Source organism: Meleagris gallopavo, chromosome 14 (assembly GCF_905368555.1).
Source record: "Meleagris gallopavo chromosome 14, MGAL_WU_HG_1.1, whole genome shotgun sequence".
NCBI classification, from domain to species: Eukaryota; Metazoa; Chordata; class Aves; order Galliformes; family Phasianidae; genus Meleagris; species Meleagris gallopavo.
Genome location: NC_139417.1, coordinates 19,144,524 through 19,274,989, shown reverse-complemented (window position 1 = coordinate 19,274,989; position 130,466 = coordinate 19,144,524). Strand labels below are relative to the sequence as shown.

The 130,466-nt window shown below is 49.5% G+C and overlaps 2 protein-coding genes across 7 annotated transcripts; both read left to right on the top strand.

Moving 5' to 3' along the window:
• Positions 1 to 19,655: 19,655 nt before the first annotated feature.
• On the top strand, positions 19,656 to 89,011 carry SRGAP3 (SLIT-ROBO Rho GTPase activating protein 3). 2 transcript variants are annotated; one of them, XM_085235582.1, is made up of 22 exons: positions 19,656 to 20,026; positions 44,575 to 44,767; positions 46,861 to 47,023; positions 54,395 to 54,457; positions 57,631 to 57,816; positions 58,786 to 58,914; positions 66,654 to 66,875; positions 67,355 to 67,456; positions 67,648 to 67,845; positions 69,129 to 69,213; positions 70,553 to 70,580; positions 74,457 to 74,487; positions 75,173 to 75,233; positions 75,662 to 75,739; positions 76,507 to 76,641; positions 79,139 to 79,244; positions 79,486 to 79,713; positions 80,381 to 80,460; positions 82,342 to 82,522; positions 82,913 to 83,062; positions 83,380 to 83,707; positions 85,772 to 89,011. In XM_085235582.1, the coding sequence occupies exons 1-22, from the start codon at positions 19,960 to 19,962 to the stop codon at positions 86,186 to 86,188; spliced, it is 3,231 nt and encodes a 1,076-aa protein (XP_085091708.1). In that variant the 5' UTR covers positions 19,656 to 19,959; the 3' UTR covers positions 86,189 to 89,011. The 2 variants fall into 2 exon arrangements, with proteins under 2 accessions (XP_085091708.1, XP_085091707.1); XM_085235581.1 differs by lacking the exon at positions 74,457 to 74,487 and adding an exon at positions 73,384 to 73,486 and having other exon boundaries at positions 19,657 to 20,026.
• Positions 89,012 to 92,440: 3,429 nt separating this feature from the next.
• On the top strand, positions 92,441 to 128,234 carry RAD18 (RAD18 E3 ubiquitin protein ligase). Of its 5 annotated transcripts, none has more exons than XM_085235786.1 (14): positions 92,441 to 92,598; positions 93,011 to 93,092; positions 94,997 to 95,058; positions 96,456 to 96,526; positions 101,644 to 101,999; positions 104,063 to 104,162; positions 105,256 to 105,440; positions 107,223 to 107,299; positions 107,997 to 108,057; positions 110,902 to 111,036; positions 114,240 to 114,399; positions 121,457 to 121,516; positions 124,705 to 124,827; positions 127,734 to 128,234. In XM_085235786.1, exons 1-14 carry the CDS (start codon positions 92,545 to 92,547, stop codon positions 127,834 to 127,836), a joined length of 1,629 nt encoding a protein of 542 aa, XP_085091912.1. In that variant the 5' UTR covers positions 92,441 to 92,544; the 3' UTR covers positions 127,837 to 128,234. The 5 variants fall into 5 exon arrangements, with proteins under 5 accessions (XP_085091912.1, XP_085091915.1, XP_085091914.1 ...); XM_085235787.1 differs by lacking the exon at positions 92,441 to 92,598 and adding an exon at positions 93,454 to 93,603 and having other exon boundaries at positions 93,015 to 93,092; XM_085235789.1 differs by lacking the exon at positions 110,902 to 111,036.
• The last annotated feature ends 2,232 nt before the right edge of the window (positions 128,235 to 130,466 follow it).

Sequence of the window (130,466 nt, the reverse complement as noted above, 5' to 3'; positions counted from 1 at the left end):
CAGTGGCACCAAACCTGCCTGGCATCCAGCTCTGTGTACAACCGTACGCACTGAGAAGAAAATAAACAGTTTGCTCTTCCAATATAGAAAGCCTCTGAGCAGCAGTGGAAGCATTTTGGTGAGCACGGGGTGTCAGGTTTTGTGTTCTGTAACCTCTGTGAGAAAGCACAGCTTGCGGAGGCCTTTGGCTGATAACTTTACCGCTTCCTCCCCACGGCTCCTGCTGTGTGCCTTTCAGTGCTGTTCTTAGTCCTGCTTTGCTTATTGCTGCACAGAAAGGTTCTGTGGATTTAAGACAGAAATGAGATTACAGTTGGGGATTTTTGTAGGAACCCTTTAACCTACAAACACCTAGCTGCTGGACAGCAGTCAAGTTTGCATGGAAATAGCTTTGTAAACACACACATAAAAGAATAAAAAAGAAAGCAAGAATGGAGGAGGTAGTTTATAATGTCAGATTCTTCACAGCATTTTAACCTCAGCTCTCAGACTGATGTGTGCCTGGGCAGCCTGTGCTGTAAGCTGCAAGCCGGCCCTGGGCCTGTGGGCTTCAGCCCTGCTTCTTCTCCCTGCCGCCTACGTGGGGAAAAGAGGCCACGGAGCTCGGAGCACACTTCTGCTCCAGCCTGGAGCTCAGCTTTCTGGTCGGAAGTCTGCTTTGACAGCCAGGCAAGAGATTTTTTGCAGTGCCTGCTGAGCTGGTTTGGGAAGGGAGTGGCACACATAAGCGCATTTGTTTCTTGTGATAGGACACCCTGCAACAGGGTCTCTGAGTAAACAGAGGCATCCACGTACGTCTCTCAAAACCCAAGGCATGCTTATGTAACGCTCAGTCCATCTGTTGTTGAGATCATCTTAATGGCTGTGACGGCTCCCCTGCTTGCAGCCAGGCAGAATGGAAGAGTCCCTCTGCATAAATTATCACAAAACAAACCCAGGCTTCAGTACTGTCAGCAGAGGAGGTCGTTAAATTCTGCAGTAAATCTGCTGTGCCACTGTCAAGGCTTGCCTGTATTTGCGAGATGTTTTTTGCTAATGAGGAAAGTTTGTCTCCTGAGGAATTTTTAATTGAAAAAACAGCAAAGCATCATCTGGTGGCTGCAGAGAAAAGCAGCTCCCAGTTCTGAGTGACCTGACCTTCCATCACCGAGCACAGCTCCTCCATGGGCACCACGCGTAGCTGGGACGCAATCTGTTTTGGAGCTCCCTGCCTGCCTGCAGATGGAGTTACGCTGCCTGCAGGCTCAGGATTCATCCAGCGCCCTGTGCATCTGCTGATTCCCACAGGAGAGCACTGGGGTCTCTGTCGGTGCAGGCCCAAGTGCTGCTGGAATTGCAGGGACAAAGTGCAGGTGGGTCCCCTCAGTCCCTGCTGGGTGGTCTGTGTGAAGCCAGGGCTCGCTTCAGCCCAGCCCCATGGAAAACCTCTACAAAGCACACGCTGCACGGCCTTCTGCAGCCCACTGGTCCAGGTTGCTCCAAGCCCTAAGGAGGTCTCAGAGCAGCACAAAGCATCCTCACACCCACGCTGGATGTGCGCCCATTGACGTGGCAGGCCGTGGCTGCCCTGCCCCGGCTGGCTCCAGCTCCATGGCACTGTGCCTCCAGGCTGCCCCACAGCTTCAGGCCGGCTGGGCACTGCTGCTGCTTCCCCAGTGCCTGAGCGTCCCCGGCTGCATTCACTGTGGGAGGGCACATGTGCAATGGGACATTGCCTCCTGCTGCGGGGCCACCTCGGGGTGGCTTTTCAAGTCCTTCCTGTGGCCGAGGGCTTTTATGTGTGTTTCGGCTTCAGTCAGTGTTTCAAACCACATATGCTACATTCATATGTTTTAAATAACATGACTTGGTCGGGGGACCACACACAGAAGGAGGGCTGCGGGATGAGACCATTGCCATGGGCCAATGGATAATTGAAGGAAGCAGGCCTTGCGCTTCCTCTCTCTTACTGTAGGAGAGTAGTTTAATTAGAGGGAACTGTGGTAATGGGAAGCTCAAATGGAGATGTGCCTGTCCCAGTTACTGCTGTTAAATTGCGGCCTCAGGCTGTTTGATGAGTTCACTGCAGCAGGCTGTGTACATTCCCAAAGCTGGTGTCTGTTCAGTTCGTTTGAGGCAAAGTTTGAAGGCAAAATTTTGTCATTGATAGGGGGAGAAGAGGGAAATGCAGCTCATGGAACCTTTCTGCTCTGAGTTGTGTTTCCCACAGCCTGCTGTCCTCTAATGAGCAGTGCTGACTGACACCTTTACAGCCACGTCTTTGCAGTTCACTGCTAGATCCCCGTGGGTTCCTGCAGCTCTGCTGTGGGATTCGTGCTGTTGGGAACCTCAGCTGTCAGAGCCACCTCCTCCTGTGCCATGTAATGGGGCACAGTATTGTCTGTCCTTTTCCTAATCATCTCTTGACCACAGCTGCATGGTCTGTGGACTCCCACAGTCCTGCCTGCCTGGCTTCCTAGCTCTGTTCAATATTTTAATTAACAGTTTGGATGGTAGAACAGAGAAAAGGCTGTACTGGGCTTGTGGATAACACATAGCTTGAAGGGAATCCAGGAGCATTGGAGGAGAGGGCTAGGATTTAACATGAGCAGTAGAGGATGCTGGTATGCAATGATGAGCACCAGGCATGCTCTTCTTGAGCAACAAAATGCAGCAGCAGTGGCACAAGACGCCGTGGGAAGTGGGCACAGGCGTGGGCACAGCTGGGTGTGGGTGCACAGCATCATGTTGGGATGCCATGCTTCGCAGAAGGCACGCAGGGGTGGAGCCTGCCTGCTCCTGGGGGCTCACTTTTAAGGCTGCAAATCGTACGTCTGGACAAAGGGAGAGTGTTCAGAAGGTGAAAAGAGCGTGATCTAAAAAGCATGACTTCTAGGAGAAACTGACCACAAATTGAACTCTTTTCTTAAAAAATAAACAATAATGGGGAAATAAACTGGGAGGTAACACAAGGATCACAATTACCCGCCCTGCACGTACCTCCTATGTGCATCATCGTGTTTGCTGTTAGCACCTGACACGTCTGATTAGTTCCTAACTGAGAGCAGAAGGTTACTGAGGCTCAGAGAGAACACGGCTGCTGTGTGATGCCCTGAATGCTGATGAGCATTCGCACAGTTTGCACTTGTGTTTTACTACTGCCTTTCATGTGAAGCTTTGTTTTCCTAGCTGCTAATTTATTAGCAGGTAAATTGCAGCTTGCATACTAAAAGACCTGCCAAATATCACTCGGGGGCCAGAAGAGTCTCTAATAGAATTGTAAAGTCTCTCTCTTTTTTTTTTTCTTCAGAAAAGCTGTCTTACGAAGTCTTTCTAATTACTCTCTAAGATGAATTCTTACAATTGTAATATCGCAACATCAGAAAAGTTGTATTAATTTACCTGCTGTTAAACTCTCTGTGACCCTGCCATGGGCACAGTGAGACTCCGAGCTATTGCTCTGATGTCTGTCATCTTAAACCATGTTTTCCAGAGGGTGTGACATGCCCAGCAATCTTGCTATCTCACACACTTTGGCCTGAGAAAAATCAGTTTCAACCTCTTTTCTACAGAACCAGACTGCTGTATTCAAAGTGGTGGCATGAATGTGCTTTGACCTCTTTCTTTCCCGTACGTCATCATAATAAGTGCCCAACAGTAAAACTGTCAGTATGTAAAAGCAGTGATTTCTCATCATAGCGGTCTGTTGTTTCCAGCTCAGTCATTCCTGCAGTACGAAATCAAAATGGTCCCAGGGAAGTTCGAATGGAGCACAGTGTGGCTGTGAGTGCAGTGACAGGAGCCCACCTGCACCTTGTGTAACACGAGGAAACAGATCCAACACGTGCAGTGCTCCATCAGTTCCAATTCAGCTGTGCCTTTAGTGGGATATGCTTAGTACTTCATTTGGTCCATGTCCGTTTGCTAACAAAGTTGTTTTCACATCTGGAAGCACTGCCGTGTACAAATCACAAATCAAGTGTAGAAGGTGCATTTCGAGAGGAATGATCACCTTGATGGTGAGAGATGTGAAGGAGGGAACGTAAGCAAGGGGTGAGCAGTGTGTGATGAGAGGACTTGCTGCAGAATCACATCACATCTGCGTTAACTTGGAGCCGACGTTCCTTTGTGCTTCGACATCGCTGGATGAAAAAATGCTAATTTTCAGAGTATGTGCAGATGAAGAATTGCAAAGCTACGTTAGGATCCAGGTGGCGCTGCCAGCTGTGTGCTTCCCTGTTTCTTATGAAGTCTGGAGAGAACACTTGTCTCCTGCGCATGGAAGGACCATTGGAAGAGAATAAGAAAGGAGTAATGGTTTCAGTGCCTCCTCCCCTTCAAGGCGAGATGGAAGCAGAAAGGCACGTGCAGCTCTAAGGGTGAGAAACGGTACTATTATGAAAAAATCCTACATCTGGGCAGGATAAAAATAGGAGCTGGGAAGTGACTGGGCTCACTCTGTGACTATTACCAGATGGGAAGAATGCAAAAGAATGCAAATACAGGCGTGCACGGCTTTTGTGTTTGGCTGATTGAATGTGAACGGCTCAATGGGCAACCAGCCTCGGCTGAGCAATAGGGAGAGTGGGGCTGGGGTCCGATTTCAGGAGGCTGAGTTCAGTCTGACAAAGACTACAGAACACGGTTCTACACCGAGCCGCTCCAGTGCTCACGGCATGGAGCAACATTAGCAGTGCTGAAAACGCTCTGAAATGTTCGGTACCTTCAGTCTCTTCACAGACGAGAGCAGCTGAAACGAACCTTCTATTAAAATAATGTTGTGATATCTTTCTTGCTTTCTTAGGAAAAAAATAAACAAAAACCCCAAGCCCACCCAAATGTGAATTATTTCAGTCTGCTGCACACGTTACGAGTCTGGACACGTCTGCTACGATGGGATTCCCCTTCTCGGCCATTGCTTCTGCAGCTACACCAGGACTTCGTGCTCTCAGCTTGCATTTTCTATTAACAGCTCTGAGTTCCTGCTATGTAAATTCTGGCGGAGGCCACTCAAAACCCCAAAGGAAGCGCTCAGACTCTGGGTAGTGCTCCCCAGTCTGCGTGCTGTGTGCTGCTCTCCTCCCCAGCGTGGCTCTGGGGGGAAAAAAATTGTGCCTTTCCCCAGCCGTGCTCACTGCGCATCACAGCAGCGCTGCGGGCTGTGGCTCAGCTCTGCGTGTGCTCTCCTCTCGCCTCTCCTCTCCCTCCTCTGCTAACTTCTGCATCCATCCCGACCCTGTTGCTGCTGGAAGGTGCTGGAAGGTGCTGGCTTGCAGTGCGTCTTTGCTTTGCAAGCTCTGTGCAGGGAGCAGCAGGATGAGGAAACAGCCATACGTACACACTGCATTTCCCATGACTTGCTCTTCTTCCAAGCAGCCGTTCTGAGCCCTGGAAGTCACCCTGTGACACGGCGAGCTGTGAATGTGCATTGTGCTCCTGTGCTCCTGTGCTCCTGCGCTGCTCTGACTTTCCTCATCCACAAAAAGAAGCAATCCTAAATAGCACCTATACTTGCTGCTGCACCTACATGCTAAGTTATTTTGAATAGATGAAAGCTTCAGTTTATTTATTACCGCTCCAATCCCAACCCACAGCTGCCAGTTGAGTCTCCAGAAGCACCGCTGGTCTGTGTGGATTCTTCACACATTTAGAAACAAACCTTCTGCACGTTCTGGTTCACATGTTGTGATGAATGCTCTGTTTAAGGAAATGTCTGTCATTACGTAACAAATTCTACAACACTGTGTTTTCCGGAGAGTGAGGGGAGATGCCTTCTGGGTTAGGTTCTGTTGGACACAGTCTGTAAAATTAATCGTGGGGAATCCGGAATTCACTTGGGCCCCAGGTACCTGGCATTGAGCTGGGAAGGTATTTTGAAGTGAAGCTGGGGAAGTTGTGCGATGCCACAGGGAAACAGAGTCTGGAAAAAATGGCAGATTTAAATGTTCTCCCTTTTTTGCCAATTTAATGATTTGTTCTTTATCCACACGTACATGGCTGTTAGAAGCAGACTTCTTTCAGCAAGCACAGCTCACACGATGCACTGCAGCCGTCGCAGAGAGTCCAGGTTGGTTTGGCCCTGGGGCTGTCAGCAGCAACACCTCAGTGGGGTCAGCATCCTCCCTGCTGCCCTTTGCTCCAGGGAACCTCGAGTGCGTGATGGCAGTTTGTCCTCTGCTGCAAAACACCGAAGCCAGAAAATCAAGCCCTGTAAGTTTGGAATTATGCAACATGACAGATCATCAGACCCATTTTGTTATGGCCTGAGCTACACAGCCTTTTGGAGCACCAGATTCGATTTACAGTTGATACAGTCATTCACATGAATTCAAGTCTGCAAGGCTTTATTTCAGAGGATATAAAAATCCCACCCATCACTCACGTGTGCTCACTGCTTCTGCAGTTTGGCTCATAGCAAGCTGTACCTGATGCTTTGTAAAAGCCTTGTGCAGCACACATGCAATGCCATGCCCACGCTCTGGCCAGGGGCAGCTGCAGAGCAAAGTCCCCCGTGTTAGCAGCAGCACTGCCTGGGAGGGAAGTGTTGTTTGCTCACTTGTGAGTTGTTTGTGGGCAGAACAGTTTGGGGAAGTGAGTTCTAGGAAAGCACCACTTTTCCCAAATGTTCCCCTTTCCTTGACCAGTAACCCCAAAGCTTGCACCTGCGGGGCAGCATGAGGCTGCCTGTCGCTATTTCTGTGACCCAGTTTTCTTACCAAGATATTCGGTGAGCTGAGCTGGCCTGGATGTGCAGTGACAGCTGGGGGAACAGGGAGCAACACCTCTTTCCTCATGTAGAAAATGTAACTTAAATTCCAACCTATGTAAAAAGTCAGCTGTGGATCAGTGGTATTTAATGTTGTGTAGGTTAGAGCACAGGTCTTGAATGGTTGATGCTGAGTCTCAGTAACACTGTAAAAATATTTGCAGCTGAATGGCTGCAACGTTTTGCCTGCCTTCTCCGGCCTGCCTGAAGAGTGCTTATGAAACTAATGACACTGCTGCTTTGCTCAGGAAATACTGCTCCCTCTGTTCTGGCCCAGGTCTTGCCCATGCAGCATATTCTCTATTAGGCTGCAGCAGGCTCTGATGCCGGTGTCAGCTCAATTTCCTCCTCTTAAGTGCATGCCAAGAGCTGGATGCCAAAAGCTGGCAGGGAAACAGCTCAGAAGAACCCAGGAACGAAAGAGGACACGGGAAGGATGCCAGAGCCTAAAGAAGTGAGATAGAGGAACTGCTGGGATGGCGGCTGAGAAGGAACTGCCGCTCCCAGCACTGCTTCCCTTTGCCTCGTAGAAGAGAAAGGAACCGTTAATGCTGGACACACTTTTGTCCTTTTTCTACAAGTATTTCTGGGCTGTCTGCTCGTCTGTCTGGGGAAAAGAGATAACCAAACCCCCAGACAAATCCTCTGCCAAAGCACCCTGTTCCACACGCGCATTTAAGCGACCAGAGAATGAGCAGATGACCAGATGGGAAGTGAGAGGGCTGCTGGTGCTGTGCGACGGCTGCAGGAGGGCTGTGGGGCTCGCGGCAGTGAGGTGCTGTGCGGACCTGCAGAGGTCAGGACATGCTGCCTGCAGACGAGGCCTCCAAGGTGTTGTACGGGAGGAGCGAGGGGCCGAAAAGGGCCTTGAGCCCGTGGTGCACACAGAGCTGGGGGAGCAGTCAGTGCAGCTGCAGCGCTCTGTGCCTCCACGCTTGAAATGCTCATCGCTGCCCTGAGCTGGTGCCTCCTCTAAACTGCTGTCAGTTATTGCGCTGCGTTGCACCCATGGGCATCACTTTTCTGGGGCACACTTCAACTGTTTCCTGACACTGCTCCCGTGCCTCCTGGAGCAGTTAAGGTTTGCTGACATCCCAGGAGCTCTGCCAGCCACCCGCTGTACCCCCAGGAGGGCACGGTGTGGGCAGGGCCTGCCTGGGGCTCCCGGGGTGCCTTCTTCTGCTGGGAATGCAGTGAGGGTTTGCAGCTCGGGGCTGGTTCCTTGCTATAAATATAAGCTGATAAGGAATTCATGGTAGCAAAGCTGTATAAACCAGGAAAAAGCTGAAGAGCTCCCAAATATACAGTCAGCGGTGCAGAAAACCTGTATGGATGATTTACCTCATTAGCAAATAGGTTTTACGTACCCCACGGTGTCTATTACCCTTTCGGATGAATTTATGAACAACCCACTATAATTAATATTGGTGATTTAACTTAGGAAACTGATATGAATGAATTTCTTTAACAATACCTAGGTAAGCTGAATTATCTTCTCCGAGGAAAGTCACATTTTTCTAGAGCAGTGCAGAAGGTCACCTTTAAAATAGATGTGTGCACAGCTCAGGAAAGCAGCTGGATGGGCAGCATGCCGAGCTGCCAGCCGACACCGCAGCCGACGATCCTCTCTTCCCTGGGCGAGGAGTTGCTGCACTGGAAGGGATGCTGCACGGGGGCTGGGATTCCTGCACTGTGCATGGGCTGCTCAGCACAGCCAGCGTGAGCCCGCTGCGGTGCCACAGCTTGGGCCGTGCAGGCTGGGGGAGCTCACAGGCAGCTTCTTTATTTACAGTTTTCTGTGAATAAATCTGCTTGAGGTTTTAAACATTCGGTATCTAACCTCTTTTTCAAGCACTCCTTTGAGAAGTAGCGCCCAACTTGCATATAAAGAAAGCATCACTTTTTAGTTCTGTTTGAGAGATTGAAATATATCCAGTAAATAATATTGTCCCACTTTGTATGTCTACCAATATAATTGGTGAGATTGAAAGTAACGTTCTATTGACTTTTTTGGTATGTGCCAAGGCAGCCTGAAGCAGAGAGAGGTGGGGAACGAGAGCTGCCTGCAGTTGCAGAGCTACTTGGGGTGATATTGCTCTTAGGGGAGAGCGAGGATGGAAAAATGAACACCGTGAGTGCAGGTAAACAGCACCCAGTGACAAGAATGAGATCTGGGCATTGAACGTGCCACAAAGCAACTGAGGCCACGAGCACTGGAGAATCACAAGATAGTCCATGAAACTCATGAATTTTCTATCAAGAAAAAACGAAAATGCCAACAATACCCAACAGCTTGGGATACTGCGTGACGCTGACATTCGAGCCCTTCCTCCAGGATTACATTTTTCAGGATTTTCCCTGCAGCTTTGGAAGGCTCATTTGTGGCCGCCGCTGCTTGGTCCGGCGGTGAGCCTGCTGTGTGGCTGGGAGCACCGCGTCCTGCCTGGCAGCTGGGGGCTAAGGAGGAGTCAAGTGCCCAACACCTGCGGCAATGCAAAGTGCTGCGGCTCTGCACTGAGCTGTGTGTGGCTCCACGTCCTGTCCCCTCATCTCCTCTCTCACCTTGTCCCATTTGTTCTGATTTCCTTCTGTCAGGACAGGATCTTCAGGCACAGCTCTTCCTCAAGAGCTGAAGGCCTCTTTGAAATATTTTAAATAGAAAGAGAGAGCTCTTCTCTCTTCACGCCAGCCTTCAAAGTGATTTTAATTTAAAATCTCCCCAAAATATTGTCTCTCAGACAAGAAAAGCTGGCCTTGAGTCGCTGTGAGCATGTAGGTATGTTGTCATTGCAGGGCTGTGGCAGCTGCCAGTTGGATTGGAAGCATCGTGTGGCACTGCTGTGGGTGAGCACACGGCTGGCGCTGCTGGGACGCCTGTACTGCTCGTGTGTTTTACTCCTCAGGGAGCTGTTGCATCTGTGCACATCCCCAAAGTGCCGGTGCTTTGGGACACCCGCCCTGCCACGTGAGCTCGTGTCTGCTGATATTGTCACAGCCAGAGCTCACTTGTGTCGCCGTGAGATTGCAGTGCAGGAAGGTATAGCTCGCGCTTAGACTACATGCAGGTAGTCAAGGTCACTGCTGTATTTTACAACAGTGACATTAATTTAAAAATCCATCTGGCTATCTGTGAAGTCGAGGATGAAAACAAGTGAGCTATACCTCTGCTTTGCCTTGGAGCTGGCTGACTCAGGCTTTGTTCACAAAGCCTCTCTCTCTTTCAGAGAGCTCAGCACCTGGGGTTCTCGCTGCATTTCTGGACAGCCTGCAGTACATGGAACTTTTCTGTGGGCTGCAGCGCTGGGCAGGGCAGCCCTAGTGAGCAGCACTGCCCCCGGCCCCCCAGCTTCAAGCAGGGATTTGCTTCTGGGCATCTCTTATGAAGTAACCAGCACCTTTGGGCTGGGAATGAATGCCATAGTGATCTGGAGCCTTTGGAGCTGTGCTTTGACACTATGTCATCCAGGCAGGTCTGACTCAGCTTTTCTTTCCTATATGACTGCTACTGTGAGCATCGTTCCGCTTGCTTTAGGAAGGTGGTCCTTCTCCTTCAGGAGGATAACCACAAATGTTAAGAATGCACAGACATTTTTTCTTTTTTTTCCCACTATTGTTCAACCATTAGCTTTTCTCATGCTGTGTACTTTTTTTGTTTGTTTTATGACAATATATCTTTTGTCCTCTTTTTCTTTTCCTCCTTTCGACATTCATATCAACATACGTTCATGTGTCTACGAATTTATACACATTTAAATAATAGCTAATGGATATGCCACTGTGACTTTCTTACTGATTAGGAGGACATGAGAAATGAGTGCCAGCACAACTCACTGCAGCTTTTTCTCTGTAAAGTATCTGTGGTTTAAGCTTAGGACATGCTGGGCTTTCTTGGCCTAGTGTGAAGGAGGTCTTCATAAGAGCCACATGGCATGGCATCACAGGAGCCGATCCATCCTGGAGCTGACACATCTCTCCTGGGGATGGTGGCACAGCTCCCTCCAGGTGCTGCAAGGAGAGGACTTGGTGACAAACAGAAGTTTGGTTCTCTCCCCACCTTCGTGTTTCACAGAGCTGCAAAATAAGCACAGTCAGCACGCACACACCGAGCTTAAAAAAGGGGAAACAAGAAACCAAACATTGGGGTGTAACCGAAGAACAGCAGGGCTGCTATTTTTGTCTTTGAGCCTTCCTGACATGGTCCCACTCAGCTGCTGCATCCCCAACAAATACAGCATTTCCTCTTCACCGCATTCAGCTCCCAAGCCAGAAGAACCTGCTCGGATAGAATTGTTCTCATGTTATTGCTAAATTCCCTGCCTCAGCTCTCAGGGCTCTGAAAGCTTCTTCAGCTGCTCAGTACTGTGGGATGCTTGGCCTCATAATGAAGCTCTGCCACCCAGCTGGGCAACGTCCCACCGCACTCAATGCCCAGTATTGTGGTGCAGAAGAGCCCGGGAGCAGGGAGACAGAAGTGGTAGAAATCAGGTTAGAGCACAGTGTTGTTGGGAACAGAGGGAAGCAAACAGGCTCTACAGACCAGGCCCCAAAGCTTTGCTTTTAAGGATTGCTGCTCGAGCTGCACTTCAGCATTGCTCTACGTGCTGCAGCCACAACCAGGAGAGGCAGCAGCTGGGCCTGGACAGATACGTCCTGAGCTAATTACTGTGGTGGTTTAATTACTGCTCCCGTTCCTCCCCAACCGGCTGCTACCACTGCCCTGCCAGGAGCAACTGCCCACTGCAGGGACACCAGCAGTGCCCCTTGTAGCCTCTCCATGTGGGGAGGGGGCCCACACGTCCTCAGCCAGATGCAGCACTTCAGGCTCTGAGCATGCATTCGCCTCTCAGCAGCCCTGCTCCAAACAGGGCTGACACTGACCCACGGCTACTGGAGACCACGTCTGTATTGCCCAGCAAGGCAGCGATCTCACACTCAGAAACACTGCTTATTTATTTCCCACAGACTGAACTCACCAAACTATCCGCACAAGATTTATACACAAAAGTTACCAAGTTGATAACGTTCCTGTCTGTTCTCCTCATGGTGACTGGTCAGTGATTGCTGTGCAATTATACATGGCTGACTCTGTACTTTCACTACTGCACATGGTTGGGGAAGGGGCCTAACCCATGCAGGGGCCTTTTTGACCCATAAATGTGATTGTAGTGTTCTGATGAAGGAGTTCAGCTAAGGACACACGGACCATGGGTTTTCTTGCCAAGTTGATGATGTCCCTGAAGTCTCCTTGTTAATGTTCCCTTCAAGGCCAGCCAGCTCTGGGAAGGCCCTGGTTAAGGGTACCAAGTATTCGTTCTTCTCGTACCTGATATACTGCTAGCTCAGTTTGCTCAGGATTTGCCTTCACCGGTGGAAGACGGCCTGCTGGCACATCCTGTCCTCCGACTGCAGCAGTACTGCTCAGCACACACCTCTGCCCTCAGCTCCCACCTTGCAGCCCCGCTCCGCAGCTGCCGGCTCAGATAGAGCAGGGCGGGATGGAGGGGCCCTGCAGGACTCCCACAGACCTGAGCGGGGATGATCAATCAGCAGCTGCCTTTGATGAAGAGGCACAGTTAGCGCTGCCCGGCCTCTGCTGTTAATCATGTTTCCTTTGTGCCGCTGGTGGCAGCTTGTGGAGTCTATGGGCACGATAATGCTGACGTTTCTCTTTTCACGTCTTCCTTCACCGCACTTCTCTTTCTCGTGCTTGCCTCTCTTTGAGTGCTTTTCATTGTGCTAAGCAGCACGAAAACTGTAACAGGAATCGAGTCTCCTCTGTCAGGTGAAATTTAGCTCAAACAGATAAGCGAGGTCCTCTGTGGTCAGCCTTTCTCTGAGGAGAAGGAAAAACAAAAGCAAAAGCCCTGACCGTTTTCCTTCCCTTTTGCACATTTGGAGAGCGGCGTGGCTGAGCTGTGAAGGAGGAAGGGTTTCCTCCTCAGCCGTGCTCTGCTGAGAAGGGGCGCTTCAAAAAACCCCAAACTTTCCACTCTCCTTTCAGGAAATGACACCGTCGTGCTGGAATTTACAATGAAGCTGTGAATGCAGCCGGAGCCCTGGGCTTCACCAGGAGAAGGCCCCCTCAGCTGGCTTTATTCAGCTCTAATGAGGGCTGAATTCGCCGTGAAAGGCGTGTTTTCCATGCGGCCCCTTTCCTCCATCAATTGCTGTCAGTGTAACAGAAGGCCCCGCGCAGCTCCCCCGCCCCGCGCGCCTCTCCGGGCTGTGCTGCGCCGGGCCGCCCGGCCCCGACACGCAGCGCTGAGCCCCACACAAAGCCGCTTTGTTGGGGCCACACAGCGAAGCTGCAGTTTCCCAGGCTTTTCCTTCCCCCCCCTCCCCGCTGCGGCGACGCGGGGCTGCGTGAGCGGGCGCCGAACAAAGGCGTGAGAGCTCAGACATCCGCGCTGCCCGCGGCGGTGACCGGGCTGCGGTGAGGGTGGGAAGCGACCCAAGCCGTGACAGCCCGTGGGCCGCGTGCTGCCGGCTGACACCGGGCGTCCCGCGAGGGAAGCGGACCGAGATGCGCGGCCGCGATTCTGGCGCGGAGCGGGAACGTGTCAGCGCGCGGCCACCGCCGTGCCCTGTGCTGTTGGCAGCGTCACAGCTGGGCAGGAGGGCAGGGCAGCCTCACCGCGCGCCTCTGGGCCTGCTGCCTGCGGTCGGTCCGTGGCGGCTGCAGGCTGTGGTTGCGCGTTGTGGATCCCGAAGTGCCTGCGGACACGGTGACTAACTTGGCACTGCAGATGGAGAAACGGCGATCACGTGTGCTACATTAATTGCAGACAATAAGTAGCAGTGACCCCGATGTCGGAAAGCGAGTCAGTGCCCAGCAGCCACTGTCACATTGGAGTGGTTCTTGGCTTCAGCTGGACTCGGTGCAAAACGTTTGTGAAAGCTCTGCTTTGTGGGTTGAGCCCAGAAACTGCTGTCGTCTGCTTCCCCGTGCCCTGCTCCCTGAGCCACATCATCCAGAAAGAAAGCGTCAGAAAAATCTGATTCTTATTTGTAGGATGCAGAGTTGCAAGCAGTCCTGATCTGCACGGTGCACAGCCACAGCTGGGGTAAATTGATGAAGGAGCAGCTGCATCTCCATGTGATCAAAATGGGCTCAATCCTACAAATGAAAATTGCAATCACATAACCTGCGGAGTGGAGCTGAAAACAGCTCTTTGTATGGCAGACTTAATGTCTGCAGGATCTGGCCTTGTGTCTGCACTCATTGATACTGCTAAATGTGATTGATTGTTCATAAACACCAATTCAGGGATGATAAAAAGACATTGTTAAAAGAGCAGCGAGCTCCTCCTCTCATGCAAGTTCTTTTTTTGGTCTGTTGCTACAGCAACTCTGTGCTAAGAACAAAGATGACAGCAAGATATTAAATTTTACAGCAACTCAATTGACTCTTGATTTGTCTTCCTTTTTGCCTTCAGTAACTGAATCCTACTCCACTAATTGTGTTAGATTGCAGATAGAAATCATGCCTTCCTGTGGCAGGGATTCCTGTGTTGCTTTTTCTCCCTTCCCCTTAGAAATCAATTACATTGAATTAGTTCATTTAAATCCAGTGGGTGCTTATAGGCACTAGATTATTTGGATTTCTTTCTTTGATGTGTGGACATCTTGTATTTTAAGCCACAGCTCATATTCTTTTCCAAAACCCCCCAAAGCCTCAATATTCTTTATTAAGAAACAAGCAGTTCTAGGCAAATCCATTTTTGTCAAAGTTCAACTCATGGCAATGGCACAGATCAAAAATGTACATTCAAAATTGCTGTAGCGGAGCTCATTTGAATTCATGAGTGTTAAGAGTCTTTAAAGGAACGCCGCTTTCCAGCTCCATTTTTCCCACTCAACAATCTCAGTTTCTCTTAGGACATGAGAAGGCCATTCACACCGTGTCTCTGGGCTCACTTCTACATGTGCAAAATCATCGCATTACGGTAGAATGCAATGTGACCAATGACCCGTACAGCCTCGGGTGGAACTGCCATCCCAGGCCTCAGCTATCAGAGGTCGAGAACTTCTGCTTGGAGACAGTGGAAGGTGACATCTTGGAGCGAACGTTCTGCTGCTCTGCGTTTGCCTCTCGGCCACCTACACGAAGGGCAGCTCTCTGCAGGACTCACCACGTGCTCACTGCTGTGCCAAGGGACGCAGAGTGGGAGGAGGTCTGAGAGGTTTGCCTGAGGTGACACAAACCTTGTGCTGCTACAAACCTAGTGGATTCCTGGGCATAGGTATTCTGAAGCGAATGATAGCAGCCTTCTGTCAGCAAAGCACAGGTCAAATTCCATCAAAACAACACATTCAATTCAATCAGATTCCATCGGTCCACACCGAGGCTTTGCAGCCCGGCAGCCAGGCTGGCGTGGGGCAGATCTGCACCACGTGTTGGCAGAGGCTGACCCTGTGGGCAGGGGGAGGGCAGGTGGTGGGGCTGGAACCTCTGCTGGAAGCACGGCAGTGGGATGCTCTATGGAGAGGAGACAATGAGGAACTGGAGATAAACAACAACGACATGAGGAGAAATGGGTTGACTTGAGCATATTAAATATAACGTGTTTATTTAACTCCTAATCAGCTGGAAAATAGCAGTATGGCTCTGGTAATCTCAGCTCCAGCAGCCGTGCACAGGAGTGGCTAGCCCAGGCACAAGTTTGTGCTTTCAGTATGAGATGAGATCTAAGGAAGTAGAGCAATGGAACAAACTAGAAACAAAGTCTTGTGTCTTTTCCCTGAAAGTTGTTGTGCAAAAGCACTTGCTTGTAGGGTTAAACAGCATGGGCAAAAGCACCCCAACCTGTCCTAGGGCAGGACTTCAATAGCCAAGCAAGTTTCAGATGCACACTGATACTAGATATTGATAGGCCCTTCCTAAAGAGCTGGGACAACTGGGTCTTTTGCTGGACAACACTGCGTATTGCGCTCTGGGAGGGAGGATGTGGGTTGCTTTGGATGCTCCATGCTACAGGAGCAGATCCTCAGCCACCTTCCTCTGCACTGCGCTGCACCCCCTCCCTGGGGAGTCAGCAACACATCACCCACAGAATCTGCAGAGCACAGCGGGGAAATGAAAGTACAGCTCTGACTGCATGGTCTCTGTAATCTCCCTGAGGAAATGAGAGGTAACAGATCTTTATCAGGAAACTGTTAGCAAGAGATCTTTCACAACTGCTTAAGCAATGTGCACGGCAACTTTAGCCTTGTATAGCCAAAGTCTTGGTAGACTCAAATGCCTTTTACAGGAGAATGACAGCAACAGGAAAGAAGTGCCATTGGCAGGTTGTTTACTGTGATACCTCATGCTTTTAGGCACAAGTAAATATTCTCCATTTCTCGGTGATTTGCATTACTGGCCAGTGTAACACTAAATTCTGCTGTTACTACAAAGGCTTAACAACAGTAACAGCAAAAAAGACGTGGTCAGAAGGGCTTACACTTAAAGAGCTCTGTTTAGCTTCTCCGAATGGGACGCATGTTTCCAGTGGACATTAGGGAGGTAACATGCTAATAACCATCTGTTCTAGCTCTCACCACAGTTCGCTGGAGGAAGTCTTGCTTGGTGCTGCCCAGGTTCACTACTCCAGAAGAGTCCCAGCACAGCCAGTGGGCACACGGAGCGCTCTGCAGGCACCGCTCTGCTGAGCAGCGCTCCTGGGACAGCCTGCAGATCTGTGCTGGGGAAACTGCTGTGTCAGAAAGGCCACAGATAGAAGTGATAGCAGTTGGCTGGTTCTTTTCTTCCTTTCTTCTTTTGTCTGAGCATCTCAAATGGCTGAAAAACGTTTAAAGCATCGCAGCCTTCTTGAGTTTTCACACGGGGAACCTAAGGCACAGGGAAATCAGGGCTGCTCTGCTTTGTTCTTCTGTGTGCGGTAATTTTGGGTGCAGAGAAAGGATGGGTCCCTACAGCTATGTCAGTGCCAAGCTACCACAGCACCCCACTACACAGATACACAGGGCACAGAGAGAGGACCGGTTCTCTTGTTAACACAACAAGACAACAGAACTTTGCTGGCAGAAAAAAAGTGCACAAGACTGACAAAAACAAAACGCAGTGCAAGAAGCTCCCCTATGATGCACCTCCAGTTCATTTTACTCTGGGAAATGTATCTGCGGAAGTCTTCCTCCAGCAGCGCTGCCTCACGGATGCCTGTACAGCAGACGAGCACCAGGTGGGTCCCAGCTCTGCGGTTCAGGGAGGACCCGGCGCTGCTGCTCCCTGCAGGCGGTGACGGCGGTGCTGAGCTGTCCGTGTGTCCATGAGCTCTGCCATGCAGAGCCCAACCAACACCTCAGCACCTCACCTGTGTCAGCCGGGCCCCCACGACCCGGCGCCGTGCTGTGCGGCCGGGGGCTGGCAGCCATGGGCGCTGCAGAACACACTGCCATGGAGCACAACGCGGAGCGCTGACAGTCTGACACGGGAAACAAAGAGTGCAGGACAGCTTCTACCTCAAGAATTTTCCTTAATGTAGGAATTGCTTTAAGCAAACATTACCTCTGCTTCCTGAACACACACAAGGCTATTGCCCTGGAAGTAATCTGCATTAGCTGTACTGGAGTGACCACGTTGCCATAGTTACTGCTTGGTTCTGTATCCCTCAAGCCTGAAGTATTTATTACAATTAAATCCCATCCCATGCCATTTTTCATGCAAAAATCCTGTGCTGAAAGTGTCACAAAGTGAATTGTAATCAGATCCTTCCTCTTAGAAAGCTGCTTTAAGTACAAATCCCACAAAAAATCTTAGACTTTGTTATTTAGCAAATGTCATTAATTTCTGACTGGACGATTTTTCCTGAGATATTGCTGCTTCTTTATTTTTAGTGATATTTTTAGTAGCAGAAGACCCTGACTAATCTATAATTTCATGTTTGCTTTTTTATTCTTTTTTCTTTCACCTTTGTATTGCAGATTGTTTTGGTAAAAGTTGTTTTACATCCTTACATACTCAGCTACAAGATGCCAATCTCAGAGCCCACCCCACGGAACTGACGTGGTGAGAGCTGTCCCTGGGACACCTCAGCTCTGGAGCACACTGCTGCAGGCTGCAGGTACCTGGCAGTGCTGCAGGGAAAGGAACTCAGCCTGCAGTGAATATTTTAAAATGTTCCGTGAGTCTCTTTTCTTCTGTGTGGGTTTTGTTGTTTTTTTTTTCCTCAAGGCCCCAGTCATAGCAGTCTTTGCTGCAAAAAGAATATTGAGTTGCAGTCTCTGTACTTTAGAAGTATGTAATTCCTGTGTGACTTAACTTTGCTTTGGGAAATTACGTGGCATTATTTTATACCACAGATCTTTGTTTCACATCCCAAACGCACAGTTGCCAGAGAGTTCCTGGAGGAGAATTCCTTCACACCTCCCAGCTTTCCTTGGCATCCCCCCATCAGCCCCACTCCAAGCACAGCTCTGGGAATCCTTTTTCCAGGAGGCAAACCCTGAGCCCAGCTCACACCCCGAGCCCCAGCCCTGCGGCAGTCCCCCTGCCAGGTAGGGCCACAGATGTTGCTCACACAGCTGCAGGCTTCTGCTTGTCCATGAGCAGCACTGCAGGCGAGGTGAGGGCTGGGATGTGTGCCGTGTCCCCGAGCACCTCGTCCTTCCCTGGCACAGGGAGCCGCAGCGCTGCTGCCTGCCTGGCACAGCCCTTGTCACCATCCCTTTTTCCCACCGGAGGGGTTCCGCCAACCCTGTGCTTTGATGGAGGCCAAGTGAACTGCCCAACCTGTGCGCTGGGAGCAACAGACGCAGGCTTAGTCTGGAGGGTGCTGAGCAGCAGCACGTCAATGGGGGCATTGTGCAAGTTCCCTGTGATAGTCTGAGTTTACCTCCTGAACCTTTGACAGGTGATTTGCTGCAGTCTGCAGCACGCTGCAGATGCTCCTCTCCAATCACTGTGAGTTGTTACTTTCTCCTTTTCCACAGCTTGCTCTGCCCCTGTGCTGCAGCTGAGCTCCTCTGGCCCTGCTGGAGCTGTGGGGACGTGTGGCTGCCGTGCACCTCACCTCTTGCCCTTGGCACCATGCAGGGTGCTTCTTCTGCAGCAGCGCTGCTGCCTCTGGCTGCTCTTTGGCCCTTCTTGTGGCTGCTTGAAGCTCAGAATGCTCTTCTGTGTTGCAGGCCAAGGCTAGGTAAATTATTTATTTAACAGGCTTGGTTTATTCTTTGTAAGCTGGCAGAATAACTGTGAATCATCACATCCCCTTGCACTCACTGGGCTTCAGAGAGACACCAACAAAAGGATTCATTGTGCAGAGCAGCATTCTGAGCTCAGCTGGGACCAGGAAGACGTGTGGAGGCCCGGTCTGATGGGCTGGGAGTGCAGGCAGTGTGGCACAGGGAGCAGTGCGGGGAGCAGCGGGAGCCACTCGGGGATTTGCCGTGCCCTTGTGCCACAGGCATCTGCTCCTCGGCCCCTGAGAGCGGCTCTGCTTGGCCAGGGCCACGTACAGCCAGCACCTCGCCGTGAGGAGCTGCGCTGTGCTTCGCTGAGCGGCGGCGCTGGCTGCGTTTGGGGAGCTCTCCTGATGCAATTTTTTAAGGACTGCCCCAGGCAGAAGGTAAACCGGTGGGAGCTGAGCCGCCTTTGGGATAAACGTGCCTGGCAACCCCTCTCCTCCCACCTCTGCTACTTTCTGCACGTTGTCTCGTGGCCCGCCGGCCCGGAGCCGCCTGTAAGCGCGGCGTTGCTACGGGCAGAGCCCCGCTCCGCTCCCGCCGCCGCTGTTCTCGCCGTACCCAACGCCGTCGCCTCGGAGGGGCAGCCCCGACAGCCCGGCAGCGCCCCGACACCAGACCCGCGGCCTCCAGGGCGCGAAGGCCCGACAGCACGGGGCCGAGAGCCGCATCCGCCCCGCGCCGCCCCGCCCCCCCGGCGGCCCCGCCCCGTTCGCCGCTCCCCGTTCGCCGCGGGTCGCTCCGTCCGCCGGGGGAGGGGCGCGGCCGGCCCGCCCGCAACCTGAGCGCGGGAGCGGCACGGGCTGGCATCGGCGCGGCACGGAGCGGCGGGGCGGGGCTGCTGGGCGGGCGGAGCCGAGCGGGGCCGGGCTGGGCCGGGCTGGGCCGGGCTGGGCCGGGCTGGGCTGGGCTCGGCTCGGCGCGGCTCCGCTCTGCGGCCGGCGGTGCTGCGCGGTGTCCCGGCCCCGCCAATGCGGCCCGCGGCCGGGTGAGGCGGCGCGGCGGAGCGCTCGCCCGCGCCCTCCCGAAAGATGTCCTCGCAGGGCAAGTCCAAGAAGGACAAAGAGATCATCGCGGAGTACGATGCGCAAGTGAAGGGTGAGCGGCGGGCGCCGCGGCGGGGCCGCGCCTTTGTGTGCGGGGCCGCGGCGGTGCGCAGCGGGCGCGGGGCCGGGGGCAGCGCCGGGCGGGGCCGAGCGGCGGGGCCGCGGTTGGAGCCGGGCCGGGCCGTCCGCGGTCCTCGCCGGCGTGCTGAGGCTCCCTCGGTCGGCCCGGCAGCCGCCGGTGTCTGCGGGCGTCCGTCGGGGCGCGGCGGAGCTCCCGGCGCTGCTCGGCAGGTGCCCGGCGCCGGGCGGAGTGCGGGCGTGTGCGGAGCGGGCGGGGGCCGCGCGTCGGGAGCGGCGGTCCGAGGGGAAGTCTGGCTCGTTTCTGTGTAGCTTCGTCCGTGTTTCTCTTGGAAAGGCTCGGATCGATTTGTGCGCTGGTCAGGGAGGCCCCGATCTTGCGGATCTTATGTAAGGCACCTCGGCGTGCGGCGGGCAGCGGTTCCAGGGGACATCGTCGTTATGCAAGGCTCTGCGGAACGAAGGCGTCAAAGCGCAGCGCTGTGTTCTTGGTGTTCAGTAGAGTACCGGCCGAGGTAACGCCTGCTGGGACCACTAAGCACCAAATAGCAGCTCCACGTTTATTTTTATTACAGCTGGGCTTGTTGCGGGGAGGTCGGCGCTCCCTGAAGCATCGCAGACGTCTGCAGTGTGGTGGAAGGAGGAGTGCTGCCGTGTGTGCAGCGCGTGGGGCCTTCTCTGTGCCGTAGAAATAGGGCACTTAATGTCAGTAGCAAAGTGTTAACTGGTGTCCATCATTTCGTGGTAACTTCAGTTTGTGAGTGCGTTCATTACAGCGTCAGTCTGTGACCCTGGCCGGCGCTGGTCCCTTCCCGCACCCAGCCCAGGCACTGCGATGCCCACCGAGCTGCTGCTGTCACACGGAGCTCCTGCAGCCTTCTGGTGCTCGTCCTTACAGGCACCATTTTGTGATGTGCAAGTCTCCGCTTAAGGCAGAGTTAATTAAAAACACAACGCGAGCTTTCTGAAAACGAACCTGTGACTGTGAGAGCCGCACTTCCTTACTTTCCCCAGAGGTCGCTCCGTTGGACCTTGAGCTCCGCGGGCGCCGGGTGCTGTGTGCGCACCCTGCGTGGTGCTGCTGGGCGCAGGGCCCTGGGGAAGGGCTGCCTGCTGACTCGGTGCCATTGTTTATTTTCTCGCATTTCAGTCTTTTGTAGCTGGCTTTGAAGAATGATGTAACAGTCACAACACGCTCTGCTCAGTGCCAATTACCTTTCCGCTTGTGTATAATTTGGGCACGCTGATGTTATTGCACCGTGCTGTGAGGCAGATGAAGTTTCTCAGCCTGTGGTTATGTTCTGTTCTCCAGGGGGGATCCGCGTGTCCACGGCTGCAGGCAGTGCTGTGGTGGTGTGGATCTGGGCAGGCTGCTCCAGGCTGCAGCTGGGCTGGGGCTGCTCTGCTCCAAAAAGTTCTGCTGCAGACGTCTGCAGTGTTGTTTTTTTTTTCCTGGTGTTTGTAACTGGAATATTCATTTGCCGTGATCACTCTTGGCCTGACATCTGTCGTAGCCTCATGGGCTCCGTATGTTGGATCATTAATTCTGGGGTTATGTATAAAGATGGTTTATTGCAGCACGGTGATCACATCTTGGGCAGCAGTAACGTAGGCAGAGTGCTGATGGGGCCGTAATCATTCTTTGGTACAGTTTGGTACTTAGGTAATATTCGTGCCCTGTTACGTCTCCAAAAATGTCCACTTTCTGACTGAGGACATCCGCTCTCCTCTTGTGTCTCAGCAGCAGTTAATGCAGGTTTCCCTGCACCTGAGGCCAGGGTGATGCAGGAGCCAGAGGAGCCCTCAGGGGGTGGCTGCATTGGTGTCACACAGTTGGCACGCGGGGTCTTGTTGTCACCCAAGCCCTTGAGGGCAGTGGTGATGACACAGATGCTGCCTCCCAGTGCCTGCTGCCCTCAGCTCAAGCTCATCGCTATCCCAGGAACCTGCTTCTTCACTTCAGGGGTTTGGTCACTCTTTTGCTCTTACCTATGTCCATGCTGGAGAGTTCTGGGCACCCAAATCTCTAGAGAAAGACTAAACTGAGAAAGAAGTGATGAAGGGGAGAAGGGAGTGTGAGGGTGAAGCAGGCTTGCAGAAACCGACTGCTGCCACAGAACAACTGCCATGTGAAGATGATAAAGGATGAAAACTTGAGGAAGGGGTGTCTTTTAATGGAGAATCTGAGCGCAGCATGGCCGTGATCCCTAGGGAGGGGTTAGGGAGAACATAGGAGAGAGCTGGAAAGCCCCACACATGGGCTGCAGGGAGTGCTGGTGTGGATGGAGATGGAAATGATCTGCAGTGGGCTGCCTCTGAAAGTGTCACTTCAGAGATGGCTGGGGGCTGGCCAGGGGTCTTGGAAAGCAGCAGCCACCTCACAGCGCTCAAACATGGGGTTGTATGAGTTTTGTAGAGGGGTTTGACAGGTAGCCTGGCAAAGTGTGGCAGAGCAACAATGAAGAACCGTATGCTGCTTAGGCTGACTTCAGGAAAGTTGTGCTGGCAGCCCTCCTGCTGGGGTCCATTGGCAAGTAGGGTGGCAGAGGAATGATGTGTGATGGGCTGACTTCCTTGCCCAGGGCGCTGCTGTGTTCTAAAAATTGGTAGGTGCACCATTTGTGTGGGAGGTGTGAATGGCGTAAGGACTTAACTGGGGAATTATCTTCCTGCACAGGGGTGTTTTATCAGCTACGATGACCCTGTATCTCCTTTCCCTCTTCAGAGAATTGTGTCTGTTCTTTTCGTGGTGGGAAGGAGTCATCCTGAAAATGCTTTAAGGGTGTGGATGTGTGGGGCGGGCTGGGCTGGTGGGGAGCGCTGCCATCTGAGTGCAGCCATGGCTGTGGGGGGCCGATAGCACGTGTATGGGTTGTGTGTGTGTGTGTGTGTGTGTGTGTGTGTGTGTGTGTGTGCGCGTGCGGTGGCTGCGGCCTCAGGTCTTCGTGGTTAGGAGCAGAGGTACCTGGGCCCTGCTCCTGCTGCAGGCTGCCCATCCTTCTGGCTCTCTGCAGTGTTTGCCACCTGTCTGTGCACGGGGACCTCTTTCTTTCACCTCTCCTGAATGTGTTTGCTGCTGACAGGCACGGTCCTGCACCCGGCCTTTCCTGTCAGTCCCATGCTGAGGGTCCTTGCTTTCCCTTCTGCTGCTCTGCATTTCACTTCAGCTGTCAGGCAGATTGGCCCCGCTCTGCCTGCAGGTGCTCTGTGGCGGTACCAGAAAGGAGACATGAAGGGTACCTCTTAGGAGGCAGCTTTCCTTATTTGTCTGCCTTAAATGTACAGACAGGAAAGGCTGCATTAAAAATAAATGCTAATAAAGGTATGACTGCGTATTTACAGCTGCCACATTAAAGCTGCTTGCAGAATACGGTGGATCCTTAGATGCAGCAGTTCATACATGCAGTTTTAATTGGTCTGTCTGGCCAGAATGATAAACACATGCATTTTCTTCCTCATTACTCTTGAATGCATGATTTGTTGCTTTAAATGCAGCAAAATGAACCAGTTTTAGTAATGTAGACAGAACTGTCTATAGTACAGTGTAGTAAATCTTGCAGAAAATAGGGCATGCTGTTGATTGGCTATTAAATTTCATATTGCTTCCTGAAGCTTTTTTTAATCCCAGGAAAATTCAGGTCATTGTATGATCTGTGTGGTGATTGTTGGCAGGAAAGCTGCTGTGAGCCGATAGCATCTTGTTCTGTCAGATGCTGGCAGGTGAGGAGCATCCCTGATGATCCTCAAGGCGATAGCCTTCAAACGGCGCAGCTGGAGGCGGAGTGGTGTGGAGATGAGTTCTTACACATTAAGGACTCTTAGTTGCTGTGTGAGCTGGGATAGAACAGTTTTTGATTGATTTAGCATACAGAAGTATTAAGAAGGCTTATAGACCTGTGGCCAAAGAGAACCAAAGTGTTTCTCCCATTTTCACAGGAGAACGACAGCTTAGGATAATTTATAATTGCTTGTTAGCTTCACTGTATTTTTGGTATTGCAGCAGCTGCATCCTTTCATGTCTGTTCTCATTTCCCCACACAATGGTCTCTTTCCTTTGCTCAGAAAATTTTGGGAAAACTTCCACCCTGGATTATTTTTTGGGCTCGCAGCTCGCTGAGTGGGAAGCTCGGTTACCACCAGGGAGGCATCCAGACGTGGAACCCAGCAGCCCGGGTAATACAGTGGTTCTGTGCCAGAGGGCAAAGTGCCGCCCTCGGGCGGGCCGTTGGTGGCTGCTGAGCATTCGTGGGCCGTCTGCAGCAGGAGGATTCTAATGAAACCGATCTCGTTTCTACTCTTAGACTTCAGAACCAGCACTCGCTTGCTCCTTGTTTGCTGACTTCCATACAGACTTGTTTGTCGTTGTCTGTCTTTACCCTCGCTGGGTCTGATGGTGTTGGCCTGGCAGGTGGGCTGTGCCATGGCAGGACCCTTCTGTGCCATGGCTGGGAAGGCCGTGACAGAGCAGAGGAGAACGTGGATGCAATTCATAATGGAGATAAACTGGAAGTCTGTAATGGAAACAAATTGGATCTATCAGATGTTTTCTGCTGTGCTAACACCCAGGGTGCTTCAGCAGAGGCACAGTGTGGTTCTGTCCCGCAGCCAGGTGTGTGCATATGGCAGAGGCTGGGCTCCTCCTCGCCGTGCTGTGCCGGGGGCAGCTGGAGCAGTGGGCAGCTGGGCGGTGTGTCCTGCCCTGCTGTAGGGCAGGTATGGCGGGCGGCAGCGGGGCTGTGGGGCCTTGGGGTTCTTATGGCAGCTGCTCTGTGAAACAGAAACACGAGGCCGTTGGCCTGCACTGCGCCAGCCGGCTGAAGGCCTCCTGGCCTGCACAGCTCAGGCAGCTCCTGGGTCGTCTCCTTCCTTTTGGTGAAAGAAATCTCCTGTCCAGATATGGGTTCTCCTGTCCTTTGGGCTTTATTGAAGCAAGCAGCAGTGGAGCAACCAGCAGAACTCCTGAAGATTGGTTTCATTTCAAACTTTGCCACTGTGACTTTCTTCCAATGCATTGAGAAATCACAATTCAGCTGTGCTTGGCAGCGTGCTGCAGCCAAGAGACCTCCGTTGGCCCTTGCTCTGCTTTGGAGGCCTGCTGTATGTCCTTGTGCCCCTGCCTCGGGCCAGGAGCCTCGTTTGGAGCCAGGAGAGAGCGTGTGGACCTGCGGTGTGTCGGCCCTCTGAGATGTGCATCCCTCCAGCTGGGCCCAGTGCCACCACAGCCCCCTGAGGGCTGGGAGCTGCTGTGGCTGTATCTCTAAACCTGATGGTTTCCTTTTCACTGTCTGACAGATAGTTGGATGCGATCGGACTACTGATCGACCTATCCTTCTCCCAGTGATGGCAAGAACCTCTCGCTACCCATACTTGTCGCTCCGGTTTTTAAGGGTTCTAGGAGTGCAGCAGCAGGTAGACCTCAGGTAGTTAATGGGTGTTCATACGCCTTCGCAAGGTGCAGCATTCACAGTTCTGTGTGTGCAGTTTCAGCACCTGTTGGGAGCAGGATTTACTCTTCTGTTCTGCTGGCCCATTTGAGCTGGGGGAAAAAAAACATCCCTTTGAGCTCTTAAATTTTTTGTTGCCTGGATTTGGCTTTGTTTCCATAGCTGTTTTTCAGTCTACCACCCACAGCAGTGACATCAATCACCTTCTGAAATGCATTTACTGCCTTCAGAGGCATCTGTAGTCCTACCGTGTGCTCAGTGGCTGCACGGGTCAGGCGAGCACCGCGTGCCGGCTGCTGCAGGGCTGGGAGCAGAGCAGTGCTGTGGGCATTCTGGCTGCTGCCATGCTATGGCACGAAGTGAGCGGCCCTTTCTGCAAGCTGGGCGGTGATTTGAGCCCAGGAGGCTTTTGCTGTGTGGCCAGCAAAACAGCCTCTTCAAAAAAGATGAATATTTCTTACTAACAGCTATTGTGCTGTGTTTGCCCCACCTCTGTATGTGTTATTGGTTTGTATCATAGCAGCAAGGGAGGACACAGAAATGAGTAAACAGCGTTAGCCCACGCAGTGACGATGGTAACAATAGTTGATACCTATCATTGTGACCTCCTTAGGGTTTCCAGTCCTCTCCCAATGCTCCTGCTTTGTGCCTGCAGTTGTTGGAAGCACTTTAAGCTTTTGACACCTCCAAGAGCCTGATCTGTGAGCTGTATGCTGGAAAACGGGCCCAAGATGACTTATTCTGGTGTCCCTTTTCTCACCTCTGGAAGGCAACTGCAGTGTGTTGGGAGAGGCAGCTCCAGGCAGCATATTGCAACACACGGCGTTAGGAGAGGAAGTAGTGTATCAACATGAAATTGCTGGGGGGGTTTCTTGGCTGTGATGTTATTTCCCAGGCTGGGGTTAGGTCGGCACTATGGGGACGGTGTGTGTTGGAGTGCCGCAAAGCTGCGGGGTTGTTCTGGCAGAGGGCTGCCAGCAGCTTGCTCTTAGAGTGCCTGTGAAAAATGGCACCATCAGCAGCACGGCAGCCTCACGTGCCAGGCTGGGGAATATATGGCCGCATTATTTATCCCAGTGCTGTCATTACTCATCAGCAAGGAGGCAGCTGTTAGGATCCTATCCATGGCAGGGAGGGAAAAATTCTAAATCACCCTTTTTGTTTTAAATCATACCCTTTGTGTTAATCATCCTTTTTATTCCATATCTTACCCTTTGCTTTAAAAACAAGGATATGTAAAGAGATGTGATCTTAGAGTTGCATGTGGCAGTGGGTGCCTCTGTCCTCGTACTCTGTTCAGAGGGACTCGGGAGCTGGAACTGGCATAAGGGACTGGCTGGGAGGCTCTCTGGCTCACACACCCTGTGCTATAGTGCTACTTTACAATGTTCTGCCGCCCTAGCTGATGGGTGCTAATGACCAAACAGTTCGTTAACTTCGCCAGGGTCCTTTTCTGCCTACTGAAGCCGTGCTGATGCCCAGGGAGGTTCTCCATGAGGATGCCTGGTGCTGCAAGCTATTGGTCTGGGACTTGAAAGTTAAGGGAAAATTGCACTGCCACTCTGCGTCCAACAGCCTTAGAAAAGAATTTGCATTAGCATCCATCACTCTTCTTTCCTCTGGAGTTAGAGAACTGTTCTGAAGAGGGAGGGGTGGAAGAACATTTTACTTGTCTTTTTTGCCTAGACCTTTGGGAGGAACTGTCATGTATTTGGCAAGGGATTGCACTTGCTATCATGCGTCTCACTGCTTAAAGCAGCTCTGTAAAGTATTGCTGTCTTGTCCGGAGAATTGAACTGCTTACATCCTAACAGAAAATTATTGAACTTCCCTGCTGCACTTACCATTGCTACACTTTCTTACTTGTGTCTGTTTGGACGGCTGAGAAAAGAGAGGAGATTGCTCCTTAGGAGGATATCCTTGATTTTTAGGTCTGTCCCAGCGCCCCAGCCCCTATAGAAGAGACAGCAGAGGGGGTGCAGCTCTCTGGAGCCGGGGTTTTGGCTGTGGGTTCCAGGCTTGGTCAGTGTGTGGGTAGTGAAGCTTGCTGGGAAGACTGGGGGAGGCTCAGCACTGTTTTACTATACTTAATGCATGGTCAGGCTAAATGTTAAAAAGGAAAGTGGAATACAAAGCCATGTCAATACGTTTGAACCCCTTCTGCTTTTTTTCTTTCTGGGAAACCATTTGTATGTTGCTGCTCTGCGGGATTGAACTCTGCCAGGTGTAGGCTGGGGTATTGCAGTGCGTTTTGATTTTGCAGTAGTGCCTCCAAGTGCTTCTGTCTGGAGGTGGGTATGTTTTTAGAAGGGCTGGGTACTTCTGCAGTCAATATTCTGCGCAGTTGATCCTGCTGAAGTCAGCACAATCAAGTGTCACGCTTCGGGGCTGAGTGTGATTGCTGGAGAGATCAGAAGACAGTTTCTGGAGCATTACACAATCGGCTGGATACGTTATAGCTTCACCTGAAGCATCAGAGCTCTGCTCTAAGAGAGGCTGCAGGGCAGGATGAGGTTGGCATGTCTGTGAGTAGCCGTGCAGCAGCACTGAAGTGCTTGGTGCCACAGCACGGAGCTGCAGGAGCAGCATCCTGCTTGGCCAGGTCTTCCTTTAGCTGCTCTTTATTTCCCTTTCTGCCAAACACGGCCGGTGTCCTGTAGGGTATTTCATACGGTCCTATTCTTTTTTTTTAGTACTGAAGTGAGCGGGACTTCTGCTGTTGTAATAAAGAAGCAGGGAATCGGGCTCTCCACTCAGTCTATGTTTGGGTAGTTAAGGAAAAACCCGAGGAGGCAAAAACAGAGTGAAAATAAAATAGCAGCGCTGAACCATTTGTAAGTGAAATGTATCAAATGAATTGGGAAAGTGCAGTCTCCCAGCAGGGTCTTACGAAGTGTTTGTGTTTCTCGTAACACTCATTGCATGATGTCGTTCTGAGAGATTTGTGTTCTAAAAGCATTTGTTTCTATGCAGTGCTTCTCTGCTCTCGACCTACTCTTGCTAAAATCCCTGAGGAGGCAATAAGCAAACACTGCGAGTGAAAATGTTGTATTGTAAACCCCTGAAAGTGGGACCATAACATCTTCTGTCGTGATGGTGCCTGTGGGATGGCGTAGGAGATGCAGCACTGCGTAACAGTGACCTGTTTGATGCGGGAGGTCAGTTCAGAACCAGGGCTGAGCATCCTTGGGGCTGAGCGAGGGGAGCTGAGCTCCCTGCACGTCCCGGCGTGGTGCTGTTGGCATTTCCTGCGGTGCTGCACAGGAACAGCGTTCCTGCTGCTGCCCTGACACATGGTGAGGTGCCCCCACTCGTCTGGGAGGTGGAGGGGCTGGAGATGCCCTGGCAGCACTGCTGGGCTTTCCAGGTCTCCAGGAGAGCATTCTTGGGCTGTCTCGTGAGGAAGCCATCCCCGTGCTGTTGGCAGCGGTTCTGCTCTCTGCTTTTGTCCTTCCTGCAAGTGCGCTCAGATTGCATGTTGTGGGAGCTCTGCGCTCTTTAATTGTTGTTTGTCATCGTGGGAATTGCTTGTTCTAAAACCAATTACAACCTGACAAACGGATCTGTCTTATTTACAAATACATCCATCTGGCTGTGGATGGCCTGCTGTCGCTGCCAGGATCATATCAGGCCTTCATTGCCATGCTGAGCTCTGAAGGGTTCCCGTGTTGGCATCTCCTTGCTCATGGCTGTGTGATGTTGGCTGTGTGTAAGCACACGTCATTGGTGGTGTAGAGGGAAGTAATTTCTAAATTAATAATTTCCAAGTGAAATGAACAGAGAGAGTCTATCTGGGCTGCTTAGCATCCCCAGTGGTGTGGAGCTGTCAGCCCCTGCGGGGTCGTGGTGTAGGGCACTGGTCTGGGCACTGCAGACCCACCTGTGTGTTCCTGGAGATCAGCTCTGGAAAGGCAGGAAAGCAGAGAGAAGTGGGTGACTGGCAACAGGGTGCTTGAACTGAAAACCCATCGCAACAGGTAGCTCAAGCTGTTTCCGACTGCTTTAGTTTTTCCAGGAATGTTCAGTTACTGCTTCAAAAAGATGAGAGGCGTTGTGACTCAGCCCCGATGTCACCTGCAGGCCAGCAGCTCACAGCCAAGTGGAGCAGAGCCTGGACGCGCTCAGCAGAGCATCCGTTCCTTCTCCTGGTGCCTCATCCACAGAGGGCAGAAAGCAGACTGCTTTAACGTGAGAAAGGGGGAAGAGATGCCTCCTGCTTTAAGACATTAAATTTGGCATGATTGCTTCAAAATATAGCTGCAGGTGAGTTAGTCATTGTGAATAATGTATATACGACAAACTCAGGCCTGTTTTGGTTTGTGATTTATCTGGGAATTACTTTTACCTTTCATATTTATGGATTGGCTTTTGCTGGCCGGCTGAGTAGAAGTTCATAAGTTGGTGTGAATTGAAATACAGGACACGGAAGCCTGCTTTCAAAAACCTGTGCTTATGTGGACTGAGCCTGGGTGGCTTTGCAGAAGTCAACCATTGCGCAGCTTCTGTTCCTCCCCGTTATGAATCACAGAATCACAGAATCACAGAATTGTAGGGGTTGGAAGGGACCTCTAGAGATCATCGAGACCAACCCCCCTGCCAAAGCAGGTTCCCTACACCAGGTCGCACAGGTAGGCGTCCAGGCGAGACTTGAATATCTCCAGAGAAGGAGACTCCACAACCTCCCTGGGCAGCCTGTTCCAGTGCTCCGTCACCTCACCGTGAAGAAGTTCTTACGCACATTCGTGCGAAACTTCCTGTGCTGCAGCTGATGTCCGTTTCCCCTCGTCCTGTCTCCACGTACCACTGAAAAGAGACTGGCCTCACCACTATGGCCGCCACACCTCAGATATTTATAAACCTGGATCAGGTCCCCTGAGACCCATGCATGTGAACGATGGGGAGCCCTACCAGGTGGCGGTGAATCCGCAGCTCTCCGCGATTCTGCGCGGTCGGTCGGTGTGTGGTCGTGCTGGCTGCATGTGGCAGCACTGCACACGGCTGTGCTGTGACCCCGGCAGGCAGCCCAGCAGTGCAGGGTGTGGGGCAGGGAGCAGTGCCCGCTTTGCTTTGGGGATTCAGTTTTGTTCCCAGTTTTAAATCTAAATATAAAACCATTTTCTTAGGGTCTGGGCACAGGCTGCTGCCGGGCTGTCTGTACTTGGGCTGGCAGATACCCAGTGGTGGCATGAGCACGTGGACTTTGTTGTTTCACGATGATGTTCGATGGGAACCTTCCACCTTGTAACTGGAGCAGCAGTATTTTTGTTCATGGTTCACACTTAGAAGCATTTGGGTGGTATGAAGGTGCGTTGGTCCAGCGATGGCTCTTCTGGAGGCAGGCAGGCCCCCAGCTGCATGGTGCCCTGGTATCACCCGCTGTCTTTGTCGCTCCTCCGTGTCATTCATTAGTTCCCTAAAGGCCATCACGTGTGACTTTCTCCAAAAAGAGAATGAGCACAAGGCCATCAAATAGATAAGGACCTCAAGACTGTTCTTGCTGTTGTTCCACGTGAACATGGGAATGAGCGCTGCTGGCCTGTGAGCGCTGCTGGCCTGTGAGCGCTGCTGGCCTGTGAGCGCTGCTGGCCTGTGAGCGCTGCTGGCCTGTGAGCGCTGCTGGCCTGTGAGCGCTGCTGGCCTCTGCCCCCCGTGGCACACAGCTCCTATGGATGCATGGTTGGCATCATCCTGCGCCGTGAGCTGCTGCCTTTGTATGAAGAACTGACTCTCCCTTTCACAAGGAGGCTTTGTGGGCTGTGTGCTGGCTGTCCCCATGCCCCTCAGTCTGTCCGTCCCCACCCGTGTGGTCTGGGAGGACTCCTGCCCTCACTGCTGGCCTTGGGGTCCTTTGGCAGCCATTGAGTGTGGCTCTTTGCATTTCCCTGTAGCTGTGGGATCTGCTGCCCAGTGCTGTCCCTGGGGGCGGGCGGATCTCAGTGAGCCCGGCTCGCTTCTGTGGTCAGACGGAGTGTGGGATGGAGCGGGCATCCCTCAGAGAAACTGAGGGGTTACGTGGCTTAAGGTGTTGTTGCTCTGATTAGCTAAGAACGGTGGTATAAATCTCTTTCTGCCTGTTACTCTTCTGTGACTGAGAGGGGGAAGTCGTATCGTTTTGCTGGACCTGGCGAGCAGGTTTGGGTGTGATGGATGGTGGGCTCTGCTTCCACAGCTCATCAGTCACCGAGGTGCACAAATGGAAAATGGGGAATGGCTCGGTTCATCAGCACACGCATTTATCATCTTGTTTGAAGCAGCAGCACCAGCTGCATTGGCTGTTGTGCTCCGTGCGCTGTGGTGACTTGGTAATAAGTGAGGTATGGCCTAGCCTCGGAGGCTGGAAGCTCCACAGTAATGGAAAAGAGCAGCTGTCAGAGCAAGCCTGAGCTTGAAGAAAAGGGGCAGCCCAGGGAAGTGCTGACCACAAGGAGAGAACTGCTTCAGAGAAACCATGTAACTGCCTTTAGAGGCCAGCAATATACTAAGGGAAGCAAGTGAGGAGTTGTGGTTGTCTGCCTGAAATACCTGATGGACAGCATGAAGTGTGCTGCTCAGATCCAGACTGTAGTTCACACCTTTGCAACTCTGTAGGTGAGGATGAGTCTTCAGGAGCTGACTTTGAAATGGGAGGTTCACTGATGAGTGGATATTCCAGGCAGCTTCTGAGACCTTGGGTGTAGGGAGGCAGGCAGCGGGGACACAGTGACAGCAGGGAGCCTCAGCGTGTTTCAGCCTCCGGTGCTCTAAGTGTTGTCTGATGAGAATTCACAGACAGACTTGAGGCTTTCTCTGTCTTGCTTCTGGCAAAGTCAATTCACTGCACTGTATTTGTAATCCTCGGCAAGGAGATCTACAAGGGCAATGCAAATATGAAGGCTGTGTGGCTTTATTTTTTTATTTTATTTTTTTCTTCCAAAAGATGAGGGGAACAATCATTATATATAGTTCAGTATACCTTCAGTGTACCCTTATATGTCAAACTCCTTAACAAGCACACCAGTGAAATAATGATGGGCTGGATTCCAGCTGGATTTATAGTACTTCATATAATTTGTGAATGTTTCTCCTATCACGATGCCAGAACGTGTCATAATTTTGAGGGGGTAGCAAGTGCAGTTTGGAGAAAGTTTGAAGCTGCTGTGGGTCCCGTGGGCCCGGGCTTCTGCCAGTGTGTGCTGTAGGAGTTCATGTGTGCAGTGAGGGCACAGCTGTGCTCTGTGCTTCTTTGTCCACGTTCAGTAGATGTTCTTTTAGCAGAGAGGATGTCATGAACTGTTACTGGTGGCAAAACTTAGCGTTTTGTCCTATTTTGCATTTACTAGCATACACTAATTATTCATAGAGATAATTACCCTTTACCAGTTCACATTAATTTAGATCGCTTTTGGAAAGCGACCAGGAGGAGCAGGGAATGATTATACGTGAAATAAGGATATGGCCCAGAAGATGTGCGGTGCACCTCTGTGTACGAGGCTGTAACTCACTGCTGGCCTTTTCCTTCAGACTGCTTGTTTGAACTCAGTTTGATGGTTGGTGCTACAGGCCACCACTTAAATGCATTGCCCATCTCAAAAGTACATTTATGCTCTTCATCTGTCTTGTGTATCTCTTCAGTAAGGAAAAATATTATCTTACAACACATGAAAAAGCCAAAAAAATCAGTCTACCATGTAATCAGTTGCTTGCCTGTCACTGAGCAAATAGGCTTAAATTCTCCATCGTTTTTGTTATGAAGGAGTGTCTGAATCTTGAGGCTTCAACAAGTTCTTGCCTTCCTTGGCCCTCAGGGATGGTCACTGAGGTCTCCTCTTCGCTGCCATGGTCAGTGTGTGTTGTGTAAGGGTGCCAACAGCGTGAGGGGTTTGACAGTGCATGGAGGTCTGGGCCCATCTCTGCTGTGCTGTTAAATGTGCTGTCTTTAGATCCCTGTTGGGCTTTCCTGGCTTTGAGCTGGGCAGTGAAGGTGAAAAACCCAATGCCACAGAAAACTTGTAGAACATATTTACGTTTCGGCCACGTCTTTTTGCTCTGCTTTGAGTTACAGTGGGCAGATGCAGTTCTGGTTAGTTCATCACCACATCTAGCTCCAAGGCAAAGAGTGCCTTGGAAGGCACAGGTGCTGGAAGAGTAAATGCTAGAGAAGGGCAAGGAATGTCAGGGTTACATCTAGGTCAGAGAGCAGGGTGAGCGATGGAGTCTGGATGGAGGCAGCACATCTACATCCAATGCTGGCTGCCAGGTGAGTGCGTCCAGCAGTGCATTGGCTTACTGCTTCATCCCTGTGCTGCCAGAGTGAGAATGGTGCCATGGGGTGCCAGGAATGGCCGTGGTGCTGGGGTTGCACTGATGGTTCCAGCACAGCCTGCCATTGTGATCCTGCAATTACTGTGAGTTGTGTTCAGTCTTCTGTGTTCCAAGCCCTGATGGTAGGATGTAATTAGAAAATTAGGGATTGGTGCGAGGAACACTTAGAGCATGTTTTCATCTAGGTACAACGTTTTACATCAAAAAAAAAAAAAAAGCAACCAAAAATCTGCATAGAGCACAGGGGTATGAGGAAAATACAGTTTTCTAGCAGAAATCTGACAAGTTTAAATTTGATTTGTAAATGAATTGGCAAGCATTTGTATGCAGATGCAAAGAAACAAGCGGATTCTGAGCACTTCTCTTTAGCTTGGAGTCCAAGTCTGCATGTCCTTTCAATGCCCTGGGTGGTCTGGAATAGAGGTTTTCTCATTGATACGTGCTGTGGCCCCCCAGACAGGGGCACGCCTGCACGTGGCAGCACCCAGTGCTGCGCTGCTCCCCAGCGAGGCAGCTGTCCTGGGGAGCGTTTGGAATGCGACCAACAGCAACAGATTGCAATCGGCGTGTGGGCTCAGGGAATTGTGTTTAGAAGAGCTGTGCTTCGGGCTGCTTGGAACAAAGCAGACTACCTGCCTTAAGTTGTTGTCTTGCTAAGCATGACTTGCTGTAGTTACAGTCACTTTGTTGGGTATTTGGATAACCACAAGGTACTTGTGTAATGGCTTTGTACTTCAATTTCTCTTTTAACTCAAAAAGAAAAGCATTTTGCCAAATTGCCACCAACGGGGGTCTCATTCATACAGCAACCATGAACAAACTCTTTCCAAATTCATTATATGTCTCGTTGCTCTGAGTCTGGCCAATCTGAAGAAGCAGCAGCCTTTTGCTGTCTTGTGGGTCAGGGGGAGAAAGGATCATTTCCCTACCAGCACTGGTCAGAGGAAGGCCTGCCGCCTGCGTGTGTTAGAAGGGCCTCCTTTCTATTTCCTGCACTGTGGAGGGAGAGTTCACATTATCTGCCACACACAAACAGCATGCACAGGCTTCGTGTGTGTTTCCTAGCCTTGCTGTGGTAGCAGATCTCTGCTCCACGAGAGCGTCTCAGGGTTTAAGGAGTGAAGAACATTGTGGTTGTAATGCAGGAGGTAAATGGGGTCTGGATTCTTGCGTGTGAAAGTGGGGCTGTTGGGCAGGGCTCTGGGAGCAGCGTGCCTTGGTGCTTAGTGGTGGGTGTGCAGTAGAGTTGTCCCAGCCCCAGCTGACAGTTTGGGAAGATGAAGGGGAAGTAGTGTTTTGATGTGCTTTTGCTATTGAAGACGATCTGGTGGTAATGCCCTAGGATGCGCTGTATGCAGTGTTTGCTTGCAGGTTTGTGCACGCAATCACTGCTCTGCTCCTCTCCACGGACAGCTGCAGTTAGTGAATGAATGGCAGAGGCTGGAGGTTGCTGGGTGTTGTGCTGCACGCTGCAGGGCTGTGCCACCATCCCACTTCCCCGTGCTTTCTGCAGCCTGCTTCCAGCACGCAGTGATGTGGGTTCTGGCACTTCCTCCCAGCCTTCATTTTCAGCGCTGCTTGCCCTAGATAAAGCCTGTGGCCTCGCAGAGCTGGTGTGTTGTGGGGGAGGGGGGGGCAGGCACTGGTGGGCCAGGGGCCTCCTGCATGTGGCCAAAGCTCAGGCTCCGGGTGGGCGGTGGCTCGTCAGTCCTTTGGGAGCAGCTATGCAGATTGCAGCCTGAGCTTATTTTAGAAGAGCAGAAATCAGGAGCAATTAGCAATCTGGTTCAGGAGGAATTTATAAAAAGCAGCCGCAGTGGTGCCGCATGCAGGGGGCTGGGCTCCATGTGAGCTCCTGTCAGTGCGCGCCGTGCAGCCTATGGGTGTGTGAGCCGAAGGCAGTGCAGCATTCATGTGCGTGCGTTGTTGCCGGCAGCATTTTGAAATAAAGCTGTGGCAAATAACTAATATGGGAGCTCTCAGACTTGTAGCATAAGGAAATAAGTCGGTAGAAGAAGAAGAAACAATGTGATGATGAGGGGAGAATGTAACGTGCACCTGCACCACCTCACTGCTGGGACAGGAACAGCTGTGTGCCCAGCGCAGCCCCGTGAGCTGGGTGGGCAGAGTGCAGCACAGCGCCGGTGCTGGGACGTGGCAGGATGTGGGCCAGCACCATCCTGCCCTGCTGCACGTCTGTCCTCAGCTGGTCCCTCCTGCTCAGCTCCTGAGGGTCTGAGAGGAGGAAGAGCTCTTGTACTGCGACAGGATGTGTGTGTTTTCCTTCGTATTGTTTGTCTATCACCATCTGGTCCTGTGCCCACTAATAAATAAAGCCTGGGGTGCTGGCTAAGAGGGTGAGGAGACAATATGCCTGGCTGATTTTCCTTGGAGGAGGAAGTACTGTGATCACTTCATAGCAGAGGATGTGATGACTCATGCGAAAATGAAGCAGTGAGGGTGATTATCACCCTGCGTTGTGGGTGGCAGCTGCACAATCCAATGATCCCAATAAGCTGCATATTATTAGCCTCCACTTGGGCTGTCTGCAGCCTGAAACCTGCTCAAGGTCTGTAGTTGCTGATGAATTCCTCATGAAATTGTGAAGCGTTTGGTTGGGGCGCTGCCTAGGAGTCCTTCAGAGACCACTTCTCTGCACCTGTTGGCTTCTCCATTGTGTGTCCTTTGCCTTCCTGCACCCACACCGTCCTTCTGCAGCACAGCTATGTCCAATATCACAGGGCATTTTTAACCTAAATCTGAGTTCAGTGAAAACTAGACCAACGTATAGGATGGGCACCCAAGTTGTGAGCAAAATTTCCTCCTAGTGCATTAAACTACAGAGTGCAGAGCTGCTGTCTGTGCTGACCACTTACTCCAAAAGGGGATCTTTTCCTTTATTTAAAAATTCTGCTGGCTTGGATCAAGAAAAACCATCAGTCATCTTTAACTGCAGCTGCAGTGGAGAAGGTAAGTCATGGCCTGAAGCAGTGATGGAGCACCTGGTGGAAGGCAGGGCCAGCCCAGGGAGCTCAGGTGCATGCAGTGTACCCGAGTGACTGGAAGGGTGGAGCCAGGATCCACCCCTTCCCAGCCCTCATTTAAGGGCTGGTGGTGGAGACAAAGATATTTTGCTGGTGATCCCTGCATACCTGAGGCCTTCTGAAGGTAAGCAGCTTCTTTCCCTTTTTTTTTTTTTTTTTTTTTTTTTTAAGTCTGAAGCTGGATTTGCAGCTGTTAGCAGAGAGCTGTGCTGGTTGTCTCCTCTTGCAGAAAGGCAGTGGAAGATGAAATCCCTCCTTATCTGTGTGCTTCTTTCCTGCAGTTTCCAAGCTGGCTGGGTATGAGGACGATGTTCTTTTATTGGTTACAGCGTAGTTTTCTTTTACTATTCCCATATTATGTTTTTCCTGGAAAGGAGGAGTGAGGTGTCTGCCTGGGGCTGGCACTTGGCAGACACCGGAGCAGGAAGCGCTGCTGGCAGCAGAGGGCTGTGCTTGGCTGCGTGCTGTGGGACGGCTGGGGGCAGCTGCTGAGCTGGGCAGCAGGCAGAGCATGCTGAGGTGTGCCTTGCTGCAGGGATGTGGTGGGGATAACGTGGAGGGATGGGAAAGAGGCGTGTTTCTAGGTGGTTAGGGCATGCTTCAAGCATTGGTGTGGGGTCACCATCCCTGGAGGTGTTCCGAACCGCAGAGATGTGGCACTGCAGGATGAGGGCAGTGGGCACGGTGGGATGGTTGGGGCTGGACGTGGGGATTCTGGAGGTCTTTTCCAACCTTAGTGGTTCTGCGCTTCAAACGAAGCTCAGACAGTGCTCAGGATGCTGTGGTTTGAGGGGATAGCTTCCCTTAAGAGGCCACCCCGTGCTGCCTCTGGCTTCTCTTCCACGTATGTCTGTTCTCAGCAGTGACACTTCCAGGGGTTTGGTTTGACCTTTTCCTGGGACGCAGCCCGTGTCTTGAGTTTCAAACCTGCCGAGTCAGCATTTCATACATGCTGAGCCAGCGTTTCAAGCCTGTTAAGTCAGCGTTTTGCAGGGCTGTACCTGGGGTGTCCTTAGTGCAGGCGTGCTGCTTCCCAGAGGCTGTGTGAGGTTGCACTGCTGTGGTCTGTAGGTTGCTGTGGGATGCTGGATGAGAATTTCTGAGGCGTGACTGTATGCTGTTCATGTATGAACGAAGAGGCTCAGTGGCCTTGAAGAGACCTGTGCTGTGCCTGCAGGTGCCCAGCAGCTGCCGCTGACCTGAGCTGCTGGTGCTGTGCTCTCATGGTTATCCTGCCCCGGCTGGGGGCTGCCAGGCTCCTCCCTGTGGAGTTTCCCTGTCTGGGTTAAGGAACGTGAGGTGCTGGAATGAACTGTTTAATGATCTGCTCCTTTATTCCATTTCAATGACTTGGGGTGTGATTCACATTCTTGCACAGCTCCTTTTCTTTCTCAAAGTGTAAGCAACTTCTCTTTTGCATTTTAATAGCCCAAAGACACAGAGTTCTCAGTGACATCATCTGGGGACATTCAGCGTGTGCCAGGGGCTCCATCCGATCCTGGCAGAGACTGTGCCCAGGACTGGCTGTGCTGTGCAGCCTGGCGGAAGCCGTGCCAGTGCCCGGTGCTGTGTGAGTGTGGGATGGGCACAGCGTCCGCTCTGTGAGCTGCCGATGGTCCTTATCGCATCTTGAGTAAACCCAGCAACCCGTCTGCTTGGTTCTTTCTTTTTAATGCTTTAACCAGTTTCTGTGGATTTCTTACTTCTTCCTTGCATTGTTAAGCAGAGCACAGGCAGCACGGAGCGGAGCAGCTGGCAGCCTGCCTCCCACCCTCTGCTCCTGCCTCTGCAGCCCTGGCCGTCCCCTGCCCAGCGAGCTGAGTGACTCATGCCCTCTGGAAGCTGAAGTCTCTCCTGGTTATCTTTTTTTTCCTCTTCACAGTTCATCAGACTGGCATAGCAGCACAGGAGCTGTGGCTGGAAGCATCTGCTCCAGCACAGAGGTTGGGGATGGTTCTTTGCAGTGTGGCTCTCCATCTCTGCAGCCTGCCTGCTTCTGTGTCCATTTGGACTGCTGGTTCTGCTGAGGTGGTCAGAGAAATGTTTTCCTAAACCAGTGTCTGGGGCATTCCTGCAGCTCTGTGTCTTCTCCTTCTGGCTCTGCCTAACCTGGTCTGGAAAGTATTTTTCTCATCTTCTTTTTTTGTGTTTATTTCATTTTGTTCATACAGACTTGTGTTCTGCAAATATGATGTTGTTTTTGCTACATTGGCACACTTAAAAACTTTGGAACTTTTTTTTCCTGGAAGGTTTGGCTGCAGATAGAGTAAAACCTGGTTGGGAAGCAGGCAGGGCTGACTTGCTCAGATGGGATTTCTTGCTGTGGTGTGTTGGGTGTTGGTGTAGGCAGGGAAGGATGGCAGAGGGTATCCAGACGTGCCTGTGAGCGGCTGCCTCCCAGGGCTGGCATCATTGGGCTGCTTGGGGTTTGTCTGCAAACAAGACAAGCAGAAAAAGTAACTGTGCAATGCCAAGTGTTTCTTTGGTCTCTCTGTCTTCAGTCCTATAAAATGTAGCTCCCGAATATTGTTGTAATCAGTGCAGGGCAGTGTAGCCCAGACAACAAAGTGTACCAGGGTGTAATTGAGATTTACATCCTCTGTGCTGCTGGCGGCCAGGCAGAATGATGCTGCTAATCCAGAGTGGGGGATTCACAGGCATTCAGGGTGGTGCTTGGGCTGTTGGTGTGCAGATATGTGCAGAGAATACTGGTTGTTAACACAGAACAGTTCCTTTCACTGTGTGTGCACTGCTGGCTCCTAGGAAGGAGAAGGAGTGAAGAAAGAGTGGTGAAATTGAGTGGCTCCAGGGGTCACTTAAATAAAGAGAAGATGTATGAAAGTCAAACAGGGATGTCGACTGGGGGCAATTGGAATATCTCGTTGATGGCCTTGTCGTTGCCAGCAGTCGGGTAGCTGCTTACTGCTCTGGAATGCTTAAGATGTGATGGATTTCTCATGGTGGCCTGTATTCTGGAGTCAGTTGGGCTGAATTTCTGCTGCTCGTGGTCACACGTCGCCTCGTGCCGTGCTGGATCTGTGGGACTGCTCACATCGTGGCGGTGCTCACAGACCACGTTCACAACCCCTCTCCTGCTCACTGCACTGCAGTCTGGTTTGGAGATGGACTTTCTGTGCTAGAATTTTCTTGCAAAATCCCAAATCGTTTCTGGCCAACATGGTAATTAATATAAAGAAAGAAGGAAAATTGTTCTCCAGAGCGAACTGCTGACCACACAAGGAGGAAGGTATCACACGGTTGGCTTTTCTGGACTGCTCACGGTTTTGGCCAAGGTGTGGTAGAGACCGAAATGGAGGACGGCGGCTTTGTGGCAGAGGTGAGCTGGCAGTGCTGTGCGGGTTGCAGCGCTGAGCAGCGCTCTGGGGTGCAGCTGCTCCTCACAGCCAGCCCTCTGTCCATCCTCCCATGGATGGAAATGTCCCCTGTGATCTCAATGGAGCGAGGATACTTCTTCAGTTATTGGGAGAAGGGGTGGGTATGAAATGACTGAATTCTGCTTTTTCTTCTCTAATAATGCTGAACTTCTTGCCGAGTCTTTTAGAAAAGAGTGCATGGAACTCACTGGGGGCTGCCCCTCAAACCCACTTTAGGAGAGCTGCTGATGGAAAAATGTGCAGCCCATTCATTTGGGGACCAATTCTGCTTTTGGATTTGTCTGTTCCTTCCCCCCACCAATGCTTGAATTTGTTTTTCATACTTAGAGAAATGCATTTTGATTCTGGAGTCCAGCTTTTAAAATTGTATTTGTTGAAATAACTTCCCTTTGCTGATTTTCAGTCAACATGCAGCGTGTGAAAAACGCTGGTTTTGGCTGTGATGGAAGCATAGTGACCATTCTTGGTATTGCAGAGCAGCCTGGAGTGCTTTGGGTGTGCCTGGTCTGGGTGCTGGGTTGCTCCTGCAGCTTCTGCTTCCCATCTGGTATGCTCAGGGTCTGAAATTCTGTTCTTAAATTTAATTGATTGCAACGCAGCATTACATTTATTGTCAGGCAGTGTTTATCCATGGGAAGTTTTGGTTTTAAGGCTCAGCTGGAGTTGGTAATAAACCCCATTTACCCCCAGTGCTGTCCAAGGAAAGCAAGCCCTCCCAACAGGGCAGGGATAACCAGCCCTGCTCTCCTCTCCTCCGCACGTTGCTGTGCTGTGGGTGGGTGCTCTCTTTTGAGCCAGCTTGCCATCTGATATTTGCAGTAAACTATTGAGGCTAATCACTGTTGTGAGGAAAACAATGGCTTTTCTTGCCAGGCTTGCTTTTCCACTGTCACAGCTCAGCAGGGTGAAGCGTTTGCCCAGGAACCACTGCAGGGCTGCCCCTTTGGGGTCAGTGCAGCGTTGTTCTCCTGGGCAGGAAATGCAGCCTCTTCCAAGTGCTGAGTTTGCTTCACCTTTGTTCACGTTCGTTACCCAGGGCAGTGAGTACTGCAGCTCTTGAAGAGCTGAGCCTCGGAGATACCTACAGTGCTGACCATTTTTAGGTATTTCTTGGCTTGTTTGAAACCCTGTTTGTCTCCTAATTGTGGAAGGCAATGGAGAAGATGTGGCAGAGCTGCAGAGCTGTCCTGCCTTGGAGCAGGGAGCTCTGCTGGCCACATTATTCCCTGTCCTGGACTGTGCAGCAGCAATATCCCTTGTTCTGCCCTTTGCCAATGCTGCAGGCCTCGCTGGATTGCTCTCTTCTGTCGTGTTTTTTCACCTCCAAAAGAGACCGTAGTTTCTAGAGCAGAAGCGACCAGTGCTGTACTTCTTATAGGATTGTAGAGTCATTTAGGTTGGAGAAGTCCTGTAAGGTCATCGAGTCCAACCAGCACTGCTGGTGTGTGTCCTGCTGGGGAGCTCAGCCTTTGTTGCATTGAGGCAGGGAGCACTGGAGCCAGGGGTTACTGGGAGAGGGGCAGGCTTGTGTGAGTGCCTCTGGAGAACGCTGCTGTGTTGCTGTGCGCTGCTGAGGGATGAACTTTGCAGTGCTGAGCTCAGTGGGAGCTTTGCCACCGTCTCAGCTGGGGCTGGGATTTCAATGTGACCTCTGTGAATGTCCGAAACTCGGAATTTCTCGTGCCCAGGAGAATATTTCAACTACACGAGGACACAAAAAATAGGGAAATAATAAGAACGGATATCTCTGGTAAAGGCTGTATTGTACTAGTGGCAATCGTCTAAGGTTTCACTGTTAGATTTTAGAGAGATGAAACCATATGGAAAATGAACCTCAGCGAAGTGTGGGTGGAGCTGGTTGAGCAGCACATTAATGCTGAGCTGGAACCGAGCGTGCCGGGTTCGTCCTGACCTCTCCACACAAGCATGTTGCTGGTGAAACGAGGGCTCAAGTTGGCCACGGTTAGTCCCAAAGAATTTTGTTCTTTGTGAAGTACTGCATCATCTGTGCAGTCAGAGGTTTGCTATTTGAAGGCATGTAGTCATGCTCCGGCTGTGTGTCCTGCCAGTATTGTCCTCGCTGGGGAAGGGGAGAGATGAGCAGTTCAAGATAGGAAAAAATGAGGTTCACCCTGATTGCTGGCCGACGTGTCTGCATCAGCCACCGCTGCTCTGCAGCCTGGAGAAAGCCAGAGGAGCGCCTTGCTGCACCCTTTGGTGGCACTGTATGCAGGGCTGGCTGTGCTGTGGGATCTGAAGGCCCGCGGCCGGCACCCTGAGCACAACCTGTGCAGTGCCTGCTGCCCCGAGAGCAGGGGAGCAGTCCCCAAACCACGTCAGCAGCGCTGGGTACAGCTGCTCGGTGTCTCAGCAGGGTCCTGCCATTCATCCCGTGTGCTGCTGCAGGGCCTTTGTTTGCCAAGGAATTTTGTTTTCTCCAATATCCCTGCCGCTGCATTTCAGCAGAGCCGAGGAAATAATTTTCTGCCTCTCATCCTGCGTTGTAAATAGCAGGAGTGCTCCTATTGGAAACTACTTTCATATAAAGAGGACCAAGCAAAACTGGAAAGAAAAGCAGCAAATGGTGAAAGCTGATTGCCCAGCAGTGTTTGACGGAACTTGGGGAACTCTGTTGCACACTGGTTGCAGAACAGCTCATCTCGGGGTTAATTGGCACTTTGGTTTTGTGTATTTTGAGTCAGACCAGCTCGTGTGGAAATGAGACCAGCTGTACGAGTTTCTGCCATGCTTTGCTTTCTCTTGCATTTATTCCAATGCAACCTTTAATTTTGTTTTCTGCTGTGAACCTTTTCCACGTAAAATGCAGCAACAACAACCCCTGCAGGCCGGTGTCCTGCTGGGCTCCATGTGATGGCTGCAGGTACCGGCCCTGTGCTGCCGGTGCCACGCGTGCCTGGCGGTGCTCCGGTCAGTGCTGTGCCGTGCTGGGGCTGCGGGCAGGGGTCTGTGTCAGGAGTGAGGGTGAAATGGGCCAGAGAGCTCAGACCTGGGGAAATGTAGCAAGGGAGGAAATTGAAAAGATTGGAGAAGCTTTATTGGTATTCTTTGTATCTCTGTGCGTTGCCATGTCTGCTAAGAGCTGTTCAAGAAAGCACCTCAGGCTGTAATTCTCTATGAAGAGAGAGCTAGGGATCAGAATTGTGTTTAAAAAAAAAAAAAAAAAAATCTCTATCAAATGGGCTCAGCAGAGCAGAGAGCTGTGAAGCAAGTCCTGCATTGGCAGCAGCGGGACGGGAATGCGAAATCCATACGGGATGTAATGAAACTTCCACTGACCTTGTGTGGGAAGGAAGCTCTCATCAACACGGAGTGTGAAGGCTTTAACAGCGGTTTGCTAGGAACTGGTACTGCTGTGTCCTGTGGGAACGAACATACTGGGGGTTTTTAGGAGCCTTAATTCAAGGCAGCTGCTCCTTGCCCGTAGTGCTGGTGGGTGGCAGCAGCACTGCCTGGTGGATCCTGGAGCAGCACCGCACGCCAGCCGCCATTGTCCTGTGTCCTGTCCTGCCCCATCTGAGGGCTGTGTCTGCCTGTCCCTGGGGGCCCTCAGCACCAGCTCCTGAGGGAGCGGAGCTGCCCTGCCCACCTCGTGGCCTCTGCAGAGCCTTTTCAGCATGTTCACTGTTTCCAAGGAGCTTTGTATTTTTAGGTGACCTTCATGCAGCCTGCAGCCTCTGGTCCATTAGTGCTGCTGTCCAATTAAGCGGTGATGACGTTGGTGCAGGTCTCCTTGTTCACAGCTCAAAGCTCACCTGGCAGGCTCTGACAGGCCCTGTGTTTGTTATCAGGAGGAGATGCTGATAAACAACAGTGCCTACGTTGGCAACTGGAATCTCCTCTATGTGGGGGCCTTGCTCAGTGAAGGAGCTCGGAACTGTCTGTGACTCATCTCTGATTTCCATCGGTGCCTTCGTGGTTACTGATCAAGACATTACCAGTTCAGCATCCAGCATGGAATAAGGATTGGGCAGGACGGTGCAGTGCTGTGGCCGTGGGGCTCTGAGCCCTTCAGGCTGATGCTGCGCCGGGACCACTCACGGGCAGACTGTTCTGCAGGCAGACGTGGACAAAGTGAGAGCATTACTGACTTTCAGAGCGGCAGCCAGACAGCTCTGCAGGTCAGGTTCTGCGTGCTTACGTAGATGATTATTTTGACAAAAAACAAGTTTTTAGTGTGGGACTGGTGAATGGGAATCTCCAGCTCTAGTTCTGTTTGCTTTGAATTGAATTGAGGGAGACTCGTTCCAAGGCGGTTGGATGGCCCTCCCGTGTGTGGCTGTATCTTACCCTGCTTTTTGTTTCCTCGTGTGCCCCCAGAGATCCGCACGCAGCTGGTGGAGCAGTTCAAATGCCTGGAGCAGCAGTCGGAGTCACGCCTGCAGCTGCTGCAGGACCTGCAGGAGTTCTTCCGCAGGAAGGCCGAGATCGAGCTGGAGTACTCCCGCAGCCTGGAGAAGCTGGCCGAGCGCTTCTCCTCCAAGATCCGCGGCTCCCGTGAGCACCAGTTCAAGTAAGTGGGCATCGCAGGGCAGAGGGGAGCTGAGCACTGGGCTTGAGCGCGTTTTTGTAGCTGCAGTTTTGTAGCTGTGCCAGTAGCATTGGCGCAGCCCTCGTCTGTGTCACCACTGTGTGGAGTTCACAAAGAGCCAGCAGCATCACAGACCTTTTCTGCTGGGATGGGACTTGCTACACGCTTCTTTGAGCAGTAAAACAAAAGCACGAGGTCTGGCTGAGGCGGGTGTACAGCCCTGGCATTGTTCTCTGGGAGGCCCAGGTCCAGCTGTGGGTTTGGTGGTGCACACAACGCCGGCCCCTTTTCATCTCTCGATGTCAGAATGCACCACACTGCGGATAGAGCTGCTTTCTGGCTTGAGAGCAGCTTGTGGAAATGTAATTTATTACACATCTTAAAAATGAAATATGTATGTTTTCTGTGTAAATATTTTAAAACAAAGCTTTGCAATAGGAAGTACAGACTGAATCTGGAATAGTGTGAAACTCAAACTCATAGTGAAAACTGAAGAATGTTTGAATGTGTGAATATGTGCAAGTTTCCAACAGCAGCCTCTCTTGAGAATAAGCACACTCTCAAATATGGATGGAACAAGATAAATTGGAAAAAAAACAAAAACAAAAACAAACGAGCAAAAAAAGGAACTTGAGGGAGGGGATGTCCTGTGTGCCTGCAGGAGACAGGGGTCCTGGGAGCAGTGCTGCTGTGTGGTGGCCTTGCGTGCTGATGCCACACAGCCATCCCCGCACAGAGCTGGCATTCCTCACCTTGGTCTCCCAGAGCACTCATCTCTGATGGCTGAATTCAGTGGGAAGCACATTGCCTTTGCTGAAGATGAACCAGGTGTCATTCAATCCATGGGCCAATGAATGCAGCCATTTTCCTAGGAGATGGAGGTTTTTGCCTGTTAGATGCACTTAGCCTCACTAATCCCCGACTCTTCACAATCTCTCTATAACCTCCTGTGATTATTTTTTCCCGTTTCAACTGCAAGAACAGCAATTTCTGCTGTTACATTACTAAATCCTATTTATTCCATATTAGTAAATCCCATTTAATCTGTTTACTCGGTCTCTCTGTTGAGCAGGGGTTTGTAGTTGACTCGCACAGAACTGTGCTCACAGGGAGTTGCTATTTTGTGCTGCCTCTCAGCCGTGCGGTGCCCACCGGGCTGCGTGCGGGGTGGGCAGCTGGGCAGGGCCAGGATGGGAGGCAGAAGGCTGTGCAGGGTGCCTGTGCCTTGGTGCTGCCAAGGATGCTGGGGCACGGCTCCGTTACGTGTAGGACAGGTGCTCGTGCTGCAGGGTGCCTGCTGGTGACAGTCCTTTCTGCTTCTGTGCAGTGCTCAGGCACTGGTAGGGTCAGCTCTGCAGTGCGCAGTGCCGTGCTGCTCTGCAGGAACACTGTGACCGGGGCAGGCAGTGCAGGCAGAGGGCTGGCAGTGGGTTGTGTTAGCTCCTTGTCTGGAGGCTCTCCATGCATCTCAGTTGGACAGTGGAAACGCTGTGTTTCAGATGTGTCGTTTTTGAAAATTTCAGTTAATTTTATTTGCCGTTTATACTAACTATAATACATAGAAAAGGGAAAGGGAAGAGACAAGAAGACAAGTATGTCCCCACGCTCTGGGGACAAACAGTGGGTGTTAATGAAAACTGGAAATTGTTTGCAGCCTTTGTGTCTGAGAGGTGGAACTTGGGGAAACCACGTGCTGCCCAGGGGTTCGGTGGCACGGCGGGGTGTCACGCAGCAGTGTGGCACTGTTTGAGACTGATAATTTCTAGTCTGAACAGATGTGAATAAACACAATGAAATGAAGGTTCCTGCAGTTCTCTCCGGTAGCTCTTTACACTGTACTGTTGTCACAAACCCCTTTGCCCTACCATGAGTACTGAGCAGTGGGTGCGGGCGTGCAGAATGTCAGCACTGAAGGCTGTGCTCTGCACCATGCCAAACTCCAGCTGGTCTGTGCTGTGCAAGAAGGCGCTGTTAAAGGGCTGACAGCATTCACTGGAAAACTGCATGCCTTCCTGACTTGTCCCATTCACCCTTCTGTTTTTTTTTTTTTTTTTTTTTTTAAATAATTCCTCTAGGAAGGATCAGCACCTCCTCTCCCCAGTGAACTGCTGGTACCTGGTGCTGACGCAGACCCGTCGAGAGAGCAGGGATCACGCTACCCTGAACGACATCTTCACAAACAATGTCATCGTGCGGCTGTCGCAGATCAGCGAGGATGTCATCAGGCTCTTCAAGAAGGTAATGCTGCTGTGCAGGGAGCTCTGTGCACTGGGGATCTGTCCTTAGGTTTTAATTTTAAAAAAAAAAAAAAAAAAAAGAAAAGTATATTGTGGACTTCTACACAAACTGGAGGCTTTTTTGAAGATGGAGGATGGATCTACTTATTGGGCATTTGATTTTTTGAGACTGTGCTTAGCCATATTTCTGGCTTAGCACTATAAATCCCTATGAAAAATCCTAGAAAAAAGGCAAGCTTGGGACCAGTTGGAGAACATCATGGGTTTGTGGTTCTGGTCCAGGACAGCAGCAGGCTTTAGCAGGCAGAGAAGCAAAGTTGCACCCAGAGCTACAGCAGCAGTGTTGGTGTCCGGGCACAGGCTGTTACCTCTGCCCCATGGTTCTGTGGGTAGGTGTAGGAGAGCACTGGTAAAAGGCAGAGGAAGCAGTGAGACTTTAAGTACGTGTCTCAACTCAGTGAGAAAACCAGAGAGGAGCTGGAGCTCTTGCACGTCATAATAACACCAGAGTAGGGCAGCCAAATAAAATTCTCTGAGGCAGTTTGCTAAAGACATAAAGCTAATAAAAAGCTCTCCAAAATCACAAGAAGGAAAAGGGACATAGGATGTGAAGGAGAATAGATGTCTGAAGTACAAAAGGAGCAGGAGGTAACAGCCAAAGGCTGCCTGGCTTCATCTGGGTGCCTGGAATGAAATGTGTGGAGATCTGCTTGGGGGCAGGGAAGCGGCACCAGCTGTAGGAACCTCACCCAGCCGAACCACCAGCGGATGTTTTAGAGCAAACCAACACCAGGGCTTGTTGCTTAGAATTCTTTCCAGATACTCTTTGTTCAAGAGTTTTAAAGAAATGAGATATAAAGCTCTGAAGTGCCTAGCAGTGGCGTGTGACCTAATGCTGAAACTGGCGTCAGTGCTGGAGAAACGAAGGGTGGAAAATTTGATTTCTTTTTTTGTTTAAAGACTCCTGGAGGGCTTCAGAGAGCAGAATGGCAATCTGACTTTAAAAGCAGACTGGCTGGTTGAAACTTCAGTAAAGAGCAGGATTACAGATGTACAGCCAAGTACAACCGGGGGAGTGAGTGTGGCTTTCTGAAGAGGAAAGTCATGACTTGGAAGCTCGGTGAAAGTGTTTTTGGAGTCGGTGATCACGAGAGCAGGTTGGTGTGGTACCTTCAGTGTCTTACAGCCTTTAGGAAAGGCTCTTGCTGAAGTTCTTGAAGAAAAGCTGTTGAGGAATAAGGAAAGAGCATTTGTTTTCTGCATGAGTGACTGATTAAAGACAGAACCAGAGGAAGGGGAATTTCAGTGGAGTTTGTAATCATTTGGAAAAAGGAGAAGCAGCAAGCTGACAAAGTCTGCTGAAAGGAGAAGGTGACAAGGAAAGGCTTTTTATGTTGTTATTACTGCATATATTTTATGACATTTGCGTTATTATGGATGATATTACATCTGTTGCCTCACGTCATGTTTTTTGGAAGCTGTGTGGGTAACCTGAGTCCTAAGGCAGTCGGAAGGACTTGCGAAGGAGTTGTCTCCATCAGGAGCTGCCAGTGGCAGTGGGGCACAAGCCTGGGCTCTGGGGTCGTGGCCTGCAGCTCCTGGGGCTCCCACACTGCCTGGGCCTTCCACTGCGGCCATCGCTCCGACGTTCTGCATTTCTGCAACTTGTTTTCGGTGGGTGGGTGGAGAATTGCAGTTAAAGGAGCAGGGCAAGTCCTGTGGGATGGCTCCACACAGGAGAAGAATTCTGAAGTTTATGGTTCTGGTTATCTTGAAATTTTAGCCCAGCTGGAGAGTAAATGAAATGCGATATTTTTATGACTAGTTTCCTCCTCTTTATAGATCTGACCTAGAAATTAAGCCGCAAGGGCAGCTTTGGACTTGTTCTGATGAGAGATGTCATCCCTTTTCCAGTCCTGCTTAATTCTAAGCTGTCAAAATCTCCCTCCCATTTTCATGTTACTCTGAACTCAGTTCTGAGCCATGTGCTGAGTTTATCCTTCTGCCTTCGCGGGCTGTGGTGGTGAGCATCATTGTAAACCACAGGACAAATGCAGTCACCGCTCAAATGAGGGTACGGATGTTGGAAGTAGTTTTCTTGTAGTAATTCAGTCTTCAACCAGGTCAAGATGAAGCATTTCACCCTTTCAACAGGATTATTTCTTAGTGTTTGTTTTTCCTCCATCTCCTCACTTCTTCCTCCCCCATCTTCTGTCCAGAGAGGTGAAGTAGCAGCAGCTCTGTCTGCAGCCTGCCGAAGCCAGTACCTGCTTTTAATCAGAGGGAAGCTTTGCAATTGAGTCCTGGGGGTCTGTGATTTCACTTGCATTTGTCCCTGGAGGCTTAAATTGTAGCAGAACTCGCGTGTCCTTGGGAGTAGTGATCAGCTCAGTCACCAGAAGGGTGTGTTTTTTGTCACTGTTTATCCTTAGTGGGGTTTCATACATTGGGGTATCATACAATGGCTTAGGTAGGAAAGGACCTTAAAGATCATCTCATTCCAACCTCCCTGGGAGGTTGTTTTTTTAACCTATTACATACTGTGCTCAAAGTGGAATCTGGGGCTGCTTTCTGTAGCAGTGCTTGGTGGAGAAGCACATCTGTGGGAATAAGAGCATCCTGATAAAAGGCTTTTTAGACATCAAGTCCAGCCTTGCAGGTGGTGCTAGATTGCTCAGAGCAGGTGTCCTTCAGTATTTCATCTGATCTGGTTTTGGTATGAGTAAAGATCATCAGGCACTGCTGGTGACACTGTGCAGGACAAGCAAGCCAGCTCTGAAGGTTAAAGGCAGCCACAGATGTGGTTCGGCTGCTTGGTTTTGCTGCAGATTGCTCTTTGATGGTAAATTAAGGTAGCATTTTTTTCCAGAGATGTCACTTTTAATTCCTCCCATCTAGAATTTATTAATGGATTGTGACATGCTATGGGTACATGGAGGAACTGGAAGGTTTTGTTTTGTGCTTTCATTATGTAAATGTAAACAATTGCTGCGAAGCAGAAGCTACATAATATCTGGGGTATGAGGATGTGCATAATTGAGAAGCAATTGATCACTGCCATGGTAATTTGCCAATGAAGGTGCCGAGCGCTGAGCTGATCTCCCCAGACTGCTCTGTGCCTCACTCAGCTCCACTCTCCCACGCTGTACCCCAGGTGCCCCGCAGCCCTTCCAGCAGCTGCCGGGGCTGCTGTGTCCCTTCCATGTTTTCCACAGCTGGATTGCTTCCTGTTGGCTTCATAAGTGATGACTTCTTAGCTTTGAAAGCAAGGAGGAAGCCTTGCAGGGAAAAATGCAACCCCTCCTCTCATTGTCTGCTGCTTTTTAATATTGCAGAGCACTGTGAAGCAGGGGAAGAAGAGCCTGCAGCCCTGGGGGAACGAGGCTGCGCTGCAGTTGCACTGAGCTGGACTCGGTGAGGGCTGGCTTTCGGGATGATGCTGGTGGCATTGAGGGTTTTGATGAGGTTTGGTGGGATGGAACATGAGGGATATTGTGCAGCTGGGATTTGAAACTCCTCCTCCCTGAGAACCTTCGAGGAGCCGCAACATGTGTAAAGGAATTGCTGGAAACAGAGCAGAGAACATTGATGCAGGGATACAACGCTGAGGCAGCGCTGCTTGTCTGAACTGTGCAGCAGTGCTCCCAGGCTGGGCTGCCGTTATGCCATTATGTGGCAGTGTTTGTGTCCCACACTGCGGGGTCCAGCCGGAGGTTTAATGAAGTGGGGTCTGTCTGGAAGGAAGCTCCTTTCTGTTCCTTTAAACAAGAGCTCTTTGTTGCTGGCAGTTGTGTTGCTTCTTCCTGCTACTTTGTCTTCAGCACAGGAACTTGGACAAACCTGCAAAGCCAAAGTTACGGCTGTTCCACTGAGAACTCCTTTGGTTGAAGTGATGGGCATAAAGCAGCAGCTAAATTGAGGACTTGGGTTGGTGAATGGTGCCTGACAGTTCAGACACTGCATGGCATTTTGGCTTTGTCTGCAATACATAAACACCAGTTCTCTATTACAGAAAGGGCAGACAGCCAGACCAGGACAGGTGAGGTGAATCTGTCAGCTCTCACCTGCCCGAGTCTGGGAGAGGCTCTGATGCTATTGGGCCAACTGCTGCTCACCCTGGTCCCCATCAGTTGGCTGCAGGGCTCTTGGGTACCGTCTGCACAGAAGTAGGTCTGTAAACACAGTGCACACCTGTGGTCCCTCCATGGCATTGAGACTCGTGAACAAGAACCGAGCCATTTCTTTGTGCTCTATTTAAATGTCTAAAATTAGCTTTGAAAATGATGGCTTTGTGGGCTCCCCCTGGGCTGCACAAGAAAGGAAGGACAGTGGCTACAGCTGGCTCTGGGTCATAGGCTTTGGGAAGAGCTCGCTTTGGGACCCGGGCTCTAGTTCCTGCAGAAGAGGAGCAGCTGGAAGTGCTGGGTGCCCCTGCCCTCATCTCCTGCAGGCTTGGGACTTGGGGTCCAACAGGCCCCCATGCAGATCCCTGCTGAAGCAGCTCACATCCTGGATGCTCCCTGTGATCTGGTGGTGCGTGCTGCCGCTGGCTCTGGTGCTTGCTCCGAATGAGAGTCCTGAGGCCAGGCAGTTGAGGGTGCGGGCAGAGAGGCTGGGGCTTCCCAGCAGCTGTCTGGGCACTCAGCACCTCCTGCTGACTGCCATCTGCTTGGTGCTGCAGTTTGAGCAGGAGCTGTGTGTGTCAGACCTGGCTGTGGGGAGCCTGAATTCCAGTACTGTGGTGCTGGTTCCCAGATAGCTGCACTATAGATAGACCTGTAACACTGTGTGCCTTTATCCTTTGCTTTCCTTGCTTCACTCTTTGCATTAAATTCTAATTATTGATAATCTAAAGTTAAACTTGTAATGTATATAGGTTTTCCAGTTGGCTTTCATGAGAATTGTATTGTCACTCAGCCAGTAAGCCAATGGGATGGTTTTGCCTTATATGCAAGATGCGTGGAATTATTTGAGGAAGTCTGAAATAAACTGTTTGTTTTTTTTTTTAACTTGCTGTCTTTGTTTTGTGTTTTGAAGGGGAATCTATACTTAGTTTAAACATGTCTTCAAGTTATAATTAACGTTTCCACCGAGAGATTTGTGGTATAATTACAGGGGCGGCGGAGAGCAGCAGCCGTGCAGCTGCACAGCACCCACTGCTGGGTTTGGGTGGAGCCTCCGGGTGCTGCTGCTCCGATCCGTTCTGCGGGAGTGCAGCACTGCAAGTGGTAGATAGGCTCAGCAGAAGGGGGTGGAGAGAAAGAGGCCGTGGGCTTCGAAGCTCACAGTGAGCTTTATCCTGAGCTTGCTGAACTTTGACTGTTGTGGTTGTGAAATTTTATTATGTAACTGTGGTGCGGTCATCTCACAATGCTGTGGCCGGCTCAGGTCAGAGCAGTGACAGCGAGCACTGAGGGCAGAGCAGGGATGCTGGCTTATGGCTGCTGTGACGGCAAAACTTGAAGTATTTGGGCTGAGAAGTCCTGATAATTCTTATTCTGAAGCTCAGAGTTGGCTGTCTGGCAACAGGTATCTGTAATAAACGTGTCAACTCAAATAGAGTGGCAGGTGATGCTATTGCTGAGGAATGTGAATAGAGGCAGCTAGGGTACCCTCAGGTGTTTGCTTTTATTATACAGGGCAGTTAGCGTAATGCTGACATGGTTCTGGGAGGAAAGTGCAGCACTCAACCACATTCAGTTATGGGGCTTTGTTGAAAAATAGGCAGTCGAGCTGTGATGCACTGCTCTGGCTGTGAGGCAGCCCTGCTTCCCTGCTGGCTGCAGCCTGTGTGTGCAGCAGGGCACGCTGTCAGACCGCGTGGTGTTCCCAGAGGGCTGCCGGAATTCCAGCTCCATCCTGGGCTACTGCCCGATGATAACAGAATGGCGCGTGCTGATCTGCATTATTGTCTTGGAAGCTTGGGACGGGTGATGCACAGACCAGCACAGGCCTCAAGTAAAAGTGCAGCAGTTCCAAAACAGCATGAGGATTTGCTGTACTGTGTGTGTTCGTGTTTATGCATTCTGTTTTGTTAAGGATTGTAGCAAATTAAAGCAGCGTTTTGATTTCCCTTATTTCTAAATGTCGCTGTCATGGGCAGACTGGAAGAGGAGGCCATCTGTATTTTGGTTTTAACGTTTAGAGATGGAAAAAACGGAGCCCAGCTGTGGGCTGGCAGCCCCATTGATGCTGTTTTTGCAGCTTCTGGAGCAGGAAGGACATTAGACAGGGTTTGTGCAGTGTTGTAAATAAGGCCCCTGAGGCATTTCTCATGCTGTGAAGCCATTTCATTTTTTAAAATAATATCTGTAATTAAAATGTGCCGTTTTTTGTTTTTTAACTCTGCTGCAGAGCAATGAGTGGAAAAACCTTGTGACAGGCAGAGGAGTGGTGCGGGCAGATCTCTGGGGGCACAAGGCATGAAGAAAGGCATTTCCAAACCCAGCTGTGCTGCAAGGTCCACCCACTGCACTGAGAAATGAAAGAAGGAAAGGAAAACCCTGCAGGCACGATAGCAATGTGAAAAATGCAGCTAGATATCAGCGGCCTAAATATGTTGCTATGTTTTGTTCTCTGTGGAATGGGTGTGAACGCATTTCCAGGAGATGACCAGGACTCTCTTGGACACGGGGGCTGGGAGGCCTGGAACAGATGCTTCGTGCTCCATTGCACTTGGGTTCGCCACGCAGTTTACAAAGGCAGAGGAAAACAATTCCCGCTTCCTGGCCAGCTTGCCTGTTTGTAGGCTGCATACTTTGCAGAAGCAGTGCTCCTCCATTGCTTCTTACTGCTTAAGTTCGTTACTATGAGGGTGGTGAGGTGCTGGAGCAGCTGCCCAGAGAGGCCGTGGATGCCTTGTCCACCCCTGGAGGTGTTGTAGGCCAGGTTGGGCAGCCTGGGCTGCTCTGAAATGTGGAGGTTGGTGGCCCTGCCTGTGGCACAGAGGGGTTGGAGATTCGTGATCCTTGAGGTTCCTTCCAACCCCAGCCATTCTATGATTGCTTCAGCCGCCGTGTGCCTCTGCTGATGAGTCGGGGAAGGCCGTCAGCTCAGCTCACCTCCCTGGGGCTGGGCACTACTGTCGGCCCCATTTTATCACTCTCACGGCACCGTTGGTGCCAGGCCCCGGATCTCACCATGCACACACCGGAGGCTCGCTGCTGCCGGCCGTGCTGACTGCTGGCCCTGCAGGGCTCTGGTGCCGTGGTGGCGGGCCTGGGAAATGTGCCTGCAGGAGAGGATTGAGAAAGGTGTGTGTGGAATATTTGAAAGTCCTGTGGTTTTACTCTCCCCTCCAAAATGCATTTTGCTTTCAGAAATGCACATTGTGAGCATGACAGTGTCAATTCTTATTCTTTTTGTCTTCCAGAGTAAGGAAATTGGCTTACAGATGCATGAAGAACTCCTGAAAGTCACCAACGAGCTGTACACGGTAAGCATGGGCTCCTGGTTCTCGTGCTGTGTGCAGTGTAGGAGCACAGCAGTGTGACTGTCAGAGCAAAATGTCTATCAGGCTCTGCAGACACCTTGGGGGGCTCTCGCCTTGTGCCTTGCTGCACTCCAGCCTTGTGTTCTGTTCATTAGTAATGTTTCACCCATTGCTTTGATGAAGTGGAGGACAATTTCCATTTGTCTTGTGGTGAAGAGCTTCCGTGTCTTCATCGGGCAGTGGATGGTGCCATCCGCATGTTTGTAGATGAGATGTTTTGGGTGTATTGCAGTGTGGCTCTGGTGCCTGCAAGGCCCTCGCCTGCTGTGCCCTGTGCACAGTGCTGCCTTCGGACCTTTCTTGACATTCTCTTGGTTGGTGCTTTTGACCAGGCACTGATGGCTTCTGGGCTGTGCTCTGAGCTGGCAGAGCTGATCTGTGGCTGGAACTTGACCTGCTGGTGTTGTGCTGGCTGGAGGGTTCTGGTTGAGCACACATTCACAGGGCGCTGGTCTGGGTGTGCTCTGCTCCACCTCCTTGCTCAGAGGTGCACTTTGGTTCCACTGCCCTGCCTGAAGTGCTGTTATTCTGGACATCTCCCTGCCAGTAGGTTGCCATAGTAAAAGTCTTTGTGCTGCTTCTGGCTCTTGCCCCACAGACTTTTGTTTGAATTTTGCATTTTGGGATCAATGATGAAGTGTAACATTTTCTGCTGGAAAAAGGAGATGATATATTTGCTTTCTTCCTTTCCGTATGCTTCTGTTACACAAATGACACAGCAGAAGTTTTATACCTAAACAACCATTTTATTTCACTTTTTTGAAAAATAGACCTAAGCTACAGAGTGTGAGTGATACCATTTAGAATTTCTGGCACAGAACTTCTCTTTATGGGTTTGTTTCTGCATTGGTTGTTGAGGGACAGCTTTTATGAGACCTGCAATGTGGTGGGTAGCCACGTTGGATAAAAAGCGTGCAAGAGATCTGGGATTGCATTGTGGATGGTTGAACGTCACAAGTTGCACTAGTGACAGTGACTAATTAAGATTAACTACAGCAGCAGCAAGGCAGATGCATAGCAAGTAGAAAATTAAAAGGGCTGGATTGGCCTTGGTGCCTGTGGAGCAGCGTACTCAGAACACAGCCCTGGGACAGGAGCATCATCTGAGGGACAGCACTGCGTCTGTGAGCATCGGAAGCATTCTGGGGGCTGAACTGCAGGGAAAAGAACTGCAAGGAAAACAGTATAATTTTGGTCCTCTTTGAGTCTGTGGCAAAACTTGTTTCCACGAGAACAGAGATAGCACTGTGCTTACTGCTCTGCTCCCACCTGCAGAGCAGAGGTGTCTGAATGGTCAGACAGACTGGAATGGCTGGAGGAACTCTGCAGTTTCTTTGAGCTGACCTTGCTGCTAAGATGGCAGACCAGTTATGTCATCCTGCTGGGAGAGAGTGGGGAGAGGCATGCTTATTTCAGAAGTTACAATGAAACGTGAGTGAAAAGTTGGGCCTTCAGACAAACAGGATTCTTGGTACAGACCAGCTCACCTCCAGTCCCTCATCTCCAGTCCTTGAGATTTCAGGTAGAAGAGGCCTGGTTGCATGCCTGGCTACAGGGTGATCCTGTGTGCTTGTGTTGTTCTGGGACATCTCAGGGCTGAGCTGTTGTGTTCTGGCAGCAGGCTGTGCATCTAGGAGCTGCACCCCCATAACCCCGACTGCCAACAGAACCAGGTGTAGAACAAGGACCTCTGCCTCAATGGGCACAGAGCTTGTTCTTGTGAAATTCATCCTTGTGCAGGCAGCACAAGGGAAGCATCTGTTCTACCTGTGGCCAAGCCATGTATCTGTAGGACATGTGTGCTGGGTTGGGCTGCTTTGTAAGGCCTTGAGAGGGTAATTCTGGTCAGCGTGCGGAAACTGTAGGTTTTTTTTACAGGTTTCTGCAGTTCGCTGTCTCCAGCTTATGCCAAAGTGACTAAATGCATTTCAGCCCAGGGAGCGTCTGTTCTGTGTGCGTGCTGTGGTGCTACTGCAGAAACTGCAGTTTGAAATATGTGTCTCAAACATGCAGAAACAGGGCAGACCTTTGCTTGCTGTTCCTTGCAGCTGCCTAAAATAAATCCCAGGGATTCTTGAAGGCTTCCTTGCAGCAGTTGGAGGGCAGAGGGCTCAGTGTTTGTGTACCTGCTACCTGGAGCTGTGCTTAACCTCAGCCATTTCAGGGGAATTCTGTTGCAGCTCTGCCTGGGCTGTCTCATGCTCCCGGTGCCTGGGTGTTCTGCCAAAGCTCTGATCTTCAGTGAGAAGCCAGCCCTCTGCCTTGTCAGGGCAATGTGAACTGAGACATCCAGATCCCGAGGGGAAATGATAAAAGGGGACAGTGTGACTAAAGGCATAAAGAGAGAAGAGCAGATGTGTTCCCCTTGCCAGCTCTATTAAAATGAACACAACTGTGCCCTTTGGGCTTCTGTATGCAAAAGAAAATGCTGCAGTGCAGGAGGCTGTGAGTTTTCCTGGCAGCAGATCAGTGCTGTGTGTCCAGTCCCTGGTGGTGACGTTGGGCTTAGAGGAAGAGATGTTGCTGTACTCTACCTGTCACCAAGTGTGCTTATGGCAGCAGTGAGATGGAAATTCAGGGATAATGGGAGAAAAACTCCATTTCTGCTTGAACTTGCAGCTCCTCCACCTTCAAGCTGAGATCTGTGGTTGGGATGGCAGAGCAGGGATGTGCTCTGTTACACTGTTGGTTTAGCAAGTTCAGTTGCAGGAAGAGAGGAATCGGATCCAAAGTGGTATCAGGCTGATCATGTCCTCCTCGCAGTCTCTTGTTGTGGACACCCCAATCCCATCTGCAAAGCACTGGAGGACGTTTCTCATCTCCCTGTAGGAAGATGAACCGTTAATGCAGTGTATGCTGGAGGCATGGCTGTCTGCTCTTGCTGCAGTGGGGAAGCAGTGCATAGTGGTTCTAATGCCAGCGCTGTGCTGTTTCAAAACAGGACTTGTTATGGGGCTTTTTCTTCCCACCTTTTTGTTCCTTAATGCCATAGTAGCCTCAGACAGCCTTGGCACAGCCAGGACTGAGCTTCCCACTGCCACAGCTGTTGTTCTACCCTCACACATTGGTGCCTCCTGGCTGTGGAGCAGCTATCTTACTCAGTCTTGTTCCCTCAGGTGATGAAGACCTACCACATGTATCATGCAGAAAGCATCAGTGCTGAGAGCAAGCTGAAGGAGGCAGAGAAGCAGGAGGAAAAGCAGTTCAACAAGTCAGGGGATGTCAGCGTGAACCTTCTGCGGCACGAGGAGAGGCCACAGCGGCGGAGCTCCGTCAAGAAGATTGAGAAGATGAAGGAGAAGGTGGGTGCGTGGGGTGAGGAGCCAGGCTGGAGCCCAGGGCTGTCTGGGGCTGCCTGTGCAGTGGGAGCTTAGCTCTGATCCATTTCACTTCTGTGCAGCCGTTCCTGTCTCCCTGGAAGGCATTAGGGAAGCGTAGCTGTGACTGCACTCATGTGTTTTGCTGTTGACAGTGTAGCTGTCTCAGGGTACCTTGAGACAGAATAAAAATGTGTTGGATATATAAGATAAGTGCTTTTCATGTACAGGCTGCCTGGGATTTAAGGTGCAGCCCTTGGATGGCTTTGCTAGTCAAAACATGTAACACCACTCTAGCTTCAGCTTCTCCCTGGATATTGGAATCTTTAAAACTGTTTAACTCTTCTGTTAATTTCTGAGAATAGCAATAGCTTCTGAAGTGTGTGTGTTGGCCCAGCACTGGAGCACTGTCATGCAGCAGACCTTTGGGAAGGGTTAATCTTCTGTGCTAAACCTTCAGGCTAGTGATCTTCCTGAGCAAATGCCCCAAATCCAAGCACATCTGCTATTGCAGTTTTGAATTCTGGGTACTGTTTTTAATTTTGTAGTTTGGGCCTCTGGGCCAGATTCCACTTTGATACAGCTGCTTAAACCTGGAGTAAATCCAGATGCATGTCAGCATATCTGGGAGGAAAATTTGGCCCTCCAGTTGTGATTGCTGCCAAAACTTCCATGAATGTACAGATAAAGGAAGAACAGCTGTGCTTGGGATGCTCTAGATACATCTGAGCAGAATGTGCTTATTGTGCATTGGTTGATTGTACCAGAGATGTTCAGATGTGATCCTCTCCAGCCTGGCAAAGATGCCTGTTTTCATACCTGATACCAAACTTCATTAATTCCATTAATTCATGTGTCACACCTTGGCTCTGGGGCGCTGTGGGGCCCTGCAGCAAGAGGGACTGTGACAGGAACATCCTATATATGCTCTAATGCTCCGTTTTGCTTTTTCAGAGACAAGCCAAATACTCTGAAAACAAGCTGAAGTGTACTAAAGCCAGGAATGACTACCTGCTGAACCTGGCAGCCACCAACGCAGCTGTCAGTAAATACTATATCCACGATGTCTCTGACCTCATTGATGTAAGTGCTTCCTCCTCTGCATACATCCTGCCTGCTTGGCACTGATGAGTGCACAGCCCAATCTTAGACATGGCTTGGTTCCTAAGTGCACTTGTGACCCCGTGAAAGTAATGAAGGAGAATTTGTTTGGACTTTAAAATGTGCTTACCTGAGGCCTGATAATGTGCTGTAAGCTTGGATTTTTCCCTGTTTTTTTTTTTTCCACTTGCAGTTGCGTGCATGCATGTGATTTCCTTCTCAGCTGATGTAGGTGTGTATGTGCAGTACTGGAGCTGTCACTATGTGGTAGTCAGCCTTCTGAATTTTATGGTGGTCACATGATCACCCAACAAAGTAATCAATTTATATTTATGCTATATAGAAGCTTCTGTTGTTGTTTGGAAAAAAGAGTTTTGGTTTTAACTGCATGGTATGAGCCAACATGCATAGCAGTACCTTCAGGAGTGCACAGGCAGAGGAGCCCAGGTCTGGAGCCAGCTCCATGTATCTTTTGTGTGGTATCACAAGCAGGCTATGGTCTGGGTGTCACCGTGTGTTGGTTTTGGCTTAGGAATCATGCAGAAATGGTGCTTCCTTCACTATTAAATGACAGCCTCATCCTCTGTGGCTCCCACACGTAGTGTTTCCTGTAGCTGGAACTTTTCAAAGTCCAGTAGAATTTGCCTTGGGGCAAAACAGGTGGTCCTCAGGTTTCCTCCCAGCCCAGCCACTGGTCTGCATTTGAAATAGAAAATCTCTTGTAAAAATTATATGCATCCTCTCTTTTGTCGTTGAAAACAGAAACCTGTTCTTTGTGCCATGTGTATCTGCAGTTTCTATCAGTTTGGACAGGTGCTCAGCACTCCTTAGCTCTGGTGGCAATAAAGCAGATGGAAGTGCTTCCCTAGCTAGGAAAGGCTCCTGCTGAGTTGTATCTGAAACATTCCTTGCAGGAAATTGCTTCAGGGCAGCAACTCCCAGGAGCAGCTTTTGTGGAAATGACAGGAATTGAAAACGTGTGTATATCAGGGACTCCTATGAGCTGCTTTTAAATGATACAGGAGAAGAGTTTTCCATCTCTTCCTTTAATAGGAGTCTTCACAGCGGTGAAGATTGCACTGCGCAGTTCCTTCCTGCTAAGGCAGCTTCAGTGAGCAGATCACTGCCCGACCTGTGAGCACCAGGTTGGCCTTCTGGCCTGGTAATCGCTGAATGCATAATCCAGCAATGTGTTGAAGTGTTTATCTCCTTCTAACCAACTGATGTGTATGTATTCTTCCAAGCATTAACTAAAATAAGTCTGATGCAAAACCCCCTGAGGATTTCAAGATTTTTAAGGTATGGTGAAATGTATTCTTAATATGTCCTCCTTATTCTCTTTATTACTGCAGATGAGTTTAGCCTTGTTAGAAAGAATAACTCAAACATGAAAACAGTCAAGCAATGAGGTGTGATAACTCCTTGATTTATCCAAGGGCTTTTCTTCCTGTTGTCCATTCTCTCTCCTCACACACACTCTTTTCTCCCTTGTTGTGTTGTCTTCTGTTTTTTAAGAAAGAATTCCTTATTTTTGTGGAGTTTCTGAGCCTTTGATTTCCTGGGGAGGTGATGAGTTCCAGTTCAGTTCTGGCTGTTTATGTTGTTCCTTCCAACTTTATTTCCTTGTGCTGACCCTTCCACTGCAGTCAGCAGATGGATTTTCTTCCACACTCCAGGAAATCCCTTGAGGGGACTTTAACTAAAACGTTTTTGATGCTGTGCAACTAAATTCCCCTAATGACATATCCTGGTCACCAATGGAAACAAAATATTGGATGCGTGTGCTGTACGTGGGTGCTAATTTTAAATCCCCAAAGGGAGAGCAGTTCATTTGAACAGACTTCTGTACAAATGTTTTGCAAGAGCATGGCACGGAAGGTTTCGGGAAGTTCCAGAAGAAGGGGATCCTATGTAATGCTTTCCATCGGATGCCCCTGGAGCCAGCGATGTTGTGCTTTCAGTCCATATGTAATCTCTGTAAAGGAAAATGAAGAAAACAAGTGTTTTCAGCTGTGATTTTAAAGTTAGCATTTTAATCTTAGTAACTGAATGAGATGGTGCAGTAATGCCTTTCACTCAAGTGCTCGTGCTGCTTGCAGACACCAGGTTGGTACCGTCAGAGCATGCAGGATGCAGTCAGCTGCTGTCTGGCCCCATCCTGGTACTTCATGGGGTGCAGTAGAGGCTGTGAGCAGAGGAGGTGAGGTTTGCCCTCGTGCCCAGTGCAGCTGCTGTGCTGTGCAGGGCGATGTGGTACGGAGCTCCTGCACACCACTCACACTGAGCAGAATTGCCACCTGCAGCCTTTCGATCTGTACGTAAATCTGAACAGTCAGAGCTCTGGAGCAGCTGATTCAGCGGCGTTTACCCCAAATCCCAGAGGGCTCTGTGCTGTCTATTAGGCACAGCCTTGGTGTTTCTGGTGCCCTCAGCGGCACTGCAAAATGAGACTGTTAGAACAAAGCCTCTGCTAATCTCCCACTCGGGTGAGAGATGAGGTCCCAGCTGCTCTGCGAGGGCGAGCCGTGCTCCCAGGGCCCGGCTGTGATGGCAGATGAAATGCTTGGAGGGGCTGTGCCCTGCTGTGTCCGATGGCCTTGTTGTGTCCTTCTGTAGAAGGAGAAAAATAGGGAGACACATCAGATTAGACTTGGGCTTAAAGTGCATCATTTGCCTCTTCCCTCAAAAGAATCGTGTTTCTATTAAGGCACCTGTGTTCTTATTTCTGTCATTAAGTGTACGATCGAATTAATCTCTGTGGCCTTGCACGTGGAATGGAGACAAAGCTGTTTCCATCCCCAGGAGCTCTCAGCTCAGTAGCTGTGTGGTATTTGAAGTGCTCACACAAAGGATATAGCTGGCAGTCGGTCCCCCAGGCCGGGTCAGCGCCCTGACATCGCCCTGAACCGCCGCTGAGTCTGCGAGGATGGAGCTTCTGCTGCATCTGAGACAAACAAACGGGTAAAGGAAAGGAATTCTTAGGGATGTTAAATTGCTGTCAAAAGTTTTGGTCGCTAGAAAATGTTGATGACATTGTTATTTTTAATAAGGTCAAATGATGCTTGGGAAGCAGTTTGGGAAAGCCACTGGTAGCTGTAGCAGCAGAGCCAGGCAGCCGCCCTGCTGTGGGACTCGAGGGAATAGAAAAGTGCTTTCGGGACAGCTTTCACTGGGCACAGAACTGAGGCCTGAGGAGGCGCTGGTGCTGTGCTGCAGTGCTTTGCTGTGCCCCAGGTGGCTGCGGCTGGTGGTGGTGCACTGAGGAGCAGGGCGTGCTGGGCCCGAGCCAAGAACAGAATTCTCCTGTGCAGTGACCTGCGGGCAGTGTGTGGCACGGCAGGCTGGCCCTGCGGAGGTGGCGATGGCAGCAGATGAGAATCTGGATGGACCTGCTGTGTTCTGAGCCTCGTGCAGAGTGAGGGAATGAATGGGAGAAAAAGGATTTGGTTTGTGTGATCTTTTTGAAAGCAGGGCTGATGTGGCTGGAGGGGAGGGGAGAGGTGCGCCGACTCGATTTACTTTCAGGAGTTTGACACCTTTTGTTCTCACACCAGTGCCTGGTTTGGTAAGCTCACATTCTGTTTCTACGCGCAGGTGGTTAATATAAAAGCTGCCATACTTTCTGTTTGTCAGCACACCTTAAATTGTGATAATCAATAACAGTGCTTTTTTCTAGTTGTTCTTAGAGTGCTCTGTTAAACTACAGAACCCAGCCAGCGCTCATCTCTTAAACTTTGCCTGTCTTGGCTTTAATAATACAGCAAAACTATGTGGGTTTTTTTTCCCCAAAGTTTGCAGTTAGTAAACAATTGTTTCCTCATGCAGACACCACAGACATTGAAATTGTCTCTCTAGGTTAATGAAGCCCGCTTGCAGATTGTTTTATGGCTTGGAGTATCGTGCAGTCTATAAATTCTGCTGCTTGAGGGCTGTGAGCAGCCTTTGTCTGATGGACCTTATTAGTGTGGCACAAAAAGGCAACAGGATGTTCCCTGGGAGAGAAGAATTCCTTCTCAACACTTTCTGTGCTTTTCCCAGTAGTGTGAACAAATGGCCTCAAGGTCCCAATGTCCTTTAGGAGATTAATTTACCAATGAGTTCATCTTGGAAAAAACCCAAACCGACACACATGCACAAAGAGCCTAAGAAGGTGTACACAGGAGAGGAGTGCAATAGGGAGATTAAGGGGCAGAGTGAAATGTGGGTCAGAAATCCTTTGGAAAGAAACCCCCTCTGGGTCCGCAGAGGTAATTACCATAGCAGGGTTTGGAAGGGGCCGCGTGGAGCTGCGCTCTGCGGTGCTGCAAGCAGGAGCATTGCTTGGAGGTGATCCAGCCTCGTGCTTCAGAGTTGGTTGTGGAAGTCAGAGGGCCCCGTTCTCTCCCTGCTCCATCCCTGTGTGCTCACAGCTCCGTGTTTGGCTGAGAACAAATTAGATTTTGGGGGCTCTGTCTGCAGTTCTCCCTTAGGCACCGAACCCAATGGCCACAGCCACTGCTCTGGGAGAGGTGGTGTTGGAGCTGCAGGGCCGTGTGTGGGCACGCGGCCTTGTCCTGCAGGGAGCACGGCCGTGGGTTGGCTGCAGAGGGGATGCACGCAGTTGGCTCTGCTCCCAGACTTGCCGTCCTCGTGGTGTTGTGGAGGTGCTGCGCAGGGGTCGGTGGGCAGCACTGGGCTGTGGCTGCAGCTGTGCCCACACCCTCAGCAGCCCTGTGCTGCTGGCCTTGTGCTGGGGCTGCGGGGCTGCAGGCGCAGCTCTGTGCTGTGCAGCCTCTGGTGTGTCCCAGTGCCCTGTGGGCAGGCATTCACGTACCTGTGCTGGGGGGCTGTTGTGGCCAGGCTTGTTTCCATGCTAATGGCTCTGAGGGAGGTGTGGTGGCTGTAGGGCTGCTGCTGTTCTGTTCTCCATGGCCACGAATTGAGCACTTGTTTTCTTGGACTGCTTCTCTGAAGACCTGAAGGCAGTTCCAGGTGCTAGGTAGGTGCTGGTACCCAGTATTGGCATGGCCAAGCACAGTATTACCTTAGTAAAGCATTACTTCGTGCTTTAAAATGAGTTAAATGTCTTCTAACTATGTAAACAGTGAGATGAATCAGTGCTTCAGAAAGCACTTCATTTTCTGTGAGGTCGGCTATCACTGTAGCCTTGCTGTACGAGAACTTTGTGTTCCTGCAGAGCTGCCATACCAGAGTTCTGGGGGAACAGGCAGGGAGGGACCCTCAACTCACCCTAAGATGCTGCTCTGCAGCCCCCAGCCTGGCAGCTGTGCTGGGCACAGGACAGGATGCACGTGGCTGCCTCTGTGCTCTGAGCAGAGCTGTGTGACCTCCCGGGTCTCAGTGTTTCTCTGTTGAGCCCTGCAATACTTCCACCCTTGTAGGGGTGGTACAAGATGTCATGAATTAATCTATGAAGAGCTTTGAGCTCTTCAGATGAAAGGTACTGCAGAAGTACTAAGGGTTGTTATTTGTGCTTCCAATTTATTTTCCATTAAAGGGGGATGAGAAGAGTAGGAAAATGCCATTTGTTCTGGAGCTGGGAGCCGGAGTTTGAAGTCTTTTTTTTTTTTTTTTTTCTTTTGTTTTTTCCCTTCATACTTGGTGCATTTCTCACGGAACGGCGTGACTGCCGATGCTCCTTTCCCTGCCTGGAAAGAAGCATGCAGTGCTAGCACAGTGCAGAGCCTCAGTGCTGGGGCACATAAAAGTGAGGTGCTGCCCTGAGCGTCAGTGTTGGGCACTGCTGGCTACAGCACGAGCTCTGTTTGCAGGGAGGATCTCAATAGCATTTCTCTCCACACGTGTCGTGCATTACCTCCTCAGAGACTCACGGTGCTGTATCCAGTTTGCACTCCACTTCCCCCACTTTGATTCCCCAAAGATCCATTTTTTTGAGTGTTGTTTGCTGAAGGCAGAGCTGCACCAGTTCTTAACTGTCCCTATTTTAAACTAATAAATGTAGAAGATAAACAGCAGTAGGATAAATAATAGATTAAAGCCACTTAATCGGTCCTATTCCTGGTGGGGGCAAGCAGAGCACACCATAGATCTGCAAACAGGAGCAGTCCTGTTGTGCTGTCACTGCTCATTCCAGCACAGACCAGCAAACACAGCTCGGTGTGACATGATGTGAACTGAGGGTTGTCCTTTCACGTGGGCAGGAGGAGTGAGGTGACTTCTCTGGCTGGAGCTGCTCGTGGCACCAGCTGAGTCTTCACATTTCACTTCGAGTTTGTCAATGCTGATGTTCTGATGCAGAGGCACTTTTTGTGCCCTTCTGCATTGGTTAGAAGTGACTCCTTTGGGCACTGCAGAGTTGGAGGAATGGCATCTGCCTCGTGAAGATGGCTTTGTACTGCCAGAAGCAGAGGGGAACCTGGTTGGTAAGCTGGGATTGTGGGTGATTTGGTTACAGCTCAGACAACGAGGATTTTCTACTCATTCTTTAATACAACAGAGCTTCTGAACTGTAATGTATGTGGCTGGCAGGTGCCAGCTCAGTTCTGCTTGCTGCAGCAGCGCTCACAGCACCCATCAGCTCATTCTCCCTCAGCACCTCAATGGACATTACTCTGTGCTGCAGCCCTGCAGGGCGTTGCACTCGTGTGCAGGTATGTGCCAACTTCACACCGTGTGTGACTGCTGCTCACAGGCTGTGCTGGTGACAGCGTGTGTCACTGTGTCTCGGCTGTGCCAGGAGCCAGAAAGGGCATCCCAGGGACATGTTTTTATGGAACTCCTACCAGTGGATGAAGCTGTGGTTATCTAGCTTTACATTCTCTGTCAGGAACTTCAGCCCTCTTATGTCTAGAAATGGATGTGCCTCAGTTTTGGATTGCAGCCTCCTTGCAGCCCTGCTAGCGTGGTTCAATCTGATGTGCTGCTCTTCAGCTCTCAGCTGTGCCTCGTGTGCCCCTCCTTTCCCTGCAGAGCCACTGCTGGTATCCCTCTGCTGGGTGCTTGCGGCAGGGCCGTGCCTGATGCTGGGCTGCCATCCTTTTTAATCTGGGAGGAGACCTGCTGGAATGGGAGCTGCTGCTTGCTCAGCTGTGATTCGGTGTTCAGAGCAGCAAATCCCTGAGCTGTTGCTATACTTAATGTGCCAAATTCAATTATATAAAAGAGTTTAAAAACAGGGTTTTGCTGCCCAAATGCTGTGCATTTAGGCAGTTAGTTTTATCGTGTTCTCCAAGATGAGCGTGATCAGCTGTGCATGAAGAACGGCCCTTGTTGTGAGCTTCTTGATGAGGTGGAGGGCCGTGCATGCACTGCAGAGCCCTTTGGTACCACTGTGCTCAAGCACCTGTCAGTATGGGGGTACTCAGGGAATGGTTTCTTTGTGCAAAAGGCACTGGCAGGATTGCTGGAGCTGAAGAGAGCCCTGGGCAGCCCACAGTCTGGCCCTCTGGCTGCATTTCTCAGGGACGTTTGCAGGGCAGGAGTTCTGCTGTCAGTACAGCCCTGCCCTGGTGCTGAGCAGCCAGAATAACCATGCTTCCGTGTGATTTTTAGCGCTCTCCTGTCTGAGAGCCACTTGTGTCTTTTCCCAGCAAAACTAGGGGCATTAAATTCTTGTGCTGTGCCCAGACACCAGTGCAGGGTAGTGCACGGCCCAGCTGTTTGTGCACCCCGAAATGCGGTGTTGCAGTGCACTGACGGCACAGTGGTGGTGGTGCTGGTGGTTCCTGTTCCTAACTCAGCCCTGCCTTGCTGTGCCACAGTGCTGTGACCTGGGGTTCCATGCCAGCCTTGCACGGACCTTCCGGACGTACCTGTCTGCTGAATACAACCTGGAGACCTCCCGCCATGAGGGCCTGGACATCATTGAGAATGCTGTGGACAACCTGGATGCGCGGAGCGACAAGCACACCATCATGGACATGTGCAATCAAGTCTTCTGCCCTCCATTGAAGTTCGAGTTCCAGCCCCACATGGGGGATGAGGTACGGCGCTCGGTGCTGTAGAGCTGCCTTGCAGCCTGGCCTAGGCCTGGTCTCTCTTAGCCATCACCCTTACGTTGTTTCTTCCCCTTTGCTCTGTCTTCACCTGCTGCTGTTCACGTTTCCTTTTTTAGCGAGACACTTAGCTCATTAGCAGCACTCCTCCTTTCAATCTGCTCTTTGTCCTCTCCCAATTACAAATCCTGTGGTTTCATCCTCAGCTAAACTGTCCAACAGATTTGGTGGTGAGACTTTGATTTACCTGCTGTAATTTGGACCCTTCGGAGTGCAGCTTTAAAAAGCTGAGTGGAAGTGCTTTGTGTAGGTCCTCAGCACTGCTGCTTGGAAACTGGACCACACTGCCTGAGAGGGCTGCAAGGGGCTTGTGGATGCTGAGAAAACCTTTCTGGTATTAATGCGCGTATCTGGTCTGCGTGCAACTCACTGAACCCCTCTCTTGTCTCTGCCATGCTCCTGCCCAGGTGTGCCAAGTCAGTGCCCAGCAGCCTGTGCAGACCGAGCTGCTAATGCGGTACCACCAGCTGCAGTCCCGCCTGGCCACCCTTAAGATAGAGAATGAAGAGGTAAGAGCTCATCCTCCACCCCCCCCTTCTTGTGCTCGAGTGTGAGAGTGTGCAATGCTGAGATCTCCCTTTGCAGCTCATGCTGGGGCAAGCCCAGTACTTATGAGCTGCTTGTGGGCCAATTGTTTTGGCTCCAGATGTCATTTTTTCCCTGTTTGCTTCAAAAACATGCTGTCTTTTATGCCTGATAGGTACGAAAAACTCTGGATGCCACAATGCAGACTTTGCAGGACATGCTGACAGTGGAAGATTTTGATGTTTCAGATGCCTTCCAGCACAGTCGCTCCACTGAGTCGGTCAAATCAGCTGCTTCAGAGACCTACATGAGCAAAATAAACATCGCCAAGAGGAGAGCCAACCAACAGGAGACTGAGATGTTCTATTTTACAGTGAGTCTCATATCACATGATGCAGGACACAGGGCATTAATTGCGAGGACTGAGTTGCATTTTAAGTGCTCATTAGTGAAGAGCAAGAACTCATTCAGTCTTTCACTGTTCACTTTCTGTATAGTTTGGGATTGGAGTGTACTTCACAGCAGCATGGAAATGCATGGAGAATGACAATTTAGAGTCTGTCTTGCTCTCATTTTTAATGGAACAACTGCAGCAAGCAGTTTTGACTCAAAGTTTACAGAAGTCAGCAGGAGTGGCACAGCACCGGGCAGCAGGCTCCAGTTAGGCCCAGCTGATGGATCCTTCGGAGGCTTTTCCTGTTTTGAACCCTCAGCTGAGCCTTCCTTTTCTGGTCTGCACAGCTAAAATCTGTCCTGGGCATAGGGTTGAAATAAACAGCCATTAGCATCTTACACAAGAGTTGCAGGAAGCTGTGCTGTCTGGGATTCTGTGCTGTGTGTGTGCTGGGCAGCAGCACCCTTGGTCAGGTACTGTGCATCTGTACTGCTCTTAAGGTTCTCTGTTATCACTCTTGAAGCAGTGAGACATTTGTTTGGCAGAAGTGCCCCTCATTTAAATGTGGTTAATAGGCTGTAGTTGATGTATGTAAATATCTTGTGATGTATACATGAGTGTGATTTCTCAAGTGGTATTATTATTTCTGGGTGGGCAGGGAGGGTGGAAATCAGAGCATTAGTTTGTTTTGAGTTGTGCTCGTTTCTTTAATTTTGCAAGAACTTGTGATTTTTTTTCTTTTTTTTTTTTTCTTTTGTTTTCCATGCGTGTCTCCCTTACTCCTCCCTATAACATCACTTGCTCTCCTGGGTGCACAGCAGCCTGGCAGTGCAGTGAGTTGTGCCGCATGGTTTTCATTGCCCAGCACTCTGTGTGTCCACTGCCTGGGCTGCTCTGCTGCATCACTTGTGCGTATGGGGCCAGGGGAGGGAAACCTCTTTGATTTTCCAGGCTGTTCTCAGAAGCCTGACAAAAGAAAGTTTGCTTTGAACTTTTTTCTTTGGAGCAACTTGCGTTCCCAGGCAGGGGGTGCAGCACCAAGGAGACCAGGCTAATAATAAGATCTTCAAGACTGTAGCTGGGGCAGTGAGAAGTGATTGTTGGACCCTGCTCCATCCTGCAGTGCATCCACCGCCTCGTTTGTTGGAGCCCGACAGCCTCTGTATCCCCTCAGTAGCCCCCCAGGCAAAAGTGTACATCAGTTACAGACGATTATTGCAAAGAGTCTTAACTTACCTTACTTGTTCTCTTCTTAATTCCAGAAATTTAAAGAGTATTTGAATGGCAGTAACCTTATCACAAAGCTCCAGGCTAAGCACGACTTGCTGAAGCAGACTCTTGGGGAAGGTGAGTCGTGGGGTTAGGGCCCAGGAAGGGAACAAATGCTGCCAGCATTGCTTTGGCATCTGGCTCTGAGCTCTGGCTTTGGTGGTGTGGGGACAGAGCAGGCAGCCTGTAGAAACGGGCCTGTCTGAGCTCTTCCCAGAGATCCCAGATGTTTGCAGCAGACTCAGGCCTGCGTGGTAGCTGTGGGGCTACGGCTCCTGGGGGTCGGTGCAGGAAGCGATTAATCTCTTGATAATGATTTGATGACTGCCCTGCTCTCACACAATTTGCGGCTGTACTTGGGAGGAGGAGTGTGGTGTCAGTCACTGCAATTCTGAGAGTTGTGCAAAAGCAGCTTTGGAACGTTTTCACATGGAAACTGAATTTCTTCCAGGTCATGGGATTGTCCTGCTATGTAGACATTTGGCAAATATTTGGCCCAGAAATGCAGAATGCTGTGTTTCAGCATGAGCTGAATCTCTTTAGGAAGAAGTCTGGGTTTGCAAAACACTTGTGTGAAATTCTTTGCTTTTTCAGTGAGGAACTGGCTGCAGGCTTGCTTTCTGCAGGTGCCAAGGGGGAGCGGGACAGAGGCACGTGTGACCAAATGCTTCCTTTTATGTGCCTTAGGAATAAAGGAAGACTAAATCAGCTTCCTTGGCCTTTGGAGAAAAGCACAAACAGCATGTGAAATGGGTTTATTTTTTTCAGTGGATTGACAAACACTTTAAAAAACAGATCTTATCACTGGTAATATGCTGCTGTTTATGTGAAATCCAAGTGCTAAAAATACACAAAGGGAATGAGAATATTGACAGCCAGAATAGTCTGCTTGATGATGATTAGATGGGCTGTTATCTCATAGGAAGAGCCAGGGAGCAGAATTACACCACTGTATTTAGATGCTATTAGTGGTCCTCCATGAGGCTGTTGGCTAATCTCAGCAGCCTCCCCAGGGGCTTCAGCCTTTATCAGCCTCCCCCTTTCCTATTTGAATTTGGCCAATACCCAGCTAGTGTAAATGAGCACTTATTGCAGAGGACCTGCAGTGCATCTGGTTATTTTTTTCCAAGATGGACTTCCTATTGCAAATAAACCTTTAATGTCAGTGGGAACAGAAGATGCTTTCCCTCCCTTGTGACTGAGCCCTGGACTTCTAATGCCTCATATGGAAGGGGTTTGCATAGCAACCAGCTTGACATCTCCTGCAGGGCTTTCAGGCATAGTCAGCCTCTTTGCCACAAGCAATTAACTCGGGACTTACAGAGCCAGAATGGGGGCGTGAGTGCTTGGGCAGCTGTGTTTTAGGTCAATTTTCTAGTGATACGAAGAGTTGATGGGAACTTATTTTTCTTCATAGGCGAAAGAGCCGAATGTGGAACAACCAGGTGAGAAGTTTCTTTTATTTCATCTGTATTTGGGAATAATCTTTGGCTTGTACTGGCTGTGATGAGGGTGGCTTTCTTTGCTGCTGATGCAGCTTTGTGGGGCTCGAGGGCAGGCAGACCCTGCTCCCCGTGTCACTGACAAGCTTCCCCTCTGCATTGCCTCCAGTGGAGTAGTTGGGGTGAGGACAAGCAGGGCCTTGGTGTTGCTGCAGTGAAATTTCTAGCTGACTGACTCAGAAGAGCCTGGAAGTGCTATGTGAGCAAGGTGCATTGCAGTGCCTGATAGGCACAGCCGAGGTTGGGCTGTGTTCAGACAGCGCAGCATGAACATGTCCACCTGCTGCCTACCATCCCTGTTTGTTTAAAGGCTTTGCATCCTCTGAAAGCTTCTCCTGTCTCTTGCTCCTAGGCAAGGTAACACAGAGAGTGTTTGTATTTCAGTGCTTTCATCCAGCTACAGCAGGAGATAGTGATAGGAGTGAATGTAAAGGAAGACGACTTTGATCTGTATCCAGTCCATAAAGCATCTCCACAGAGCTCTGGTGGCTTGCTCTGACTGTGCTGCTTTCACAACAATAAGACATGGGCCAACAAAGCCTGCTGATGTCTCCCCCAGAATGTGTAGTACCTCTCTCTTCATTATCTTTTTACCATCCCATTTCAATGTTTAATTCAATTTGCAGTACCAGCAAAAAAAGCTGCATGCATTCCACGTTTGAAATGCTGAAGCAGATGGTGATGGCAGGGCTGCCCAGGCAGGCAGGAAGGAGGCTGCCTGACGGAGAGCAGGGGTGAGCAGGGTGCCTTGGTCTGCTGCCTGCCGGCGGAGATGGGCTGCAGCGCAGTGCTGTGCCAGGCCAAGAAGGATCAGTGCTGGACTTCCAGTACAAGGTACCATCAAGACAAGGAAGGAACTTCTGAGCCCGGAATGGGGAAGAGAGCAGGGACACGGGCTAAGAAATCCAGACATCCTCAGGTATCACTGCAGTCTTTTTGTTCCTGGAGCTGCGCTTGGCCCTTGCCTACTGCAGTGTTGGGTGCCCTAGGGCACTTGGCTTGTCAAGGATCCCTACAGAGCAGTGGATACCAAGCTGCTCCTCCTCTGTCACTGCCTTTCCCAGCAGAGCTGCCCTGCGGGGCTCTCTCATCTCCAGTCCCTGGCGTTGGCTCGCACACTCCTGTGAGCTGAGCTCTGGTCCTTTGGGAGCCCCAGGCTGGGCTTTCTGCTGAACTGGCTGATGAAACCAGGCCAAATCTGAAATAGTTTGCTCTCGAGTACTTTGTTTCTCAGGAGTGGGTGCCCATGGACTGGTGATGATGCAGGCCAAAACAATCAAAGGAGTGAATAGCAGCCTCCTACATGAGAGATGATGGCACAACTCCCTGCTGCTTCTGTTTGCTTTTGTTTTGAGCCTTTGCTTCTACTACACAAAGGAAAACAAACAAGAGACAATTTCCTTCTTGTGAGTTCGGGCAGAGCAACCTTCCTGCAGACACAGCTGGAGGAGGAGGACTGCCTGCTGCAAGAGGAGGTGGCACCTCAGCAAGCAGCTCTGGGCTGTCAGCTGAGGGTCAGGGGCACTCCTCTGTGTAGTGATCATTCCTGCTCCAGTGGTCACTGTAGGCTGGGCTAGAGGATGGATCCAAGATCACTTAGAGAATTTATGCTATTTTTCTCTCTCCTAGATGTGGGTGCTTGTATCTTAATGTCCTTCGTTATCAGAAGGAGAGATCAGAATGCAAACCATTAACAGAAGCAGATCCCAGATCCCTGATTACAGCACTAAAATAAGTCATGTGTTTTCATGGCTGCGTTCCAAGAGTAACGTGTGTTACTTGCCAAAGTCAGAGGAGTCCTCAGGATCTGTTTGCCAGGCTGGCGAGGCCCGCTCGTCCCTGGGTGGCACAGGCAAGGTCATACTGCTTCATGGTGCACTGCCACCCTGTGTTGTGTGGTGGTGCTGAGGGTGGCTTTGCTCAGTGCTGTGTTTTGGCAGGGCTCACTTGTTTCTTTGGATCTTGGGATCCTGGCAACTTCTTCCTGCCAGACAGACCGACGACCATTCACATCCCCGTGAGCCTTTCCCAGAGAGAAAGTAGCTGCAGAGGGAGGTTTCCGCTGTCCTCTTAGGCAGAATAGGGTGCACTTCTCAATAACGGAATTGCCTTGGTGTTTTCCAAAGGCTAGCTATGGTGTGTTTGGGATGTACCAAGGGATTGGTTGAACACTTCAGCAGCTCTTGGTGCTTTTTCATGCTGGCAGAGTGCTGAAGTGGTAGAAGTAGGAGGCTGGTGTTAAAATCCTTTGTTTTGCATCAAAATGTTATCCTTGGTAGCAGAGCAAACACCGGGCAGTGGTTGCGCTTGCTGGCACCTCAGAGAGGGAGAACTGTGCCTGTGGGTTGTGTGTAAAGGCAGTTGTGCTGAGCTGTGCTTAGCAGCTTTGTTTTCTTGCTTAAATGAAGGAAATTCTGCGTGAAGGAAATTGCTGCCAACCCATCATTCATTCGGGTTGTGGTTGCCGCTGTATGTACTGCTTTGTCACTGTCTGGGGATGATTTGTTTTTTATGGTATCAACCAGGAGTCTGAGACACCCGTCAGAACAGCCGGTTAGAACAGCCACTGCAGGCTGAGGCTGCATGGCCGGTTGGTGTGCGCAGCGCTCGGGCCGTGTGTCAGTCCTCACCACGGGGGTTTCTGTTGGGTGCAGTTCTTGTTCTCAGTCATAACCTTTGAGATCTCACCCGTTCATTGCATTTATGTTGGTGCTTTGTTGATTTCTTTTGTTCCATTTTCTCCCAGGCCCCCATGTCTTCCCCCTAAGCCACAGAAAATGAGGAGACCTAGGCCTCTCTCAGTCTATAATCATAAACTCTTTAACGGCAATATGGAAACGTTCATTAAGGTACTCGCTGGCTGACAGTAAGAGCTGATGAACGCTGTGAATGTAATGGCGGCTTTCCTGTCCTGTCTGCCCACTGCTTTCCTGCCCCGCACCCAGCCGAGCGGCCGCAGCCTGTCGCAGTGCCGGCTCCCTCCGCAGCCGCCCCACAGCTCTGTGCAGGAGGCCGTGGCAGCGCCGTGCTGAGCTCCCACCTCGTGCCGCGGCTCCCTGCTGTGGAGCGAGGAGCAGCAGGGCAGCACGCACTGCCTGGCTCTGCTGGGCCCTGTGGAGCGTGGCACGGCGGGGTCAGGGCTTTTTTTCTTCGTGCGATGTAATAGATTTGAGGTGGGGAAACTACTGAGGAGTATACAAGATTTTCAAGGTGGATTTCCCTGGAATGTGCTGATTAGAAACCTTAATGACGTACTCCCTTATTTTCTCCATTTTCCTCCATATTTGGTGTTCTTGCCTTAGGGCAGAAGCAGCAGACAGACCTGAGATGAAATACTGTGCACTGGGAGGGTAGATGCACCATCCTGACCCTTTAGGAAAAGAAACGTGCTGAGCAGCTCAATTGGTGCGTCTCAGCACGACTGCTGGCAGCCAAGCAGAGAAGCAGTTGGTTTGGGCAGAGGCTGGGCTTGGCCCACAGCACACATCCTGCTGTCCAGCTGTCCAGGGTTTTGTATTTAGAGTGATTTTTTAAAAAGGTGCTGCTCAGAGCCATTCCTGCTGAGTACCACAGCAGTGCTGCTGCAGCAGGGTGCTGCCGGGGCGCTGCGGGTGGTGCTGGGGCTGCTCCGGCCGCCAGGCTCAGTGCTGGCACGGGCTGGGGAGGGCGGGCGGGTGCCACAGGGCTGGGCTCGGACCTTGCTAAGCTGCCATTGCATTTGAGCGTTCATGGCCTCCAAGAGATGCTTACCTCTAACTGAACTCATCTTTGCTTAATCTCTTCTTTTTTTCCTGCTCTGCTGCTTTTTTGTGTTCTCAGAGGAAGGAGGAATGCGCGAACAAGAAATCAGGTATTTACTGCAGGCCCGTCTGTGAGACGGAGTAAATTGACCAGAGAGATGCAACTGTACTGGGATAAAAAGAGCCAAACAAAGCCCTGAGGAACATGAGCTCCCCTTGTGACAGCAGGCACTGCTCATGTTCTTCTGAGCTCCTGCCCCAAGGGGCGGCTGTAAAGGAAAAGCCAGAACCCGCCATAGGCTCAGATGCAGGCAGCATTTCACAGACAGTAATGGGGTCTTTTCCTTTTTTCTTTATCTTTTTTTTTTTTCTTTAGCATCTCCTGATAATGGCTCTTTCTTTAGGTGGAAATATTGTTGTAAGCTCTGTTACTGGAAGCTTATTTCATCAGTCAGGTACAGCACAAGATTTATTTTGGTTCAGCATTACACCTGTGAAATGGAGTAACTGTGATCCAGTTGCATCAGCCCACTATCTCAACCAGATAGTGAGCAAGTCTTTGTCACACACTTCAGTGAAAGCTTTTTGTGAGTAATCGAGTGCGCACAGTGTATTCAGCACTGCTAGATGGCTTGATGTGTGTAACACCTCCTTTTCTTGCCTGTCCTCTTACTAAACTCAATGGCACTGTTTTTCAAATCTGTTTTTGCAGCGTTTAGTGCATTTTTTTCAAGCTTTATTATCAGTCAACCAGTAAATTTTTGCCTTTTTTTTTTTTCTTTTTCTTTCATGAAGGATTCAGGACAGGCCATTCCGCTTGTAGTAGAAAGCTGCATTCGTTACATCAATTTGTATGGTAAGTTAATTCAACGATACTGACGGCAAAACTTTCTGCAGAGGTAATGAGTTACTTGCAGCTAGCAGAGAAGTGCAGCAGAGATGCCCTCAGCCCTTGCTGTATTGCCTCAGGTTATAATTACAGTGGCATCGACTGTGATGTAATGTTGGATGACTGACAAATAGTTAGGTCTTGTTAGCACTCATCCACGTTAAATTGCTTGCTTAGGCCCTGGGCCAGGAGCAGCTCTTCCAGTACTTTAATCTGGGGGCCTTGCTGGAGAGTAGGAGCAGGGCTGGCTCACGCTAGGCTGTCTGCTGCTTGCTGTCTCAGCCTTTCGCTCTGAGTGTATTGACTGCTGGTTTCTGCTGTTCTTCACCAGAAAGTATTGGACAAAAGTTATGCAAATCTTTTTTAAAAAAAAAAAAAAAATTGTTCTTTTCCAGGCCTTCAGCAGCAGGGTATTTTTCGAGTTCCTGGCTCACAGGTAGAAGTCAACGACATCAAGAATTCCTTTGAACGAGGTGTGTTGGCAAAGCATGTGGTCGGCCGGGCCTCCTCCTGCCTGTGCTCCTGGGGACAGTTGTGGTGTCTTGGGGGATGTTGGGGCACCAGGCCTTATGTAAATCCACTAATAAACGCCTTCCTGTGAGAGAAGCTAGGAGGCTCTCTCCTTCTGGCTGTCCTAGTTTTGTATCTCTGCAGTGGCAGTCACCCAGGCGGAGAATAGCTGCGGTGAGGAGAGCTGCGGAGATCCTCTCCACAGCTATTTGGCGCTGAAGCCATAAAATGATTTGTTGAGAATCCATTTTCATGGAGCTTTTGTCAGTTTCCAGGACAATATGAGAGTGACAGTGCTATCCAGAGCAGTTTGGTCTGCTCCAGTGGTCTAACTGCGTACTCCACGCAAACCTGTCTTCTCATGCCATCGCCTACCATAGCTCAGATCTGCTCAGCTCTCCAAGCTGTTGCCTTAAATGCAAAAAATGCACTGGGGTGGAAATGGTGCAATAGAATCAATTAATAACATCCTACTCTTCAGGAAAGTTTTGAAATGTCAACAGTAAACTACATACCATGGCTTTTTGTAGGTAAGGCTGCAGCATGCCTGAGTGTGACGCAGGGTTACGGAGCGCCTTATTAAGCTCTTGCTGAGAAAACACAATTACCATTCCACACATGAGGGTTTTCTGAACTGTGGGAAAGTTTTTACCAAGTGAGGGGAAAAAACCTTGTGGTGTTGGTCCAATCTGACTGTAATGCTAGAAATTAAAAACTCTTCCCTGGGCAGGTGAAGATCCCCTGGCTGATGATCAAAATGAACGTGACATTAATTCAGTGGCTGGAGTCTTGAAGCTGTATTTCCGAGGACTGGAAAATCCCCTCTTTCCTAAGGAAAGGTTTCAAGATTTGGTATCTACTATAAGTAAGTATATATGACATGTCTTCGTGGAGAACAGGGTGGGACAAGTAAAGCAATAAACAGGGCATATACACCTATGCTTTGCTGCATATGCTGTCAGAAGGACTGTAGGTCTGCAATGGAACTTGTGAGGAAAAGACTTTGAGGATGCACGCTGTCAGTGCTGGAGGTAAGGCAGAGGTGTAACATCTTGTAATTGCTCCCTAAAATCAACTTCAGGCTTAGGCTAGTGGGCTGTATACGCTCTTTGGTCGCTTGAACACAGCAGGCAGTGTCTTCCTGCACAGTCTGTCTACATGGATCACAGCTATTCTTGAGCTGTTGCATCCCATGCAGCTGGGACCCAGAGAGTTTGCAGCATTGTCTGTTAAGCAAAGCAGAGGTCAATACTTCATAGCTACTCTGGAAACTTCTCTGATCCAGGAGGTCAGCAAAATTGGTTTTAACCTCACACAGTCAGGGGTTCTTGAAGTATTTGCTGCTTGTTTGTATGCCCCAAAGAAAAACAAACTTCACTGGGATGTGAGCAGAGGTAGAAGCTGAGCTTCTTCATTATGAAATGATGTGAACCAACTGTTGGGGGTTGGTTTAAGGGAAGAAGCCTGGTCACCCCTGTATTCTGTCCTGACTTCTCTCAACCCAACTTGTTCCTGTGCAACTGAAGAAACAGATCGCCCAGCTGGGCCTTATTTCTCACAGTACCTTGTAGTGATGGCGTTTGTTTATTGGCAAGTCATGGAAATCATTCCCGTTGGGCAAAAGAAAGCAAAATAAATTCAGTGCATCAGAGATGGTAGAAGTGTTGTGCATTGTGGCTACAGGACAGCTTTGTTTGATGGGAGCAGTGTAGGGCTGTGTGGTTTGGCTGTTGGCCTGCAGGTGCTCTGGGGCTGATGAGTGAAGGGCTGTGCCCTTGCTCAGCTGTCACTGCTCAGGGCTCCTTCCTGCCTCGTAATGTCGATGCGTGTAACTGCTAGAGATTTAGTAATGCCAAGACAGACAAGATGATACCTGGAGGGGAACGACTCAGGGATGGGTTTGTTCCAGAAGAGGAATGTATTCTTATTTCTCAGGAGCAGTTGTTTTATAGAGTAGCTGTTTGAAATTTGATGTGTAAAACAGTGCAACAGACCTGTAACACTGCAAGCAAAGGAAGCTATTTCTGCGCCAGGCCCTCGCCCCAGGCAGGGAGCTCGCTGGGCCGTGAACAGACTGCAGCCACCCCTGGGCTCTGCAGCAGCGGGAGCAGAGCTCTGGGAAGTGTGCCTGGTGCTGTGCAGCCAACCCTAATTAATGCTGGTTTGCACCATTTGTTAAGCTTTTGGGGCTTCTCGTTGCAAACATAATCAGTTAACTTCCTGGGTTCTGCCCCTGGGAGCTGCACGGTTCCCTGCCAGCGTGATGGGGTGATGATAAAGGAAGAGCTGTTTTCTCCTTTTGCTTTATGGGGAACTGAGAATTTACGTGGAGACATCCCTTAAACATGCATGGAAGCAGATGGGTAGGAAAGGCTCTTTGCTAGCAAAGGTTCCTTCTGGGGTATGCTTGTGTTATGGAGCGATTGGTTACTCCATTTATCCTCTGAATTGTAGCCAGTTGAAACATTTTGGTACATAGAAAGGCAGGAACTTCAAGCCAGCTTGTTCCTCTGGGTTTCAGAACAGATGCCTGTTGTATTGCTTTATCACGTGTTTGATATTTTTATTTTTAATGTATTCTTAAATACAAATGGAAGAAATAAAGAACCGGTAAGCTGTAGTGTGATGAATTCATTCCTCAGAAGGAAAAAAGTTCTGAAACAAAATATTATAAAGATTTCTGGTTTTGGATTGAAGCCAAAATTGGTTCTGAATTTTTGAATGAATGGCAGCCTGGCAGTGTGCCAGGGAAGTTCATTCTGATTAGCAAATGTCAGTTTGAGCCAGCACGGGGGAAGGAGCCCTCCACTGATGTGGTTTGTTCCACGCCTCGAGGGCTGCCTGGCCCCAGGCTTTGGTGCTCTTTGCCAAAGGGCAGAAGTGAATCTTAAAGTGCCAACACAGATTAAATTCCCTTTAAAACCAGTGGGAAACTTAAGCAGAAGGACTGAGGAAGACCTGATATTTATACCCACGAAAGAGCAAAGCTAATAAAAACCTTATCTTAAAATCTGCACTAGAACACCAAAGGATGTGCTGCTTTCCAGTGCCAAAATGGCTGAAGCTTTTGAAAAACAGGAACTGCTGAATAAGTAACTAAATAATGCATTAACAGGCATTTTAAAAATGAAACCATGGAAATGCCTTTATTTGCTTTTACACTAAATCTTGGCTGTACGTAGGAGTTGACCAGTGGAAGAGTATTGTGCTGATTCTCTGCTGAATCCAGTGGATTGAATCAGGATTTGTGCTATTGTTTTCCTTGTGTAGTTGGCTACTAAATCAGAAGTAAGTCCCTTTAGTGCCACGTGCTCTAGTCCTTAGAAGTTTTAAAGATGTACTTCTTATTCCATGTGTTCCAGAAACGGAGAATCCCACCGAGAGGGTGCACCAGATCCAGCAAATCATCGTCACCCTGCCCCGGGCTGTCATTGTTGTCATGAGATATCTATTTGCTTTCCTCAATCAGTGAGTCTCTTTCTTTCTTTCCTAACTTGCTCATTATCTGCCTTTATTTCAGTGCCTCTCTGTCTTTTTTTCTGTGAGTTACTTTTGGTATTGCCACAGAGTTGTATTTTGCCTCTTCGTCGGCGTGGCCTGGCTGTGTTTGGGGAAGATGACTTTGGGTGCTGGGGGGGCTTTGGTGGGACATCTCTCTGAGCTAACAGGGACAGAGGATACCTCACCTCTCTAATGTGTGTGCTTGCAGCTTGTCACAGTACAGCGATGAGAACATGATGGATCCCTACAACCTGGCCATCTGCTTTGGGCCCACTCTGATGCACATCCCAGATGGGCAGGATCCGGTGTCCTGTCAAGCCCATGTCAATGAGGTCATCAAAACCATCATCATCAACCACGAGGGCATCTTCCCCAGCCACAGAGAGCTGGAAGGACCTGTCTATGAGAAGTGCATGACTGGAGGGGAGGAATACTGGTAAGGAGCAGGGGTAGAACTTCATTGCATTCAGAACCCAGCAAAACCAGATCCCCTCGTTGGATTTATCTTCTTGTGCTGCAAATTAGGAGTGAATCTCTGACAAAAGGGAGGGCTTTGGAGGATTCATGATAAGCAGAACTGACTCCAGCTGCATGAGTGTAAGATAAGGGCTGTGGGGATCAGATCCCTGAGAGGATGAGTCGTGAAGAAAGCTTTGAGCAAGTTCAGGTGTAATATTCAGGGCAGCTGAGTACAGTGCTGGGATGGCTTTGACTCTGCCGATGCAGTGTGCCCTTTTACCTTTATTTTTGGTAAATGTTACAAATAAGGTATGCAAGAGCTGGGGATAAAATGCTAAATATCATTGTGAATGAATAGGAAATTTTACTTGTTATCCCTTGTTTTTATTTTGCCAAATATGAGTAACATGCATGAGCAATGGGACATGAAGTTCAGGGCTTGAACTTTGTGGTGGTGCACGTGTCTGCCGTACTCAGAGCAGTTCAAAGGTTTGCTGTGATTTTGTAGGACTGAGATACTTATTTTAAAATGAAACCCAGAACTCCTTTGAGTATCACTGGGGCTCCTCAACAACTTATTTTTGTAAAGTGCCTTGGGAACAGAATATTGTTCTCTCTTTTAAAGCACCATGTGTTTATTTCAGCGACAGCCCTCACAGTGAGCCGGGCACCATTGATGAAGTTGACCACGACAATGGCACGGAGCCACACACCAGTGATGATGGTGAGCGTGCACATGAGCTACAGGAACTTGGATCTGTGTTAGGAGGACTGTGCATATAGGAAAGTACTGTGTACTTTGCCCCCCATCACATCAGGCTGGACTGCTGCCTGGCATGCAGATCTTTGTGTGTTTGGCAGTGTTCGTGCATGTTAGTTAATGTTGCTTATAGGTTTTCCTTGTAGGATGTGCGAGGACTGCAGTCTGACTCCAGGGAAGAGAACAGGAGTTGTTTTTGTGGACTTCATATCGATCACAAAGGCGAGTGCAAGACCAGGGTGCAGGCAGAACTGGGCGTGAGGTGTGCTCATTACAAGCTGTGGTGCCCAGAGCCAGAGAAAGCAATGGCCTTTCCCTGCCCATGAGTCACCTGCAACTTCACTGCAGGCTGGGAATCGAGCTGGTGCTGCTGAGAGACGGCCGACATCATCGCACGGCGGCAGTGCCTCTGTGAGACTGTGCTGTGTGGCGGGGTGCTGCACAGCTGAGCGCTCCTCTCCTGGTGTCTTGCCCCTATGCCTCCTGTTCTGCCAAACACTGATGCTCCCTGGCTGGCTGGCTGCAGTGCGGTCTGCCTGCAGGGGGGAGCACGCAGCTGGGTTGGGCAGAATGCAGCCTGAGGTGTGTCTGCACAAAGTACCTCTGTGGTTGTCCATGTGATAAGCAGCCAGGAGCAGGGTGAGAAGATGAAGGAGAGCAAGCTGCCTTTCAGCCAATTTTTTGCCTGGGTGGTCACATTAATAGCTGTGATTGGAGTTTCTGGGTGATTAACTGTGGTGCAAGTATAGAGAAGAGCATCTTTATTTTGTGAATGTACGTGTCCCTTCTTCCCCTCACGCTATGCACCCCTCCTGCTGGGAAACTCAATATTTTATCTGGCTTGGAAAGCCCTTCTGTTAGTCTCCTCCTTATGTATCCTCCTTCATTCCCCATCGATCGGTGGTGGTAGACCCAGGCACAGTGGTGCTCACACTGGTGCAGCCATATTTTGGGCTGTCCATGGAAATGACCTGTCTGCCATCGTGTCGAGAGGGGACACGGTTTGTGTTCGCCTCCCACCTGTGTCCTTCAGTGCTTCCTGCTCTGAGCAGAGCAGCAGGTCGCACCCCAGTGTGGAGCCCATGGTTGGTGACAGCGCACATGGAACAGAGCGGGTTTCCATGTTCTCATGAGAACGTGGCAGATCTGAAGGAGCTGGGCTGAACTGCCTTGTTCAGCTTTGCTCTTGTCCAAACACTGTCAGTCCTCGTGGGGTTTAGAACATTTGATATCTCTGCGGGGTTATGTTAGCTGTTTGTTGCTGGCTCCAATAGCAGTCAGAGTGGCCGAGTGGTGGCTGGTGATCTTGCACCTCCTTCTGGGCAGGGAGATGAGTTCAGAGCTGATACTGTCATTTCTGTAGGGATCTCCAAAGGGGCATTTGTTGTTCATCAGTAATTCAGGCCAAGCTGTCTCCAGGGTGAGGGAAGGAATTGAAGAGAATGTAATGAGAGAGGGGAGGTGGAGTTGGGTGTTGTATCTGATACAGCTTGGTGAGACCTCGGTCTGGAAGATAATGGTGTTCTGTAACCAAAGAAGTCACTTTACTGGAAGAAAATATGAGTGTAGACAAAGATGCCATATGTACACAGGGAAATTTCAGCTGCTTCCCATCTGGTTTGCAGCTTTTTGTAGTTTGTGAGCCTCTGAGAAATTCCAGGAAGGCTGAAAGGACAAAAAGAATTGGTTGCTCTAAAAATAAGATGGTTTGTGCTCAGTGTAAGATGCTCTTGGGAAGCTTGGGCAGCAGGATGAGAGCTGCTCAGGTGAGGTTTCCTCATTCTGGGGCTTACTGTGCCCTCATGATTGTCATACTTCTCTGTCTGTGTTTCTTTTCCTTTGCAGAAGTGGAGCAGATTGAAGCCATAGCAAAGTTTGACTATGTTGGACGGTCTCCACGAGAGCTGTCCTTTAAGAAAGGGGCGTCGCTCCTCCTGTACCATCGGGCATCAGAAGATTGGTGGGAAGGGAGACACAACGGTGTGGATGGCCTTATTCCCCACCAATACATTGTGGTGCAAGACATGTAAGTAAAGGCACTGTGTGCTGACCCGGGATGTCAGAATCACCTCCGTACATGAGGTCCATCTTTAGCTGCTTAAATAGGTCTGGTTTTCCCAGATTTTTAATGGCTTGAGAAATCTGGAACACATGCCTCTCCATGTGTTGGCTTAGGTTGTCTCTGGTTCAAGCTGACATAGCCAAGCACTAAATACTGTCCTTGGTGTGCCTACACCATGTCTGTCCCTGACTGCTCTAGGAGGCAGGATGCAGATGCAGCGTTGGTCTCTCTCTGTGTATGTAGCTGCTGTTGCACGCTACTCGCTCTGCCTGTCCTCACAGATGCCACTCCTGTTATAAGTACCACACCCTGATTCATTACAGTGGCAGCCTGAATGGGATCTCGTTTCCACAGGGATGATGCCTTCTCTGACAGCCTGAGCCAGAAGGCAGACAGCGAGGCAAGCAGCGGCCCGCTGCTGGATGACAAGGCCTCCTCCAAGAACGACATCCAGTCCCCGACGGATCACCTTGTGGACTACGGCTTTGGCGGAGTCATGGGCCGGTAGGGAGCTCTCCTTTTCCTGCAGACACAAAGGTGGTCACTGTCACGTGCAGGGAGAGTCAGAGTGCAGGGCAGAAGGGAACGTTCTGTTCATGTGGATTGCCATTGTAGGTCTTAACAACTAAAATGGTACAATGCTGTCCCTTTCTCAGCGCTGGCTAAAATGTCTGTCTGTCCTCTTGCTTTAGTCTTCTGGAGCTGAAGGGGTTGAATCTGATTTGGTCTGGCTTCCCAGAGCTAAGAGATTGCCTTGCAGCATGCAAGCAGACGCCTTATCTGACGCGTGGTGACCCGCTCTTGTGATGAATTCTTTGCAGAATGAGATTGAGGTCTGACGGCGCAGCTATCCCTCGCCGTCGAAGCGGGGGGGACACCCACAGCCCACCCCGGGGGCTGGGTCCTGGCATAGACACTCCTCCTCGAGCGGCCGCCTGCCCTAGCAGCCCCCACAAAATTCCTCTAAGCAGAGGCAGGATTGAGAGCCCTGAAAAGCGCAGGATGGCGACATTCGGCAGTGCAGGGAGCATCAATTTCCCAGACAGGAAGGCCTTGTCTGACGGCCACCCGCTGCGATCGACCTGTGGATCCACCAGGCACAGTAGTCTTGGAGATCAGAAATCCCTAGAAGCAGAAGCACTTGCCGAGGTAAGAGGGTGGTGAGTGGCTCCTGGTGCCCACGGATCGAGAGGTAAAACTCAGGGGTGAGCACTGCAGAGCCCCTTTTGTCTCACAGCACTTCAGAGTGTTGGAGCTGTTGCAGCTGCAGTGGTTTAGAGATGGAAGCCAGCAGTGTGCTGTCAGCTCCTCCAGCCCTGTTGGTCGGCCTAACAGGAGGTACTGCTGCTCCACATACCTTGCTTCTACACTACAACAGGCAGAGATGTTCAGTGCACCACTGAAATGCGCTGCCGTCCCCTCGCAGGGAAGGACGTGCATTACCTTCATTGGGCACTCCATAGGAAGCAGCCGTAAGTCAGAATTCAGTTGGTGCTTAGTTAGTGCGTTTCAGGTTTTTTTGGTGGCTACGTGTAGGACCTCAGAACGTTAGTCTAAGCACAGTGGGATGTCCCCAGCCATACACATGGTCTGCAGCATCGCCGCAGTTTCATGCTGCTTGTTCAGTGTACTCTGCTGTCAGCACAGCCTGTGGTCTGCTCTCCTTGCTGCTAGCTGGGGGCTGTCAGCCAGGCGCCACTAACCCCATTAACAACTGGAGTGCTGTACTTCCATGGAGCAAGCCGCAGCATTCCCGTGCCTCTGTGTGACCGCGGCCACGCAGAAGAGTCCCACGTGCCAGCACTTCCAGGCCACGTGCTGCGTGCCGCTCCTGGCCGGGCACGATGGAGGTGGGAGAAGAATGGCTGCTGGAAACGCTGCTGCCTGTCACATGGAAGGATCTTCTGTGGGGCTTAGCAGGTTACGCGTAAAACTACCTGCTTTCAGTGGGATAAGTAAAAGTAATGGCAGAAAGGAAGAACTCTTGCTGCCCTGTCTGCTTTTCCACCAATCACGCTCCTTGTGCGCTTGCTCTGCAGCACTCTGCCCGGCTTCTCTGTTCATCAAGAGCTTGTGTGTGATGTGAACCAACCTCGGGTGCAGGGGGTGCCTCCAGAGGAGCGGGGAGTGCTGGGGGTGGAGCACCATCTGCCCCCTTTCCTTTCCTTCACTTTGTTTTTTTAAACTCTGGAAAGGATTCTTGCTCAGCTGATTAAAATAAGCGTTTACCGTGAAGTCAGTTGGACTGAACTTGGTAGTCCTAAGGCTGAGCTGTGGGAGAATTATTTCCACTCATTTTCTGCACAGTTTAATATAATTAATTGGAGCTAACTTGATAATTAATTCCCTTCAGCTGAACATGATCTAAGGCTTACTAAGTATTTTGTATACACGAGAAGACACAAGGACCTGTCTGCACGAGGAGAGCGAGGAGAGTTGAGCGGAGTTACTTCTGAATTGGTGGATTCGATTGCTGTGAATCACTTTTCAGATGGTCTCTGAGTTAAAGTGGCCTTAATTCATTTAAGGCTGACTGAAATGAAGCCAAGTTAGGGCCTCTCTATCTCTGAGTGTGAAGGTCAGCAGCCAGTTGTAGGCAGTTGACCAAATTTGCTTTAAGTTTACGTTTTCCACTGACTTGGGCTCCTGTCTGACAGATCTCTTGGGCAGACCCAGGGACACCACGCGCTGGGTGGCCGGGCGGTGCCGGCTGTGGGGGGCCCTGGTTCCGGCGGTGGGAGACGGGGACCTGCAGCCCCTGTGCTGTGGGGGGTGCCTGGGGCTGCCTCCCCCAGCCCTGAGCCCCTCGTGCCGCCCACCCCGTGCACATCGCTGCCTTTCTGCCGCATCCTGAGCGGCACGCGGGGAGCGGAGGTCCTGCGCGCCTGTCGGAGGGTGCAGGGCTGCGGCTTGGGAGCGGGGGGAGGGGTCTGTCCGTGGGGGGGCAGGGTGCAGGTACCGGGGTCGGTGTCGCATGTCGCGTGGGATTTATTGCTTTTAGAGTCCAAAGCTTTTAGTGACCGAAGCCCCGCTGACATCCGAGCCAGCGGGCGCCTCCGCGCTGCCAGAGCGCGGGCTTTGTCTTCTCCCTAAGCTCCCGCTTTGCGCTGAGGGACTCCAAGGCCCGAGTTCCCCTGCAGCGCACAGGGCGGGGCGCCCGGGGCGGGGCGCGGTGCCGCGGCTCTGACCTCCTTGTGCCGCTGCGGTTGGCAGGACATCGAGAAGACCATGAGCACGGCGCTGAACGAGCTGCGGGAGCTGGAGCGGCAGAACACGGCCAAGCAGGCTCCCGACGTGGTGCTGGACACGCTGGAGCTCCTGAAGAACCCCCCGCTGGGCGCCGCCAACTCGGAGCCCGCCAGTCCCCTGCACACCATCCTCATCCGGGACCCCGATGCGGCCATGCGGCGCAGCAGCAGCTCCACCGCCGAGATGATGACCACCTTCAAGCCGGCGCTATCGGCCCGCCTGGCCGGGGCGCAGCTGCGGCCTCCCCCCATGCGCCCGGCGCGCCCCGCGGTGCAGCACCGCTCCAGCAGCAGCAGCAGCTCGGGGGTGGGCAGCCCCGCCATCACCCCCACCGAGAAGCTGTTCCCCAGCGGCGCGGCGGACAAGTCGGGCACCATGTAGTCGGGCACCACGTAGCCGGGCTGCGGTGCCGCGCTCGGGAGCAGTGACGGTGTGGCGCAGCTGTGGTGTGCAGGGAGGGCCCCGAACCGCTGGAACGCTCCCTGGGCTCACGGCCGTGTGGCAGAGGGGATGGCAGATCTGCGTGTCATCACTGGAGAATACGCGTTATATGTAGAAGTATATATTAAAAAAGTGTACAGAATTTGGTGACTTTTTTAAAAAAGTAGATTTACCTCAGAAACTGGCTCTGAAATGTCCTCGCTAGAGACGCTGGGTTGGTTTTGTCACTTTTTCCAGGCTCTTTGTGTGTGTGCGTGGCCCTGCATAGCAGCTGTGTGCCGAGTAATGCCAGGCTGCACCCTGCGCTGCTGGGGAAGCAGGAGGGGCTCGGCAGGCTCTGCTGGCACAGCCAGGTGCAGCGCAGGCCCTGGGTGGGGCTTCAGCATCAGCAGCGGGTAAGAACTGGCACCAAACCTGTGATAAAGCGTAAATAGAGAACTTACACAGTCTCAGATGATTCTTTTTCCCCCTTTCCCCGTAACGCTTTTTTTTTTTTTTTTTTTTTTTTAGTTTTACCTATCAATATCTCAACAAATGGGGCTGAAGGTGAGGGGGCTCCGGGGTGGCGACTCCTGGGCGGTTGCACGGCAGTACGTGAGGGTCTTGATTCAGATCGTGTCTTCTTGCATGCAAAGCATGAGCCATATTTGACCATGTCAGACGTATAGCCGATCTGATGGGGCGATATTTTGCACTTTCTGTACTGTACTATGTAATGCAGCGGTTTGAGTTTATGCAAAGAAACTGACAGTTTGTTTTTCCTCGGAACATTTAACCCAGAGAAAAAAGACGTATGCAGAAAGAGCTGGGGATTGCATGGGGTTTGTCTGATAGCCACGTCTGTGTAGTGCTGAATCCAAGACGCTCTGTGCTCCTCCTGCAGTCTCCCTCCCTGTGCAGGTTTCTGCGCTGTGACCCGTGCTGTAATTCAGCCCCATCCCCACCATCGCTCCCAGAGCAGTGCCTGACTGCCGGCCCGCAGCCCCCTCGGCCCCCAGGCAGCGCGGTGGGGCAGCAGCACTGCAGCTGTGGGCACGGCAGCTCCGGGTGCCGCTGCTGTGCAGGGCTGTGCGCCCGCTCTGCTCTTTGTCGCTGTATTCGCTTCAGTGCTGGGAAGTAACTGTTGAAGTGTAAGCTGTACAAAAATAGGGTAAGATTAGATGAAAGCCAATGCCGCTCACCGGATCTTTGCACTTAGTAGGTAGCTCAATGTACAAATAAAAAATAACGTTAAAAAAAGAAATAAAAGCAGCAACCTAACCTTTCAGTGTACATAGTGGGGGAAAGTACTGTACGTAGTGGTTCTGTCGTTGTTCCTCGGTATAACGCTGTAAGGGGAAATGGTGTTGACGTGCTTGTCGATTAACATAGGTGACATTTGTAACTACCACCATTAGTTCCTATGGATGTTTATTTTTCTCCATGGTTTCTCCCCTCCCTACACGTGGGCTGACCCTGCGGCAGGGCGGCAGTCCCAGCAGCCGCGCCGTTTGGTGCAGCTGAGGGGGAGCAGACCTGCTGTGCTCGGAGCTGTGCAGTCATTGCCGGCCGTGTTTTCCATTCGGTTCCTGGAGAACATTCACTTTGCTCTTCTGTTTATTTCCTTTATTTTTTAATATACTTTCAGAGATGACATGGGAGCAAACTGTATTTGTTGGGTTTGGTTTTTTTCCTACCTTCTTTTGAAGATGCGGTACAAATGCCAGTGTTTTTCTATTAAATTATTGCCTTTTGTTTTGTTTTGTTGTGGGTTTTTAATACGATTATTTTCTTAACTTTAAGTGCCTTTTTGAGCACCAGAACAAATGCTTGGAATCGATGTCCTTGGAGCTGCGTCCCGATTTCCTTTGTACAGTTACGTTATGCTGTGGCTGATTGCTTTTGAAGTACTGCTAATTATTATTTTTGTTTTTTAATGAAAGGAAGCCGAGACGTTTTGTTGAAGAGTAAGCAACCCCTTTTTAATACGGTATTCAATTGTAGTTTTAACTACTGTAAATTCAGGGGGGGAGGGAAATGTATTTTTCTGTATCTTGGCACAAAATGTAACCACATGGTAGGAGTATCGTAACTGGAACCCGCTCATGTTCTGTGAGTGACTTTATCCTGCTCCTCGGTATCTCTTCCAAGGCTCGAGGACTGGAGGCTCACCGAGTCCGGGGGCTTGGCTGCAGCCTGCAGGCGGTCGGGGCCCCGGGGCCCTCCCTGCTGAGCGCCGGGCACGGCCGTGGCCCGCGGGAGGTGGGGCCGCCCCGGGGGCTTCTCTGCCATGCAGAGCTGGTGCCGCCCCGGCGCCTGCAGCCCCCAACCCCGAGCCCGTCCCAGGACCGCGGCCGGCCGAGTGAGCGTTGCTACGGGAGGCCCTCGTGCCCGGCCCTGGGGCTGCGATGGCTGCACATCTCTCGTCCTTCGGCTGCAGCGCGCCCGGTGCCCTTCTTGCAGTGCTGGGCTGGGTACCGAACGAGCAGCGCTGTGTTTTCACAGTGTGGCGCAGGACCTCCCGAGGCTGATGGGCTCCTGGTGCTGGGCTGCGTGCTCTGCTGGGCTTTGGTTCTGTCAGGAAACCTCAGGAACTGCTGTGGGCTGCCCCTCGTCGCGGTCGTCGTCCTCCCCGTGGGTGTTGTCTCTGTAATGTATGGTGCGATGCCGTCAGCTAGAGCGGTTGGGTCCTCTGTCCTGTGCGCCGATGATGCCGTGTAGATGGAGCCACTGCTTGGAGGTGGACTCGTCCTGTTGAATAAAACTGCTTCACTTTTCTCAAAATCACCCGTTGTGGTTTCAGTGTTTGCCGCCCCGCTGCTGCCTGGGGAGCTGCAGGGCTCTGTCCTGTATCCCGTCCCTCACCTCTGAGGTTCTGTGCCCCACTCCTGGCCCTGGCAGCGCCTCGCAGCCAGCACTGAGCGCCTGGCACTGCCACTGCATGTGGCTGCCGTGCCTGCAGGGCTCTGCCCTGTGGTGTGTTGAGTCCAGCTGCTGAGAGTACAGATGGATGTTTTGCTTTCAGCTGTAGACAAGTGGGGAAGATACATGGGGAACCTAAAACTTCCAGCAGGTGTAAATTTGTACATTTCTATGGATGTGGGAGGACTTGCATGGATCTACACCATGTATTCCAGAACTGTTTGTTTTTCATTTAAAATGCCTTTTTGCAAAGTCAACGGGAATGTTAACCGAAGTGTGAACAAGTCTTTGCCTGGAAGATCCCCACACCAAACCTCCAGGGATGGGAGTGCAGGTGAGGAGGTGGGTGCTGCTGGGACGGGCAGGGATGCTGGTACTCATGCTGGGCTGGGGCCGTCTGCTCTTAGCTTCAGCTCAATGAGACATGCTGTCCTGTCAATGCAAACGCTACAGTTGTCTGAACAAGATAGTAAGTCCATAAACAAGGGGAGGCAGGGGATGTTTAGGTGGGATCAGATGCAAATGTTTAAAAGCCCGGGTGTAGGGGATGTCCTTATGGGTGGCCACGTGGGCAGGGTGTGCTGGGCTGAGCCGCCTCCCTTCCCGGGCGAGGAGAAGCCCTGTGCCCGCCTAACAGCCATGGCTTGGTCCGTGTCCCCGGCACGGCGGTGATGGAACTGCACTGCATGGGCCTGGAGCTGCACAGGGGCGGTGCTGGGCCCCGCCGTGCAAGCAGGGCTCGTGCAGGGGCGGCTCACCAGGTCCGTGCTGGGAGCGTTTGGGGCGATCGCGACTACAGCTGTTGCTGCTACAGCGCTTTCCCCAGCACTGAACTCTGAGCCGCTCTAAGCAGTTTAGCTCGTTAATGTTCGTGAATCGGTATGAGATTATCTTGAAATGGAGAGCTGCTTTGGCGGGGAAGCACAGAGAGGGCCGGCTCCAGCCTGAGAGCCGACTGCTTGTGCGGCAGGCAGCCCTGAACGGGCGCTGCGTGGGCTCGCGGTGTCGGGCGGACATCTGCGGCTCTGCCAACGGGTACCGGGAGCGCAGTGCGGGCCGAGGGCAGGTGCGGGACCGGAGCTCGCCCCGCAGTTCCGTCCCGGGTTCCCGGGTGGGGGCTGTGCAGCTGCGCGGGGCTCCGCGGGGGCACGCGGGGGTTTGAGAGCCACTTCAGCTGCAAGTTCCCGCGCCGAGCAAAGCTCCACCGGCGATCCGTGTGCGGCCGGAGGTGCGCGCAGCCCCGCGGCCGCCAGAGGGCGCCGCCCGCCGCCACCTCGGAGCGGCGCGTCGGGCGGGGCGGGGCGGGGCGGGGCGGGGCGGGCGGGGGTCGCGTCCGTCATCTGCGGGGCTTTGATGGAGGCGGCGATCGTCTCGCGTGCGCTGTGTCCGTCAGCAGCCTGTCCGTGTGGCACGGGATGGCGCGGGATGAAAAGAGAACGCAGGAGCGAAATGGAAAAAAGGCGGTGGCAGGACGTGGAGTGATTAATGCTCTGAGCCTCGACACAGAGCACTGTGAGTGCTTTCCGTCCTGCTGGCTGAATTAAATGAGACACATAAGTGGAAATGTTTAATTCCCCCCACCCCACATTTAAAATCAGTGAAGTGCTTTTACCAAATGAGGTAAAGATTTTCCATCTCTCTCTAAGGCAGAAGCGGAGCGATGTGCCGTGGCACAGCCGTGCCCGCCCGTACTGATCCCCTCCCTGTCCTCAGCTCCACTGCAGGAGCTCTGCACCCGCGCGGTGAAAATCAGCTCTCCCCACTTTTGTTGGAATGAGAAATTAAAAAAGATGGCTGATACAGCCCTGCAGGCCGCTCTCCATAGAGACACTGCAGACAGCCTTCAGCAGGCACTGGGGATCGTGGTCTTCTCCATCTCCTGGAAGTACCGCAGCACGGTGGGTTGGAGTGTTTGCCACGTTTTCCCAAGGGAAAGGAGCCAAGCAGGCAGTGCATGAAGTGATCGTGGCAATGTCTGGCTGAACCAAACCAGCCCTTTCTGAAAACTCTCCCATTTGTAGATTCTTCCCCCCCGGTGCCCCATGGCATTTCTCACTGCCCTCAGTCAGCCCCGACCCATCAGCATCGCTGCGTTATCAGATGCTCAGATTGGCTGTGCTCACTGCGTCCATCTCATGACAGTTTAAGAGAAAGTTAAATATTATTTCTGGCTGCTCCAGATGCTCACTCTGACAGCTCTGCGATGGAAGTTTCCAGACTGCTCTTCTGAGCTGTGACATTTTTTCCATTGATTTACACTGGTCTGAAACCACTGAAGAAGACAAACAAACCTGTAAAGGAAGAGAGTTTTCACCGTGCTGTCGAGGCACTTCTGCATGAGAAGAGCAGGTGCCCATGGAGCTGTGGTGTGGGCAGAGGTGGCACTGGGAGCAGCAGCCAGCATCGTCCCTGCTGCGGGGCAAACCTTGGGGCAAGCACCACGCAGTGCAGGATCCCCGCACAGCCTCCCCCATCCCAGCGTGCCCACCGACCACATCCCGCAGTGCCGCGTCCCCGTGATTGTGGAACTCCTCCGTTTCAGGAGCCGTTTGTGTTGTGCTCATTCAGCTGAGGCCCCTTGCTGTCAGCCTGGTGGCGCGGTGTGGCACAAAGGGAGCACTGCCCGGAGATGCTCTCAGTCCCGCGTTACACGATGCCCGACACACGGGTTGTTACTGGGCGCTGCTTCTGTGCTTCGGACGGGAGGAGCTGAGCCACGGCAGCTCCTGCAGCCGCTGCCCATCCCGGCTTTGTCGGCGCAGCTTCACTTTGAAGCTTGCAGGTGGCTTTTGGTGGAGCAGTGGGAAACAACGTTGTGCTGGAAGGCCGATGTGGAGAGAAACAATACAAACAGATTCTCGATGCCAGAACCACCAGCGTGCTCAGCACTACTGCTTAGCAATGCGATAAATATCACATTTTAATTGAAGATAACGGGACTCTGAAAACCTCAGCTGCCAACAAGACCGCAAAAAGAAAGGATGAAATACAAACGGCTGATGAGTTCAGGTGGTGGTGTCATTATCAAAAGGTGTTTATTACGAACAGACGGGGTCGGTTCCGTGGCAGCCGGGCTGCGTGCGCTGCAGGTAACAGCGCGGTGATTTCCACCATCAGGAGCAACAGAGCCGAAGCGGTTGATAGAGACGTGCGAAAGGAAGGAGGCAGCGCCGGGCGTTACCGGCACGCGGACCGATTCGCGCAAAAAGAGCTGCGCAGCGACGGGACCGCGCCGCCACCGCCGGCCGCGCGCATGCGCAGAGCCGCGCGCCTCGGCAACGCGGCGCGGGACTACAGCTCCCGGCAGCCACCGCGACCGGAAGTGGCGCGCGACGGCGCGCGGGATTCGGACCGGGAGCGGCTCGGGCCGCGCCGCGGGGACCGGGCGTGGGATCATGGCGCTGGCACTGCCCGAGCCGCCGTGGCCGGCCAGCCTGTCACCGCTGAAGGTGCGTGGGGCGGGGCGGGGCGGGGCGGGGCTGGGGAGGGAGCGGGACGGCGGCCCTCGGGTCCCGGCCTCAGATGGAGAGCTGCTGCGGAGCCGCTGCGGGGATGGAGGCCAGGCCCGGGACTCTGGTACCTCACCGCGCTACCGCACCACACCACACCGCACCGCACCGTACTGTACCATACTGCACCGTGCCGTACCGCACCGCACTACCGTACCGTACCGTGCTACCATACCGTACCCTACCATACCATATCCTACCATACCATACCATACCATACCGTACCGTGCTACCATACCGTACCACCATACCGTACCATACCATACCATACTGTGCTACCATACCGCACCGCACCATACCGTGCTGGGCACAGCGGTGCCTTGGCCGCTCACCCAGCCCGCTCTCGTTGCAGGCCGTGGACGATCTGCTGCGCTGTGGGATTTGCTTCGATTACTTCAGCATCGCGGTGATCATCCCGCAGTGCTCCCATAACTGTAAGTGCGGCCCGTTCTGCCCTCTGCGGTCGCTGCCGCCCCGTCCCGCTGCTCGGTGCCCCGCTCCCTGCGCGATCCGTGGCGGCCCGCAGGCTGCGCCGTGGGTCCCGCTTTAGCCGGAGGCCCGCGGTTCCGTGACCTGAGCCGAGAGTCGCTGGTTGCGACCAGCGGTGCGCAGTCAGGGCAATCTTCCCTCTGCTCTGTGCGGCTCCCAGCAGCGCTGCTCTGCTGCGTCTCCCCGTCGTTACAAGCAGTGCAGGCCAAAACACGGCGGCCCCGTGGGCTGACCAAACCTTCAACTTCTTCGTGTGGGTGACAAAATTATAAAAAAAAGTCTTTGTGAGATTTTTCTCTCCTGCAGAGTTTCACAGGGCAGTCGTGGTTTGACCGTTTGTTACTTACCACCGTGTTGCACAGAGGTCTCTGGTTCTGCGCTTCCTTCCACAACGTGCAGCCCTTCCCTGTGTGGTTTGGGCAGTGGGGATGTTTTCCTGTGGAGGAGCAGTTTGGGGTGAGAGCTGTGAAGGCCACTGAACTTCTCTGACAATATGAAAACCTCTTGTTGGGGTCAGTGCACTTAGAGATCACCTGCTCCTGAAATCCTTCGCTTAAATGTCCTTCATTCAACCATGAGGGTGGAACAAAACCCAGTCTGTACTGCTGAGCCCATGAAGGGTTCTGAGGTACGGCTGTCTGTGTGGGGCTGCTGCCTGCTGGCTGCGGTAGCAAAGTGCTTCCCAGGAGTCGGAGAAGGGGGAAGCCCGCTGTCTTTTCTCACATTCAAATAAAGGCTTACAATTGTTTTGTTGGGAAACAGTAGCACTTCTTCCTTACGTGAAGGGGACATTGTAGCTTGGTGGTGAAATCTACTTTAGTTTGGCAAAGCTACAGGCATTGAGAAGGGCGTGCCTGCAGCAGGCGTGTCAGAGCTGCCTGTGAATTGGCTCTGATGCCTGTGGCTTCCAAAGGGGCTGCCTGCCTTGTTTGGCAGGTTCTCCTCTGATCCTCCCCTGCAATTTGCAGCAAGCCTCTGCAAATCAAGATTTCCTGAAATGTTTCCTACTAGGTTGTCTCTGTGTCATTTCTACAGTCCAGTGGACCAAAAAATCCTTTTCTGTTAATGAGTGATTGTGTATAAATAGGTGAAGAGGAGATGCATCTACCTTTGCATTTGCTGGCAGAACTTTTTTCTGTTGATTTGTTTTTCTTAATGCTCCATTGTGGGGCTTGCAGCCATCTATAGCGTTTGCACCCATCGCCCCTTAACGCCCCTCCCCTGCTTGTGATGGGTGCTGCTGGGCAGCTCTCCTGGCAAGAGCCAAGCGACTGCTGCAGTGCTTCAGGTTGTGTCTTCAGTGACAGAACAGAAGGGCCATTCCTGTTTCCTTCACATAATAAAAGCATCTGCTGAAACTGACCAGTCACATTCTGTAAGAGAATGTCTGCTGGGGAGTAGTGGTGCTTTTCATCTCTTGAAGTGGTTATAAAAGCTCCTGGATGAGCACGGGCAGTGGGGTAATATCAGGGATTTATTGCAACAAAATGAAGCTCGTGGTGTGTTTCACCAAAGGGGCTATCGAAGGATTGATCCCCTGGTGGTGATGTGACTTGCTTTTACCAGGAAACGTTTAAACTGCCTCTCATTTAGCATTCCTGTGCTGTTTCTCACCATTCTTAGCTGTTCTTCTCAGTAAACATGTTGGCTTCGTTTGTCAGAGATTCTGGGGAAAGAAGTATTTAATTCTGTGGAAAAATGGTATAGTTTCAGTACTGGGGTGTTGTGGCACAGGTTACATAGATAGATAGGAAAATGTGTGTATATATATATGAAACCATACTAACAAGTGTGTGTGAGCTGCGTGTGAAAGGAGACCTGCTAAAAGTAATATCTTCTGTTTTTCCAGATTGTTCCCTTTGCATACGCAAGTTTTTGTCCTACAAAACTCAGTGTCCAACGTGCTGTGTGGTAAGTGGTTGTCTTTGTGTTGTTTTTCCCCATCTCAGGACACTGCTCTCTGGGCTGTAATTCTGGATGTGTTCTACCATCTTCCCTTTTCGTAGGCAGCTGTTTGGACAAAGCGTGGTGCTCTGATCTCTGTAGTAAGTGAATTTCTCTGGTACTTTTCATTCAGCAAAAGCAGGTGGAGCATGAAAGCTCAGTTTTGGCTCTGAGCTGCGTACAAAATCTGTCATGAAGCATTCAGTGTTGCCTCCTGATTTGTTTAAAATAAGTCAAAATGTGAGTGCTAAGTTAAAGCATTTCAGCGTTCTGTGGTTGAGAGGCCTCACTTCCCATTCTTTCACAGCTTTAGAAGCACCCACAGGCCACACAGTGGTCAATGCATGGACTGTGCTGTGTGGCCTTTGGGGGATGGACGAGCTGAACTGCATGGCAGGGAGAGGAGATGTGTCCTGACAGAGTGAGCCCACATGTGAAGCACTCGTGCAGCTTTGGCCTGCCCTGCAGCTGGGTGACCATTGCCATCTGACTCAAAGACCTTTCTGGTCAAAGCACACAGCATGCAGCCCAGGCCCTAGGCTAGCTTTCTGTCTTAAGGCAGTGTGTTGTATTGAATCCTTACAAATGTTAGGCTGCTCGAAAACAGTGGTGCTTTGTGAACATTGGCAAGATAGAAGGCATTTTCTTCTGTGTTTGTAAAGCATCCACCAGATGAGACTTTTCAAGACTAAAAAGTCAGAGCCAGCTGTAACTTCATCAGTTTTTAAACATTCAAACAGGCACACACTGTTTGATGCATGTTTCTGGGAGTACATCTCACTGGTGCCTTCTTAAAAAACATCAGGACTGGTATGAATAAGACCAGTAGAAGTTGAGTTACAAGAAAGAAGAGCAAAGAGAAACAGCCAGAGAGACAAAAACCAGAAATTGTTTAAAAAGAATGAATTGAATGTATGAAGCTGTCTCATGATTTGTATTTCTTTTTCCGTCTTCACCCCAGAGATTAACATCTTCATCTCTTTTCATTCCTTGTTGCTTAAAGTTCCTGTCACATTCATTGGATCCTTGTTCTGGTTTCCAAAATGATTGTAGCCTGGCTATAGTAGAGCACTGCTGGCGGTGGGGTGCACTGGGTTTGGTTCTTCTGCCTTTCTGCTTCAGTTTCTATATTGCTGATTACTTGTCAGACTCACAGTCCTCAAGCTCTTATTTTAGATGTTTTTAAGGGAAAAAATGCTTATGCTCTATGCATCCTTATTCACATTACAGTCTGGGGGGCTGGGGGCTCAAGACAGATCCACAGAAGTTATAGGACACTTTCAGGATACTTGCTGGTATTTGGTATTGGTATTTGACTGTTTGTTTGTTTGGCTTTCTTCATCTCTTTTCTTCTCCCCCAACAGGCTGTCTCGGAGTCTGACCTGAAAAACAACCGGGCGTTAGATGAGCTGGTAAAGAGCTTCAGTTCTGCAAGGTGTGCTGTAATCTTATGAGTACTGTCTCCAGTTTGGCGTCCAAAGGGAGGTTTGACTTGGGGTGTTGTAGTGGAATATTGTGCTTTCACCTTCTTTTCTGTTTGATTTGGTTCACTTTTGATCTCATCCCTTTAAAAGAAGTTACAAAATCAATGTGACATGGTAGGTGCATCCTGCAGATGTGTGAGCTCTGCTTGCTTTTGCCTGGAGGCAGCTCTGACTGCTCCGTTTTCTGCAGGGATTCCTACAGCTATGGAGGATGCATGATAGGGCACTTTTTACTGAAATGAATCTGGAGATTTAAATCACTGGGATTCTTGGCTTCATAAGTAACAGGAAGCACAGTTCTTCTTATGGCTTTGTTTCTTAAGAGAGTTTCTGTGTGACAAGGAACTAATCTTTTGTATGACTGCTATTAGCTGTAATTGATTTTATTCCAAGAATTGAGATTCTGCAGTTCCAATATTTTAGCTGGAACTCTGACTTCAGTGTTTCTTACTGATAAATGGATTACTGTATTTTGGTAACATCTAATTTCATAGGGAACAGGTAGTGCTGACTTGGATCCATTATGATAATGAATCTTAACCGTTAATTTCTTGGACTGCTTTAATGGATCAGTATAAATCTTAGCAGGGCGGTTCGATAACCTTTCCTTTTGTGACTCGGAGTTCAATCAATTTCTCAACATGAAGTTGAATCAATAAGCCTGAAATGGTGGTGGTGTCCTGTGCTGCTCCTCACGTGGGGCGAGGGGTGGGAGCAGAGCTCCTCTGGGTCTCACTGAGAAATGCCTGATGGTGAATGGCTTACAAAGGTAACTGCTGAAGTGAAACAGAAGAGGAATGCAGACAGTGAGCAAACTTTGCATCGCTTCAGATGCTGGGCACCCCATTTCTGGTTGGTTCTCTCATAGCCTGGCCCTGCGTTTGCTCTGCAGACAGCTCTGAATTAGGGGGCTGCTTGATGCAGCACGCTGTATGCTGCTATCCGTACATCGTAGGAGCGTTTTCTGCCTAGACATGCTGGGCAGGACGTGTCTTCTGGTCCCTCCCCCTGCTTCTGATTCCCTTTGGCCCGCCCTAAAACAAATCCAAACTCCGTGGTCTGATTTTTGAAAAGTGTAAAGTTCTTAAAGTCCATCGTGCCTTGACTTTGAGCCTCAGGTAATTCAGCATTTGTGAAAATTAGGCATTAAGGCTTTTCAATATTTCAAAAAATGCAAATACGTGTTTAAGTCAGGCCTGTAGGGAAAGGAAATGTTAATGCTTGAGTACTTAGCGAAGTAAAAGCTGTGCTCCAAGGTCAGTGTGTGCGTGGGAATGGAAATCGTTCTAAATAGACCTGAATGCTGATCCCACCGATTCTCAGCACTCCGCTGTGTGTTTGCAGAGCTGCAGCTGTCCTGGTGATCGGCGCTCGGCTTCGCTCAGCGAGTGCTGCCTTAGCAGGGCCAGAACGGCCGGCGCTGTGCTCACTGCACGTGGAGGCACCGAGAGATGAAGGAGGGAAGGGAGCGCAGCGCTCTCACCCGCACCCTGCAGTTCCTGCTGTGGATGAAGAGCAGTTTTGCTCTGCTCTCTTGGCTTGTTGTGCAGTGCTTTGTGGGCAGGATTTGTCAGTCCTTGGGCACGGCAGTGCTACTTGTGCCACCTTTCCTTTATGAGCAGCGCAGTGTGCCAAGAGGAATGTCCGTTCGCAGCTAAACTGAAACAACTGCAATATCTGTTGAAGAGGATGGGGGTTGGGGGACAGAGGGGCTTTTGGGTTACGACTGCAGGCACAAGGACACACTAACATCTTGTTGGTTCATGTTTCACCATTGAGAAGGTATCCAGTGCAGTTAAACAGGTTTGTCGGCTATGACACATTTACTGTTCTCGTGCCAGTGTAGTAAAACTTCATCTGCTAAAACCTCTCCAAGCTGACAGTAGTCTGTGTTAAATTCGTAAGAGCGCAGAGTAGACAACCTAAGTGGAAAAAACCATGCAAAATGAAAAGCTATCTGAAAGACACGTGGTGCTAACATGTGTCACCTGAATCAATCTGTAGGTGAGCTGCATATCTGGTGGTGACAATTCTGGCTGTCTTTGTGCAAGTGTTAGCTACTGCGTTCAAAGAGAGGTGCTCGTCCACCCGCGGCTCCGTCCTGTGGCTCTCACACCGCTCTCCCCCAGCTCAGAAGCCTGTCCCTTGGCACAGCGCGTCACCTGGGTGCTGAGCTGTCCTGAGGGGCAGCGCTGCGTGGAGCAGAGCCCTCTTCAGAGGATCCAAGATGCTGTGAGCAGTGGTGGTGTGGTGTGTCCTGAGAAAGAAATGTGGTGAAGCAGTGAATTGGGAAAGCCTTGCGGAAAGAAGCTGATGTCAATCTTGAATTCTAGGAGTGCTGTCAGGCAGTGTGAGTACACAGTGATATGTGCCAGCTAAGGAGTATATGCTGGGAGAAAATCAACAGCAGTGTTTGATAGGTACAGGTACGGACTGTTACTCTGACAGGAGGAGGAGCTCTCAAAAGCAGTAGAAAATGCACTGAAAGGATGAGCTGTTTGCCCATCGGCCTTAATGGTTGGGTGGAAACCTAGGAAGTCTGAAGAAATCACCATTCTTGCATTTCTACTGTTGTGTCAGCTCCTCTGAGGCTGCAGTTTGTAGCCTGTAAGCTGAAGGACGTTGTGCATTTATCTGCAGCAGGTGAGACACTTAATAATACCTGTTATTGCTGCTAATGGCCCTGGGCAGCAGTACTGCGTCAGATGACACTTTCGGATGAAATATAGCCCTTGTCAATAGCAAATGTGAAGCAGGGCTGAGACAGGGTTGTGTAAAGGGACTCTGCTCATGTTCCCATTTAGCTGGCTCCTGAGTTTCCCGTGAAGTTGATCCTATGACAACAGTGGTTAGTCCACTCTATATTTGCATCAGCTGGGGAATTAACCTCCTGAAAAACTTCCAGTCCATATCTAGGCATGTGCAGACAGAAGAACATAGTTTTGCTGCAACGCTTAATTGTGCTTGTTTGTACTGTAGAAAGTCACAGTGCCTTGGGATGCATGAGAATTGCTACTGACAAATGTGCTCAATGCATACGGTAATCCTGGAAGCTTGAACTCCAGGCTGGGCTTTGAGTCGAGCTGGAATATAACCGCTGCAGAACGCTGAGTGTGCTGAGCTCAGTGTTCTGTTTATTCACTAGAAACTGATCTTAAAGCAGTGTGATTGCAGGCTCACCCACTGACTTAGGTACCTTCTCAAAACATTCAAATATACATATTAATTAGTTCTTCCCAGATGTGTGGTGAATCTCCCTTAAAAGACTGCTGAGTTTTCCAAGTAGTTACCTAGCACTGAAACGTCTTCAGCTGCATGATCATAAAGCACACCTATATTGCATTCTTATTATAGGCAAGAAACAGTTTAATGGCAGTGCATGTTCCAAAGCTGTGTCACCAAGTGTCTCTTGCTTTTTTAACCGAAAATAAATAGAAATCCAAACTATGCCAACTCTTATTTATTCTTTCTGAGTTAAAGACTTTGCAAATTGAAAATCTAGAGCTGTGTGTCTCAGGGGCAATCCTTTCTGTTCTGTGAATGCTGCAGGAGTGCCATGTTCCTGCTGTGCCGCCGTGCCTGGTTTGAGCTCCTTTCTCTTCAGCTCGGCCTGGTGGCTCAGTACGGGGATGGCTTGAAACAGCCGATGTCTGAGCAGCACCCTGTGCTGTGTTTGTGTCAGAACAGGGAGGTCGTATACCAGAAAGTTGTATGGTTTGGGGCCTTGAGGGGAGGCATGGAAACGAAACTCGACTCCCCCAGCTGCTCTCTTTTCACAGGCTTTGTCACCTCAGGAGGAGAGAATTGTCAAAATCCAGCTGTCAGGTCACGGTGCTTAAATGAAGAGTATGTACTTACTGAGCAGCAGCTGTAGTAAAAGTGCACAGAAGGTACCTAGTGCTTGAGGTCAGTGTGCTATGGATGTGGAGGGCTTTGTGGTGTTACAGGCTTGTTTGTGCTCTTTTGGGGCCACACGTGTGTCTGAGGGATAGCAGGCGTGCTGTGCGGCTCTGTGGCAGCGCGGGGACTTGTCTGTGGGAGGAGATGGCATCGTGCTGACGGCCTGCCCTGAACACAGCCCCATCCTGCTGCTCTGCAGTGCGGGGTGCATGGCAGGGTGGGGGCCCTGAGGTGCCCGAGTGCAGTGCTGCTGTTGGCAGTGGCTCCTGGACTCCTCGGTGTCCTCAGAAGCTGCCCCTTCTCCCCTTCTTCCCGTCCCTCCTGCCCTGTTACCTGCTGTAAAGAGGAGCAGGGGGAGGCTCTCCCCACCTCTTGGGGACAGAACAGCTGCAGGCGTTGCTGCATGGGGAGCTCAGCAGGACAGGAGGGTTGTGTGCGGGCTGCGAGGCAGGGCAGCAGGACACGAGAGGGGACCAGGTGAGGGACTGCACAGGTACTTCTGCTGGCTCCTGTGTTGGGTGATGTGAGCTCCTCTGTGCCCCCAGTGTGTGCGTGTTGCTAAAGCGGCCCCTAAGTGCGCTACCTGGGGTGGTCTTCTCACTCCAGCTGCAAAAACAGTGGAGTGTTTGTTCCTGTGGTCTCATCATCACTGCGGTGTGTGGGTGGGGTTATCTAACGCTCGGTCTCACGAGCTGACAGGCGTTTGGTGATGGCTTTGGTGGGTGTCTGTTGGGCTGTGCTCTGGAGATCCCCAGCAGGAGGGGACAAAGAACACAGAAACTTTCTGGTACACCTTTGTCACAGCTGATCCAGTGCTTGGAGCACCGGACTGAAAGCACTTTTCTACAACTCTCAAGTAAGAGGGCAAACTTGTTCTCTGTGTTCCGTGTGATGGATATGTTGATGCTTATTTTATAACATTTGCAAAATGAAACATAATTTGTTTTGTTTATAAACCGGGAAACTGATTTTTGCGATCCGTAGAGCGTGGTAACACTGAACTGGGATGCTCCTGGTTTGTGTGGGCGAGATGATTCCCAAGTGCTTCATGTTAGCAACTGCTCAGAGAGGAAGGAATGGAGGAAAAACTGCAGCTGTTTTCTGTTTTCAGAGAAAGAGCTAACAAAACTGTTAGATGAAGCTAACAGTGTCTTCTGGATGCTTCTAGGCAACAGCTGGTCCAGTTGGTCTTGGATACACCACTGATTTCATCTCCACTGGCTTGTAGTAGGCGTTCAATTGGCAAAAGCCACGCCAAGACTTCTGCATCTTCGCCAGTTGTAAAAGAAGAGGTGCCAGTGATTGACAGTTTCTTGAAAAAGGAGAATGTTTGTACCCTGACAAAGACAGATGGTCTGGCAGGAACAGATTGGAAAGTTTGCAAAACTGAGGAACATCATAACATCAGCAGCAGTTCTCCAGAGGCTGGTAGCAAAGACAACAAAGCAGGATCACGAGAGAGTCCTGAAGGCACCAACAGTGGTGAGAAGCCTTCTGCATCTGTGATAAAAGTAGTCAACAAAGGTGAGATACTTAATTTTTGCTTTTGTTCTGCTCGCTTCCCCAAGTCTGTGGTTGCATCTGGCTGAGCGCATCAGTCTGTGGCATCCATCTCCTGCACTGTTCTGATCTGCAATTAGAGCGTTGGCGTGCTCAGCTTCCTGTCTAGCTGGGTATGCTTCATTCACATCACTGCTACAAGCATATTCCTGATGAGGAAGTTTGGGCTGGTACTAAGTAATTAAACTGAGTTCGACTCTTACAGATTCCTTTGTATTGAATAACAACTCTTAAAAACAATGGTTGCACAACAAATTTACTCAGTAAAAAGTGAAGTCATTTTCTCTTCTTCCCTTTCACGAGCAGACAGACACTAATGTTTGTTGTTCTTGCTTATCCTCAGTAACCAGAAGCAAAGTATTTCATAATGTTTGTCATTTGAGGGTGCACCCACAACCAAAATGATCATGGTTTCAGTTTTGTTGATGTTCCTATCTATAGACTCTCTACAAGTATTCTGCTTTATATTCTGTAATCTTACAGTGTTAAGATTAACGTACCAAAGTATGAAAATGTTCATTTATACTAATCAGCTACAACAAAATTGGCTGTGTCTTCATAAATAAATATCACGGCAGGCAGCTTTTCCATTAGAGGCCTTATAGAATCCTAGGATGGCCCTGAGTTGGAGGGGACCGGTGTGGAGCTGGTTGGAGCAAAATACTCAGACTTAATAGTATTTATTTATTCTTTTGTTTAGCAATTTATTTGACTGGGACCTGGAAGTTCATATTTATTCATTAGCCAGGTAAATACTGCTTAAAACGTAACACTAGAAACTATTAACACTATTTTCCTACAGCTAGAAAAGTAGCTGTAGGAAAATAATGTCAACTTAGCCAGCTGATATGTTTTCTGGTTCTCTGCATCAGACTCGCTCGTATTAGTAATTTACAACTAATATCGAATTTTACCTCATTTATTCTTAAGCAATTGAATTTTTCACTTGCTGACCATTTTATGACCATTTTAAGTCCTCAAGGATGTGTTACCTAGAAATCGCTTCCACAAGTGCAAAGTAGTTGGTCAAAGAACATAAGTGAGAAACTCAAGGAGGCAGTGCTGAAGTTCTCCCTGTAAGGATGACTGGTTGCTGTGTTAACAGCTGAAATGCCATATTCAGGTAAAGCAATAGGCTGCTCATAAGTATCGTGAGAACGTAACCGTCCTAATTAGTTGTAAGTCAGGAATTGCAAAGCGGTGTTGCCAGTGAACTCTGAATTCCCACAGCATTTCATGGTGTTCTTGATAGGTTGTGTTTTGCTTTGTTTTCTGAATCCAAGTTGACTTTCTTCATGATAATACAGAGGATAATGGGAAAAGAATCCATCTCATACTGTTCATTTAAAGTTAACTTTGTGTTTTTGACAGAATGTAATTGCAAAAGGCAGATATTCTGTTTTTGAGTGTCTTTGCAAGTGGCAAGAAGTATTTCTTGCTAATCTGATGCAGGAAGAGTTGTGACACGGGTGAGACTGTGCTGTAGGGAGTTTGTGAGTCTCCAAGCAGAAATCATGGTGTTACTTTAGAGGTGCTTCTGAAAAAATGGCACGTGGTTGGATCATAGAATTCCTGTTATTGTTACCAACTCATGTGCTGACACGATGGTGAGATGCACAGGTGGGGGCACAGTGTTAACATGCACAGATTTCTGCTTTACTGCTTTACTGAAATAAAGCAAAGCGAAATGCTGCAAAGATGAAAGGCATTATCACAAAAATGTGCTGATGTTTATATTAGTACTGCAGTTTCTTTGTACTGTGTGTATTCTATGATTTTACTACGGTTTTCGTGCCCCCCAGCTGCAGGGAGGAAGGTGAGATGCGTTCTGATGGTACATAGAACGGGGAGTATGAGTGCTCTGGAGTGAAGATAAGTGCTGACAAGGAACGTTCCACATAGATCTGCCTTCTTATTAAAAACATAAAAATAAATGCAATTCTGGATCTTCATTTTATTTGACAGTTTTTCAGCTTGATTTTTGCTGAGATGTATGCAGTAGTAAAAGCACTCTCCCTTTCTTTCAGTGGACTGCCCTGTTTGTGGAGTTGCTATTCCAGAAGAATACATCAACAAACACCTGGATAGTTGCCTGAGCAGAGAGGAGAAGAAGGACTGCCTCAGGAGGTAGGAGAGGGCTGAGGGCTCGTGTGTGCACGTGCATTCCTCTGCACTGTGGAACCCACAGCAGCAGTTGCTGGGCTGCAGTGCAGAGCGTTGTGCTTTCCTTGGTTACGTGTCAGTCTGAAAGTGCTGTATTTATATTGTAGCAGTGATCTGTCTCTTTCAAAGAAGTGTTGTGGATAACCAGCAGAATTGGTGGTGGGTTTTTTTGTTTGTTTTGTTTGTTGTTAGCGGTAAGAAAACACTGAGTGCTGTTTTAAGGAATTTAACATAGGTTGTAAAACTCTGTACGTTGTTGTCATCAGATTGCCATCCATTAGCATTACACTGTTATTTTGTAATACTTCTTCCCATTTTTCATCTGGTGAATGACATCTGTCTGAGTCAGATGGGCCAAAAGAGAATTGCTTCACTACTTGTCAAGTCAAAAATAACAATTGTGCCTTCCTCTGCTCGCCGTAGTTCTCTTTGAGTTACTCAGGTTAAGGTCTTTTCTTTTAAGATGCTAAATTTCATAAGGTTCATGCATGTCTTTCAATTTAAGCATCCACCCTGGAGTTTGTTATAGCTGCCACTTTCGCATCAGAAGTGTAACCTTCAATCTTTGTTACTTAATGCAAACTGCTGTGGGCTGCTGTGGTTAACTGATCAGACTTGACAGCTGTGAGGAACTTTTACTGTGTGCGGTTTGATCCAAGTCCTATGAACCTTAAATTAGGAAGTAACTTTGTTAAAGCTCTTAATTTGCTCAGTCATGCTGAGATTGCAATCCGCAAGCTAGAGGGTTTTGAAGATGAATAAATGGTAAACTAATACAGGAATCTGATGTTACATTTTAATTTTCATTTGGGATGTTTTTACTGTTTCCACTGTTCCTAATGAATGAGAATAAAAGCCAAATCTCTCTTTGGTATCAAGCCCACATCCCTAATAGAATTTTAAATTTTGCTTGTTTTGTCTAGACTGCTTGGGATTTAAGAAAGTGTAATGCAAAATAGTGTTCCTAGGGGATGCTCTGAAAGAATACAAGTCAGCATTTGGATTCCTAGTAGGAGTATTAATTAAAAAAAAGGGTTATTTTCTTTCTCTTTTGCAGTTCTGCTCACAAAAGGAAGCCTATGCCTAAAGTTGTTTACAACTTGCTCTCTGATCGCGACTTGAAGAAGAAGCTGAAGGAGCACGGCCTGTCGTCCCGAGGGAGCCGTCAGCAGCTCATTAAAAGGCACCAGGAATTTGTGCACATGTATAATGCTCAGTGTGATTCTCTAAATCCCAAGTCGGGTAAGTTAGAAATACTAGGAACGTTTGTATCATCACAGGCTCTTTGTATGCGTTTGTGTTGCCTGGCTTTGCATGCAGTGGGGCCATTTCTTACATCTTGAATGGCATCTTGCTATATTCCATTTTATGCCAGAAGAGAATATGCTTTTCTTTAAAGATGGCGTCGGTCATCCCTCAGCTGTGCAAGTGATAGCAGTCATGGTGCAAATACACAGACGTGTGTGAGAGGCTTGGGATTTCTGGCTGTATTGCTCTGTATCTGATTGGAAGCTGATGCAGACAGCCCTTTGGAAGCAGTCTCTGGCAGGACCAGCTGTGATGCAGCTCCCTGGAGCAGTGCAGGCGCTGGGGTCCCACAGCACTCACGCTGGGTGCTGGCAGTGCTCAGCCTGCTGCTGGCGGTCCTCGCCCCATAGCCGATCCCTTTTCATGCTTACAGTGAGCTCCTGATGCGTGTTCACCGCTTCTTCCAGAAGCTGACGGTCCATCTGTGCGCGTTCAGTGCTCCCAGTAGCTGGGATGGGCGGGCCTGGCCTCGTTGGTGTGGGCAGGGGGTGTATGTGGGGGTTGGGGTGGCACCCCCAATGTTCACTGTGTGCTGCTCATCCACAGCAGGGATGTCTAGGGTTAGCAGCACTGCACTGCTGGCTGGAACCTTGTGCCTGCTCTGAGGTGCTGGGACTGGAGCTCTGCCATGCACAGACCCTCTGTTGGCTGTGTTGGCATGCTGGGGGCTGCTGCTCTCTTGCAGCAGTTCTTCACTCAGTGCTTGCAACGAAGCATCACAAAGCCCCTGTGCATGCAGTTCATCTGAGCTAGCTAATGAAGAGTTCTGCAGGGCACTGCACGGTGCTTCAACTGGGATCACTTAAATAATGCAAAGCTTTTATGGAGTTCTGGCTCAATAAGTATTTATGAAGGGTGAACTATTAAACCAGAGCTCAGGACACAGGCGTGCATTTTCAGTGGTAGCAGTGAACCGAAGGTCACTATGAAGTACAAGTTGTTGAGCTTCTGTGGAAGCAGAGGTGCCAAATTCCTGGATTTTGCCTAAACCAGTTTTGAGCGGGTTTTATTCCTTCACAGCTCAATAAGCTTCTTGTTCTCAGGCTGCTTCACTTAGTGCAAGTATTTGTTTTAGTAATCTGCATAGCTACCTCAGAGCTCTGTGACAATGATTAAGGGTAGAAACACGTCTGTAAAAGTAAATGTCAAAACAAACCCTGCAGACAGTGCCGTGCCTGTCTGTGTGCTGCTGAGGTGTCTGACTTAATGGTTGGAGGCTGTAATCCATCCCTGGACTATGGGTTTTGGACAGAAGCCTGCAGACAGCTCCGCACTGCCTCGGGAGGTGCTGCTGGGAGGGAAAAGTAAGATAAGCAGTGTGTTTCATTATTTCAACTTCCACTTAAAGATACGCTATAGAATGAAAACTCTTTATAAACAGCATGCTTTTATGTCACGGAGACCGCATAGTGTGGTAGAGAAAGATCCAGACGTGGTTCAAAAAGACTGCATATTTCCATTAATTTAACCCAAAGGAAATGAAACAAGGGCTGCAGGGCTGCAGCCGTGGCAGAGCAGTGCTGGCTGCCAGTGGATGTGTGCTGGGCACTGTTTGAAGCTGAGCACTGTGTGCCTGTGTGCGGCTCGAGGCACAGCGGGCACTGCTGGAGCTGCTGGGGTTTGTCTCTCTGTGATTTGTTAGCGGCCGTTTTGTTCAGCGCTGTTGCATCCCTAACAAGTCCTGTCTAACGATCCGTTTCTTCTGTTTTCAAACAGTCGCAGAGATTGTTAAAGAGCTGGAAAAGAATGAGAAGATTCGGGTTCAGCTTGAACTGAATAAGAGTGGTGAAAACGTAAGCTGATTGTCCTTGTTCCTAAATTGAGGGACAGCAGAAATTGCAGTGTGGCACTCAGTGTGTCTGCCTGTCACTTTATTATGGCAACTGCCAGAATTCTGGACTGCATGTTGGGCTTGGCATATACCATCTTGTAACTTGCTCGATTTTCTCTTATCAGTCATTTGTCACGGGCAGTTCTTAGTATAGTGCTGATATCTCTATGTCCAAACTGTTTAAGTAAGAGAACTTTTTTCTGATTGCAATAAAAATTCTGAAGTAATGTTCCCCTTGGATGTATTGGAAGACTTTGACCCTCTGTGGCAGTGTGGGGAATATTTTGCTTTCTAGAATTCTCTAGGATTTATCTAGCACATTCCTTGCTTCCCTATTAGCAATAGTGCCTGTTCTTTTCCCATGACATATGATACTTTTGTGACTTTTGGTGCACGTTTATTGTCCAGGATTAGGGAGAACTTCATGGCCCGCGCATGCTGGGTGTTACCCGGGGTATTTTGGTTTGGTCCTTTGTCTTTGTGAAAGCAAAGCAAGACAGTGTGTACTTTAAACATGTGTTACGTCTGTGGATGGGACACTAAGAGCTGGTGTGAGAACACTGACTGTTGAGCCTTCCCCTAGTTAGTTTTTAGTTTTGAAGTATGCAGCTTTATCAACTTTTTCTCTTAGTAAATAAATATTTGTGTGATTTCTGTAGAGCCTGACCTTTACAAAGGACCAGACAGAGGAGGAAATAGACAAGATTCACACCAGTTATCGTGAGTAAAATCCAAGTTTCACTCCATTTTCCTCATGAATTGATCTTTTAAAAAAAACAACCACCAAACCACCACCTACAAAACCCCTTTGTCTGTCATTGGAGCCATCTAAGCAGCTTAGTCATTTTTAGGCTTAGTTTAGAAGCAAAGGTTCTTCTGAGAGTTCTATTGCAAGACTTCACCTGCACTCTTGGAAGTGGTAGCTACCATGGGAGAGGAGAGCAGTGTTCAGTGCACGTGGGGCTTCTCAGCTTTTGCCACGGAGAGGCAAAGCACTGAAGGGACAACTTGTTCTGGTGATACTTAGGGGTGTATTTAAATCTGCAATATAGTCACATTTCCCTTTTTCCTTGTGTTCTTCTCTTGCTTCGGGCGTATAAATTAATGCCATATTGCAGCTAGATTTAGCTTTGTTGATTTTAGTTGGGTTTCTGTAAAGGCTAAATAAGGGCCTAGATCTTTAGCAATTTTTTCCCCTTGCTTTTTGCTTCTATTCCTGAGAATATTTTTTTTTTCAGCTGTACATGCACTGTTTGTGGTTTTGAATCATTCTCTTCTAATTTCAAGTAACTGGTTCATAATTGCTTGCTTGCCTTGCAGAAATCTCTAGCAATATAACACAAAGCAAAACAAAAAACGCCAATCTAACCAATTACAGAAACAAACAACAAAAAAACTCCCCATTAACTCATTAATCCCTCAGTGGGGTATCTTCCCCCGTGAAGCTTAAACAGCTCTAAAGAACAAACCCAAAGCTCAGTGCTTGGTAGCCCTGGAGCAGCTGCCATCAGTTCTCTACTCAGTGCTGCCTTGAGAGGTATAACCAGCACTGCTGTCCTGGTCAGGAGCTTTCTTCTTCCCTGGGAGCTCAGCAATGGCACTGCGATGCTCCCTCCCACCCCCAGGGTCACCTCCTGCTTTTCTTATGGCCAGGCTTCTATTTTAAGCTTTGAAAAAGAAAAAAAAAATGCGTAGGGAAAAAAATGTAATCTGCTGCTCCTTCTAAGTCTTTTAATTTACACTTGGATTCAGACACTCGGTGATTTATGTCTGGTGTTTGAAATATTTGTAATTATGTCTGCAGTTGTTTTTATTACTGAAATACCCGTGGTTTTACGAGCTGTACGTGGTACGTAGCTTCAGCACAGCTGTGATTTACGTTGCATCTGAGCAGTGCCCTGTATTGGCAGGACACTTGTGATGTGAAGACCTTTGTAGATGCGGCATGAAACAAAACAACAAAAAATAGTAACGCTGGAAAAACTGAAGCACCAAAGGGATTATGTAATAAACGTGCCATGCTTCAATACAAGCATCTTGGGCAGGGACTTTTTTTTACTACAAGGACTTGTTGACCTTATGTGGAGTCTTCAGCTCTGCCAGGAGTGAGTAAGCTGTAAACAATACATGGGAAAAGTATTTCAGATGCGTTTCCTTGTGTGGGACAGAACCTGACAGGAGGTGTTGAGGAGAGGCCAGGCCTGGCCTGAGGTGGGAGCTGTGGGAGCTCCCCCAGCCCTCAGCTTGCCCCAGGCTGAGGATGCACCTTGGTTTGGTGCATGTTCTGTATGCTGGGGCCTTTCCTGGTCCATAAGCACAGCTGTAGTGGCAATGCTAAGTCCCAGCTTGAAGCAGTGATGGAGCATCTGGTGGAAGGCAGGGCCAGCCCAGGGAGCTCAGGTGCATGCAATGTACCCAAATGATGGAAGAAATGGAGCCAGGATCCACTCCTTCCCAGCCCTCATTTAAGGGTTGGCTGTGGAGGTGAGGGTATCTCTATAGAGATCCATGTGTACCTGAGGCCTTCTGAAGGTCAGCAGCTGCTTTGCTTTATTTCTGTGCCCTCTTCTTTTGTATTTGAGCAAATCCTTACTTGCTGTGGCCTGGGATCTTGCTGCTCTGCTGTCATTGTTGTGCTTACCATCTTGTTACAGTGGAATTGCTTTACTGCAGAAACAGGAAAATCCGTGCTCTTTCTCTCCAGTTGGGATGCTACCCTCTCCTGTGAGGTGATAAAACAAGAGGCATGCCAACCAGGTTACCAGGATGGGGCTGATAGCCTTGATTAGCTTCTGTTAGATTCTTTGGGAAGGTGCACCTTGGGGACACATGGCTTCTCTTGGGCTTGTTGTCAGTGAGGTCAGTCTCATACTGAGTGGTCTCAAAAAGCAGAGAACTGGGAATTGCAGCTGGAAGGTAAATCAGCACAGAATAAGAGATGTCACTGTTTCTGCAGCTAGGTACTTGCACTTTCTGCTGAGATGTGTCAGGCACCAAGGTTCTGTTTTCCCTTGGCAAAATGGTGTGCAGCCCTCTGAGCATTCAGAGCTGATGGGTTTTTGTAAGGTGTTTGTGCATTTAGATTTCCTGAGCAACACAAGTGAAAAATGCCCTCTGAAGGGCTAATTATTCCACTGAGTAGTTCCACTCAGTCTAACTCAGGAGAGAGGTCACGAATGAATGCAGTACTACAGTATCCAGAAGGAGCTTGAAATCTTCATCATGTTACGGCTGCTACAGTGACAATTGCAGTACTTAATGGGTTTAGAAAAACAAACAGAAATGTGGTGATGCTCAGAGGAAACAAACAGTTTTACTCTGCAAAAACTAAGGGGTTTTTTGTGCAACTGTGTTGGCTGCTGGGTAACCCTGAAAGCATAAACTTGTTTGTTAACAGAACATGGAACATTGCAGCGTGGAATTAATTTGCATTTGCTTTAACAAAAAAGTTTTTGGTGTTTTGTGTTTATTTCGTGTTCTTTTCACTTGTTTATGGTATGCCTTAGGAGTTCTGTGGCACGGGTCTGCCTGCTTGTTGTACAGCAATGCACTTCTATGTTTCAGGAAACAAACACAGAAGCGAATTTCAATTTTTAGTGGATCAAGTGAAAAATCGGTGGGAGAAAAGCGGTAAGAGGAAAACAGAAAGCACACAAAAGAAAAAAGAAGGCACTTTCATAGGATTACCAGCAGGCACAGGTTAGTGATGCCTTTTAATGTAATCCCTCTCCACCTCCCTGCCTCCCATGCTGATCAGTGCATTTCCCGGAGAAATGTTCTTTCCTCCCCTTGTTCTTCTCTCACAGTTCTTCTCCCACCGTAAAACAAATGAACACAAAACCCAAACAAACGTAGAAATCAGGCGGATCTTAAAGAGATGGACTGCCATTGATTCTAGTGTGATTCTTAAGCACAACTTGCAGTAAATGTGCAACTTGTTTGATTTTAATGTGACTGCGTACATGTGTACTGTATCAGATGCATGTTTTAACTAGCTGATGTAAATGGAGCCTTAGGTTCTGAGCCACACGTACCAAATCAGTAATGGGCATGTGACAGTAGGCATCATGGAAATGAAGGTGCTTGTGGGTGTCACCTGCATTGCTGTATTGTTAGCGTGATAAGGAGTCAGTGACAGGGAACTGGGGACATGTTTGGATTGGGACAAGTATTTTTCTTTTCCTGAGTTTGAAGGAGTAAAGTACCTCAGCTTCTTTTAGAATGTTTATACAGTACATTGCCTCTCTTTTTAACTTGCTTCGTTTTGTATTCATATCCTTCAGCACAGTGAGAAGTGGGAATGCACAGCTGCAGTCACTCAGTTCTGCAGATATGCTTGGAGTTAGGAGCAGCATCCAGCATATGTTTGTTGTCCTCACTGCCCACAGCCTCAGAGAAGCACCTCCGTGTGCTTTTAACTTGTTCCTTGTCGTTTTGTTCGGTCTCATTTGTTTTATGGTATTGTTTGCTGTGGCAGCATTCAGTTAATCTGTGAATGTGTGATATAGAAAAGCAATCCTTGGCCTAATATTTGTGGAATTGCAGCGTATTCAGGATGCTGAATTTCAAAGAGCATTCCATCGGCCAGAATTGGATGTGCTGATGTCTGTATCCTTGGGAAAATACAGCAGTTCAGCTGGTTGCAGCCCTCGCACGTCCTGCGCTGCCTGAGTTGAGCTGCGTTCATCTTTGGTGTGAGGCTGTCTCCTGTGCTGTCACCTCCAGCAGAGAGTAAAAAGAAATGAAAATATCAGTGAAGTAGTATGAATTCTATCCTTATCATTGCATGCAGATCTTGATGCAGTGTGTAATCTTTTCCATACGAAGGGTGAAAGGTAAGGAATCTCAAGGATGAAGTTTGCCTCGTTTGATGTAACTCACAGCTGTGTCCCTCTTCTACAGCAGAGGCAGAAGCAATGTGCTATTTGATAATGGGATCACAGACTGAAATATGAACTTCTCACTATGATCAGTGGAGAGTTTGGTTCCTGTGAGTTACTTTTTCATTGTGCCCTGAACTGCAGGCTTTGAGAAGCTAAGTGAAGCCATGCAGCTTTCCCAAAAGAGTGCTCGGGTAGAAAATAGCTTGCAAGAGTTGTATCATCCTGTATCATGTTGACTTAAGTAGATGATGCCCCCTCATCTGGTTCTGACAAATCTTTAAGATACTCGTTACCCTTCTTGTGTACTCTGTAGTCTTTAAAATTTTGCATGCAAGCAATCCTTGAAATTAGTTTCTCATTTTGTGCTGGACAGATATACCTAGTTGGCTGCTTATAAGCCACCAAGAAAAGAACTTAGGGGTGAAGGAACATAAGGCTAAGGCCTTTTCTTCCTCTGTGTTTGTTATTAACAGCACGTACCTTTTTATTAAATGGGAGATTGCAACATTGAAAGAAAGAAAACCAGCACTGGTTTGATGACTTGCCATTTGAAAACATTACTTCTAAGAAGAGCAAAGGCTTTGTATGCATTCCTCACCCACTTATTTGGAGTCTGGAAGGGATAGATGGTAGATCCTGGAACTATGCAGAATTAAAACATTCTTTTTAAAACCTTAATATCTCCCATTGCCCTTAACTGTAGTATTGATGGATGTACCTTATATCTCTATCAAAATCTTGCTTTGTTGTAATGACTTTAATCATCCCTTCCTATTCACATGATCTTGTTTTACATCTTTAAACTTAAAAAAAAAAAAAAAAAAATCCAGTCTGTTTTTATAACTGATAAGTGTAGGATTTTGCACTGCCTAGCAGAAGCACCGTAAGAAATTGATAAATACTTTGATGTATCTATTTTGAGCTGTATTATTGTACTGGGCCTTTATTTTTAATCTCCTGATGTCAGTAACGCTGCATTAGACAGCTGACTCACTGTAATCTGCTGGTTGTTTTCAACTGACAGAAATATGCTCCTAACAATTAAATATGCCCTTTAGCACAGGGGAAAGGCAAACCCTGGCTGATTTCATAGATTGTGTAGCTTTTCCACATTGTTGCTATAGTTCTGTTTGGCTCTGTCAGAACACTTTGCAGAGGTACAGAAGTGGAAGTGGTTTGAGTAGGAATATCACTTAGGTGGTGTGGGTGCAGAGAACACCTCTGAACTGCCTTAATGAGAATTATTAATGAGATAAGTCTCAGTATGGCTTTAATATCCCTCCCAACCTCCTGGTTAAATAATTTGTTTGAAAGAACTTGTGGGCAGAACGTAAAAGCAAGTTTTCTTTTTGCATCACACTTCCTAGTCTATATTTACTACGTATGCAGAGAGGTAGGAGGCATGTCTTGAGAGGACTGTTCATCTTCTAATAGATAAAAATATTTGATAGGAAAATAATAGAATGGCTTCACAATTTGTTTATGTTGTCTAGAAATGTTCTTTCCTATAAAGATAAATGGAAATACCAATGATCTAGACTGACATTTCATCTTTCTTGCATGCATAAGGAAATAAATCATTATGTTTCTTTTATTGAAAACAAGCCTATTATCTTGATCTGTGAAACTATGTAGCTATCAAGATGTCTTGTGCAATGAGCAGAGTGAATTGGTTGCAAGGACCAGAGAACAGGGCTGTCTCGTTAAGTGTTTGCTAATTTCTGAAATGTGACAAATAACCTTACCCTTTATTTCTCTCCTTGTTCATATTTGAAATCCATAACAAGGGAATATTTGTGTTTCAGGCTCTGGTTCCTAGAGGTGGTTTGTTGCTGTTGGTGATAGGTTCTTTTTCTGCCACAGTTTAAAAAAAAAAAATAAAATTAAACCTTTGAATCTGTGAGAGTTTTTGAAGAGAGTGGGAATGAGGCATCAGTGTTCAGATGCTTAAAACCTGTTGTTTTTCTTAGAATCTCTTCAGACAGCAAAAAAATTAAGCAATGTTATTTTTCTTGATAGGGGAAGATCCTGAAGAGCATCACTCAGCTGCAGTCCTTGGAGAAGCCCAGGTACTCGAACCAGGAGCTCCTGATGGCACACGAAGTGACCCTCGTTCCCCAGAGGAAGGCCAGGGCTCGGGCTCTCTTGCATTCTCAGAGTCATCTGGATCATCGAGCAGGTCAGCACAGGAGAGTCTGTTCTCACTACTTTGTACTCTGTTGGAGCAAACAGGAGAAACTTTGGCACGAGTACTGGGCCATTTGTATTTATACTCCATATCATAGAATGGGCTGTGTTGGAAAGGCCCTTAATGATCATCTAGTTCCAACCTTCCTGCCAACCACCAGACCAGGCTGCCCAGAGCCGTGGAAGGTGATCCTGGTTACTCATTCCTTCTCTTCCATGTTTCTGGCTGCTCGGTTGCTTGAGGGATGCAGCTGAAATGCATTCAGATTCGCTTGATAGAGGCACTGTAGTGGAAATGTTCCTTTTTGTACAGAAAAGTGAGTGAAATGGCCGTGGGACCAGGAGAATGTTTGATGTTTCTCTCTTACTGCATTGTCTTCCCTTTTGTTTGAGGATTTATTTGAAGAGGTTCAAAAATTGATATAGCCTAAATCTTTTAATGGTTCTTTGAGCCAAGTATTGCTCTGAGAAATAGAATTTAAATGACCCATTACTTGCAGGCAGGGATAGAATGTCACTGAACCTTGAAGTCCTGACATCCATTTACTTTTCTTTCTTAATTCATTTAGTTTTGCTTACTGAAATGGCTTTATTTGGTCACAGGAAATGAAGGATCAAGGAAGGTTTTATAAATGTGAAGCTTTAAGTTTTTGGTTCTTCAGCGCTGGTGTTATTGAGAAGACTCAGCTGTTATTAAGATCTATCTTCAAAAACTATGTAGAAGAGTTTGTGTCTGTTGAAAACACGTGCTTGATAGATCACAATTTGCTAGGTACCGCTCTGTCGATTGGTAAAGATGACTAATGCTGAGATAAACATCTCTTTCAGTACTGGGTGCTGTAGGCCCAGCTTCCAGGGGAAAAGGGGAAGTAGTTGAAAGATGGGATAACTGTTTTTTGGTACATGCCCTGGCCTGCACCTTGTTTGGTGCACCGGAGAACAGAGCCCTGTGCTGGCAGGACTGGCACCCCCAGAGCATCTCCATGTCTGTGCTGTTTGGGTGCAGCAGCTTCCTGGAGCTGCTCCACGCAGGGCCTGTTCTGAAGGATGGCTCAGCTGGGAGGAGCAACTTCTGGGCCCCTGCTTGGAAGGAAGGATCTGGCTGCGGTGCTCCGTCCCACAGGCTGGTTTCGTGTGCTGAAACCTCAACTTTGCAATTGGCAGCTTTGGCACTGGCTGTTGTGCTGCTGATGGGAGCTGTGTGGTGGCTGGGGCCGTGCTGTGGTTGTGTAGCAGCAGTGGATGGGAACCTGGGCAGAAGCTCTCCAGTCCAGGTGTCACGTTGGGCACACGTGCAAATGGTACGTGGTGCTGCTTCCTTCCCACTGGGTCTGCAAGGCAGCTGCCCTAGGGCTCTGATGATTTCAGTTGCACAAAATAAATGCCTTTTGCTTGGTCCTAGCCAGAATTTGAATGAGATGTTCCCATTCTTCTGTTTCACTCTTTTTTTTTTTTTTCTTTCTTTCTTCTTGCCTGCAAGCTCACCTTTTAGCATTAAGGACCCTAGAAAATCTAGAATTTTCATTTGACAGAGTAAGAAAGTATTCCTTTCATTAGCTCATCCAAGGAGTCATTAAATCTGCTCCACTGCCAACCTGGTATATAAATGATATCCTGAGTGACCCTCCTGTGCCTTTGGCATCACAGTTACATTTTAGTTCTTTACCTTTCTCTGTCTGCAGACTTATGTTTATTATTCTCAAGTCTGGATGGGAGTGTGTTGAAGAGACTGTTTGCTGCAGGGTATCAGTGTGCCACTGCTACTGATGGTTTGAATGTGCTTCCATGAAGCAAGTTGGCAGATTTTGCTGGAAAGTGCACATCTGTCTGCGTCATGTCTGGCTCAGAACAAAGCTGTTTATTCCTTCTTTTCATGTAGTCGCTCTCTCCAAATTAAGTATTTCCATAGATTTCTTGACTCAAACACAGAATCTCACAGCTGTGAAGACCATTCAGTATGCCTCAGATACTTGGACCTCTTTGAAAAAACAAATGTAAGCCAACAAACACACTTACTAGCTCTTTGTGGCTTATTCTTTGCTTCAACTCCTATGGCACAGAATTGCTTTTTCAGAATCTCTCTGGGACTTTTTCTTTGCTTTCCTACTTTGTGCATACTCTCTGGTTTGTATGTGTGATGTGTTTATATTTGTTTAAGTTTAGTGCAGTTTGCATAACCTTAGAAGTTAGCTTCTGTTTTGGTCAAGAAGTTCACTGCAGTAGTGCTGTGCTTTTGTTTATTTTTCCTTTCTTTTCTGCATTAAACTCAGCTGACTGGCTGCTGGGCTCTGTAGTGTGCCTGACCATCGTGGACTGTAGGTGCTCATCCTTTATAACGTGGCATCTTTTTTTTTTTTAGTATACATTTGGCTGAAAAAGAGACGAAAATAGCAGCGATGAGGCAGAAAAGCCTGGCTGGATGCTGTGTGATGCGTGGCCGCTGCTGTTTGGCTGCAGCGTGCTCCTTGGGCCAGGCTCATCCTTCTTGCACTGCTTTGCCTGTGGCTCCGAGCAGCAGCTCTGGGAGCAATGTGCCTTTTGGCTGCACTGTGTGTGTTGGGCTGTGCCTCGCACCCACGCAGTGCTGTTGACATCACGCAGCTCCATTTTAATTAGTAGCATTAGGTCATGATTTTCAGAGGTCGTGGAAAAACAGTCGTATAAACTGCATGAAAGAAAGATGTGTTGTGTCAGTCTCTGGCTGCCATGGAGTTAATGTTCTGTGAGGTGCAGTGAAAACAAAAGAAGAATGATTTAGAGTGGGGGTGGTCTGTAGCATTGTAGCATTGTGCTTTTCCATCAAGATATGATTTACTGAGACTTGCATTTTCTTTCTGATAATGAGAGGATATCCTTTGACAAGGGGGAACTTATTTCACATTGAAATGTCAAAACTTGAAATATATTTGGGAGTCCAAATCTGCGTGCTGTACTTTTAGGCACAGAGAGAGCCCTTTTCTATGGAGGCCTGATGCTGTGATACATTAAAAGAAAATTTGGATTTTGAGCAGTGTATGGAACACAGCCAAGCAGTCACAAAGGCAGAGAGCTGACATCGTTGTTCTATTAATGACACTGCAGTTGACTTGGTGATTTCTACCTCCTCCTCACAAGAACTTCTGCCCCTTTTCAATCCAATACCAATAGTTAAAGTTCTGCTTTGTACAACCAAGGGAGCAGTCAGGCCATATAACGTATCTACGCCTGTAGTAATCTTGCCAGTGCTGATGTTATGCAGAAGTCACTGCTCTACGTGAGGACAGGAGAACTCCATGCCTGCTGGAGAAAAGGTACCAACCAGACATGGGGGTGGGAGCATCGATCCGAACGTGTTTGGTCTTTTCAGAAATTGATGATCCCACCAATGAAGCAAAACGCTCGTAATAGATAAACAGCAGAACAAAGCACTGACTTTTAAAGGATATTTTTTCAAAGCTGTGAAGTCATACATAAAGCTTTCATGGAACTTTAGTTCTCCATATAAATAGTCTCACTGCGTTCTTTTACTTTCTGGGAGTGAAGCCAAGCTTTACGCAAGAGTTTAAACAATAGAAAAATTATAAAAGAAACTAGGTGGGACAGTGATAAGCCAGTTAATGAACCACACAGAGGAAATATTTTATTAAAAGTACTCTATAAAACTGAGATAACATTCAGTCGTTCAAACAAATTATTTCACTTTAAAACTGCTGTTAGAAGAGAGCATCAGTTCTTAGGAGCAGAGTGGAGGACTCTCAGCACAGACAATCTATCTTTGGCCTCGTCTAACGATGTTATATTGTACAGTGAAACAGGGTGATTTAATTTTGAAACACTGACTGAAAAGCGCTGTACCTGCAGCGTGTGTAAATCTGTGCCTCTGGGATACACAGAGCTACTGCAGCTCTGCCAGCTGAGCTCCTTGCCCAAGTCGGGGCTCGTTTGCAGTAAGTGGGGCTGCTTGGCACTGCGCCTGGCAGCTGTTGATCAGGATGAAGGTCTGTGATTATCCGGTCACTTGCTTTGGCCTTAGGTGCTTTGCAGTAGTTGAGCTTTAGTTCATCAGCTGGAGAAGGCACAGCGTGCAGACTGGAGGGTGCTGGATGGCAGCATCCCCTGCAGACCTCTCACAGCCGTGGCTTTGTCAGAGCTGGCAGCGCAGGGCGGCTGGGAGAGCTGTGGGGGGGCCTTGCTGGCACTGCAGGCTGGGGTGAGCAGGATGCTGTCCTGGGGCTGCTCGTCTCTGGCACGAGGCAGTGTGTGAGAACTGTTTTCAGTGGGGGAAAGTCTTTTTTTCAATTCTGTAGTTCGGTTTTGAGTTAATCTTGTGCTGCTGTGGGCCAGAGAAGGTGAACATCAAGTGTTAGATGGGAGCATTTTATCTTTGATTTTTTTTTTGTCCTCAAATGTGAGTCCGTTGTGTAAGGATGCTGCTGCTGCTTCTCTGTTAATTCATACCTTTGTTCCAACAATTGTGAGCTGTAATGTATGGGCACAGAGCTGCAAGGGCTGTGGGTGCAGTCCTGGGGAGACAAAGGGGACGGCTGCTGGCCTCTGGTTTGTGCAGGGTGTGGTGCCTGCATAGCGTAGGTGTCAGACATCAGACACAGCTGTGGATTGGACACCTTTGAGTCCTGGAAACAGATGTGAGGGTACCAGCACTCTGCATTGCCTTGGCTGCCTGACACGCTGCACACTACAGCTGTTTGTCACAGGCAGGCTGGAGTTTGGAATGGGAGCAGGAAGCAGGGCAGGAAGGTAGAGAAAAATATTTCTCCTCGCTCCTTGTGGCTGGGCATTCACCTTCAAACAGAGCTGGCGACATGAGAGAGCCTGCAGTTGGTGCCAACAGCGAGAACTGCTCCATGCGCGTGCTGGCAGCAGGGCAGGACAGACTGATGGAAGGGTTCTGCTTGCTGAGCAGCCAAGAGGGAACTTAATCTGCCATAAAGCAGAGACGTTTGCTCCTTTCATTTTTAGAATGAGACATGTTATCCACACTTGTCAGCTTTCTTCTCTCTATTTTAAAGTGGTGTGTTTATCTTTAAAAGGCAAAACCAAACCAAAACCTCACTAACAAAGGGAGAGCAGGAGTGAAATCCAGCTGATGATCAAGGAGGGAGCAGTTCACTCGTTACTGCCTGTAAGTGCCCCGAGGAAGCTGACCCTCAGCATGCAGTGGGTGCTGCAGCCAAACCCTTCGTGTCTGCCGGCTGGGAAGCCAGAAGCATCTGAAGAAATGAGCAAAACTGTCTGCTGAATTCTGTTTGGCCTCACTGAGTTAAAATCCGTAAAAGCAGCACGCAGAACGAGGTTGCTGTTTCTTTTCAATTTCATTCATTTTCTTCAGTTTGAGTGCAGGTTGTTCAACAATAAGGAGATATTGGAAGCTTTCTGTGAGAGAAAGCAAAATTACTTAAAAACTTGAACTCAGTTGGTCAGCATTCCTTTTGATTTAATATTCAGCGTCTCAATAAAGAGCTGGAAAATGTTTTTTGTAATTGTTTTGCAGCTATCCATTTAGAGTTGTTTTTCCTCCCCACACGTGGAAAATGGTACGAAGCACGGAGTCACTGCAGCTCAGTGCCAGGAGATGGCTCGATCTTTGTTCAAGGAGCTGATGTTTAGCACAGACTAGATGTGGGGAACTGTCTTAGTGAGTGACGGCCTTGGAATGAGGGACGCGTTTGAAGAAATGCTGGAAAAAAAGGGCAGTTTGGTCACAGCTGGGAAACTCAGCCCCGCTGGCTGCCTGTGGGCGCTCAGGTGTGATGTCCTCCATCACTCAGTACAATGGAAGTGCAGGAGTTGAGCTGGTTTGTGGGGGGCTCAGACCACTCTTGTGTTGATTGCCCGTTCTCTTACACAGGCACGTTCTGAGGTGGTCAGTAACTCCAGTACGTCTTGTGCATGGTTTTAAAACAGTTTGGTAGGCGTAAACTTTGAAATATGCATGCAAATTATGAACTTGCATTATTGTGCTGAGTGCTAGCCAAATCTTTTCACTTATATTGTTTTGCTTGTGACAAACAGTTGATTAATGATAGTAAGAATATATTTTTCAGGGCAATAAAGTACACGGTGTTCAGTCGTCAAACCTGTTCTTTTTCTATTTTAGGGAGCCAAACGCTAAAATCTCCCTGCTTCTTTTAGTGTAACTGGAGCATCAGGGCAGGATTCAGAAGTATGATAACTCATTCCCTAGGCATCCAGCTTGTGTGCTGAAGATGAATTCTTGACAGAGTGCAAATTTTGGGAGTAAAAAATAAACCTGCTAGACTTCTCAATTTCCCCTGTCACCATCATTTTTAGTGTGCTTTCCTGTGTTTTTCCTTTGAGTATTTCATGTCATCTTCAGTAGTGCAGTAAGAAATCCCTGGGCATGCTGGGGTTCCCTGATGTTCCCTCCAAGCACCCAGGTGTGGTGCTGGGATTTGGGCTGCTCTCACTCCTCCAGTTGCTGTGTGTGCTGGGATTGGTAATTGGTGCAGGGATGAAACGTTGTTCCCTATAAATGCAGTCACTGCTTTTAGTTTGAGTTGCCTTTATCTCCAAATTAAAGCTGCTCTGTTGAGTAATGCTTGTAATTAGATAAATTTATTCAGCAGTTCATAAAAATTCCTGGGGAACCACAGATGAGTTTCTAAAATTGCACACACAACTTCAAAATCCATTTTGTTTTGGAATAATGTGCTCCATATGGCAGCAGTGCTTTGTGTATTTTCCCTTTTTTGAACTCCTCTGTGCTGTGCTCTGTGCCAGTGGTATTTTTCTCCTATCCATGGTGCTGCAGTCACTGTGCTGCTCATTTGGCCCTGAAGAGGAATGGGAGGTGGGGGGAGACCGACTGGGAAAGAGAGAAGAAACCCTGCCCACGGATAGGGGTTGCACACCATTTCTTCATTTCCTCAAAGAAAGGAACCTTCTGGGCTTTGGTGGAAATTTCCCATTGCTGTGTGTAAGGTCTGTCTCATTTACAAGTTCTGCTGCCAGAATTAATCGTTTTGTTTACAGACCTTTGGTGTGAGCATTGTTAAAATAATTGACGTGTGTTTTGCTTTTCCCTTCAGCTCCAGTTCAGATATCTTGAGAGATCTGGAAGCTGAGATTTGTTTGGTGTCCTCTGACAGGTAGGTAGAAATAGACAGGTGGAAAAATACTTGAGGCTGATTTCAAGTCTCTTCTGCTTTCCTGAATCCTACACATTTTCTGCAAGAGAGGCAAATGCTATTAAAACATCAGGCTCAGTGAGAACAGTTATTGGAGGCAAAACTTCTACAGTGTTGTTGGTTTGCTGGAAAATAATGCGTGGATGCTCCTAGAATCCCCAGATGAGTGGCTGAAAAGCGTTGTTCCAAAGCCTACATTGAGTATGGATGTATACTTAAACAAAAAAACCAACAAAACAAACACAGACTAATTTTTCTATTTTATTTTTTATTTTTAAGGGGAAAACAAGAGACTAAGTACAGTAGAAAATTAATGTTAGGTTGTTGCCAGTGCTCACCTGTATCTCTGTGTCTAGTTGAACATCCTGGAATTGCAGCGTTTGCTTTGGTTGACTTCTGTTAGGAGAGAGAAGAGCACATTCTTGTTTCTAGAATCTTAATGTCTTCTTTTCAAAGAACAAAAATCCCCTTCTGTTATTGGCAAGATTTAAAGTTTGTGTCTGTGCAAGGTGTTCTGTAAAGAAATGCTGCAAAACCATCCGATGATTCCTGAAGTAACGCAGTGAAATACGTGAAGGTGGAGAGCAAATGTTGGACTATCTGGGGATGCTGAAGGTGTGCAGGTAGAGTGAGATTTATAGTAGTGCAGTGTTGCATCAACTGAAAAGCTTTATAGGTATCGTACAAAGAAACAGGAATGAAGACTGACTGCATCTGTGTCTTCTTGCATGGGTTCATTAGTCCAAGAAGAAATAGGAATGTCAAGTGTGGAGCTGGATTCCCTAATGGGGTGTTCCTCTTTAGCAGTACTGGATGTTAATGTTAGTTATGATATATATCCAGAGCAAGAATAATTTGTTACTTCAATAATTTCCTTCACTCAGTTCACTTTCGGTTGTTTTATTTGCGTGGTACCAAGGTTTGGCCAGGTTGGTAAGTGCACAAGAATATTAATTAAGTCAGGTCTATGCATTTCATTACAGCTATATTGTTCTTCATTGCAGGATTGTGTCCTGCTGGTTGAGCAGGGGAGAGCTTTGCTTTGCAAGCTTAGTACCTGTGAAGGCATAGGCCAGCACAAAAACATTTCATAACCAGCACGGATTTTTGGTTTGGGGGCTGATCATCTCTCTCTGTTTTTGTTATGGCTGATGATTGGGTATGTGCAAAACAAGTGATGTCAAAAGCTGAAACTTCCATGTATTTTAGTACATAAGATAATCAACATTATGCTTTGGAGTTAATTTAGGATGGTCTGTATTTGGCTTAGGTTCAAATGTCAATTTCTTAGTGCAGAGAACACTTCTAAATAGTCCTGCGTTCAGTCTTTTACATCCTTTTATATCTGTAATTCCAAATGACGTTATTTGGTATTTGGGCACGAGGGCTGAAAGCATTGCTGTGTGCAGCCCTAGAGGATCTCACTTTTGAGATGGGCACTCTGCTGAGGACAGGTCTAGCTATGAAATTCAGTGGGGCTTCTCAGGACAAGGCTATGCAGAAGAGTCTCTGTTCAGAGGTGGATGTGATGAGGGAGAATACGTTTGTCTATACTAACAATACAAATCCAAGTTATTGCTCTTCTGCAGGATTTCTTTGTTAACTGAAATGGAGAAAATAGTTCTTCATGAGCATTACTTCTTTTGCCAAATGTGATTTTTCAGTACTTTTAAAACTGTCGACTGTTTCATGTTTTTCACAGATGGGATTCAGAAGATTTAGGATCTCTTGTATGTCTGGAAGGGTTAAGCTCAAGTTGGAGCTCCAGGGGAAGCAGTCTGCAGGGGCTGCTCAGCAGTCAGAGTGCGGTCACTGGTTCTGGTTGACTGTGGCTGAGGAATGTGTTCCTGGGGGCAGGGAAGCAGAGCACTGCAGTGGGGCAGGGAGCAGCTGTGTGTGGTGCCAGCTGCACTGTGGGCTGCTTTGGTGAGCTACAGGTTTCTTATGGTTTTACAATACAAGTCTCTAAAAGAGAATTTGATGCTATTTAAAAAAAAAAAAAGCTTCAAACTTTCAAACTTGTGCGAATGCTTTATTCTCCCTAAGCAGGTGAGAAAATGGCAGCAGTGCTGTGGTGCGTTTGGATCTCAGCATCTGTGCCTTGTTTCCCAAAGCAGCCTTCCCACTGCTTAGCGTTGGGCTGAGGTTGGTCAGAGCAGAGCTGCTCTGCCTGTAGCACATCTCAGGGTGTTGGAACAGTTCTGAACTGCAGCGTGCTGTGCCTTTTAGAGGCAGTGATCTGCTGAGCATCTTAATTTCCATGATAGATCTAATAAAGAAGCAATAAATATTCATATTCTGCATTTAGAGTGGATTGTCTATTTTATGAAGCGCTTAATGAAAATTGAGACATTACTTAAATTCCCTGGAGTCATCTTTCATCTCTGCTAATTGTCTTATTTTGACACAAAGAGATTAGACAGTAATACTCAAAAAATAAACCCGAGTATTTTTCTATGGCATACTTGCCATTTGTTTGTGACAATGCACAGATGGAGCAGATTAGGGATATTTTAATGGCAATTTGCAGCATATTTTTAGCAAAACACCATTCCATTCCTGAAACTAACTTAAGCACGATTTAAGCATTCTCTGAGCTCTCAAAGTTTTTTTTCTTTGCTTTTCATATCCTCTCTTAAGTAACAAATCCACTTGCTGTGGTATAATGCTATTGGGACTACATAAATTCATTTTACTCTATCTGATGAAATTGAGGCAGCATTTCAGGCTCTCAGTAACCTCTTGGTGACCATTTAATGAAAGCCTTATGGTTCTGTGATGTGTATGGCAAGTAGTGTGCGAGTGCTGAGCCGCAGGGATTGCTCAGCTCTGCGGGCAGCATCGGATCTGAAGGCCTAAAACTGAGTGTGGGTTTGATGAAAGGCTTCTGTGGAGACACCATTCACACCTTAGCAAAGTTCTAGAGAGCTGCTAGTGAGATTTCAGGGAGTAAGCTGCTGGATGTATTTCCTATAGGAGTGCGCTGTGAAGTAAAGAAAAGGATAAAAGGATGATGGTCTTTAATTGTGCATAGTTGCAGTAAAACATCCTGCCTACCTCACAATGTACTTCAGTGTTCTGAGAAACAAGCTCACCTCATTCTAAAAGAAAGGATGGGGGCTTTCCTGTTTCTTCTCCCTCCGTCTCAGGTGTTGGATGCCAGAGTTGGAGCTCTGTCCTTGCCCAAGCCAACCGCATTACAAAGTGAACCAGCGGGTATGGGAAGGGAGCTGCCTTTCCCAAGGACCGAAATGTGCACACTGCTGTGGAAGGTCAGCCATGCTTGCTTTGTTCTTTCACTATTGGTGGCACTGCGCCACGTGGCCAGCAGATCAAAGCCGAAGAGTACAAAAATGTTCTGATCTATTGAAGTGAACGTAAACCAAAGGAGTGGCTGGCAGCCCTGGTCCCAGCACAGCGGGCAGTGCCCTGCCTGGGGTGGAGGCGTCCTGTTGGAACGAGTGCCTGCTCAGCTTAAGAGGGCCTGCGGCCTGTGTCTGCTGCTGTGTTCCTTCACCCAGGCCTGGCCCTGCGGCGCGAGCACTGCAGGCACATCCCTGCTGTGCCCTCTGCCTCCTGCTCCCACGCTGGCTCACGTACCCGAGCCTTGCCTGCTTTTCCATCAGCCACACTCCTCATTGGTCTGCGCTGGCGGTCACGATGGTTTTGCAGAGCTACTGGCAGACAAATGGTCTTCGGTTCTAGTTCAGAAATGGTGTGGAAGGCTTTAATCCTTCAGATATAGACTCGGTTTCTGATGAAGCAAGCGTCTTTGTGCAGGTATGTGTTAGTAGCAGGGCCATAGACGCCTGAATTGCATGTGACCTGCTGTGGGGTGCAGTTACGTATCTGAACTCATCTGTTCCCTTCAGGTTTTCGCTGGTACCCAGGGTTATACAAATGTCAATGGCTTTGCAGATTCATGGCTTGAGGAGCATTTAATAATGTACTGACAGAGACCCCGTGTGCAGAAATTGCCTTATTAAACAAAACCTCTAGGCAACGATTGCTTGTTTACCAGGGTATCTTTGGATGACGTTGTCTTTCTTTCCAGTTTCAGTGCTGTTTCCATGCAGTGATTGCACTGCAGTGCTTTCTCAGCAATGCTACTTGTTCTGTATGCAGAGGTGTATGTTGGCAGTTGAGTTGGAAACAGGTTTTAGAGGCCCCACGTTTCACCCAGCCCTGTACTGACCCTGGATCCCATCTGCTGACAAGTGAAGCTGTAGCTTAGAAAGCGTTATTCTTGGCTTATTTTGTGTCTGCAGGGTTTGGGAAGGCTGACTGTGGAAGAGTGTAGCGCTGGGTGCTGCAGCAAGTCGCAGAGCTGTTGTGTGGCATTGCTTCGTGTTGCTCGGTGTTCTCAGGGCTCCAGCATTCTGTTCTTCAAAACTTGCAGAATCGTGGCTCCTGTGAGCAGTGCCAGCTGAGACAAAGGGTGCTGTGTGTGCAGCTGGTTGCAGTCAGTTGGTCTGGGGTGGTTTCTGTGACCAATGCCATCTCTGGTGTAGTGCTAGCTCTAGGTTACTGTAAGTCACCTTGTCAACTTCTGTTGTTATTTTTCTGAGTTTTCTTGGTGGGTTTTTATTTGAATTTACATAGAAAATAACTAATCGCTCACTTAATTCAATGCTAACTTTCAGTGTTTGTAACCTATCTGAAGTTCAGCGAAACAAAGATAGAAAACATGAGGTTTCCTTATAAAACAAAACCTGGACAAGGAAGACGCAGAAGTGATGTCTGTTGGGTTATGTGAGAGTGGTGACATCCTTCCATGTGTAGGCACTTTATGTGAGTAAAAACCAAAACCCGTTGTTTTCAACAGCTGTAGGCTTAACTGTAATTATTTTGTTATTGGATGTTTGGTGTTGAAGACACGGGAGATTCTACAGAGGGTTTATCATAGCCTTCGGGGATGTTAGGACATGCTCTGTGATAGTATTGTCCGGATGTAGTGGGTAAATGAAGCTCGGGCTCGTTGTGGAGCCTATAATCTGAGGCACACAAAGTCAGTGAAGAAAATGGAAAGCGATACCAAGAGGCTTGAAGGATAATTGAGTAGCAAATCAAATGAGCAATCATACTAGAAAGTCATATTGCTTGGCTGCCTGTGCAGCTGTGCTGCTGTCAGAGCTGCTCGCTATCAGAGCAGGCAGGGAGTCGTCTCATCGGCTCCGCTGTGAGCTGCAGTGCTGCGTGCTTTGTGGCTGGGCAGGAGGAACCGTGGGGAGCTGCTAGAGGCTCTGGGATGCGCGTTGTTCCTGCTGATGTGTGTGTGTGTACATCTTGCTGTGCCAGCAGGGAAAGGACTTCAGCTCTTGAGTTTCTTAGAATCACAAGGTTGGAAAGGACCTCCAAGATCACCTGGTTTAACCATCCTCCTATCACCATTACTACCCACTAAGCTACGAAACCGTATCTCATAGCACCTCATCCAGACTCTTATCCAGATTTCATCTTGTTTTCAGTTGTGAATTTCCTGTTTAAGCCAAATGAATGGTCCTCATAGGGTAGATTCATCCTAGCAAATGGTTTTTAAAAAGATGTGTTTATGAGGAATGTTTAATTAGTAATGGCTACTGACGGGCAAGAGCAGTATCTTTCACGTCAACTCTGTGTGGTGTTCCAAGCTCAAAGCAGGTTGATGGAAATGAGCTGCATAATTTAAATAAGGATAGCTTAACTTTTTTCCCTTTAAAATTAACTGTAACTGAAATGAAAACACTTTGAGCTTCCAGTGCAACGTTCCTTGTCCATAATGAGAAGAGCCTCAGGTGAAGGGTTGCAGCTGGAAGGTGGAGCCCCACGTGTTGTCCTGGTGGGACAGCCACCCCACAGCTGCTCTCCCCATGACTGTTCCATGCACACCTTGCTGATGGCATGTGAGTGTGCCAGCACTGGAGGCTGTGGGTGAAGAACTGGGAAGGCCGTTACTCCTTCTGCTCAGATCTGTTCCAGGACAGACGTGGGCGGTGCTGGAGATATCTGTGCACATGGGGTTTGTGGGTACTGCTACCCTCAGACACGGAGATGGAGCGTGTTTCTGTTCATGCCCCGGTGGGATTGTGTGCTGGGGGTGCTGTGCACCCAGTGCCTGCTGTGCCTTTGTACAACCTTCAGCATCTGCCTGTTCAGAGCACCTTGGAAACCATATTTTCCACTTTTTTTTTTTTCCCAGCAACTGCCTTCTGGACCTGAGAACTAGCAAGAGGAAGACGTGCCAGTCCTGGCTGCCAGGAGGGGATCGACTGCTTCCTAGGAGCAAGAGGAAGAAGAGCTGATGCTGTGGGCTTAGTCTTAAGCCTTCTGCACTACCTGAGAAGTGCTTCTTAGGCTTCTCCTGCTTCCAGTGTATCAGGGTACTTTATTCTTGCATAACTGCTATTCAGGCTGCCTTAAAATAACCAAGTGAGTGCGCAGGCACTTCTGTTTGCCCCATAACTGTAATCCTGCTGGGGGTGCAGGGTGAGCCCTCCTGCAGCCAAGCGGTGGTTCTGTGTGGCACTGCAGCCCTGCCCTGCCCACATGTGCAGGCCCTGCAGTGTGGGCTTTGCAGGCTGTGGCTGCATGGAAACTCTTCCCTCTTTGAGCACCACACTAGAAGGGCAATAAATTTGTTTGATTTGATGTAATTTGGTTTTCTGCTAGTGAAATAAACTGTAAACTCAAACTGCAGAAATGTGCTGGTTTTGAATACATCCTTGGAAACTTGTTCATTAGCAGGTGTTGCTGTTTCAGCTTTGTGTGTTATGGCTGAAAGAAACTGGAAAGTTTGGGGGCATTGAGTGTTCTGGCCTTAAATATGCAGCTGGGAGCAGGCACTGTGCTTCTGGAAGTACTCCACGTAGTGTGGAAGCGAGAGGTGATTTGGTTTGGAAGAACTGTCTGTGGCAAGTGGGGGGTAGTGCCTCTGTGGGATGGAGGAGATGCAGAGGGAAAAATAGGAAGCAGATTTTTTTTGTTTGGCTGGCTGTCAGTAAGACCATGCCTTCTGAAAGAGGGCAAATATTGACTTATGCTTTTAGGTCCACCTTTAAGTCACAGTAATCAACGATGAACAGAAAAATACTGTGTGCCAGTAGAAAATACTTTGCCAGAGAAGAGTAGGAATGTATGTAATGGTCAGTGTCAGACTCACTGCAGCAGGTCAGCTTCCATCCACTGCTGTACGTCCCAGGTCTTTATCGTTATGGTTTGATTATATTTGAGTTAATAGTAATTCATTTTCTTGGTGATGTTCATTGTCATGCACAAAACATCCTCAAAAAACTCTTGTGAGTAACGTTGGGACACACTGAGCTGTGGCACTGAGGAGAGCTGTGAACACTCCTCTGGCAGGAGGTGAAGGGCTGTGCCTCTTGGCCTGTGTTCTGCAGAGCTGTGCTGATGTGGAGCTCTGCTTCTGCTGCAGTGTAAGTGCATCATGGCTCAGGATGAGTCAAACCCACCTTTCCCGGTTAGCACTGGTGCAGGGTGGGTGCTTGAGGTTATAGCATCACTCTTGGTTTTAGGTGCAGTGACAATCTGAGCAGTTGGGCTGCAGTGCTGCCCATCTGCTGAGCCCAGCTGTGGCAGTGCAGTCTGAGTGCTGTGTGCTGCACAAGGACTGCAACTCCGCTGAGTCAGCAGGGAAACAGCCCTGGTGGAGCTTTCCTCATTAATACCTGCGTGATTGTATCGATAGCTGAGGCTTTTTGTTGGCTTTGAAGCCAGATGCTGCTTGTGGAGTTGAATCTGTAGTTGATGGCAATAAATCCTGACTTGAGAGGAAAATACACTTCCATTTCCAGAGGGGATAAATAGTCTAATTCATTAAGTGAGTAGGGGCTGGAGAGTACTCAGAAAAATCAATACAGAAGGTGAGTGAGGCAGGGCGAGGTGCCAGGCACTGTGCTTGCCTTTCTGTTCTGCTGGGAGCAGGGGGCTGGCATGGGATGCTGGGCAGTACTGCAGGGCCAGCTGTGTGCAACCAACCCCCGATTGCATTAAAGCCCTGCATGAGCCCTGCTTCTGCAAGTGGGTGCTGCTCTGCATGGTCACTGCCAGCACTGCAGTGCGTGTCCCCTTGTGTGAGAGGAATGTGGAGAAGAACCGCGTCCTTCTGAAGATGAACACCCTGAGCGTGGCACAAGCTGAAGCTTTGGGAATTTGTCTTCCTTCCACAGTCCTCTGTTCAAACACAGTCCCTCCAAGCAGGAAAGCAGAGCGTGATCCTCCTCAGCTGAGTTTCTGAGGACTCCTTCCTACTTGCCCATGGGGAGGCACGAGGCTTTGTAACAGTTCTTACGTCTTTGGAAATGTTCCAAATATAAACAGCTCTGTTGATGTTTGCAGTGAACCAAACCGTGGCCTGGTGTCTTACATCTGCAGCAGGCTTTCCCCAAGAGCCATTTTAAGTTGAAATAAAACCCAGATTTTTATTTCTTAAGTGCATCCCATTCATCCTTTGCAAATACAGTCCTCAACTGTTTATTTTTTTATATTGATTGTGTCCTTTAAAGCAAGGATTGCTTGCGTTGTCAGTGTCAGCTACTGTCCCACCTGGCCACTGCCCTGGGAGGGGCTCAGCTGCTGCCTATCAGGTGTGTCCCTCCCATCACACACCTCGCTCTCCCTTTCCAGCTCAGAAAGCAGCCCAGGAGATGACAGCCTGCTTTGGGGTGTGGGGGAGAGGCTGCTTTGGGAGCACTGGCACTGGGATTTTTTGTGCTGCTCAGTAGGAAATAGATTCCTGCCTCCTTCCAAGGCAGCTCAGAAGGTGCCCCTCAAGAAAAGCAAGGCCCCTTTGCCTGAAGCTCCCTTCAGGAGCCCAGGACCTTTTCCACTGGATGCAGGACGCAGAGCTGAGTCCTGCTGGGCATTCTCTGCATCCTTCATTAGGCCACAGTTTGACCATTGCTCATTTCAAAAG

Excerpts from the sequence above, each read along its gene's own strand:
- SRGAP3 (XM_085235581.1), top strand. The coding sequence starts at position 19,960 with ATGTCCTCGCAGGGCAAGTCCAAGAAGGACAAAGAGATCATCGCGGAG. Across the intron at positions 79,714-80,380 it reads ACTGGAGGGGAGGAATACTG|CGACAGCCCTCACAGTGAGC; the intron begins GTAAGGAGCAGG and ends TGTTTATTTCAG. Across the intron at positions 80,461-82,341 it reads GCCACACACCAGTGATGATG|AAGTGGAGCAGATTGAAGCC; the intron begins GTGAGCGTGCAC and ends TTTCCTTTGCAG.
- RAD18 (XM_085235786.1), top strand. The coding sequence starts at position 92,545 with ATGGCGCTGGCACTGCCCGAGCCGCCGTGGCCGGCCAGCCTGTCACCG. Across the intron at positions 107,300-107,996 it reads TGAATAAGAGTGGTGAAAAC|AGCCTGACCTTTACAAAGGA; the intron begins GTAAGCTGATTG and ends TGATTTCTGTAG. Across the intron at positions 114,400-121,456 it reads TCATCTGGATCATCGAGCAG|CTCCAGTTCAGATATCTTGA; the intron begins GTCAGCACAGGA and ends TTTTCCCTTCAG.